Raw genomic sequence first — 124683 nt, forward strand, 5'->3', positions numbered from 1 at the left:
GGTTTATTGTTTTTATCTACTAAAAAGTTTGGAAGAGCGTTCAAATCTCTAAAAAGGTAACAAAGCATTCGGGACGGACGGACTAAACAGAAACATAATTATAGACTGCTGTGAAAACTTGAAAGATAATCTTCTTAAAGTTTTCCAAGCATCTATACAGCAAGGGGTTTTCTCTATAAATCTTCAAAGTTTTACTGATTCACAAAGACGGCGATAAATCTAATGTTAATAATTATCCCCCTATTAAAAAAATGTCTTTTGCCAAAAGATTTGCATTAACATTTTATTGATAAAGTAGAAATCAAAGAAGATTTCATTTAAAGTTCCTTAGTATATATCTTGATGAACGTCTGTCATGGAAACCCCCATATTGATTACATACCAACAAAAGTTGCAAAAAGTATTGGAATCCTATATAAGGCTAAAAATTATTTAAATAAAAATAATTTAAAACAACTATACTACTCATTTACTCATAGCAACATAAACTATGCAAATATTGACTGGGAAATTACAGGCAAAAATAAAATAAGACGTCTTTATCGCAATCAGAAACATGCAATTCGGTAAGTATATTTTTCAAATCGTTTTTCAAACACAAAACCTTTATTTAAAGATATTAATGTTTTAAACGTCTGTGAACTTTATATTATAATACCTTATAACAACTTATGTTTTACGTTTTATTGTATGAATAACGTATTATTAAATATTTTAACGATCTATGTATACATACACTATGTAAACATACTAGTGTACGTACACTTAAAGCAATTGCTTTAAATGTTTTTAATAAATATAGTTTGCGATGTAATAGCTATTTCAATAAACCCTTTTGTCGATCAAAGTTTAATCAATTTTGTATAGCTTATCGAGCACCTTACCTTTGGAATAAAGTTGTTCAGCCCAATTTTGTATAACTTATCGAGCATCTTATCTTTTGGAAAAAATTTTTCAGTCTAATTTTGGTTTTGGTCAATTTTTTTTTTCAACGGATAGTATGTTAAAATATTTTTGACCATTTTTTTTTTAATTATATTTATCTTTCAGACTAGGTACAAAAACGGATTGTAAGCATAGTTGGACCTGCTCTTGCAGCCAATTTTTAAACCATTTTCGCATCGTCGTAATGTTGCTTCTCTTTTTATTTTTTACAAATACTATAATGGGCACTCTAAAAAGCCAGCGTCTCTTAAGTCATCTACTAAAATTCATTCTCATCTTACTCGTCATTCAAATAAGTCTCATCCTTTTTCTGTGAATGTTATTAAGTGCTCAAAAAACTCTTATTCCTCTAGTTTTTTTGCTCCCAGCATCACTTTTTTGGAATTCGCTTCCTTCTTTTTGCTTTCCTGATTCATATAATTTGCATAATTTTAAGTCATCTGTCAATCGTTATCTTACTCTATAACCTTCATCTTTTCTCTTCCAGTAACTTCCAACTCTTATGTTGCTTGGAGCTTTAATGGAAGCGATGATGTTAAAAAAAAAAAGTAGTTATTTTGATTTAAATTAATTGTATTATATTTAACTGCATTACAATCTTTATATGGTTCTGGCGACAAGATTATTATGATCTTTTTCCAGATTCCAAGTTTTTATTACACGATATGTAACCAATGTAAACTGAAAGATGAAATAAAAAAAGAAGTTAAGCAAAAAAGTATGATAAAATATCAAGATAAAAGTAAGATGGCTCCAAGAGAAATTAAAGAGATATTCTCAACTTTGTATTCAATTAACAATTTCTTTGAATTTTACTTAAATAATGTTGCAGAAATATATTCTCATCCAATAGATATTATCATCCCAGGGTTTTCACAATTTAGAAAAGTTGATATTTTTAATCTGAGAATAGTAATTTTCAGCGAAATTATAGAAAGTTTAGATACGGATCAGTTTTCTTTGCTCTCAGAAGAGTAATCTCTTGACGCTAATGGTAGAAAAAATCTAAGAAAGCATTATAAATTTGCAACATGTCTAGGTGACATATATTTAATGCTGGGCCATACCTTGGGGTGGGGGGAAAAAGCGTCTAACTCCCTTGGAAAATTTTATTTAAAATTAGTCGGGAAGTTTTGACCCTGAAGTTGGACCTTTAGTTCTTTCTTGGGGCGGCCCTAATTTAATGTTGATAACATTAACAGAAAAACAGCTTTATAAAATTTTATACATAAATTGTAAGCTAATTGCAGACAAAACAGTCAACAATTATACCAATTACCAGATGTAAAACTGCTATCGACCATAAAAGAGGCCATAAAATCCTTTACGGAAAAGCCTAGGATAAAGCCTATTTTTGAAAATAAAGTTGTATTCAACCGAAATTCTATTGCAGGTGAACATCGCGGGAATCTTTGCAGTATCTTAATATCCGAAGAGGCTATGTCTAACCATATCAACAACAAAAAAACAAAAAACAACCCCAATGTTCAGACAATAACATTATCGTTAAATCTTTCAGAATGCATCGTGATGCATCTTCGCTGAACAACTTTTACTTCAAATCTGACACCAAATTTTACACAGTGTTATAAAATGGGTTCTAACCTTGACTTTCTGACCCGAGAAAATCCTTTTGTGGAATGATAGCCCACACTATGGGGATCACTTGGATATAAGTATTAAAATCAGATTACAACGTCCTGGCAAGTTATTGACAGGGCCATACCCGAACGACAAAGACGTGGGGGGGGGGGGGTGAAAATGAAAAAAACAAATTGTACCAACAAGATTTTTTTTTTTTTTTAGATGATCAAATACAGGAGAATGAACAACATTCATGTAATCACGAGCTCTTTTGATGTTTGATCTTGCTGCATTGAAAAGTAGACATTCTGATCAAGAGATTGGAAAGTTTTAATTTTCCTTGATTTTAAAAGGTCCTTTGCACTTGACTCACACCAGGTGCAGGGGTGTGCGCTTGGAGTCTGCTTGGAGACCACAAATTATATTTGCCAGTTTTAGGTCACAGGACAAAACAAAATCTTTGTCTCTCATATTGATCAATTCGAAAATTTGAGACACATTTGAGTAGTTTCTTGCAGGTCCTCAGAGACAGCAATAATAAGTTGCCGCTTAACTCCAGTGTCCTTGAAAAACTTGTTTGTGCAATTGAGTTTTGCTGGGGGAGTGTTAGGTTCACGATTTAATTCAATAACTCCAAGGCTTACTTTCAGGAATCCTCTCCCACCGTCAATTCCAACTTTCACAATATGATTGTTTGATGTGCTTCTCATAGAAATGAGTTCATTTTTAAGCTCTCTGAAGTCCTTGCAATGAATGACAGTCCTTCCACATCCAGCATAATCTTTAATCAATGAACTCGTGAAATGATAAGAAAGCTGCTTACTAACTGCATCAAATTTTACAGCATAGTTTTTCTCAACAATATGTTGTGAAGTTGACTGATTAATTGTAGCAGCTAGTCTCTTGATGCCATTGTTTGAAAGCCCTGTGTTTGCCTGAACTTGAACAAGTTCTTTTATACTAATTGATGGGTTCGGAGGAAATAGTTTTCTAGCTGATGAGGAACCTAAAATAAATGCAGATATTGTTTAATTTCGAAATTTCTAAAATATCTTTTCATGAAAGTTAAACTTTTACCTGGCATTATTGGAAGCATTCTTCCACCTTGTGGTTGACTCAATCGAACAGTGCCATGTGGAGAAGAATCCTTACTTGAAACAACAAGAGCAGCAACTCGTTCAGATGCAACAGAATTCCCCCTTGGTTGCAACAGCAACAAGGTTATTTCGCAAAGTGCCCTTTGTGCAATGATGAGGTAATCCTCTTCCAATAATTGAAAAACAGTCAGAGCATCGTTTTTTGGACAGTTGAACATGGAGTATTTTGTGCTGAGCTCTGCAAAAGCTGAGTTTTCTGTTGACCATTATTTCTCAGTTTTCCAACAGAACAAATCAAACAGTCACATTGTGTGTCTCTAGTTTGAGGTCGAATTTTTATAGTCTCAAAATTGTAAAGTGATGGGAGAGTGATGTGTTCTCCAGAATTCTTTCTTCTTAAACAAGAACGACACTTTTCACAAATTCCAAGTGGAATTTTTTTGTCATTACTAAAATCGATCCTCTCATTGAGTATTGTTTGGCATTTTTCTTTTAGGAAAGGTGTCAGTTCCTTCTGACATTTACTGAAGCAAAGAAAACAGACAGTTTTCCTGCAGTCTTGGTGGTTTTTTGCTGTATTCGGCATTTTTTTGTAAAATTAGATGTGCGCAGTTTTGCTCTCGTGAATAAAGTAAATAAATCATGCCTTTTCCCGAAATTTTTATTTTCCCGAAATTTTCCCGAAATTCAAAAACTGTCTTATTTTCACAGTTAAAAATAATTTTTATGAAAAGTTAAACAGAAAAACAGAAGAATAAAAAAATATTATATTTGTTTGGTAATAAAGAAAACTTATCTTCTTGATATCTTTTAATTTTTCAACTTTTTTTTATGTTTTCATAAAACATAATGCTCTTTATGCTACAGTATGTTTGTTTACTTGAATTTAAAATTATATCTTACTGTAAAAATGCAAAACAAGCTGTCATTTCGAATGTGTGTGTAATCAATAAATTCAGAAAATTTAAACATCAATAACTTGCCAGGACATTGTAATCTGATTTTAATACTTATATCCAGTGATCCCCATAGTGTGGGCTATCATTCCACAAAAGGGTTTTCTCGGGTCAGAAAGTCAAGGTTAGAACCCATTTTATAACACTGTGTTTAATTTAAAACGGAAACAAGCAAAGTAGTTAAAACCTTCCAAAAAATTTTTTGTGTGCATATAACTGCTAAAGTTTTAAATCAAACTCTGTTTATATTTCCGAACTAGATTTATGAAATGCAAATCAAAATATTCAAGGCAATCTAACTTGTATATATATTTACTTAACGATTATTTTTTAAGAAAAAATAACCCAAGACAGACAAAATTAAGTTACTTTCATTGTTTAAGTAAGCAATATTTTAAATTCGGCGTACGGCTATGTTTTTAGCGCGTTTTTATTAAGTTGTTTTCGTATTTTACTAAATATTATAATTGAAATTTTAGTTTAGATGAGAAAGTTTTTATATATTATTTAGCCATGGATACGACTAATATTCAAGTTGGTATAAGAATAAGACCCTTAATACGCAGGTATAATGAATTTTTTAAGTTAATTTTTCCTAGTTAAAATTTTCCCAGTTTTCTGACTATGAACTTTTTATTACCAAATTATCAAATTTTTAATAATAATCAAATTTTTCCAATGTTCAACTATTACTTCAAGTTGACAGGTTATATATCACTCTAATATTTCATTCATTTTTTAAAAAATTAGGTTCAATTTTACAAAAAAAAAACTAAAAAAACAAACATAAAAACAACATTAAATTGTTTACGATAAGAAATGAGTTTTACTCGCAATTATACTTTAAAAATTACTAAAAGCTATATATACAAATTGGTATAACAGATGAGCTAATCTATTTTACCTATGTGACATGAAATTTTCAAATTAATAATATACTAGGTTCTTATATATCATTAGAAAGGGCTTCAATACAGAATTTTAAAGGTAAGCAAACCTACCAAAGTTATGGCGTTATAAGTACCTATTTTTCAATAAATAGATTTTTTGAAGAAATAGTAGTCAAAATTGAATTTTTCTAAAGTAAAATCATTAGTACTTTGTCAATACCTATCTAAAAAACTATATCTTGGTATCAAAAGTTAAGCGTATATGAGGGCTATATTATTACATTAGTCACTTGTCAACGGGCATATCCAGGGTGTTAGAAAAGGCACCACAACCTTTATAAACCTCAATAAATGCAAGTTTTATCCATAAAAGAGTGTATTTAAATGAAGTTAATAGTTGTTATATATAAAAAGTTGTTATCATTTTATTTTACACCTTAAGGAAATATTAGAGTTGTATCTAAAAGTTAGGGTAGATATGGTGGTGATGGTTTAATACACCTTAGTATAAAAAAAAAAATTATTCTAATGAATATTTTTTTAGGTAAAACTACTACAGGGTTCATGGTACTCAGGGAAAACCTAGAAAACCAGAGAAAAGTTTTTAAAATTTAAAAAATCAGGGAATACCTGGAAAAGTCAAAGAATTTTTCTTTAAAATCTCTAAAATCAGGGAAAACTCAGGGAATATTTTTTATTTTAATATTTCTGATTGAAATTACTTTACAGTATCCAGTTTTTGAATCTTTTTTAATATTGAAAGTTGCTCACTACAGTGGTTTTATAACATTTATAAGATATAGTAGCTATATGTTTAGATAAATGGATTACTGTAGTAACTATTTGTTTTAGGAACCAGTATTCAGTTGCGAAAGTAATATATCCTTCAACATAAAAAAGGAAAAATATGTACTTTTTACCATAGAATTCAGGGAAAAAATTCTTAAAAATATAGGAAAATCAGGGAATTATAAGGAAAACTCAGGGAAAATGGATTTTCAAAACTGCCATGAACCCTGTACTATAACAATTACAACAAATGAAATTTCTTATAATCTTTTAATAAAAAGATATTCATTACGATTACAAAATATATATTAGTGGTGTATAGTTTGACATAGTGGGTGAGAGACATAAAGTCCTTTTCCTCTGCCTCTGACCCGAAACTTTTTTTTTCAATTGCTATTACTGCACGCTAAAGTTACCAAAAGAAAATTTAGATGCAGCAATGATACCTCATATATATATTTACTTAACAATTATTTTTTAAGAAAATAATCATGCACCTTGTGTAGCTGGAGTGGGAGATGCTCCCCCATCTTTACACAAAAAAATACATATTCCTTAACCTAAAATCAAAGAATGTTTCAATATTATAATTATTTTTATCATTATAGAATGTGAAATATTATTAAAAATCGCTTACAAATTTTACCTATTTATCTGTGTTGTGTCCATTTCTTTAGGTCATGAGATAGTTGCCCCTCTTAATCTAATTATAAAAGATTCTTTAGAAATTAAAATTAGATTATATTTGCGATAAGTTTCCAAAATAATATTATACATACAGCAATATAAAGTAATACAACCCAACATTATAAAGTAACATTATACAACTGGTATTGAAAGTCTACTATAACTAGAATATTTCATATAGCTTAATGGAAAAATAATTAAAAGCTAAAATAAGGTTACTATTTTAAAATAAGGAATTTATAAAAATCTCATTAACAAGAAATAATATTTGATTACATTGAAGATGTATTTAAAAACTAATTTTTTAGTTTTAGCTTTTAGTAAATGATTTAAATTAAAATTCCAATAACAAAACTATATATTAATAATTTTTAATGATAGACACCACGCAAAAGTAAGCCGCAGCCATCAAAAATTTTATGTGAGTTTCATAACTTGCAATGCCTTTTAGCTAGTCACAACACTTAAAGTATCTGTTTTGCAAGTCTCATCACTCGCTTTATACCTTTCTGCAAGTCACATTATTTGCTGTATTTATTTTGCAAGTTTCATCACTTGCCATACCTTTTTCAAGCTGAAAGTCTTGCAATATCTATTTTGGCACTATTAAATATTACAATTGTGAAAATAATACACATTAACATTAAGAGTATATTAATTCTCCTGAAACAACATCAGCAGCAAGCTGGAATTTTTTCATGCAATAATCAACAGCTTCAGAATCTATTTCGTTTTTTTGCCGGTAAGAAATACTATGCAATGCTAATTCTATGAAGAAATACTATGTAATGTAAGAAATACTATGTTAGATGTAAATTCTATCTTGCAAAATTTTTTTTTACTTTTTCTACTCTACTATCATACTCGACAGACTTAGATTGTTGAGTATCATACCATACATGGCATAATTTTCTACCTACAATTCTCTCAGACAAATCATCATCTAAGTCATCAAATTTCTTCATCTATTATAATATTATATATTAGATAGAATTTTGAAAAATCATAAGTTTTAAACCACAAATTTGGAATGTGGAACAAGAAAACTTAAAAAATCACGTGTTAAATATTTTTTAATGACAATTCAACTTATTATTAAAATTTTAGTAATAAGTTGAATAAAAATCTATAAATAATCTTTTTTATTATTTATTTGTTAAGATGAATACTTTTTAAAGTAATAATTCAACTGAAAACTTGATTTGAAATGTATTTTTAAATTTTGAGAATGGCTATAAAACAAATCAAACTACGCAATATTTTATTGTTTTTATTTAATATCAAAACCGCAGAATATATATATTCTTCCGATACATAGACAAATACATTAATGAAAAAACTAAAGCTTTTTTGTATTAACTTCCAGGACTTCACATGAAAAAAATTCAAACAACAAATCGCCCACCTTTTCCCTTTTAAGCACTTTTCGCACTGGTACGCTTTTGGGTGATCCCTGCACCATACCTGCATACATAATTTTTGGATACCCCATGGGAACCAATTTTCAAACCTGAATATCGCTCTCGAAGGCTTGATGTTGAATGTGCATAATAGCTCTTGTTAATAACGTGTTTCAGTTTTATAAGTGAAAAATATTGCGCTGGGCGATTTAATTCATCACATGCATTAATATACTTTCTTGGTGGTGGGTATGTAAATCTAGTTTTTATCTCTTAACAGCTATAAAAATTCAGTTTAATGGTTCTAAGGTAGGCTAATAGTAAGATTTTCTGATTTCTGCAGTAGTAGTAGTAGTAGTAGTAGTAGTAGTAGTAGTAGTAGTAGTAGTAGTAGTAGTAGTAGTAGTATGATTCTATCTGTTGGCCAATCGCACCCCTTCTTTATCTATTAGGCTGGCATAGATATATTTATAATAGATCGTTTCCAGTTCAGGTTTTAGAATGCTGGATCTTCTTGACTCAATTCATGAGTTTTGTTTGTATCTCTGTTTTTATATTTAGGCTACTCATTCTATTATCTCCTAATGAGGGTACAGCTCTAAAACTCAGTTTTATGGTTCTGCTGGCTGGTAATCAGGTTTCCCAAAACTCTAAGGTAGCTCTATAGCTCTCAGAGAGAGCTAAGAGAAAGTAGCTCTATAGCTCTAAGAGAGGCTGTTTCCATCAACAACTGTAAAATATCAGATTACTAACAGTGCCATTTTGCACATGTATACTATCCCTGGTTGTACTATTGGTGTGTATTGTCGAGACCACTTCACTCTATCGCCTTTCTCTTTGTTCTATATCGCTCTCCTTCATCTCAAGACTACACTCTTTTCGATGTTATTTCTGATGAAATCGACCAAACCCTTTCTCTTTATCCATCAGCCAATATCGTTGTTATTGGTGACTTTAATGCTCATCACACTGAATGGCTTGGCTCTAATGTCAGTGGCTCTGCAGGTGTTAAGGCCCACAACTTTAGCCTTTTCTCAATCTCTAGCACAATTAGTTAACATTCCAACTCGCTGTCCAGACAATCTGAATCATTTACCTTCTCTACTTGACTTTTGTCTTGTTTCTGATCTTAGTCAATGCTTAGTTTCTCCACATTCACCCTTAGGTGCTTCTGATCATGGTTTAATCTTTCTCAAACTATTATCTCATTCTTCTTCATTATCAGAATCCCCTTTTCATCATACCTCTTACAACTACCTTAGAGCTGACTAGGTCTCTTTCCGTGATTTTCACGATGGCCCTTGGGTAGAAATCTTTTTGTCTTCCTGCTGACAAATGTGCTTCTTACATAACTTCTTGGATTCAGGCTGGCATGGAATCTTTTTCTCCCTCTTGACGATTTTAAATCAAGTCTTGCTCTTCTCCATGGTTTTCTTCACATTGCGCTGCTGCTATTTCCAATTTGAAACCATTACTTTCATATCTATCAGCAAAACAATTCTCCAGAAAACAGAACCTTAAATATTATAATGTGTTACAAAAAAGTATCATATCTTTTTTCTAACACATTATAATATTTAAGGTATTGTTTGTGGCATGCATTTGTCTGAATTTGTTAGAGAGAAAGTTTTTTACATTCCAAATAGATTTTTGACAGAATAAGTGCAACTATTATTGGTTTAAATGATAATATTTTGCAAAAAGTTTAGGCAATTAGAACACAGAAATACTCTTAAAAAACTGCATCCGTGTTATAGGGACTTTAATTTAAAAAAAAAAAAAAATATCTTGAATCTTATCATAAATTGTAATTAGGTTTCAAAGTTTTGTTAAAATATATTTTGACACTCAAAGATACGACTGCATAAAGTTTAGGACCTCCTCATTTTTGGAAGGTTTTAAATGTTTTGAAAAAAGGTAAAAAAATGAAAAAAGATGCAATTTTTAATTTGTTTTTAACAGTTTCTATTTCATGTTTCACCTGCTGGAAAGATTGGTTGAAAAAGATATAAGTAAAATAACTTAAACTGAAACCTCTAAAAAAGAGTAGTGAATTATAAAGTACTATCTTTGTTGGGTCGCTATCTATAAAAATCTACAACCTTTTGAATTTCTTTTGTCTTTTTGTAATTTGTTTTGCATAGCAACTTTTTAAACTTCTGATTGTTCTAACTTGTTCCAGATTTAAAAAAGAAAGATTAACTTAATCTTTCACCCCTGTTTAGTTTTTTACTTATGATTTGAATCATTACTGCTTTTTGTTTTTTAAAATATCAAGTTGCTAAATCCATTATTTTTGGAAAGGTTATACCCTTTATCAGAAATAGTTACCTTATAAAAAATACTTTTCCTGTAAAAATTTTATTAAGTTGTCGTCTTTACATAGAATTTTTATGTTTAGGTTTTACTCTCTTTTAATTTGTTTTTAGTGGTTATATCAAAATATTATGTTGCATTTCAATTTATAAAGCATTTGTTTATGATGGTTTTGATAAAATGAAAAATGTTATGAAACTTTTATAAAACTTTTCTTTAAAAACTACTTTCATTAAAAAAATAAATATGCAATATTTTGTATTTACTGGCTATCAGTAAGTTAAATTTATTTGATTTGTATTTTGCTAAAATCCAAAATTAATTTCTTTTAGTTTTCTAGGTTTTATTATTGTATTCTGTTTTTAACAAATTTATTTTTTCCGGTCTATATCCAATGCTGATGCTACTAGGTTTGTCATACTTGTATCCAGTTTTTTAACATTTTGCTTTCCACATCCTAATTTATCGCATTTACTTTCATTTTTGAGTGGAGATATTACCAATAAAGATAGTCTTTAAACTTTAGATTTAGATTTTAAAAACCAACTCTTAATGCAATTGAAGTGTTTTACACTCAAATTATAATGATATGTAAATTATATTATATGCATAAAACTAAATAGATATTCCAAAATCAAATAAATTGAATTAAGACAATGATTATATCATCTAAGGTAAAACTGAGTATATTTTAGATATATATATATATATATATATATATATATATATATATATATATATATATATATATGTATGTATATATATATATATATATATATATATATATATATATATATGTATATATATATATATATATATATATATGTATATATATATATATATATATATATATATATATATATATATATATATATATATATATATATATATATATATATGTATATATATATATATATATATATATATATATATATATATATATATATATATATATATATATATATATATATATATATATATGCACACACACACACACATATATACATTTATATTATAAATTATATATGTCAATATATATTTGTATTATGACTTTTAAACTTTTTGTAAATAATTAATTTCCTGTGTCATAAATTGATGAACTTTTACCAAAAAGTAATGAAAATTGGTCTTATTCTGATTAATTTTTCGAAAAAGATCACCCACAACATAAAATTTTTTTCAAAAAGAAAACACTACATTTAGAAAGCTGGTCACTGTACTTTGATGGTAAACATATTAGTCACCAAAAACATCAAGTGTTATTGTTGAAGAATAAACAAAGAGAAGTTAAGTTACAAGCACTAGATCTGCCAGAAGGAAAAGCAGACAAATCAGATCACTCTCCATAAAATTGCACAAAGTAATTTGCATTACTCTGTGCAATTATTGATGATGACAAAGAAAATGTATTACTTGCAAACAATTTCTCATACCCGTTCAGTCAATGAAGAAAAATATAAGCACTTTTAAAAAAACCTAATTAGCTGCAACTCTAGATTGCACTCACATGATGCAGTGCTACTATGATATTGACTTAAGCAATGATTTAAACTGGGTTGCCTGGATATAAACAGCTAGCGCAGTTTCAATTATCACTTTAACATCTTCATCACACTCCCTAGATTCAAAAAAAATTGTGCTTTGTCAGTCACAATAATTGTAATGAAACTGCTGAGCAAATAAAACCATGTTATAAAGAATCAAAATTTGTTGTATACTGGGGCAGAAAATTGATCTCTGCAGTTTAACTTTAATTGATTGTCTAAATATCTGGCTTATATCTGCAGCATATGGCAATAGCAAACCTCTTGACATTGTCTGGGGACTGGACAAGTCACCACTGATGCTGTTCTTCTGCAGCTCAAGTGTAAATCTATCATTATAGGAGTGTGCTTTGATACCATATCAAGCAACACAGGATGACAAAATGGAGCTTTTTAAGTAATGGAGAACTGAGAGAATTTAATGCACATGTAGACACCATATGCATGAAATTCTCTTGGACTATCCAATAAGCACAAAGTCATCTTTTTCAATACTGTTGTCATATTTGAGCTGATTCTTCTAATGATACTCTTTCTTTCTTTAAGACAAGGTCTAAAAACCCATTGTAAATGTAGTTGGACATCTTATTAACAAACTGAAGAAATATGGTGACACAGTTATTAGTAAGCTTGGTTTGAATATTAAATCCTCCCAATGACAACTCGAGTGTTTTTTGAAACAACTGGATGTGATAATAGTTTTACTAGCCCATTAATGAAGGACTTGCCTAAAATGTTGTAACATGAATAAGTGCTGTCTATCATCACTAAACCATAAATAGTTTAGTGATTTTATGACTGTACTGAACAGGGTATATTTATTATACTTATGTTTGGGATCAAGTAACCTAAATTTGAATATCCCAAAACATTTAAGAGCTCTTGACTATTCTTTGAAGTTGTATTAAAAATATAAAACTTCCATATTTTAAAAATTTAAATATAATATATAATATAATTACCTTGGGCTCCAGTTTGGCCAGCTCTTTCTGAACCAGCCAAGTCAACAACATTCTAGAAAAAGTTTTACAAAAACAAATAAAATTAACATATCAAATTCAAAACATTTTGAAAATAAAAATGTGTAAACAGTTACTAGCTCAGCAGCTATGATGGTACCATTAGCTTCCATACTGTTGTTTAGTTCTGAGATTTCTCTACTTTCTATAACCTATCAAATAATAAATAACTATACTTAAAAAACCACCATATTTGTAATTAAAAACAAATAATATAAAAATAAATTATATTCACACTTTTAGCCTTTTATGGAGGTTTTAAATCTCCTTAAAAGGAATAAGAACTTTTAAATATTCTCACTTTAAAATCAAAAACAAGGAATACAATAATAAGAAATACCAGTCTAAAAAATAATTAAGAAATACCAGTCTAAAAATAATAAGAAATACCAGTCTAAAAAATAATAAGAATTACCAGTCTAAAAATAATTAGAAATACCAGTCTAAAAATAATACCAGTCTAAAAGTTAATAAGAAATACCAGTCTAAAAATAATACCAGTCTAAAAATAATAAGAAATACCAGTCTAAAAATAATACCAGTCTAAAAATTAATAAGAAATACCAGTCTAAAAATAATACCAGTCTAAAAATAATACCAGTCTAAAAATTAATAAGAAATACCAGTCTAAAAATAATAAGAAATACCAGTCTAAAAATTAAATGAGAACGACTACTCCTTTCATTCATGTTTGTAATGCCAATTTTTCGATTAACTAAATATAAGAAAATATAGAAATATAAGAACTTTCTATATCATAATTCTGTGAAATTAATATATGCTCAATAACTTTTACTGTAGTTATTTTGCACATTTATTTAAAAACAAATCCATGAGGCACTTTTAAAATTTTTCTAATAATATTCAAAATTACTTAACACTGTCAAATTATTAATAAGTAATAAATATATTAGTAATAAATTATATATGATTGTTAAAAAATAGATTTAAAAAATATATAAAATGCTATGTTAGTGTTGCATGATAAAGAAGCTTATTATCAGCACTTTTTAGAACAATTAAAACCCATAATCCTACTGTATCAAAATAATGTCACTGTTAATGCATCAGTCCCCAACTTTTATGAAATCAATTCCATCAAAACATTCTTAGGTAAGAAGCTTAAGAAGACACAATCTTATTACTGGTCTTATAAATTTCTTTTTATCACTTAACTTTCACAATTCTGACACATTATCTTTACTTTTGTAAAGATGACTCTTTTGTAATTCTACTGAGCGACCAATGTATGGCTGATACGATGTCATCTATTTTAATTTTGCATTTTGTTTTTTTTTATTTGATTTATAACATTTTGAAAAGGAAGAAAGCTGGAACTAAAGAAAGTTGGAACTAAAAAAGTTTCTAAATTTGTATCATTTTTTCAAAATGATACAAAATTAGAAACTTTTTTAGTTCCAACTCAGTCCTTAAAATCAGGAACTAAACAAACTTTCAGCACATCAGTAATATTGGTTTTTAGTATTGATGCTACTGTACATTTTGCATCAAATCATAAAACCTTGACCATTATTTCAAATACACCAACAAGATGAGATCTTAATGGACCATTTAAGTGGCACTTGATTCTTTTGAAGATCTATTAACTTTATTCTTATCTAAGTAATAACAAATTTTAGTTCACAGATATTGTAAACTAATAGAAATTATCTGTTGATAATTACTTTTCATAATTTTTTACAAACCGAATTTGTTTCACTGTCCGTCAAAACAACAAATGGTATTCCTGTTCTGTTTACCAAGCAATAAAAAGCATGGAGGAATAAATTTGTATCAAAGTTTCTGGCACTTTTGAGATGTACTGCATGAGATAATAAAAAAAATTAACAAGCAAAAGTATCTTTAATTTCGGGTCTTCTTCATACCCTGCATAGTAAGAAAGGGTACAGCAAAACCAACACAAACTCTAAAAAATCCACATACTGGTTCTTTTAAGCAAATTCTTGATAGAAGTGCAATTGTTGGTTGACATTTTTTTATTTTACATTTGTCGCAATTTGATTCACAGATTTCTTCTTATCTTTGTCTTTGACCTAATATTGTTCTGATAACTTTGTCAACAGTTAATTAGTTCCCAGTAATCAGTAAGTTCCCGTTACATGATTTCCTTTGACGATTTTTAACTGTCAGTTTTGTAATTATATGACCTCTTGTCAAAATTATTCAATACTTAAAATTAAAGTCCAAGTAATACATGTTTTGCAATCGATTACAAGAACACAGTAAACCATCTTCATTGATTTTTGGATTTAAAAAAATAGTTTTGCATAATATTGATACCATGTTTTCTTTTTTAATGTTGTTATATTTATTTTTTAATCTTTCCTGTTTAGCCTTAATTTAATGTTTAGCTTTAGCAATAATGTACATTTTGACAGTTACTTATAAAGTGATGTATCCATCAGTTTATCCTTACAAGTATTTTCTAACATAAGAATTTATTTACATAAAGCAATTGAGCAGTAACTTCATTGCATAACACAAAATTCATCAACACATTCTATTTTACTTCAACGTGAGCCTCTTGCGTGACTTCAATGTAATTGTGTGGTCATTTTTCTTCTAAAGAATGCAAAAAAACTTGATCCATCATACTGTCATATTTAAACTCCTTCACTGATATTTAAACTCCTTCGCTGATATTTAAACTCCTTCACTGATATTTAAACTCCTTCACTGATATTTAAATTCTTTCACTGATATTTAAACTCCCTCACTGATATTCCTCTAGTTAGTAAACCAGCTATATAAACTTTTGTTGACACCTCCATTCTTTTAGTTCAGTTTTGATTAAATTAATCTGATACGGCCGGCAACAAACAGCCTAAACTTTTGACTTTGATTACTAATCCACCAGAAAACAATAAGACTATTACACCCTATAGTTACATATTTTTTCAAGCGAGCTTCAAAACTTTAACAATCTTCTCTACAAGTCGTAAACCAAGAACAGCTCAAAATAATTCAAGCCTTTGCATACTAATAGACTGCAATAACTCAATAACTCAACTAATAGATCGCAACTCACTCAAATACTTATGATGGGCAACTATTATACTTTTGTTTATTTTATACTTTATTAATCTTTTCGTTCTATGAATTAAAAGACACATCCATAAAAATGTGTATCAATCTATTTGCAACAGTTCAAGATATTTGCAGGCTTCTAGGAATGTTTATTATTTGAAGATATTTTAGTTCTTAAAACCATTGATCAACATCAAAAACATTCTTTTTAGGAATTTTATCCTAATTGAGTTTATCAACCCATAATTTTTGCATAATAATTTTGATGCAAATGATATAGGGTGATAAAGATACCAACAAGTCAAATGTTAAATTTTTTTTTTTAATTGTCCAGTATATAAGATACACAAGAGGCAAATTAAGCGATCACGAATTGCAATGGCAAAAGCTTGAAAGAATGTTACTTGAAACAATCTATAAAAATTATAAAAATTATAAAACTATAAAAATTGCTAATTTTTATATTCCTGGGTAAAAGTTTTTATGAAAAAGGTTTCATCAAAGTTTAAAAATGATGTTGATACAAAATAACCTGGTCAGACGAGTACGATATATAAAAAACATAATATGTATACAGGGCTCGAAATAGGCGTCGGACATTGGACATTGTCTGGCACTTGTCCGGTAAAAAACGACATCTATCAGTCATTTTGTCTGACATATATTTTATATGCATTGATTTTCTAATCATTTTAGTTGTTCCAAAATTATTAATAAATTCAGTATTGTGTATAAACTTTATTGTTTTAACAATTTATTTTTTATCCAAAACAAAATTGAAGTTGAACGTACGGCTACATAAACAAAATATGTCATTTTTTTGAGTTCATTCATTTTTTAAAAGACGCTAAAGCATTACAGTTTTTTTGAATTAAGTAGCCTGGTTTTTATCATTCATATTAAAACGTTGCAATTAGTTATTAATTTAAATTTATAGTTTTAGTTTTTTCTTTTTTTTTTTTATCCTATGGTTTTATAAATTTCAAAACAATATTTTAGCTTTTAAAACCTCTTTTAAAATTATTTTCTAAAAATTTTAATCTTAGAGTTTTTTTTAATGCTTATAGAAACCAGTACTTTTTACTACGCTATTTGAGTTGTTATGTAACATTTGATTTTGCACTAAAAAATTTCGCTATTAAAGTGTTTATAAAATTAAAAAGTTTGAAAAGATTTAAATACATATTTATATAAATGTAATTACATATAATATACTTTGATAATTTAAATAAAATGTGTTTATTGTAAACATTATAATTAATTTGTTACTTTATTTAATAAAGTAATAAGTAAATTTAATAATTTATTTATTTAATATATTTACATAGTAATTGATGTATTTAATAATTTTTATTTTTATTATACATTTTTATTACATATTAAATTATATATTTAATAATCACATAACTTATGTATTTAATATTTATGTAATAAACTATGTATTTAATAATTGACAAAGCATTTCGCATAATATAGTAATTTTTAAAAAACGTAATATAATTATATTTTCCTTTTCAAATTTATATATATATATATATATATACATTTATTTATACTTTCAAACACTTTAAAGATATCAATTAAAATTAACAACAATCGTTGTATTGCAAAAGTATTAATAAAAATTTCCTTACTTATTCCCTTTTGTACCAAATCCATTGTGCTTTCATATGAAATGACAGTGTGAGTTGTGAGATTTTCAACAACAACATCATTTTCAGAATTTGTTAAAATTTTAATGTTTTCTTTCTTACTTGCCAAAAGATCTGTTATTTCCTAAAATAAAACATACTATATATATGATATATTTAGAATATTAGTAAATATAAAACAAAATATCCATGAATCGATTAAAAAAAAGAAAAAGAAACAAAATAAAAAAGAATTATTTTAAATATTTAAAATCAATCACAAGTGCTAACTAACATATATAAACTTTCTTGATTCAATACAATATACAGTCTTTTCTGTTTAAAATTTAATGCCAGCGCACAAAAAAACGCTGGCAGGATGGTCATTTTTAAGTTAGCCTGCGCGATTTAAAAATTTCATTTTGTCTGCTATTTAAAATATAATAAAAATAACAAAAAGAATGCTTCAAATAAATACTAGATAAAATAATTTTAAAAAAATCTGGTAAAAAAAAGCCATATTTTATAAAAGTTAAACAAATTAACAAATTGCAATTTAAAACAAAACTCTTATATTTTTTCACAAGCGCTTTTTTATGTCAATATTTTGCGGGCATGTGAGCAAGCACAAAAAAACTTGAGCGTGAAAGCACTGGCTAAACGGAGAAGACTGAATACACAATACATAATTGCTTAAAAATTAATGATAACGTAGTAACAAGAAAGGGCAACAGTAATACAGCTGAATATAGCCAATACAAACTAATAGAGCTAAATTCTTTTAATACAAGTCATAAAAATTTCTGAGGCAGCCTTAATATTTTGAATAAAGTTTAAAATTAAAACCTTGTACTGAATGTGCTGAACATGAATGAAAAAAATTGAGTTTTATCTGAATTAAAGTTCACCAGCCACTGTGAGCCCCATGCTGTAGCAGAAGTGAGATCCTTTACAAGCTCAAATGCCCCTTCCAAGCGATCAGAGGGTGTTGGTTTCTTATCACGACAAGAATAAATGGTAGTATCATCAGCAAACAATGCCACCTTAGATGTGAGAATATCTGGAAGATTGTTAATGTAAATTAAAAAGAGTATAGGGCCAAGGATAGAACCTTGAGGAACCCCTGAAGTAACAGAATAAAAAGAAGAGTGTTGTCCATCGAGGACAACTTTTATGCTACGATTGGAAAGGAAGGATTCAATGATCTTAAAGATGTTGCTGGATACACCATAAGAAGAAAGCTTATGGAGAAGACCAGCATGCCAAACTTTATCAAAAGCTTTTGAAATGTCAAGAGCGATGGCCTTAACCTCTCCACCTTTATCTAATGCAAAGTTTTTAGCAAACAATTCGACTTTGTCTTTAGGTGAGGTGATAAAGTCTGAACCATACAAGAGAGGTGGAATTATAGATTTGCCCTTATTATTGATATTATTAAAGATTCTCCAGAAGTCACTAGAGCCTAATTTTTGAGATGAGATGCGAGATTTCATGACCTGAGAACAGCGGGTTTTGGCGTTAGACAAATCCTTTTTACAACTGTTTCTAGCAGTAATAAACAGACGTCTGTTTTCTGGAGAATTGTTTTGCTGATAAATATGGAAGTAACGGTTTCGATTGGCAATCGAAGCAGCACAGTGTGAGGAAAACCATGAAGGAGAGCGAGGCTTGACCTGGAATCGTCGAGAGGGAATAAAAGATTCCATGCCAGCCTGAATCCACGAAGTTATGTAAGAAGCACAATTGTCGACAGGAAGACAAAAGATTTCTACCCAAGGGCCATCACAAAGAAAATCACGGAAAGAATCCCAGTCAGCTTTACTGTAGTTGTAAGAGGTTCGATAATAGGGGGATTCAGGTGATGAAGAAGAATGAGATATTAGTTTTAGAGAGATCAAACTGTGATCAGAAGAACCTAAGGGTGAATGTGGAGAAACTGAGCACTGACTAGGATCAGAAACGAGACATAAGTCGAGTAGAGAAGGTTGATGATTCGGGTTGTCAGGAAAGCGAGTTGGAAAGTTGACTATTTGAGTTAGGGATTGAGAAAGGCAAAAGTTGTGGGCTTTAATGCCTGCAGAGTCTCTGAGCCAAGCCATTCAGAGTGGTGAGCATTAAAGTCACCGACAACAAATATATTAGCTGATGGATAAAGAGAGAGAGCTTGGTCAATATGATCAGAAATAACGTCAAAAAGAGTGCAGTCTTGAGATGAAGGAGAGCGATATAGAACAAAGAGAAAGGCAATAGAATGAAGTGGTGCTAAACGAAAGTACATGAAAGAATAGTCTGTGGATTCAAACCTAGTTTCACAACAAATGGGTGAATTCTTACAAATGTAAATGCCGAGGCCAAGCATGTGACTATTGGAGTCTTTACGAATTAGAGGAAGATAACCATCAACACTAAGATCACAAGATGAGACAGCCGAATTCAAATTAGTCTCACAAAGAGCAAGTAGGTCTGGTGAACTTTGCAAGAGATAAGACTCAACAGAAGAAAAGTTACTTTGAAGACCACAAATATTAGTGAATGATAGGTTTAAAAAACTTGGTGATGATGATGGTTTTTTGTGTTTTATAGTTTTTGGTACTTTATTCATTTTTAAATTAGATTGAAGAACTTGACTCAAAGCATAGATAGTACTCAGAACACCGTTTAATAGCCCAAGCAATTGCCTCATTACTACTAATAAACCCTAAGCCGTAGCAAAGGACTCCAAATGTGGCCTCCGCAATGCACATCAAAAGTACAAACAGGGACACCATCCATGTGCAACATGGCACTGTTAATACTTTGATATTTTTCAGCTGTTGATGGAATCAGCCTCTCTGAGAGCTACCACAGAGTTCGGGAAACCTGACTACCAGCCGGCCTCAGAACCATAAAACTGAGTTTTAGAGCTGTACCCTCATTAGGAGATAATAATGAATTGCCTAGTCATAAAAACTGAGACACAAGCAAAACCCATGCATTTAGTCAAGAAGATCCAGCATTCAACATCCTAAACTGGAAACAATGTATTAAAAATACATCTGCGCCAGCCTAATAGATGAAGAAGGGGTGCGAGGCCTAGGAGGCCTTCTACAAGACAGTAGCCGGGTGCATTTAACATCTGCCCAAGATGAGTATTTTTATCGAGACACCATCTCTAGCCTTTACTCAACCAAGAGCCCCAAGGCAGGGGGTGTTTTTATGATGAAATGATGATGAAACCTAAGTAAATGTAAAATAATGCATTTTAGTAGGTATAATCAAAAACTATACTAGCCTTGACTACGATCATAACATAAGAATTCGAACTGAAGGTTCAGATTCAGAAAAAGATCTAGGCGTTATGACATTTACTGATGAAAAATACAGCCAACATATTAATTACTGCACCAACAGAGCTAACAGAATGCTAGTTTTGACTAAACACACTTTTGAATTCTGCACCACCGCAATTGCTGAAATATTGTATAAAGCCTTTGTTCAACCGCTTCTAGAATATGTGGCAACAATGTGGAATCCATCAAAAAATACAATATAGCAGTTCTTGAAAAAGTTCAAAAAATAGCAACTCAAACAAGAAGCCTCTCACATCTAAGTTATGAACCACGATAAAAAAGGTTTAATTGCTACAATGCAAGAAACTCATAGATTTAATCGAGTGCTTCAAAATTGTCCACGGTTTCATTCAAGTTAAGTGGTGTATATCTACGTCAAAAGTAATAATAAAACCTGATGAGTTAATAGAGCAATCTGCAGAAGAAATCCCATTCAATTAAAAAAGGAATTAATAAAAGAATGTTGTTCATTGAGAGAATTTCATTCTTAATAGAATAGCCACTGTATGGAATCGTCTTCCACTGCCTATCATGCTACCTACATCAGTAAAAATATTCAAAAAATGATTAGACAAATATATTAGAAGCAAACATTAGTCACCGGCTGATATAGAGCGTGCTAATTACACACTCTCGTTTAACATTATAAACATTTAAATTATTTTGATTGTTATTTTGTTAAATTTCAGCAATAAAAGTTATTATCATTATTATTATTAAATCAGAAGTACAAAAGTATAAATATTTATGTAAAAAAGATATAAATTTCCTTAAAATATATTGTTATTAAAGAAAATTAAAAAATTGTTTCGGCTATTTAAAAAGAGGGAAATGGAAATAGCTAAAAAAATTTGTCAGAAATATTTATGCAAATTATGCTATTGAAATTAAAACTTCTCTCACAACCTAATAAAAACCAAGGTTTTCAAAAACAGAATATGAAAGTATATATCCCAGTGATTCAAAAAGATCACTTCTCCATATACCCGCCTCGTATGTATGGTCTTGTTAAAGCTCACAAACCTGAAAAAGTTTATCCTATGAGAGTAGTTATATCAGCTATCGACACATCTAATTATAGAATATTGAACAACTTAGTACAAAAAATACAACTTGTCTTAAACAAAAATTAAACATGTCTGTAAAATTCTTTTGATTTTATTAGTAAAGCAAATTCATGGGTTCAAGTTTCATTTGATGTAATAAACCTGTATCCATCAATACCATTAAAGGAAGCCACTTTAATTCTTGTAGGCCAATTAAATAAAGATGATTCCTACAAATATTCCACCAAGCTTACTATATCTGAAACAAGACAACTCATAGAGCTTTGTTTATGCTGTTCTTATTTCCTGTGAAACAACGAAATCTATGAACTTGAGAATTCTGGTCCTTCAGGTCTTTCATTCATGGTCGTACTTGCAGAATCTTTTTTACAACATGAACAAAACGCTTTCAAAATTGCAATGGCAGTAAATTGTCAGTTAATTCTAAACTGTTTTTAACACTACAAGAAATTTTTGTATAATTTTTACGAGCTGATGATCCTGGTAACCATAATCCAGCGAAAATTTCTAATAATAAATTATTAATTGTATTAAGAGAATTTGTATTACTTGATGTTTTCTTACTAACATAACATATGCTCTTATACACAATGTCAACACTAAAGTTGGCATTGTTTATAAGAGTATATATTATAAAATATTATAAAATTATTATTAAATATATATATATATATATATATATATATATATATATATATATATATATATATATATATATATATATATATATACACTGCGACCATTTTCTATAGACGCATGTAGAATTTAGCAGATTTACAGTGTTACAGTGGTAATAAAACTGTTCTAACGGTACTTTTGAATAAGTATATGTAGGAAAACAATGATCCATTATGCACCTGATTATTAATTGTCTTGATTGTATTAAAATAATTAAATTTTTAATATTCACGTGGCAATTTTCTATAGACGCACTAAAGTTCTTACGAGTTTTGACGAGCAATTTTCTATAGACGCACTAAAGTTTTTACGAGTTTTGTTGCAAATTTCTAATATTCTGTAGTATTTTTTATTTTGTGAGTCGAAATTAAGTTGAATTTAACCAAATGCCAAAAGGAAAGGTCCTTACCGTTATTTAAATAGGTCAAATATTAGCTTATTATCGAGACAAAGTTCCAAATCGAGAAATTGCTAGAAGATTGAAGAGATCAGATCACATTACCTGTAATTTCTTAAAAAATCCAACAGATTATGCTACAATCAAGAGGAAACCAAAGAAATCTAAGGTTTTAGGCCGTGAAAAACGCAGAATTGTTCAAATTCATCAAAAAGTTTGAAAACAATTAAGTCAGATTTGGGTTTAAATGTTTGCAAGGAGACGATTAGGAAAGGTCTTAAAGACAGCCCACACATTGTACGATCAAAAATGAATGAAGCACCAAATTTGAAGCCCGTTCACAAACAGAAACAGATGGAATTCGCCCAGGATAACATGGCACGCGATTGGGAACAAGTAAGAAATTTTAGATTAAATTTTCATAAATACGTAAGATCTCTAAACAGCTGAATATTTTTGTTTTCAATACCAGGTGATTTTTTCGGACGAGAAAAAGTTTAATCTTGATGGGCCTGATGGTTTTAGTGGCTACTGGCGTGATTTGAGGAGAGAACCCAAATATTTTTCGACAAGGAATTTCGGAGGTGGATCTTTGATGGTTTGGCTTGGATTTTGTGCAACAGGAAAGTTAAATTTAGCATTTACATCTTGCAAAATGAAAAGTTCTGAATACATTGATGTGCTAAAATTATGTTTGATTCCATTTAAAAACAAATGCCGACGCAAAAAATTTGTTTTTTAACAAGACAACGCTAGCATTCAGACTAGTAACAAGACTAAAGCTTGGTTTGAAGCTAAAAAATCAAGCAAATGTGGTGGCCTGCTTGCAGTCTAGATTTGAATCCTGTTGAAAACATCTGGGGAATCATTGTAAGACGTATCTATGCTGACCAGAAGTAATATAACTCTGTGGCAGAGCTAAAAGTAGCGGTATCAGAGTGTTGGGAAGATATGGAGTCAAAAGTGCTGGAAAACTTGGTGGGAAGTATGCCAAAACAAATTTATCAAGTAATTTAGCGCAAAAAAGATTCAATCGAGTACTAAAAACTTGATGAAAACACTTTTTTTTTATAGTTTTGTTAAAAAAATGTGAACTGCGTCTATAGAAAATAGTCAGCTATCTTTTGAATTTAATTAATTTATGATTAACCTCTTTTCAAATTTGATATTATTTTTTGATAATTTTTATTATTTTTTGAAACTTTATTTATAATTTATTGAAATACACTATAAAAAAGAAGTTAAGTAGGCTTTTAAGACATAATCCACATGCGCCTATAGAAAATGGTCGCAGTGTATATATATATATATATATATATATATATATATATATATATATATATATATATATATATATATATATATATATATATATACATATATACACACACATTTTAAAAATGTTTTCAAAATATTTCTGACACAATTTTCTGAAACTTTACAGCTTATTTATTACTTTACATCATTCATTTAGAAGGCTTTAAATGTGACTAAACTGGTCTTATAAGTAATTTTATACAAGCTTTTAAGGAAACTGTCAAACTAACATAAATTAAAATAATTGTGAGTAACAATTGTTGGTTGGGAAGAAACTAGTATAAAAATTAATTAAAAGGTTTATGCAACCTATTTTTTAACAACATTTTCCAGTATATCTTTTGATAAAACTAAATTAATAAAATGAGTAACATAAAGTGAATTTGTAATTGACACTTTAGTTATAAAGAAATAGTTTTCATTAAAAAAAACTTTTTTTAAAGTCTTCACCAAATATGGTTACTTTTTTATGATGCAAATTTTAGATCTGGATTAAGACTCCCCCCCCCCCCCCTTGTATTAAGGACTCGAGAGTACACACGATCCTGTATAAAACATTATATAAGTGGATTTTTTTACATTTGCATATAACATATGTGTTTATATACAAAGACAACTTTATTGCTATGCAATAAAGCTGCGCTTTACCAATCAGTAAAAGAATAAAATCTTATACTGATTGTTATTGGTAAAATGATTTTTTTTTCAATTACATGCATAAACTCAGTAGATCAGTGGTTTAATGCGCTGTCATCTGTGCCGTTTTGCAAGGGTTCAAATCCGACCCTAAACACAATATGTTTTCAATTTTTTCAATCTGACCATATATATTTATAGCAAAAATTTAAATATAGCAAAAAAAGTCTTGTAATTTTTAAAATAAAGTGTTAAAGTTTTTTGTAGCTACGCTTTTCTTTTTTTTTTGCCTACACAGCAGAATCTTCTGGAGTAGCAGGACTGCCTTATTAAATTTTTTCTTTATAAAGTCTCATACCATCATTTTTTTCAGACCATCCACAGTTTATTAGGACTAATTACCTGAGCACATTAATAACATAAGTATCTCAATCGTGACACATACGCAACAAATTTGTCTTAGTGAATTTTTAGTCTTTTTAAAAATCCTTTCGTTTGTATGTATACAATATCTACAAAACTTTAAAAGTGTTTTATTTTGTATTTTAAAAAAATCGAAAAAGATTAAAAAAAAAAGTCACCAGTGGTAGGTTTCATACCAGGGCTTTTTCGTTCAGAAGTTCTGCGAGCTAACCACTCGGCTGGCAAGCTGACTAATGAAAATTTTAAAACTATATAATAAATAAGACTTTATAAAATCGAAATAAATGCTATAGATCAAAATTAAGGAGATGTAGCCCCAATGCAATTTTCAAAAGTAAGTTAAATTGTACAACTTGATATATATTTTAGTATGTTTTATTACATAATTTGAAGTTTGCGTAAGTTAGATATTTGAAAACACTTTCGTTCACATTTTCTTATAACAAAAAAGTGCTGCGACTCTTTCTCCCCACCAACTCAGTTGCAATGGCTGCCAAGAGTTCTGTGTCAATCACGCTGAAAGGGGCACTGCTATTACTAAAACTGCTATTATTACTAAAACTAACAAGTTTGACAATAACATATATATATATATATATATATATATATATATATATATATATATATATATATATATATATATATATATATAAAAACTTGCATACCATTTATACCACGCATTGCATTTTCAACCAATGGCTTTCCAAGAATATTATAAATATTCTCAGTTGATGATGTAGAATCAAAGACTTCATCTAAAAAGATAAATCATATACAAAATTTTCAAGATACTTAAAGGCACCTAAAAAAATAAAAATATATAACAAAATTAAATAAAACATTTAATTTGTATATATATATATATATATATATATATATATATATATATATATATATATATATATATATATATATTTATATATATATATATATATATATATATATATATATATATATATATATATATATATATATATATATATATATATATATATAGCACATAAAAAAGCGCTTGCCAAAAAATAAGTGTTTTGTTTTAAAATGCAACAAAACTCATTATTCATTTGTTCAACTTTTATGAAACGTAGCCTTTTTTTACCAGTTTTTTTAAATTATTTTAGTTAGCATTTATTCAAAGCATTCTTTATTCTATTTTTATTTTAATATCTTAATAGCAGAAAAAAATGAATTTTTAAATCGCGCGGGCTAACTTAAAAATAACCATCCTGCTAGTGCTTTTTCATGCACTGGCATTAAATTTCAAATGGAGAAGAATGTATATACAGAAAAGCGTACTTAGTCAGCACTCAAACGCCATACTGAAATAGGAAGAAGCTGAGGGCTTCAGTACATACATCGACTAATATAGGGAGAATATGCATGAGAGATGCTACTACATCAACTGAAAGTTTGGGTTTGGCAACAATAAATTTATTTCACTATTCTTAGTTTTTATCTTCTTTTTGCTAAAAAAAACCATACGGATATAGGTAGGCAAAAAAAGTCAGCAAATGTATAAGATACTTATTAGATTTTATTTTATTCTTTGTAAATTTTATAATTGTACAAAAATATTTTATAAAAAGGATTATAATTCTTTGCATTATTCAAAGATTCGAATAATGCAAAGAATTACATGTCGAATAATAAAAGAAGTTTTGACAAGTGTTTCTGGTGGTCAATGCGTAATTTTCCCTTTAATTCAGTTGACAAAATTAAATCCCAGAGCAGGAATAAGCAGCTACCAGGTCAAAGTAATATTTTTTATAAAAGTAATTTTTGTGTTTTAAGACACCTATAAAATAATACAGTTGCATGACTTTATGAAACACTTCGGAGACTCTGGAATCTTGGGAGCTTTAGAATGCTGTGATTCCTGACTATTTAAACATTACAAAAACTACTTACCAAAATGATACTCTTTTTCTGTACTGTAAATTCTTTTATTATCTGCATTCCAATAACAAGCCTGGTTAGTTTGGATCTCTCTACACATAAAAACTATATTATATATATATAGATAAAGTTAATAAAAAAATGTAAACAAGTTATAAAAAAATAAAATTCTAACCATTAAAAAAAAAGTAACTACATAAAAATTGATAGCTATACTAATTTTGCATTTTTAACAATTGTACTTCCCTATGAAATTAGTAAAATGAAAATCGTTAAAATTGTTAATAATGTATCATTATCCAGGATATGAAGTTCCAAAAAGAAATCCAATTTTTAAGTCACAAAATCTCTACTTTGTTTTATTTTTTGGAGTCCATTAGATCTAAAAATACAGAGGCTTTAAAAACTTGGAAACTAATTTTTTTTAGATCAGAGTTCCTGGCTGCCATTTTACACAAGAACTCTGTGTTCAATATTGTAAGCACCAGTGTTAGCTTCATTTTTGTGACCGTAACGAAACGTAACGTAGTCAGACTTCATTTTCCCAAAAACCAAAATTGAACGTAACGAAATAATAATTCAACGAAGTTGAACAAAGTTGAACGAAGTTGAACAAAGTTGAACGAAGTTAAACAAAGTTGAGCAGGATAACTTAAAATATTGAAAACTTCATCACCAATTTGCAATTAGTAAATATATATGAATGTTGCCTCAACTAATAGTTTCAACCTAAGATTAGCAATGGTATTAGGTCAATTTAAGATGTAAATTAATTACCTTAATGCATGAAAAACTAGGATATCAAATGTACTAAATCAAAACTGAAAAAAGATAATCAGGACTTAATACTGGCTATTGCCACATTTGGGGACCTACATTTTATTTATTTTGACTAATTTTTAGTAAAAAACAAAAAGTTTAGTACTACTATTGCAGAGTTATTTCCAATCGTGTAAGCTATTTAATAAACAAAATTGAAATAAAAATTTTCCACATTTTCGCAGGCTTAGGCTCGACTTTCTAAAATCAGACTAAACTCTGGCTTTAACACCTTCTTAAATTTAATTTTGGTTATTTATACTAGCAATACAAATCAGTGGTTTTTAAAAGTTAATTAGGTTGTTCTAAAATGTATTTGGTTCAACTACGTTCAACTTTGTTCAACTACGTTTAACTAAGATGAATAATACAAAAAATACCGTAAATAAACGTAACGTAATTGAAACAAAACTACGTTACGTTTATTTACGTTCATTACGCTCAACTTCGTTGACCGTAGTTAAACGTAGTTGAACGAACGTAACACCGATGCTTACAATATTGATAAGTTCCCATATTTTAAACATCCTGATTTTTTAGCCTAAAGTCTAATATTCTAAACCTTTTTCAATAGAGTTTGGACATATTTAACCCTAATTTGAGCTATTATAAAAAATAAAAATAAATTTTTTAAATTGATAAATTAATTTCTAAAATGTAATAATTGTATCATAAAAATGTATAAACCCATCATTGTTAAACAATTTTGAAATCAACAGTTTATTTTATCTATTTCAGAGTAAATAAAATCCTTCACACAATTTGAATCACAAAAATTATACTTAGATTAATTAGGATGAAACTTGTTTTTGTTAATTTTTAAAATAGCACTAGCATTTCTCTAGAAATTTATATTTTGATCCAATAATTTTATTTATGTATTGCCACATTTGATTAGTTGCTTTAGAAAAAAACTACTTGACTATATCAACAATTGGTTATTGAAAATTTATTTTATTCATATACTAAGTTATATATTTTGTTTTGAAGTTTTTAAATAGTTAAAGCATTTTTAAAATCATTTAAACACATAAAATGATCCATATATAATCAATTGTTGACAATGTCAATTTTAAATGCTTTGACTTTCGTCCAAGATTTCTGTGTTGTTTAAAAGCCAAAACCATTAAATTAATTGCGAATAAAAATTTTTTTTAAATACCGCAAAAACGCAAACTTAATTTGAATGTGTTGAATGTGCTATAAAAACCACACAAATTAAAGAGAAAATTAAAAATAAACAAACCATAAACTGAAAAATTAAACGAAAAATAAATAAAGGATAAACCAGAGAAAATAAAAGCATAAAATAAATATATTTTTCAATTTAAAAGTGACTTAATAAGACAAACTTTATTTAAAAGCTTTTCAATTAATAATTTAAAGCTAATAGTTTTTTCCTATATTGCCACGTTGTTATAGCACTTAGGTTGATTAATTGTGACATTTATATTGCCACATTGATGAAGCACTTAGGTTGATTAATTGTGACATTCATGAGGTGCGACTATTATACCGACATTGGATGAGGACTCAAATCCTACTAACTGATAAATTTTTTTTTTCATGTTTTATTTGCTTTGTAGATATTAGAAAATAAACTTTGTTTCAAATTTTTAATAATTAAGTTTCAAAATAATTAAGCTTGGATTAAATAACTTTGAAACTTCAATTTTTTCTAAACTCTTGTAGTGAAACACTTTTTTATTAAAATAAAAACGTATTAACTTAATGCTTTTATTTTATCTGGTTTATTTTTTATTCATTTTATCATTCGTTAAAATTTTTAATTTTTCAGTTTAGTTTTTTATTTTATTGTATTTTATTTCTCTTCCTAGTTTATAGTTTATTTTTGTTTCTAAGTTTTAGTTTACATTTTTTTATTAAGCGCGTTTTTTAAAATCGCTACCTTAAAACATGCAAGGAGCCATGGCCAAGTTTTCAAAACAAAATATAGTCATATAAGGTGTGCAACTATGTTTCCTGAGAAGGCTTGATACCCATATAAAAATTACGAAATCATTAAAAAATTCCTTTAAAGTCTTATCTATATTTGCTTTATACTTGAAACAAACTGTAACGTAATTGTTGTAAATGTAAATGCTTTATAAACCAGTTATTGAATCCCATAGTCGCATGAGTTATTGAATCCCATAGCCGCTAAAAATCACAATATTATAAAAAATTTTGGGAACTTTAATGTGCTACAGTTCAATACCTACAGACAGGCAGTGCAAATTTTTTGTAACTTTTGTGTAATTAGGGTAACCACTTGTGGTAAAAAGCAAAATTCTGCATTAAAAGTTAGTTAAACATTTGCAGCAGCCTATTAAAATATCACTTTTTTAAAAAAATATGATAAATTACATTCACTTTGCAGGCATATAAAATAGTATAAACAGTTAAAATAAACTATGAAACTTTTTACAGTAAAAGATCTATAAATATAGACAATCCTTTTAAAGAATTTAAAGACCTATACTCTATCATATGATATGATTATAGCCTTATGACATAAGTGTATATTTTTAACTTTTTTCTAAAATATACTCAGTTTTACCTTAGATGATATAATCATTGTCTTAATTCAATTTATTTGATTTTGGAATATCTATTTAGTTTTATGCATATAATATAATTTACATATCATTATAATTTGAGTGTAAAACACTTCAATTGCATTAAGAGTTGGTTTTAAAATCTAAATCTAAAGTTTAAAGACTATCTTTATTGGTAATATCTCCACTCAAAAATGAAAGTAAATGCGATAAATTAGGATGTGGAAAGCAAAATGTTAAAAAACTGGATACAAGTATGACAAACCTAGTAGCATCAGCATTGGATATAGACCGGAAAAAATAAATTTGTTAAAAACAGAATACAATAATAAAACCTAGAAAACTAAAAGAAATTAATTTTGGATTTTAGCAAAATACAAATCAAATAAATTTAACTTACTGATAGCCAGTAAATACAAAATATTGCATATTTATTTTTTTAATGAAAGTAGTTTTTAAAGAAAAGTTTTATAAAAGTTTCATAACATTTTTCATTTTATCAAAACCATCATAAACAAATGCTTTATAAATTGAAATGCAACATAATATTTTGATATAACCACTAAAAACAAATTAAAAGAGAGTAAAACCTAAACATGTGATCCAAATTTTATGTAAAGACGACAACTTAATAAAATTTTTACAGGAAAAGTATTTTTTATAAGGTAACTATTTCTGATAAAGGGTATAACCTTTCCGAAAATAATGGATTTAGCAACTTGATATTTTAAAAAACAAAAAGCAGTAATGATTCAAATCATAAGTAAAAAACTAAACAGGGGTGAAAGATTAAGTTAATCTTTCTTTTTTAAATCTGGAACAAGTTAGAACAATCAGAAGTTCAGAAGTTGTGATGCAAAACAAATTACAAAAAGACAAAAGAAATTCAAAAGGTTGTAGATTTTTATAGATAGCGACCCAACAAAGATAGTACTTTATAATTCACTACTCTTTTTTAGAGGTTTCAGTTTAAGTTATTTTACTTATATCTTTTTCAACCAATCTTTCCAGCAGGTGAAACATGAAATAGAAACTGTTAAAAACAAATTAAAAATTGCATCTTTTTTCATTTTTTTACCTTTTTCAAAACATTTAAAAACCTTCCAAAAATGAGGAGGTCCTAAACTTTATGCAGTCGTATCTTTGAGTGTCAAAATATATTTTAACAAAACTTTGAAACCTAATTACAATTTATGATAAGATTCAAGATATTTTTTTTTTTTTTTTAAAATTAAAGTCCCTATAACACGGATGCAGTTTTTTAAGAGTATTTCTGTGTTCTAATTGCCTAAACTTTTTGCAAAATATTATCATTTAAACCAATAATAGTTGCAATTATCTTCTTGTCAAAAATCTATTTGGAATGTAAAAAACTTTCTCTCTAACAAATTCAGACAAATGAAATGCCACAAACAATACCTTAAATATTATAATGTGTTACAAAAAAGATATGATACTTTTTTGTAACACATTATAATATTTAAGGTTCTGTTTTCTGGAGAATTGTTTTGCTGATAGATATGAAAGTAATGGTTTCAAATTGGAAATAGCAGCAGCGCAATGTGAAGAAAACCATGGAGAAGAGCAAGACTTGATTTAAAATCGTCAAGAGGGAGAAAAAGATTCCATGCCAGCCTGAATCCAAGAAGTTATGTAAGAAGCACATTTGTCAGCAGGAAGACAAAAGATTTCTACCCAAGGGCCATCGTGAAAATCACGGAAAGAGACCTCAGCTCTAAGGTAGTTGTAAGAGGTATGATGAAAAGGGGATTCTGATTATGAAGAAGATTAAGATAAAAGTTTTAGAGAGATTAAACCGTGATTAGAAACACCTAAGGATGAATGTGAAGAAACTAAGCAATGACTAGGATCAGAAACAAGACATATGTCGAGAAGAGAAGGCAAATGATTCAGATTGGCCGGAAAGCGATTTGGAAAGTTGACTAATTGTATTATAAAATGAGAAAGATAAAAGTTGTGGGCCTTAACACCTGCAAAGTCACTGACATTAGAGCCAAGCCACTTAGTGTGACGATTAAAGTCACCAACCATAACGATGTTGGTTAAATGATAAAGATAATCAGAAAAAACATCGAAAAGTATGGAGTCTTGAGATGAAAGAGAGCTATATAGAACAAAGAGAAAGGTGATAAAGTGAAGTGGTCTCGACAATACACACCAATAGTACAACCAGGGATAGTATACATGTGCAAAATGGCACTGTTAGTAATCTGATATTTTACAGTTGTTGATGGAAACAGCCTCTCTAGAGCTATAGAGCTACTTTCTCTTAGCTCTCTCTGAGAGCTATAGAGCTACCTTAGAGTTTTGGGAAACCTGATTACCAGCCAGCCTCAGAACCATAAAACTGAGTTTTAGAGCTGTACCCTCATTAGGAGATAATAGAATGAGTAGCCTAAATATAAAAACAGAGATACAAACAAAACTCATGAATTGAGTCAAGAAATATCCAGCATTCTAAAACCTGAACTGGAAACGATCTATTATAAATATATCTATGCCAGCCTAATAGATAAAGAAGGGGTACGATCTTGGTCAACAGATAGAATCATACTACTACTACTACTACTACTACTACTACTACTACTACTACTAATACTACTACTACTACTACTACTGCAGAAATCAGAAAATCTTACTATTAGCCTACCTTAGAACCATTAAACTGAATTTTTATAGCTGTTAAGAGATAAAAACTAGATTTACATACCCACCACCAAGAAAGTATATTAATGCATGTGATGAATTAAATCGCCCAGCGCAATATTTTTCACTTATAAAACTGAAACACGTTATTAACAAGAGCTATTATGCACATTCAACATCAAGCCTTCGAGAGCGATAATTCAGGTTTGAAAATTGGTTCCCATGGGGTATCCAAAAATTATGTATGCGGGTATGGTGAGGGGATCACCCAAAAGCGTACCAGTGCGAAAAGTGCTTAAAAGGGAAAAGGTGGGCGATTTGTTGTTTGAATTTTTTTCATGTGAAGTCCTGGAAGTCAGACAAAAAAGCTTTAGTTTTTTCATTAATGTATTTGTCTATGTATCGGAAGAATATATATATTCTGCGGTTTTGATATTAAATAAAAACAATAAAATATTGCGTAGTTTGATTTGTTTTATAGCCATTCTCAAAATTTAAAAATACATTTCAAATCAAGTTTTCAGTTGAATTATTACTTTAAAAAGTATTCATCTTAACAAATAAATAATAAAAAAGATTATTTATAGATTTTTATTCAACTTATTACTAAAATTTTAATAATAAGTTGAATTGTCATTAAAAAATATTTAACACGTGATTTTTTAAGTTTTCTTGTTCCACATTCCAAATTTGTGGTTTAAAACTTATGATTTTTCAAAATTCTATCTAATATATAATATTATAATAGATGAAGAAATTTGATGACTTAGATGATGATTTGTCTGAGAGAATTGTAGGTAGAAAATTATGCCATGAATGGTATGATACTCAACAATCTAAGTCTGTCGAGTATGATAGTAGAGTAGAAAAAGTACAAAAAAAATTTTGCAAGATAGAATTTACATTACATAGTATTTCTTACATTACATAGTATTTCTTCATAGAATTAGCATTGCATAGTATTTCTTACCGGCAAAAAAACGAAATAGATTCTGAAGCTGTTGATTATTGCATGAAAAAATTCCAGCTTGCTGCTGATGTTGTTTCAGGAGAATTAATATACTCTTAATGTTAATGTGTATTATTTTCACAATTGTAATATTTAATAGTGCCAAAATAGATATTGCAAGACTTTGGGCTTTTGAAAAAGGTATGGCAAGTGATGAAACTTGCAAAATAAATACAGCAAATAATGTGACTTGCAGAAAGGTATAAAGCGAGTGATGAGACTTGCAAAACAGATACTTTAAGTGTTGTGACTAGCTAAAAGGCATTGCAAGTTATGAAACTCACATAAAATTTTTGATGGCTGCGGCTTACTTTTGCGTGGTGTCTATCATTAAAAATTATTAATATATAGTTTTGTTATTGGAATTTTAATTTAAATCATTTACTAAAAGCTAAAACTAAAAAATTAGTTTTTAAATACATCTTCAATGTAATCAAATATTATTTCTTGTTAATGAGATTTTTATAAATTCCTTATTTTAAAATAGTAACCTTATTTTAGCTTTTAATTATTTTTCCATTAAGCTATATGAAATATTCTAGTTATAGTAGACTTTCAATACCAGTTGTATAATGTTACTTTATAATGTTGGGTTGTATTACTTTATATTGCTGTATGTATAATATTATTTTGGAAACTTATCGCAAATATAATCTAATTTTAATTTCTAAATAATCTTTTATAATTAGATTAAGAGGGGCAACTATCTCATCACCTAAAGAAATGGACACAACACAGATAAATAGGTAAAATTTGTAAGCGTATTTTTAATAATATTTCACATTCTATAATGATAAAAATAATTATAATATTGAAACATTCTTTGATTTTAGGTTAAGGAAATATGTATTTTTTTGTGTAAAGATGGGGGAGCATCTCCCACTCCAGCTACACAAGGTGACATGATTATTTTCTTAAAAAATAATTGTTAAGTAAATATATATATGAGGTATCATTGCTGCATCTAAATTTTCTTTTGGTAACTTTAGCGTGCAGTAATAGCAATTGAAAAAAAAAGTTTCGGGTCAGAGGCAGAGGAAAAGGACTTTATGTCTCTCACCCACTATGTCAAACTATACACCACTAATATATATTTTGTAATCGTAATGAATATCTTTTTATTAAACAATTACAACAAATTTCATTTGTTGTAATTGTTATAGTACAGGGTTCATGGCAGTTTTGAAATCCATTTTCCCTGAGTTTTCCTTGATAATTCCCTGATTTTCCTATATTTTTAAGAATTTTTTCCCTGAATTCATGCGGTAAAAAGTACATATTTTTCCTTTTTTATGTTGAAGGATATATTACTTTCGCAACTGAATACTGGTTCCTAAAACAAATAGTTACTACAGTAATCCATTTATCTAAACATATAGCTACTATATCTTATAAATGTTATAAAACCACTGTAGTGAGCAACTTTCAATATTAAAAAAGATTCAAAAACTGGATACTGTAAAGTAATTTCAATCAGAAATATTAAAATAAAAAATATTCCCTGAGTTTTCCCTGATTTTAGAGATTTTAAAGAAAAATTCTTTGACTTTTCCAGGTATTCCCTGATTTTTTAATTTTAAAAACTTTTCTCTGGTTTTCTAGGTTTTCCCTGAGTACCATGAACCCTGTAGTAGTTTTACCTAAAAAAATATTCATTAGAATAATTTTTTTTTTTATACTAAGGTGTATTAAACCATCACCACCATATCTACCCTAACTTTTAGATACAACTCTAATATTTCCTTAAGGTGTAAAATAAAATGATAACAACTTTTTATATATAACAACTATTAACTTCATTTAAATACACTCTTTTATGGATAAAACTTGCATTTATTGAGGTTTATAAAGGTTGTGGTGCCTTTTCTAACACCCTGGATATGCCCGTTGACAAGTGACTAATGTAATAATATAGCCCTCATATACGCTTAACTTTTGATACCAAGATATAGTTTTTTAGATAGGTATTGACAAAGTACTAATGATTTTACTTTAGAAAAATTCAATTTTGACTACTATTTATTAAAAAATCTATTTATTGAAAAATAGGTACTTATAACGCCATAACTTTGGTAGGTTTGCTTACCTTTAAAATTCTGTATTGAAGCCCTTTCTAATGATATATAAGAACCTAGTATATTATTAATTTGAAAATTTCATGTCACATAGGTAAAATAGATTAGCTCATCTGTTATACCAATTTGTATATATAGCTTTTAGTAATTTTTAAAGTATAATTGCGAGTAAAACTCATTTCTTATCGTAAACAATTTAATGTTGTTTTTATGTTTGTTTTTTTAGTTTTTTTTTTGTAAAATTGAACCTAATTTTTTAAAAAATGAATGAAATATTAGAGTGATATATAACCTGTCAACTTGAAGTAATAGTTGAACATTGGAAAAATTTGATTATTATTAAAAATTTGATAATTTGGTAATAAAAAGTTCATAGTCAGAAAACTGGGAAAATTTTAACTAGGAAAAATTAACTTAAAAAATTCATTATACCTGCGTATTAAGGGTCTTATTCTTATACCAACTTGAATATTAGTCGTATCCATGGCTAAATAATATATAAAAACTTTCTCATCTAAACTAAAATTTCAATTATAATATTTAGTAAAATACGAAAACAACTTAATAAAAACGCGCTAAAAACATAGCCGTACGCCGAATTTAAAATATTGCTTACTTAAACAATGAAAGTAACTTAATTTTGTCTGTCTTGGGTTATTTTACTTTAAAAAATAATCGTTAAGTAAATATATATACAAGTTAGATTGCCTTGAATATTTTGATTTGCATTTCATAAATCTAGTTCGGAAATATAAACAGAGTTTGATTTAAAACTTTAGCAGTTATATGCACACAAAAAATTTTTTGGAAGGTTTTAACTACTTTGCTTGTTTCCGTTTTAAATTAAACACAGTGTTATAAAATGGGTTCTAACCTTGACTTTCTGACCCGAGAAAACCCTTTTGTGGAATGATAGCCCACACTATGGGGATCACTTGGATATAAGTATTAAAATCAGATTACAATGTCCTGGCAAGTTATTGATGTTTAAATTTTCTGAATTTATTGATTACACACACATTCGAAATGACAGCTTGTTTTGCATTTTTACAGTAAGATATAATTTTAAATTCAAGTAAACAAACATACTGTAGCATAAAGAGCATTATGTTTTATGAAAACATAAAAAAAAGTTGAAAAATTAAAAGATATCAAGAAGATAAGTTTTCTTTATTACCAAACAAATATAATATTTTTTTATTCTTCTGTTTTTCTGTTTAACTTTTCATAAAAATTATTTTTAACTGTGAAAATAAGACAGTTTTTGAATTTCGGGAAAATTTCGGGAAAATAAAAATTTCGGGAAAAGGCATGATTTATTTACTTTATTCACGAGAGCAAAACTGCGCACATCTGAATTTTACAAAAATACAAATACAGCAAAAAACCACCAAGACTGCAGGAAAACTGTCTGTTTTCTTGCTCAGTAAATGTCAGAAGGAACTGACACCTTTCCTAAAAGAAAAATGCCAAACAATACTCAATGAGAGGATCGATTTTAGTAATGACAAAAAAATTCCACTTGGAATTTGTGAAAAGTGTCGTTCTTGTTTAAGAAAGAATTCTGGAGAACACATCACTCTCCATCACTTTACAATTTTGAGACTATAAAAATTCGACCTCAAACTAGAGACACACAATGTGACTGTTTGATTTGTTCTGTTGGAAAACTGAGAAATAATGGTCAACAGAAAACTCAGCTTTTGCAGAGCTCAGCACAAAATACTCCATGTTCAACTGTCCAAAAACGATGCTCTGACTGTTTTTCAATTATTGGAAGAGGATTACCTCATCATTGCACAAAGGGCACTTTGCGAAATAACCTTGTTGCTGTTGCAACCAAGGATCCTGTTGCATCTGAACGAGTTGCTGCTCTTGTTGTTTCAAGTAAGGATTCTTCTCCACATGGCACTGTTCGATTGAGTCAACCACAAGGTGAAGAATGCTTCCAATAATGCAAGGTAAAAGTTTAACTTTCATGAAAAGATATTTTAGAAATTTCGAAATTAAACAATATCTGCATTTATTTTAGGTTCCTCATCAGCTAGAAAACTATTTCCTCCGAACCCATCAATTAGTATAAAAGAACTTGTTCAAGTTCAGGCAAACACAGGGCTTTCAAACAATGGCATCAAGAGACTAGCTGCTACAATTAATAATCTCAGCTTACAACATATTGTTGAGAAAAACTATGCTGTAAAATTTGATGCAGTTAGTAAGCAGCTTTCTCACCATTTCACGAGTTCATTGATTAAAGATTATGCTGGATGTGGAAGGACTGTCATTCATTGCAAGGACTTCAGAGAGCTTAAAAATGAACTCATTTCTATGAGAAGCACATCAAACAATCATATTGTGAAAGTTGGAATTGACGGTGGGAGAGGATTCCTGAAAGTAAGCCTTGGAGTTATTGAATTAAATCGTGAACCTAACACTCCCCCAGCAAAACTCAATTGCACAAACAAGTTTTTCAAGGACACTGGAGTTAAGCGGCAACTTATTATTGCTGTCTCTGAGGACCTGCAAGAAAACTACTCAAATGTGTCTCAAATTTTCGAATTGATCAATATGAGAGACAAAGATTTTGTTTTGTCCTGTGACCTAAAACTGGCAAATATAATTTGTGGTCTCCAAGCACACTCAAGCGCACACCCCTGCACCTGGTGTGAGTCAAGTGCAAAGGACCTTTTAAATCAAGGAAAATTAAGAACTTTCCAATCTCTTGATCAGAATGTCTCACTTTTCAATGCAGCAAGATCAAACATCAAAAGAGCTCGTGATTACATGAATGTTGTTCATTCTCCTGTATTTGATCATCTAAAAAAAAAAAAAAAAAATCTTGTTGGTAAAATTTTTTTTTTTAATTTTACCCCCCCCCCCCCCCCCACGTCTTTGTCGTTCGGTATGGCCCTGTCAATAACTTGCCAGGACGTTGTAATCTGATTTTGATATCTATATCCAAGTGATCCCCATAGTGTGGCTATCATTCCACAAAAGGATTTTCTCGGGTCAGAAAGTCAAGGTTAGAACCCATTTTATAACACTGTGTAAAATTTCATGTGTAGGATTTTTGAAGTAAAAGTTGTTCAGCGAAGATGCATCACGATGCATTCTGAAAGATTTAACGATAATGTTATTGTGCCCAACATTGGGGTTGTTTTTTGTTTTTTTGTTGTTGATATGGTTAGACATAGCCTCTTCGGATATTAAGATACTGCAAAGATTCCCGCGCAATACGTTCACCTGCAATAGAATTTCGGTTGAATACGACTTTTATTTCAAAAATAGGCTTTATCCTAGGCTTTTCCGTAAAGGATTTTATGGCCTCTTTTATGGTCGATAGCAGTTTTACATCTGGTAATTGGTATAATTGTTGACTGTTTTGTCTGCAATTAGCTTACAATTTATGTATAAAATTTTATAAAGCTGTTTTTCTGTTAATGTTATCAACATTAAATTAGGGCCGCCCCAAGAAAGAACTAAAGGTCCAACTTCAGGGTCAAAACTTCCCGACTAATTTTAAATAAAATTTTCCAAGGGAGTTAGACACTTTTTTCCCCCCACCCCAAGGTATGGCCCAGCATTAAATATATGTCACCTAGACATGTTGCAAATTTATAATGCTTTCTTAGATTTTTTCTACCATTAGCGTCAAGAGATTATTACTCTTCTGATAGAAGAAAACTGATCCGTATCTAAACTTTCTATAATTTCGCTGAAAATTACTATTCTCAGATTAAAAATATCAACTTTTCTAAATTGTGAAAAACCCTGGGATGATAATATCTATTGGATGAGAATATATTTCTGCAACATTATTTAAGTAAAATTCAAAGAAATTGTTAATTGAATACAAAGTTGAGAATATCTCTTTAATTTCTCTTGGAGCCATCTTACTTTTATCTTGATATTTTATCATACTTTTTTGCTTAACTTCTTTTTTTATTTCATCTTTCAGTTTACATTGGTTACATATCGTGTAATAAAAACTTGGAATCTGGAAAAAGATCATAATAATCTTGTCGCCAGAACCATATAAAGATTGTAATGCAGTTAAATATAATACAATTAATTTAAATCAAAATAACTACTTTTTTTTTTTAACATCATCGCTTCCATTAAAGTTCCAAGCAACATAAGAGTTGGAAGTTACTGGAAGAGAAAAGATAAGGTTATAGAGTAAAGATAACGATTGACAGACGACTTAAAATTATGCAAATTATATGAATCAGGAAAGCAAAAAGAAGGAAGCGAATTCCAAAAAAGTGATGCTGGAGCAAAAAAACTAGAGGAATAAGAGATTATTGAGCACTTAATAACATTCACAGTAAAAGGATGAGACTTATTTGAATGACGAGTAATATGAGAATGAATTTTAGTAGATGACTTAAGAGACGCTGGCTTTTTAGAGTGCCCATTATAGTATTTGTAAAAAATAAAAAGAGAAGCAACATTACGACGATGCGAAAATGGTTTAAAAATTGGCTGCAAGAGCAGGTCCAACTATGCTTACAATCCGTTTTCTACCTAGTCTGAAAGATAAATATAATTAAAAAAAAAATGGTCAAAAATATTTTAACATACTATCCGTTGAAAAAAAAAAATTGACCAAAACCAAAATTAGACTGAAAAATTTTTTCCAAAAGATAAGATGCTCGATAAGTTATACAAAATTGGGCTGAACAACTTTATTCCAAAGGTAAGGTGCTCGATAAGCTATACAAAATTGATTAAACTTTGATCGACAAAAGGGTTTATTGAAATAGCTATTACATCGCAAACTATATTTATTAAAAACATTTAAAGCAATTGCTTTAAGTGTACGTACACTAGTATGTTTACATAGTGTATGTATACACTAATGGTAAAAATATTTAATAATACGTTATTCATACAATAAAACGTAAAACATAAGTTGTTATAAGGTATTATAATATAAAGTTCACAGACGTTTAAAACATTAATATCTTTAAATAAAGGTTTTGTGTTTGAAAAACGATTTGAAAAATATACTTACCGAATTGCATGTTTCTGATTGCGATAAAGACGTCTTATTTTATTTTTGCCTGTTAATTTCCCAGTCAATATTTGCATAGTTTATGTTGCTATGAGTAAATGAGTAGTATAGTTGTTTTAAATTATTTTTATTTAAATAATTTTTAGCCTTATATAGGATTCCAATACTTTTTGCAACTTTTGTTGGTATGTAGTGGATTTGGGGTTTCCATGACAGACGTTCATCAAGATATATACTAAGGAACTTTAAATGAAATCTTCTTTGATTTCTACTTTATCAATAAAATGTTAATGCAAATCTTTTGGCAAAAGACATTTTTTTAATAGGGGGATAATTATTAACATTAGATTTATCGCCGTCTTTGTGAATCAGTAAAACTTTGAAGATTTATAGAGAAAACCCCTTGCTGTATAGATGCTTGGAAAACTTTAAGAAGATTATCTTTCAAGTTTTCACAGCAGTCTATAATTATGTTTCTGTTTAGTCCGTCCGTCCCGAATGCTTTGTTACCTTTTTAGAGATTTGAACGCTCTTCCAAACTTTTTAATAGATAAAAACAATAAACCATAGTGAAAAGTGAATTATTGGTAGATTTTAAAAGATGATGAAAGAATGTATCAGTAGAAGGAATCCCATTCGTAATTTGCTTCCGATATCAGTAAAGTACTTATTGAACTCATTTGCTATTTCATTCGGTTCACATAGACATACGTTGTTTATTTTTGGTTGGACATGTTTTCTGTTTCCCTATTATTTCTTTTAATATTTTCCATAAATGTTTTGAACCATTTTTATATTTAGTAATTAAATTAGGGTAATAATTTTTTCAATTATTTACGAATTTTTTCAAATAGAAGTTTGTAGCTTTTATACATCTGTAGATTTGAATTGGATTTTAATTAATGTATTTTATATATAATTTTTTTTTAATTTTTAAAGATTTTATAAGTCCCTTGGTAATGCAAGGACTATTTTATGTTTTTGGTTCCAGAATTTTTTCTGGGACTGGAGTATTTTAATCGTACACTGAGTGGATTGTATTAAAGAACTTGTTATTGATTACATCTCACGGAACGTTACATAAGTTGAGCATGTCGACGTTGAATTGTTTTTTGCAGCCGAAATATTGTAATATTTATATTTATTATTATATTTTATTTTATTTTATTTTTTTTTAAACATTTCAGTTTACATTTGTTAGTTCGTTTTTTCAATATAATGAGAGCAGAGAATAAAAGTTAATACAATTTATAAAGTAAGCAAATGCTACTAACATTTAAAAAACTAGGTATCTGAAAGAAGATCAGTAAGATCTTATTGTCAGAACCTTATACTAGTATAAACAAAATATTAGGTTATAAAGTAGCTATAAGTACAACATAATAAAATAAAATTTACATACACATATCACTTTGTAGTGTAGCTAATAAAGTTTAATACGTATTTCCATAATATAAAAATTATTGTAAAATTTTGATAATATTGGAGAGTAAAAGATTTTTCAGCCTAATTTTAAAAAGATGCAAAGAAGTAGGTAGATCAAAATTGAAATTAGGCAAAACAATTTTATTTCGAAAATGGGGTGCGCGATAATCAATGCAAAATTGGTAAAAAATTTGTTCGACAAAAAGGCTCATATAGAAGGTTGGTATTTCTTCGAGAGTATTTATAGGTAGGTTTCGAGGTAATTAGATCATTAAAAACGGCAGGAGAAAGATTATTTTTACTTATATATACAAAGCATAAAATATTAAAAATATTGAGTTCGTAAATTTCAAGTATTCTCATTTCAGAAAAAAGTTGTTTGGAGTGAGAAAAACGATCAGAAAAATTAATTACACGTGTTGCATGTTTCTGACGGCAATCGAGAGATTATAACTTACTTTTTTCAGTGCTTGCCCAAGCAATATTTACTTAATTCATATAGCTATGAATGAACGCATAATAAAGTTGGGATAAAATCTTTTTATTTATACAGATTATGGCCTTATAAAAAATTTCAATATTTTTAGAAACTTTAGTACCAACATAATCAATATGCTGCTTCCGTGTGATGTTCTCATCAAGGAAAACATCTAAAAGTTTTATGACGCAATCTCTTTTTATTTCAATTTGGTCAATAAAGATATTAGGTAGAGCTGGGGGTAAATAACGCTTTTTAGTTATCGAATGAAAAAAAATACATTTTCGTTTTTTTTAATATTATGGGTAAGTTTATTGCATTTAAACCAGTTAGAAATATTTTTGAATTCGTCATTTATAGTAGTAAAGAGTTTATTAATATTGTTATCAGATAAAAATAAATTAATATCATCCGTAAACATAATACTTAAAAAATAAGACGCTTTATGCAAATCATTAATGTAGATTAAAAGTGGCCCCAAAATTGATCCTTGTGGAACACCTCATGAAATATCTAAAACATATTTTTGATAAGGATTGTTTAAAGAAACAAACTGTTTTCGGTTTGTTAAATAACTTTGGAACCATTTTAAATATTTTAAATTACGCCATTCACTCTATAATATTTAAGTTTATGAATCAAAATGCCATGATTCACTGTATCAAATGCTTTTGATAAATATAAAAAAATACCTAAAGTGAATTGTAAATTTTTGAAAGAGTTAAAGATTTTACGGACGGATGATTGCATGCTTAGTCTATTTTTTTTTGAAACTAAACTAATTTTTATAAAAAAATTATTTTCCTTAAAATAAGTATATAATCTATTGTAAATAATTTTTTCTAAGATTTTTAAAAATGTTTATATAATAGAGATAGGTCGGTAGTTACAGGTATTATCTCTGTCTCCTTCTTTGTATAATGGGATTATCTTAGCAATTTTTAACTAATCAAGAAAAACTTCTTGTTGTATTGACGCTTTGAAAATTTTAAAGAGAATATCTTTTAATTGTTCAAAGCATTCTTAGACTATGTTTCCATTTATTTCATCAACTCCAGAGACTTTGTGTTTTTTTAATATATTTAAATGACACTTGAAACTCCTCAAATGATAGCTCAGAAGATAATTTATTGGAGCAAGTGCAATCATCCATCGGTGTTAAAAAGTTATTGAACATAACTTGGGTATTAGGAATTTTATTTGCCAGTTTGGAACCGATGTCAATGAAGAATTTGTTAAACTCATGAGCTATTAATCTAGGTTCAAAAACATCTTTGTTATCCACTCTAATCACCCGCGGTAGGGAGCCTGAGCAAGTTTTTTTTTTTCTATCAATTATTATTTTTCAAGTGAGTTTAAAGTCGTTCTTAACATTTTCAATTAATTTTGAGTAGAAATTCTTTTTGAAGTTTTTAAGAGTTTTTTCAAATAGATATTTGTAATCTTTGTAAAATTTTTCAATTAAAGGTGTTTTTGTTCTTAAGTATTTATATATAGCTTTTTGTTTGACCTTAGATGATTTTTTAAAACCCTTACTTATACTTATACCTTAGTTATCCAAGGAGCATTTAAGCTTTTTTGATTTAGTGTTTTTTCGCAAATAGAAAAATTGGCATCATAGACAGAATAAAATGTTTTAAAAAAATTTTCATAAATTTTAATTGCGTCGTCATTAAAATTTATAGGTTTCCAATGAAGCAGTTTAAACTGTTCAATATTGTTCATATTATATTATAAATATTGTTCATATATGCGTTTACTTATTTTATTATTAGTTTTGCTTTAAATTTTAGTATTTGAGTTAAATAATAGAAATATTGGGAAATAATCAGATATATCTGCTTTTAATATAACTTTTTGTATATTGTTATTGAAGACATCAGTTGTAATAATGTAGTCAATGAGAGTTGCTGAGTTTACTGATACTCTAGTTGGACTATTAATTTTTGCAGGTTATCACAGTTTAGTCTTTCCTCTTAAAGAATGTAAGAGTCGGTGAATGTTGAAGGGGAGGAAGTCCAACAATTTAATCTTTTGGGAAACTAAAAGAAACTACATTTCACCCTGTAATAAATTTTTGTTAATGATTTAATAATTTTTTTTTTGAAGGTAAAAAAGATTATCTTTTTCAGAAAAAAAATTAATAAACCATTAACAAAGATTTACTATGGGGGAAAATGCAGTTTTTCATTGATTTCGGAAAATTTACATTGTTGGACTTCCGCCCTTTTAACATTCACCTATTCATAAATGAATAGTTCGTTAAAAAAAATCCTTATACCAAAAGTGGCGTTATTTTCAACATACCCAATCATTTCATCTTAGGAAACCAGTTTCCTAAGATGAACTTTTTTAAAGGAACTCAAAAAAATTCGAGAATAACAGAAAAAAATCATAAAAAGAAAATTAAATTAAATTGTATCTTTAACGATTATACTAAAGTAAAAAGTAATACATAAAAACCATTTAAAAAAACAATAAATCTTTCCTATTTCTAAAACAGTTTGCTATCTTTTCGAATTTTTTGAAAGAACTTTTGCTCTTAAAATACCAAAGCTAAGCTCCTTGGAGAATAACTATAAAAAAACGCTTTCTCTTTATAAAAAGCCGCATCTCATCTTAAGCGTCTTAAAACATATCATCTAAGCCCTTAAAGGACGGCGGGGTATTTTTCCGCCCAGAAAAGTTTATTTTTAATTGCCACGTTAACAAATTTTGTCTATTTGAACTGCCATTTCAGAAAATCTTCTATTACCATTTAAGGAAGTTGTTAGTTTTAATAAATTGACAATGATATTGATAGTTGAAAATTTAGTTATTTTAAAGATGGTTAGGGTATTTTATACCCTATGCAAATTTTCTAATTTTTTAGTTAACAAATTAATAAATATATGAATTATGTTTAGTTTAACACTTGCTTGTGTTTTAGTAATTTTTTAATAAGTATTACTTATTATCTTTTTAATGAGTAAATTATACCATACATGCATTATATATATACAATCACTGTAACAACAATAGTGTGCTTATGTTGCATATATTTTGTTTTTATGTCAAAAATATTTATATTATTGATGCAAAATAATAATGTCTAAAATTTTTATATATTTTTCACATTTTTTGTTTGATAAACACTGAAACTATTTTTTAGAATAAATATAATTAATATCATGAGTCGCCCAACGAGAAATCCTGCAGTAGAGGTTAATAATATTATTTTTGGTTTAATAAATTCTCTTCAATTGATGATCAGCTGACGAAAACCTTACAGACGATGAAGAAGATATTATTACAGCTGACGATGAATCAGATGCTATCATCTCTGATGAAAGTGATGAATTGTTCAGGACATTTTAGATCAAAACATTATTTTAAAGAATGGTGACAAAATTTGGAGTGAACTTCTACGTGTAGATGCTGCTCAGCCACATGCACACGATATTATTTGACAACCAACTGGCCCAACAAAGTTTGCAGCTCAGGTTTGCGGCCAAAGTGTGGATACTGCCTTTAAACTCTTTATAACACCAGAAATGATTAGAATTATTGTCAACTGCACTAATGCTGAAGCATGTAAAAAAGACTAGAAGGATGGGTTGTCACGATAGTAAATGAGCTTTATGAGTTAATTGGAGTTCTTCTCCTAGCTGGAGTGTTCCATTCTAAAAACCTTTAGATTGATGGCATACCAATATTTTTGGCTTCAATGCAAAGAGATCGATTTGTTACCTTGCGACAATGCATTCGATTTGATGAGAGAAAAATAAGAATCCACGACGGTTTAAAACAAATTTGCACCTTTAAGAAATATAATGGAAATTTTTATTACTAAATGTTAGAGCAACTACAATTCAAGTGCATATCTTATTGTCGATGTGCAACTAGTTACATTTAGGGGATGTTGTCTATTTAAGATGTTTATGCGTTCTAAGCCAGGAAAGTATGGAATGAAGATATTGATATTATGTGATGCTGAAACCTTTTACCAATATACGGTTGCATAAACTTGCAACCGTATATTGGTAGAGTAAATGGAGTACGTGATATTGGACAAGGTTCACGAGTAGTTCTTGAACTAACTGATTATTTAAAAGGAAGGGGTAGACACATAATAGCTGATAATTTTTTTACAAACATTCATCTTGTACGTGGATTGCTAGGACGTAAAATTACATTCAATGGCACCTTTAAAAAAAATAAAGAAATACCAAAAAAGTTATTGCCAGCCTTACATTGATCAGTTTACACTAGCATTTTTGGTTTTCAAATGACTCTACTATAGTTTCTTATGTACCTAAGAAAAACAAAGCAGTAATATTATTATCAACCTTCCATCACATTAATGATATTGTTTTGGACCATAATGAAAAACCACGTGTCATTCTATGGTACAACAAGTATAAAGATCGAGTTGACATGTTAGACCAGGTTATCAGGTGCTGTTTAAGTCACCGAAAGTGTAACTGATGGCCATTTACAATGTTTTGTAATATTTTGGATATTGCAGCATACAATGCTTTGATTTTATTCTTGTCAATTCACCCAAATTATAAAAATGGGGCTTCTCATAGAAGTAGAGAATTTTAAAAAGAATTATCAAAAAGTTTTATTAAAAAACTTAATGCAAATGACAATCTTCCACAAATAGTTGCAAATAATAATCTTCGCCAAGTAATTGCACTAAATAACCTATTAAATCAAGGTCAACCAATTCAAGAGCAGCGCATAAAAAGATGCTATATGTGTCCTCGTGTTCATCACAGAAAAACCCGTCTAAAATGTGCATTATGTAGCCATTCTGTTTGCAAGGCTCATAGCAAAATTGTTTACAATAGTTGCCTTATTTAGAAGATAACTTTTGTTTTTATTTAAATGAATTCAAACATCACTTTTATTTAAAAAGCATTGAGAAAAATGATATTTTTGTTGAAAGCACACATTTTAATTTAAAAAGTTCAACATATTTTCTATAAAAACCTATATTTTTAGTTGGGGTAGTTTAGTACCCCAGCCGTCCTTAACGTAAATATTTTTTCCCGTGCCTAACTAGGTAAAGTTGCTTACCTAAGGGTAAGCAACTTTACCTAGTTAGGCACTTTAACATCTTAGAAAGTAATATCGATAATCGATAAAACATGGCTAACGAAAAAACATCTGACGTTTTATGCCGACAAACTAGTTTTAGGTGTATGTTTTTCCATTGTTCAACCGATGACTTAAAATACAATAACTTTTTATTTGTTTATTGCAAAAAGAAGAACCACAGCTTAACAATAGTACCAAAACTATTTGTTGAGATTTTAATTTTTAGAGATAATTTGATTCAAAAATTAAGGTCATTTTAAAAATTAAATATTTTGAAAGTATTTAGTGCTTTTTTGATTTAATAACAAAATCAATTATAGCATTACATTAATTGTTTGCATAATTTTGAATGGTAAGCGTTGATCACACAAAAAATATGCCTCCCACCAAAAAGTTAACTGTCAAGAAAAAAAAAAATTTTCCTTTAGCACTCGTCAATTTTCAAGACGGAAATTTAATTTTTAAAATTAGTTTATTTTTTTGCATTACGATTAAATAAAATATTTTTAAAAAGTACTGCCGCAGATTCATTATGTCAAAGGAGGGTCGTTTTCCAGTCATTAAAATTCCAATTACTATAGTTTTTATTATTATTATATTCTTAGTTTTGAATAATAACGATCTTGTTTATTTTTACTTTTGTAAAAAAACGGACGTGATGGAAACGTTAATGCAATTGTTATAAACGTTAAATCGCTAGAAAACGTCAAGTCATACAAAAAAAAAAACTCATAAGATTTGTGGTTTAAAAGTTCTTTAAATATTATAATTTGAACTAATTTAATTAATTTTAAAGATTATGATTTGAATTCCCACTATTTGTAAGATTTAAACCAAATAATTGTACTTACTTTATCTTTCTCTGAATGTGATATTCCTGTTTCCAACTAAAAAATATATATATATTTTTTTAACATTAAATTTTTTTTAAATATATCTTATGCACTATATAAATTTTTCATATATTAAAAATGTAACTTTTATTTAAATTTTGTTCTACCACCACAATAATTGAGTTATGATTTTCGTTCTACCACCACAATACTTAAGTTATGATTTTTATAAATTATATTGGGCTTTCAAAATTTAAAAAAAAATTTCAAACTTTAAAAAGCTAAAACTCAAGTTGTACTTTTTTTTCTCAATGAACTTTTTCTACTTTTTTTTTATTTTATTTAGAAACTTATATTGATACAAAAAAACTAATTGTTAATGATAATTGTAACCAAACAATGAGATTTCAATACAAGATAACAATAATTGCGATCCCACAAAAGTTATTAGAAATGAAAAACAATTGCTACTTTTTTGAATAATAATTATTTAAAGAAAGTGGAAATACCTGTCAAATATAAATTAAAAAAAAAATTTACTTTAATAATTTTTTTCTTTAACAGGTTTATTTCATTCATCTGTTTCCGCATCATTGACTTATCATCTAAAACCTGTTAAAAAAAACTTTGATATTTGATGTCACTTATCTAAACTAGAAATAAAAAAGTTTAACAGTCATTCATATTGTTATAAAAATTAAAGTTTTATTTATATTTTGAAAAATAATAAATTTCCATTTATAAACTTCACCCCTATGTTTATTATATAGTTGTTTCTAAAATACAACTTTCTTATTTTATTACTATTTGTTTTGTTATTTCTTATTTTATCTGATGTTTGTTTCTATGATGCAAAAATGAATATGGCATATAGAAAAATTTCAAACAATCATTAAAATTAAGATTACCTCATTAACAGTTGGTCGATTTTTAACTTCTTTGGCTTGAGATGCAAACTATAAAAAAAAAGCATAAATTATTTAGTTTTGTTTTTTCCTTAACCTATTTCAATACAGTGTTACCACATGGGAACAACAAAAAAGATTATTGAATAGTAACTGTATTTTTTTAACTTATTCATCAATATGGTTCATGAAATAGTACAATTTATTATTTTACATACAGATTTGACAGCTACGCAGTTATTTGCATGTGGTTGCAATGAAAACAAAACAAACAAACAAAACAAAAAATGAAAAAATGTAGTTTTTAGATTTATGCGAACCCATAATAAGGTAATTAAATTTTATGTTGTTATAAACAACATAAAATATAATTACCTTATTTACTGATGACGCAAAACTAACAACAGTTATAAAGAAACTATCAAACTATCAAAGACTATCAAACTCTTCAAAACGACTTGCCTCAAGAATGTCAAGATCCAGAGGCCAAACCTCGCAAAAAGCAAAAGTCTCCGATGGCAGTGTCATCAAATTTAAGGCCAACTACATATATATTTTTCTGAACGTTTATTACAAGAAAAAAAAAACTGACATTTATCATAGCGGAGCTCTGTTAGTTGCCATGATTGTAAATGTTCAAACATTTGTTATATATTACTTATATTATTATTATTTCAAAATGAGCTGGAAACAATTTCCAACGTTTAAAAGGTTAATGGCTCAAGACAAAATAGTGGTAGCTGATATGCTATTTAATCTATAGTGCTATGATACAACTGTCACCAAATAATGTGAATAAACTGACTGACAAAGAAAATCTGAACAAAAACAAACTTGGATGAAGACAATAAATACGATGTAATTGCATAACTGAAACTTCGTTGTGTACAAAATGTTAGTGATGAAAAGTTTTAAAGATAAAAACCATGAAGAACAACAAGAACATTAACAAAAAGGAAGAGATCAAAAGAAAACTCTAAACATAAAAAAAATCAGCCATGCTGGCAAAACTTCAGCCCGAAATACTCAAAATCGTATAAATCCCTAGGAGACCAACATAAGGAAAATTTGAAAGAGATAACGGAAAATAAAACATCTATAGAAATTTACAAGTTGATATTTGACAAAAATCTGATTAAAATGATTTTGAAAGAAACTAAAACTTGCATAAAAAACCATGGTTGCGGATTGACTATTAAATGCCTGAAAATTTTGATTAAAATATTTTTTTTATACCATGTATAATTGTTTGCTACAAGAAAAACTTTACTGGTCAAAAACCTTGATCAACCAATTATTTGTCAATAGATGGTAAGGATTAATTACTTTGAAGTTAAAAGATATATATTTATATATTTCAATAATAACAATAAAATTTCAAAAAGTTGTTCGAATAGGATTTTTAGATTTGGCCTTTGATTGAACATTTGAATAGTAATTTCATGAAATTTAGAATGTTTTCTAAAATCAAACAAGTGATACTATATTTACCGACATCACTTTATGAAGCAATTTATTCATGGAAAGCCTGTTAGATTTGAACACATATTGGATATTGTTAAAAAATGGAGGTGTAGGAAGTAAAAATTTTAGAAAGGGTAATTCATATTCGTTGAACAAATTTGGAAGAAAAGTTGTAGTTTGAGAATGACAAACACATTTAAAAACCCACAACCCATGTTGTATGTATATATAGACAATTTTTCACAAGCTACAATTTACTAAAAAAACCTTTCAGAGAAAGGAATATGACGTACTGGAACAGCCTAATATAGCAGAATAAGGTTTGAAAAAAATATTAAATTAATTTAAAATTATTTACCTGATAAAGAAATGAAAAAGACTGCAATTGGTTTTTCCTATTATGGTTTCAATGTAAAAAATCAAACTTTGAACAATTGGTCAATTAATGACATTAATTTAAATTAATTTTTTAACAAACAATCAGATGCTTTGTTGACTCTGTCTTTTATTTACCTTCCATAAAGACCAGTGTTCACAATCAGGAGTATTTATTTCAACCCCCTTTCTTCTGAAACACTAAAAGCTAAAAACGGCTGATCTCAGACACTTTTAGGTCGGTAGTTAGATCAGCATCACTAAATGCTGACCCTAATTCCAGGGGCTGTAATCAGATACACCTAATCGAAAATAAGGGAGCACCTAAAGAAAAAACTGTACCAAGAACAAGCTGAGCAAGTTACAAACCAATAAGCCAAATTAACTTAGATTGACTTTACTGTTTTCATGCAAAAATGGTGTAGTAGTAGAGTAAACCTACTAAGTTCAAACCCAACCCTCTATAAGTATTCTGCTAAACTTGGTTCTGCATACAACAATAAATAACAAAAAAGTAGTGCAGAGTAGTCTACTCAACTGTATTAGCCCGATTAGTTTTAAAGAAAAAGTAAAAAAGCTCTAGAAAAAGGTTATTTTTTTTTTAATTAATTTATTATAAAGTAAATACTATAAAAAAATTAAAAAAAACTAACTAATAGTGTTTGCTGTGTTTCTTCAAGAACGACTGGTGAAACAGTGCAAATAATGCATGTCCGAGCATTACCACCCAAAGACTTTTGAAGCAGTCTAGTGAGTTTTGAGTCACGATAAGGAATGTGACAACTGTAAAGCAAAAACACTTTGACTATTATTTTAGCTTTTTACAAAAAATAAAAACAAAAAATATAATACTGAAAAAAATAGCTTATAGTACAGGGTAACCAAATATTGATATTCTGGCATCACAAAAAAACCAAATTATTTAACTTCTCAGTAAGTTATTTCTTTTTAATAAATATAAAAACACATTAAATGTTATTATGTTACATTAAAAAATCTAATTTTTATTATATAAGAAACATTTCAATTTTAATTTTATTTTCTACTTAGCAAAATTAAAGTTTAATGTATCAAAATAATATTAAGCGTTCATGGTTAAACTGAAATGATAAACATAACTTATCAAGAGGAAGCGAAACTGTTATTTTAATTTTTAAAATTAATATATATTTAAAAATAAATGTTATACAATTTATACATTATATAATCTTAACTTTATATAACTTACAAAATTTTATATAATTTACTAATAAAATTTATTATATATAATAAACTTTACAAAACTTTGATGACTTAAAAAAAAGATTTAAAATTTTTATTTTTGTAAACAATCAATAAAAGTCAACTGTTGCTTTGTTTAAAAGCGATTTGCTAATATAAAAACATTTGATCAGAAAAGTCTACAAAGTTAATTCTTTTAGTGCACATTTGAAATTTTTATTCAGACATACATGGACACATACTTAAACTTGAATGTTCTCAAAACATTTGACAAGCCATGGTCAAGTTGTCACAACAAGAAAATGCTTTCGCATCCATTCCTGATCAAAACTGTAACATTTGTTTAAAAAAAAATTAAACATAAAATAAATAAAAAATTGGAAATACCTTTTGTCACCTTCACTAAGTTTTCTGATAACTACACCAAGTGACATCAAACTTGTATTTATGAAGGATGATTCTTTTAAACGAATACCTAAATTATAGCAAATAAAAATGTTAATATTAGATTTTTATTATACATAAAAGCTATACCTAACTATATTTAAAAGATGAAGAGTCAAAAAAATTAGTTAGAATCTATGTATCTGATTTTCTTGGGCAAAAAATAATAGATATTTTTGCAAAAAAATAAATATTAAGCAAACCTTATCATCATTACCTAAGCAATTGAACAATAAAATTAAAAAAAAAGAATGTGTGACAGATGCAGAAGAAAAGACAAGGTCAATTTAAAGCAACTACACTTCTTGTTTTAGCCTCTACATGTAGGTTATGCTTTTCTTTTTAATTAATTATTTGCATGACTTATTTAAAAAAAAAACAATTGAATATAAAGGGTATGCTACAATTAAATTAAGAACTACTCAAAGAGTTTCAGATAAATATATATATTTTTATACATTTTAAAAAAATATTAAAAAAGAGCATCAGTTGAAATGCAAATGTTTTTGATTAGATTATACTAACTGAAAAATATAAAAATATTAGACTCTAAATTATGGGATAATAATTTTTATTTTATGTTTTAAATTATATTTTTTATATATTAATTACATTAATATATTATTCATTTTTATTGTGGAATTTTTATTTGTTGTAATAATTCTTAAAATGGCATTCTATTACAATAAGAAAATATAAAACATTTCTTATAAGTAGTAAAAACTTTTGCAGCTCTTTTCCAAACTTTCTATCAAATAAGCAAATGTTGTTTATAAAAAAAATGGATAGCTAGTGTGAAAACACAAAAACAACGCTCATCTAAAGTATTTTTACAAAGAGCAATAAATGATGCATTTATGTATATATTCTTGTAACATTAACATTACAAACATACGATTGTAACAAGTATAAAACCAAATTTTGCATATACAAACAATTTTTTAAATGAATAAATAGATAGCTTGTGCAAAAACCAAAAGCTCTGGTAAGAAGCTGTTTTGAGGAGCAGTTCGCATGGCTTGCCATGTTCATTTTAGGAGAGCTTTTCTCAACTCTCATTCTCATTTAATCCTGCCACGGCCTATATACATATACATATATATATATATATATATATATATATATATATATATATATATATATATATATATATATATATATTATGTATGTATATATATATATATATATATATATATATATATATATATATGTATATATATATATATATATATATATATGTATATATATATATATATATATATATATATATATATATATATATATATATATATATATATATATATATATATATGTATATATATATATATATATATATATATATATATATATATATATATATATATATATATATATATATATATATATATATATATGCACACACACACACACATATATACATTTATATTATAAATTATATATGTCAATATATATTTGTATTATGACTTTTAAACTTTTTGTAAATAATTAATTTCCTGTGTCATAAATTGATGAACTTTTACCAAAAAGTAATGAAAATTGGTCTTATTCTGATTAATTTTTCGAAAAAGATCACCCACAACATAAAATTATTTTCAAAAAGAAAACACTACATTTAGAAAGCTGGTCACTGTACTTTGATGGTAAACATATTAGTCACCAAAAACATCAAGTGTTATTGTTGAAGAATAAACAAAGAGAAGTTAAGTTACAAGCACTAGATCTGCCAGAAGGAAAAGCAGACAAATCAGATCACTCTCCATAAAATTGCACAAAGTAATTTGCATTACTCTGTGCAATTATTGATGATGACAAAGAAAATGTATTACTTGCAAACAATTTCTCATACCCGTTCAGTCAATGAAGAAAAATATAAGCACTTTTAAAAAAACCTAATTAGCTGCAACTCTAGATTGCACTCACATGATGCAGTGCTACTATGATATTGACTTAAGCAATGATTTAAACTGGGTTGCCTGGATATAAACAGCTAGCGCAGTTTCAATTATCACTTTAACATCTTCATCACACTCCCTAGATTCAAAAAAAATTGTGCTTTGTCAGTCACAATAATTGTAATGAAACTGCTGAGCAAATAAAACCATGTTATAAAGAATCAAAATTTGTTGTATACTGGGGCAGAAAATTGATCTCTGCAGTTTAACTTTAATTGATTGTCTAAATATCTGGCTTATATCTGCAGCATATGGCAATAGCAAACCTCTTGACATTGTCTGGGGACTGGACAAGTCACCACTGATGCTGTTCTTCTGCAGCTCAAGTGTAAATCTATCATTATAGGAGTGTGCTTTGATACCATATCAAGCAACACAGGATGACAAAATGGAGCTTTTTAAGTAATGGAGAACTGAGAGAATTTAATGCACATGTAGACACCATATGCATGAAATTCTCTTGGACTATCCAATAAGCACAAAGTCATCTTTTTCAATACTGTTGTCATATTTGAGCTGATTCTTCTAATGATACTCTTTCTTTCTTTAAGACAAGGTCTAAAAACCCATTGTAAATGTAGTTGGACATCTTATTAACAAACTGAAGAAATATGGTGACACAGTTATTAGTAAGCTTGGTTTGAATATTAAATCCTCCCAATGACAACTCGAGTGTTTTTTGAAACAACTGGATGTGATAATAGTTTTACTAGCCCATTAATGAAGGACTTGCCTAAAATGTTGTAACATGAATAAGTGCTGTCTATCATCACTAAACCATAAATAGTTTAGTGATTTTATGACTGTACTGAACAGGGTATATTTATTATACTTATGTTTGGGATCAAGTAACCTAAATTTGAATATCCCAAAACATTTAAGAGCTCTTGACTATTCTTTGAAGTTGTATTAAAAATATAAAACTTCCATATTTTAAAAATTTAAATATAATATATAATATAATTACCTTGGGCTCCAGTTTGGCCAGCTCTTTCTGAACCAGCCAAGTCAACAACATTCTAGAAAAAGTTTTACAAAAACAAATAAAATTAACATATCAAATTCAAAACATTTTGAAAATAAAAATGTGTAAACAGTTACTAGCTCAGCAGCTATGATGGTACCATTAGCTTCCATACTGTTGTTTAGTTCTGAGATTTCTCTACTTTCTATAACCTATCAAATAATAAATAACTATACTTAAAAAACCACCATATTTGTAATTAAAAACAAATAATATAAAAATAAATTATATTCACACTTTTAGCCTTTTATGGAGGTTTTAAATCTCCTTAAAAGGAATAAGAACTTTTAAATATTCTCACTTTAAAATCAAAAACAAGGAATACAATAATAAGAAATACCAGTCTAAAAAATAATTAAGAAATACCAGTCTAAAAATAATAAGAAATACCAGTCTAAAAAATAATAAGAATTACCAGTCTAAAAATAATTAGAAATACCAGTCTAAAAATAATACCAGTCTAAAAGTTAATAAGAAATACCAGTCTAAAAATAATACCAGTCTAAAAATAATAAGAAATACCAGTCTAAAAATAATACCAGTCTAAAAATTAATAAGAAATACCAGTCTAAAAATAATACCAGTCTAAAAATAATACCAGTCTAAAAATTAATAAGAAATACCAGTCTAAAAATAATAAGAAATACCAGTCTAAAAATTAAATGAGAACGACTACTCCTTTCATTCATGTTTGTAATGCCAATTTTTCGATTAACTAAATATAAGAAAATATAGAAATATAAGAACTTTCTATATCATAATTCTGTGAAATTAATATATGCTCAATAACTTTTACTGTAGTTATTTTGCACATTTATTTAAAAACAAATCCATGAGGCACTTTTAAAATTTTTCTAATAATATTCAAAATTACTTAACACTGTCAAATTATTAATAAGTAATAAATATATTAGTAATAAATTATATATGATTGTTAAAAAATAGATTTAAAAAATATATAAAATGCTATGTTAGTGTTGCATGATAAAGAAGCTTATTATCAGCACTTTTTAGAACAATTAAAACCCATAATCCTACTGTATCAAAATAATGTCACTGTTAATGCATCAGTCCCCAACTTTTATGAAATCAATTCCATCAAAACATTCTTAGGTAAGAAGCTTAAGAAGACACAATCTTATTACTGGTCTTATAAATTTCTTTTTATCACTTAACTTTCACAATTCTGACACATTATCTTTACTTTTGTAAAGATGACTCTTTTGTAATTCTACTGAGCGACCAATGTATGGCTGATACGATGTCATCTATTTTAATTTTGCATTTTGTTTTTTTTTATTTGATTTATAACATTTTGAAAAGGAAGAAAGCTGGAACTAAAGAAAGTTGGAACTAAAAAAGTTTCTAAATTTGTATCATTTTTTCAAAATGATACAAAATTAGAAACTTTTTTAGTTCCAACTCAGTCCTTAAAATCAGGAACTAAACAAACTTTCAGCACATCAGTAATATTGGTTTTTAGTATTGATGCTACTGTACATTTTGCATCAAATCATAAAACCTTGACCATTATTTCAAATACACCAACAAGATGAGATCTTAATGGACCATTTAAGTGGCACTTGATTCTTTTGAAGATCTATTAACTTTATTCTTATCTAAGTAATAACAAATTTTAGTTCACAGATATTGTAAACTAATAGAAATTATCTGTTGATAATTACTTTTCATAATTTTTTACAAACCGAATTTGTTTCACTGTCCGTCAAAACAACAAATGGTATTCCTGTTCTGTTTACCAAGCAATAAAAAGCATGGAGGAATAAATTTGTATCAAAGTTTCTGGCACTTTTGAGATGTACTGCATGAGATAATAAAAAAAATTAACAAGCAAAAGTATCTTTAATTTCGGGTCTTCTTCATACCCTGCATAGTAAGAAAGGGTACAGCAAAACCAACACAAACTCTAAAAAATCCACATACTGGTTCTTTTAAGCAAATTCTTGATAGAAGTGCAATTGTTGGTTGACATTTTTTTATTTTACATTTGTCGCAATTTGATTCACAGATTTCTTCTTATCTTTGTCTTTGACCTAATATTGTTCTGATAACTTTGTCAACAGTTAATTAGTTCCCAGTAATCAGTAAGTTCCCGTTACATGATTTCCTTTGACGATTTTTAACTGTCAGTTTTGTAATTATATGACCTCTTGTCAAAATTATTCAATACTTAAAATTAAAGTCCAAGTAATACATGTTTTGCAATCGATTACAAGAACACAGTAAACCATCTTCATTGATTTTTGGATTTAAAAAAATAGTTTTGCATAATATTGATACCATGTTTTCTTTTTTAATGTTGTTATATTTATTTTTTAATCTTTCCTGTTTAGCCTTAATTTAATGTTTAGCTTTAGCAATAATGTACATTTTGACAGTTACTTATAAAGTGATGTATCCATCAGTTTATCCTTACAAGTATTTTCTAACATAAGAATTTATTTACATAAAGCAATTGAGCAGTAACTTCATTGCATAACACAAAATTCATCAACACATTCTATTTTACTTCAACGTGAGCCTCTTGCGTGACTTCAATGTAATTGTGTGGTCATTTTTCTTCTAAAGAATGCAAAAAAACTTGATCCATCATACTGTCATATTTAAACTCCTTCACTGATATTTAAACTCCTTCGCTGATATTTAAACTCCTTCACTGATATTTAAACTCCTTCACTGATATTTAAATTCTTTCACTGATATTTAAACTCCCTCACTGATATTCCTCTAGTTAGTAAACCAGCTATATAAACTTTTGTTGACACCTCCATTCTTTTAGTTCAGTTTTGATTAAATTAATCTGATACGGCCGGCAACAAACAGCCTAAACTTTTGACTTTGATTACTAATCCACCAGAAAACAATAAGACTATTACACCCTATAGTTACATATTTTTTCAAGCGAGCTTCAAAACTTTAACAATCTTCTCTACAAGTCGTAAACCAAGAACAGCTCAAAATAATTCAAGCCTTTGCATACTAATAGACTGCAATAACTCAATAACTCAACTAATAGATCGCAACTCACTCAAATACTTATGATGGGCAACTATTATACTTTTGTTTATTTTATACTTTATTAATCTTTTCGTTCTATGAATTAAAAGACACATCCATAAAAATGTGTATCAATCTATTTGCAACAGTTCAAGATATTTGCAGGCTTCTAGGAATGTTTATTATTTGAAGATATTTTAGTTCTTAAAACCATTGATCAACATCAAAAACATTCTTTTTAGGAATTTTATCCTAATTGAGTTTATCAACCCATAATTTTTGCATAATAATTTTGATGCAAATGATATAGGGTGATAAAGATACCAACAAGTCAAATGTTAAATTTTTTTTTTTAATTGTCCAGTATATAAGATACACAAGAGGCAAATTAAGCGATCACGAATTGCAATGGCAAAAGCTTGAAAGAATGTTACTTGAAACAATCTATAAAAATTATAAAAATTATAAAACTATAAAAATTGCTAATTTTTATATTCCTGGGTAAAAGTTTTTATGAAAAAGGTTTCATCAAAGTTTAAAAATGATGTTGATACAAAATAACCTGGTCAGACGAGTACGATATATAAAAAACATAATATGTATACAGGGCTCGAAATAGGCGTCGGACATTGGACATTGTCTGGCACTTGTCCGGTAAAAAACGACATCTATCAGTCATTTTGTCTGACATATATTTTATATGCATTGATTTTCTAATCATTTTAGTTGTTCCAAAATTATTAATAAATTCAGTATTGTGTATAAACTTTATTGTTTTAACAATTTATTTTTTATCCAAAACAAAATTGAAGTTGAACGTACGGCTACATAAACAAAATATGTCATTTTTTTGAGTTCATTCATTTTTTAAAAGACGCTAAAGCATTACAGTTTTTTTGAATTAAGTAGCCTGGTTTTTATCATTCATATTAAAACGTTGCAATTAGTTATTAATTTAAATTTATAGTTTTAGTTTTTTCTTTTTTTTTTTTATCCTATGGTTTTATAAATTTCAAAACAATATTTTAGCTTTTAAAACCTCTTTTAAAATTATTTTCTAAAAATTTTAATCTTAGAGTTTTTTTTAATGCTTATAGAAACCAGTACTTTTTACTACGCTATTTGAGTTGTTATGTAACATTTGATTTTGCACTAAAAAATTTCGCTATTAAAGTGTTTATAAAATTAAAAAGTTTGAAAAGATTTAAATACATATTTATATAAATGTAATTACATATAATATACTTTGATAATTTAAATAAAATGTGTTTATTGTAAACATTATAATTAATTTGTTACTTTATTTAATAAAGTAATAAGTAAATTTAATAATTTATTTATTTAATATATTTACATAGTAATTGATGTATTTAATAATTTTTATTTTTATTATACATTTTTATTACATATTAAATTATATATTTAATAATCACATAACTTATGTATTTAATATTTATGTAATAAACTATGTATTTAATAATTGACAAAGCATTTCGCATAATATAGTAATTTTTAAAAAACGTAATATAATTATATTTTCCTTTTCAAATTTATATATATATATATATATATACATTTATTTATACTTTCAAACACTTTAAAGATATCAATTAAAATTAACAACAATCGTTGTATTGCAAAAGTATTAATAAAAATTTCCTTACTTATTCCCTTTTGTACCAAATCCATTGTGCTTTCATATGAAATGACAGTGTGAGTTGTGAGATTTTCAACAACAACATCATTTTCAGAATTTGTTAAAATTTTAATGTTTTCTTTCTTACTTGCCAAAAGATCTGTTATTTCCTAAAATAAAACATACTATATATATGATATATTTAGAATATTAGTAAATATAAAACAAAATATCCATGAATCGATTAAAAAAAAGAAAAAGAAACAAAATAAAAAAGAATTATTTTAAATATTTAAAATCAATCACAAGTGCTAACTAACATATATAAACTTTCTTGATTCAATACAATATACAGTCTTTTCTGTTTAAAATTTAATGCCAGCGCACAAAAAAACGCTGGCAGGATGGTCATTTTTAAGTTAGCCTGCGCGATTTAAAAATTTCATTTTGTCTGCTATTTAAAATATAATAAAAATAACAAAAAGAATGCTTCAAATAAATACTAGATAAAATAATTTTAAAAAAATCTGGTAAAAAAAAGCCATATTTTATAAAAGTTAAACAAATTAACAAATTGCAATTTAAAACAAAACTCTTATATTTTTTCACAAGCGCTTTTTTATGTCAATATTTTGCGGGCATGTGAGCAAGCACAAAAAAACTTGAGCGTGAAAGCACTGGCTAAACGGAGAAGACTGAATACACAATACATAATTGCTTAAAAATTAATGATAACGTAGTAACAAGAAAGGGCAACAGTAATACAGCTGAATATAGCCAATACAAACTAATAGAGCTAAATTCTTTTAATACAAGTCATAAAAATTTCTGAGGCAGCCTTAATATTTTGAATAAAGTTTAAAATTAAAACCTTGTACTGAATGTGCTGAACATGAATGAAAAAAATTGAGTTTTATCTGAATTAAAGTTCACCAGCCACTGTGAGCCCCATGCTGTAGCAGAAGTGAGATCCTTTACAAGCTCAAATGCCCCTTCCAAGCGATCAGAGGGTGTTGGTTTCTTATCACGACAAGAATAAATGGTAGTATCATCAGCAAACAATGCCACCTTAGATGTGAGAATATCTGGAAGATTGTTAATGTAAATTAAAAAGAGTATAGGGCCAAGGATAGAACCTTGAGGAACCCCTGAAGTAACAGAATAAAAAGAAGAGTGTTGTCCATCGAGGACAACTTTTATGCTACGATTGGAAAGGAAGGATTCAATGATCTTAAAGATGTTGCTGGATACACCATAAGAAGAAAGCTTATGGAGAAGACCAGCATGCCAAACTTTATCAAAAGCTTTTGAAATGTCAAGAGCGATGGCCTTAACCTCTCCACCTTTATCTAATGCAAAGTTTTTAGCAAACAATTCGACTTTGTCTTTAGGTGAGGTGATAAAGTCTGAACCATACAAGAGAGGTGGAATTATAGATTTGCCCTTATTATTGATATTATTAAAGATTCTCCAGAAGTCACTAGAGCCTAATTTTTGAGATGAGATGCGAGATTTCATGACCTGAGAACAGCGGGTTTTGGCGTTAGACAAATCCTTTTTACAACTGTTTCTAGCAGTAATAAACAGACGTCTGTTTTCTGGAGAATTGTTTTGCTGATAAATATGGAAGTAACGGTTTCGATTGGCAATCGAAGCAGCACAGTGTGAGGAAAACCATGAAGGAGAGCGAGGCTTGACCTGGAATCGTCGAGAGGGAATAAAAGATTCCATGCCAGCCTGAATCCACGAAGTTATGTAAGAAGCACAATTGTCGACAGGAAGACAAAAGATTTCTACCCAAGGGCCATCACAAAGAAAATCACGGAAAGAATCCCAGTCAGCTTTACTGTAGTTGTAAGAGGTTCGATAATAGGGGGATTCAGGTGATGAAGAAGAATGAGATATTAGTTTTAGAGAGATCAAACTGTGATCAGAAGAACCTAAGGGTGAATGTGGAGAAACTGAGCACTGACTAGGATCAGAAACGAGACATAAGTCGAGTAGAGAAGGTTGATGATTCGGGTTGTCAGGAAAGCGAGTTGGAAAGTTGACTATTTGAGTTAGGGATTGAGAAAGGCAAAAGTTGTGGGCTTTAATGCCTGCAGAGTCTCTGAGCCAAGCCATTCAGAGTGGTGAGCATTAAAGTCACCGACAACAAATATATTAGCTGATGGATAAAGAGAGAGAGCTTGGTCAATATGATCAGAAATAACGTCAAAAAGAGTGCAGTCTTGAGATGAAGGAGAGCGATATAGAACAAAGAGAAAGGCAATAGAATGAAGTGGTGCTAAACGAAAGTACATGAAAGAATAGTCTGTGGATTCAAACCTAGTTTCACAACAAATGGGTGAATTCTTACAAATGTAAATGCCGAGGCCAAGCATGTGACTATTGGAGTCTTTACGAATTAGAGGAAGATAACCATCAACACTAAGATCACAAGATGAGACAGCCGAATTCAAATTAGTCTCACAAAGAGCAAGTAGGTCTGGTGAACTTTGCAAGAGATAAGACTCAACAGAAGAAAAGTTACTTTGAAGACCACAAATATTAGTGAATGATAGGTTTAAAAAACTTGGTGATGATGATGGTTTTTTGTGTTTTATAGTTTTTGGTACTTTATTCATTTTTAAATTAGATTGAAGAACTTGACTCAAAGCATAGATAGTACTCAGAACACCGTTTAATAGCCCAAGCAATTGCCTCATTACTACTAATAAACCCTAAGCCGTAGCAAAGGACTCCAAATGTGGCCTCCGCAATGCACATCAAAAGTACAAACAGGGACACCATCCATGTGCAACATGGCACTGTTAATACTTTGATATTTTTCAGCTGTTGATGGAATCAGCCTCTCTGAGAGCTACCACAGAGTTCGGGAAACCTGACTACCAGCCGGCCTCAGAACCATAAAACTGAGTTTTAGAGCTGTACCCTCATTAGGAGATAATAATGAATTGCCTAGTCATAAAAACTGAGACACAAGCAAAACCCATGCATTTAGTCAAGAAGATCCAGCATTCAACATCCTAAACTGGAAACAATGTATTAAAAATACATCTGCGCCAGCCTAATAGATGAAGAAGGGGTGCGAGGCCTAGGAGGCCTTCTACAAGACAGTAGCCGGGTGCATTTAACATCTGCCCAAGATGAGTATTTTTATCGAGACACCATCTCTAGCCTTTACTCAACCAAGAGCCCCAAGGCAGGGGGTGTTTTTATGATGAAATGATGATGAAACCTAAGTAAATGTAAAATAATGCATTTTAGTAGGTATAATCAAAAACTATACTAGCCTTGACTACGATCATAACATAAGAATTCGAACTGAAGGTTCAGATTCAGAAAAAGATCTAGGCGTTATGACATTTACTGATGAAAAATACAGCCAACATATTAATTACTGCACCAACAGAGCTAACAGAATGCTAGTTTTGACTAAACACACTTTTGAATTCTGCACCACCGCAATTGCTGAAATATTGTATAAAGCCTTTGTTCAACCGCTTCTAGAATATGTGGCAACAATGTGGAATCCATCAAAAAATACAATATAGCAGTTCTTGAAAAAGTTCAAAAAATAGCAACTCAAACAAGAAGCCTCTCACATCTAAGTTATGAACCACGATAAAAAAGGTTTAATTGCTACAATGCAAGAAACTCATAGATTTAATCGAGTGCTTCAAAATTGTCCACGGTTTCATTCAAGTTAAGTGGTGTATATCTACGTCAAAAGTAATAATAAAACCTGATGAGTTAATAGAGCAATCTGCAGAAGAAATCCCATTCAATTAAAAAAGGAATTAATAAAAGAATGTTGTTCATTGAGAGAATTTCATTCTTAATAGAATAGCCACTGTATGGAATCGTCTTCCACTGCCTATCATGCTACCTACATCAGTAAAAATATTCAAAAAATGATTAGACAAATATATTAGAAGCAAACATTAGTCACCGGCTGATATAGAGCGTGCTAATTACACACTCTCGTTTAACATTATAAACATTTAAATTATTTTGATTGTTATTTTGTTAAATTTCAGCAATAAAAGTTATTATCATTATTATTATTAAATCAGAAGTACAAAAGTATAAATATTTATGTAAAAAAGATATAAATTTCCTTAAAATATATTGTTATTAAAGAAAATTAAAAAATTGTTTCGGCTATTTAAAAAGAGGGAAATGGAAATAGCTAAAAAAATTTGTCAGAAATATTTATGCAAATTATGCTATTGAAATTAAAACTTCTCTCACAACCTAATAAAAACCAAGGTTTTCAAAAACAGAATATGAAAGTATATATCCCAGTGATTCAAAAAGATCACTTCTCCATATACCCGCCTCGTATGTATGGTCTTGTTAAAGCTCACAAACCTGAAAAAGTTTATCCTATGAGAGTAGTTATATCAGCTATCGACACATCTAATTATAGAATATTGAACAACTTAGTACAAAAAATACAACTTGTCTTAAACAAAAATTAAACATGTCTGTAAAATTCTTTTGATTTTATTAGTAAAGCAAATTCATGGGTTCAAGTTTCATTTGATGTAATAAACCTGTATCCATCAATACCATTAAAGGAAGCCACTTTAATTCTTGTAGGCCAATTAAATAAAGATGATTCCTACAAATATTCCACCAAGCTTACTATATCTGAAACAAGACAACTCATAGAGCTTTGTTTATGCTGTTCTTATTTCCTGTGAAACAACGAAATCTATGAACTTGAGAATTCTGGTCCTTCAGGTCTTTCATTCATGGTCGTACTTGCAGAATCTTTTTTACAACATGAACAAAACGCTTTCAAAATTGCAATGGCAGTAAATTGTCAGTTAATTCTAAACTGTTTTTAACACTACAAGAAATTTTTGTATAATTTTTACGAGCTGATGATCCTGGTAACCATAATCCAGCGAAAATTTCTAATAATAAATTATTAATTGTATTAAGAGAATTTGTATTACTTGATGTTTTCTTACTAACATAACATATGCTCTTATACACAATGTCAACACTAAAGTTGGCATTGTTTATAAGAGTATATATTATAAAATATTATAAAATTATTATTAATATATATATATATATATATATATATATTATATATATATATATATATATATATATATATATATATATATATATATATACACTGCGACCATTTTCTATAGACGCATGTAGAATTTAGCAGATTTACAGTGTTACAGTGGTAATAAAACTGTTCTAACGGTACTTTTGAATAAGTATATGTAGGAAAACAATGATCCATTATGCACCTGATTATTAATTGTCTTGATTGTATTAAAATAATTAAATTTTTAATATTCACGTGGCAATTTTCTATAGACGCACTAAAGTTCTTACGAGTTTTGACGAGCAATTTTCTATAGACGCACTAAAGTTTTTACGAGTTTTGTTGCAAATTTCTAATATTCTGTAGTATTTTTTATTTTGTGAGTCGAAATTAAGTTGAATTTAACCAAATGCCAAAAGGAAAGGTCCTTACCGTTATTTAAATAGGTCAAATATTAGCTTATTATCGAGACAAAGTTCCAAATCGAGAAATTGCTAGAAGATTGAAGAGATCAGATCACATTACCTGTACTTTCTTAAAAAATCCAACAGATTATGCTACAATCAAGAGGAAACCAAAGAAATCTAAGGTTTTAGGCCGTGAAAAACGCAGAATTGTTCAAATTCATCAAAAAGTTTGAAAACAATTAAGTCAGATTTGGGTTTAAATGTTTGCAAGGATACGATTAGGAAAGGTCTTAAAGACAGCCCACACATTGTACGATCAAAAATGAATGAAGCACCAAATTTGAAGCCCGTTCACAAACAGAAACAGATGGAATTCGCCCAGGATAACATGGCACGCGATTGGGAACAAGTAAGAAATTTTAGATTAAATTTTCATAAATACGTAAGATCTCTAAACAGCTGAATATTTTTGTTTTCAATACCAGGTGATTTTTTCGGACGAGAAAAAGTTTAATCTTGATGGGCCTGATGGTTTTAGTGGCTACTGGCGTGATTTGAGGAGAGAACCCAAATATTTTTCGACAAGGAATTTCGGAGGTGGATCTTTGATGGTTTGGCTTGGATTTTGTGCAACAGGAAAGTTAAATTTAGCATTTACATCTTGCAAAATGAAAAGTTCTGAATTACATTGATGTGCTAAAATTATGTTTGATTCCATTTAAAAATAAATGCCGACGCAAAAAGTTTGTTTTTTAACAAGACAACGCCAGCATTCAGACTAGTAACAAGACTAAAGCTTGGTTTGAAGCTAAAAAATCAAGCAAATGTGGTGGCCTGCTTGCAGTCTAGATTTGAATCCTGTTGAAAACATCTGGGGAATCATTGTAAGACGTATCTATGCTGACCAGAAGTAATATAACTCTGTGGCAGAGCTAAAAGTAGCGGTATCAGAGTGTTGGGAAGATATGGAGTCAAAAGTGCTGGAAAACTTGGTGGGAAGTATGCCAAAACAAATTTATCAAGTAATTTAGCGCAAAGAAGATTCAATCGAGTACTAAAAACTTGATGAAAACACTTTTTTTTTATAGTTTTGTTAAAAAAATGTGAACTGCGTCTATAGAAAATAGTCAGCTATCTTTTGAATTTAATTCATTTATGATTAACCTCTTTTCAAATTTGATATTATTTTTTGATAATTTTTATTATTTTTTGATACTTTATTTATAATTTATTGAAATACGCTATAAAAAAGAAGTTAAGTAGGCTTTTAAGACATAATCCACATGCGCCTATAGAAAATGGTCGCAGTGTATATATATATATTATATATATATATATATATATATATATATATATATATATATATTATATATATATATATATATCATATATCCCCATTTTATGTTTTCATATTTCTGACACAATTTTCTGAAACTTTACAGCTTATTTATTACTTTACATCATTCATTTAGAAGGCTTTAAATGTGACTAAACTGGTCTTATAAGTAATTTTATACAAGCTTTTAAGGAAACTGTCAAACTAACATAAATTAAAATAATTGTGAGTAACAATTGTTGGTTGGGAAGAAACTAGTATAAAAATTAATTAAAAGGTTTATGCAACCTATTTTTTAACAACATTTTCCAGTATATCTTTTGATAAAACTAAATTAATAAAATGAGTAACATAAAGTGAATTTGTAATTGACACTTTAGTTATAAAGAAATAGTTTTCATTAAAAAAAACTTTTTTTAAAGTCTTCACCAAATATGGTTACTTTTTTATGATGCAAATATTATTAGGTCTGGATTAAGACTCCCCCCCCCCCCTTGTATTAAGGACTCGAGAGTACACACGATCCTGTATAAAACATTATATAAGTGGATTTTTTTACATTTGCATATAACATATGTGTTTATATATAAAGACAACTTTATTGCTATGCAATAAAGCTGCGCTTTACCAATCAGTAAAAGAATAAAATCTTATACTGATTGTTATTGGTAAAATGGTTTGTTTTTCAATTACATGCATAAACTCAGTAGATCAGTGGTTTAATGCGCTGTCATCTGTGCCGTTTTGCAAGGGTTCAAATCCGACCCTAAACACAATATGTTTTCAATTTTTTCAATCTGACCATATATATTTATAGCAAAAATTTAAATATAGCAAAAAAAGTCTTGTAATTTTTAAAATAAAGTGTTAAAGTTTTTTGTAGCTACGCTTTTCTTTTTTTTTTGCCTCCACAGCAGAATCTTCTGGAGTAGCAGGACTGCCTTATTAAATTTTTTCTTTATAAAGTCTCATACCATCATTTTTTTTCAGACCATCCACAGTTTATTAGGACTAATTACCTGAGCACATTAATAACATAAGTATCTCAATCATGACACATACGCAACAAATTTGTCTTAGTGAATTTTTAGTCTTTTTAAAAATCCTTTTGTTTGTTATAGTATATAATATCTTTACATACATTATGTATACAATATCTACAAAACTTTAAAAGTGTTTTATTTTGTATTTAAAAAAAATCGAAAAAGATTAAAAAAAAAAGTCACCAGTGGTAGGCTTCATACTACGGCTTTTTCTTTCAGAAGTTCTGCGAGCTAACCACTTGGCTGGCAAGCTGACTAATGAAAATTTTAAAACTATATAATAAATAAGACTTTATAAAATCGAAATAAATGCTATAGATAAAAATTAAGGAGATGTTGCCCCAATGCAATTTTCAAAAGAAAGTTAAATTGTACAACTTGATATAAATTTTAGTATGTTTTATTACATAATTTGAAGTTTGCGTAAGTTAGATATTTGAAAACACTTTCGTTCACATTTTCTTATAACAAAAAAGTGCTGCGACTCTTTCTCCCCACCAACTCAGTTGCAATGGTTGCGAAGAGTTCTGTGTCAATCACGCTGAAAGGGGCACTGCTATTACTAAAACTGCTATTATTACTAAAACTAACAAGTTTGACAATATTATATATATATATATATATATATATATATATATATATATATATATATATATATATATATATATATATATAAACTTGCATACCATTTATACCACGCATTGCATTTTCAACCAATGGCTTTCCAAGAATATTATAAATATTCTCAGTTGATGATGTAGAATCAAAGACTTCATCTAAAAAGATAAATCATATACAAAATTTTCAAGACTTAAAGGCACCTAAAAAAATAAAAATATATAACAAAATTAAATAAAACATTTAATTTGTATATATATATATATATATATATATATATATATATATATATATATATATATATATATATATATATATTATATATATATATATATATCATTTAGCCAGCGCTTTCACACTCAAGTCTTTTCACGCTCACCCACACGCCTGAAAAAACTTTGGAGAGCACATAAAAAAGCGCTTGCCAAAAAATAAGTGTTTTGTTTTAAAATGCAACAAAACTTTTTTATTCATTTGTTCAACTTTTATGAAACGTAGCCTTTTTTTACCAGTTTTTTTAAATTATTTTAGTTAGCATTTATTCAAAGCATTCTTTATTCTATTTTTATTTTAATATCTTAATAGCAGAAAAAAATGAATTTTTAAATCGCGCGGGCTAACTTAAAAATAACCATCCTGCTAGTGCTTTTTCATGCACTGGCATTAAATTTCAAATGGAGAAGAATGTATATACAGAAAAGCGTACTTAGTCAGCACTCAAACGCCATACTGAAATAGGAAGAAGCTGAGGGCTTCAGTACATACATCGACTAATATAGGGAGAATATGCATGAGAGATGCTACTACATCAACTGAAAGTTTGGGTTTGGCAACAATAAATTTATTTCACTATTCTTAGTTTTTATCTTCTTTTTGCTAAAAAAAACCATACGGATATAGGTAGGCAAAAAAAGTCAGCAAATGTATAAGATACTTATTAGATTTTATTTTATTCTTTGTAAATTTTATAATTGTACAAAAATATTTTATAAAAAGGATTATAATTCTTTGCATTATTCAAAGATTCGAATAATGCAAAGAATTACATGTCGAATAATAAAAGAAGTTTTGACAAGTGTTTCTGGTGGTCAATGCGTAATTTTCCCTCTAATTCAGTTGACAAAATTAAATCCCAGAGCAGGAATAAGCAGCTACCAGGTCAAAGTAATATTTTTTATAAAAGTAATTTTTGTGTTTTAAGACACCTATAAAATAATACAGTTGCATGACTTTATGAAACACTTCGGAACTCTGGAATCTTGGGAGCTTTAGAATGCTGTGATTCCTGACTATTTAAACATTACAAAAACTACTTACCAAAATGATACTCTTTTTCTGTACTGTAAATTCTTTTATTATCTGCATTCCAATAACAAGCCTGGTTAGTTTGGATCTCTCTACACATAAAAACTATATTATATATATATAGATAAAGTTAATAAAAAAATGTAAACAAGTTATAAAAAAATAAAATTCTAACCATTAAAAAAAAAGTAACTACATAAAAATTGATAGCTATACTAATTTTGCATTTTTAACAATTTATCTCCTATGAAATTAGTAAAATGAAAATCGTTAAAATTGTTAATAATGTATCATTATCCAGGATATGAAGTTCCAAAAAGAAATCCAATTTTTAAGTCACAAAATCTCTACTTTGTTTTATTTTTTGGAGTCCATTAGATCTAAAAATACAGAGGCTTTAAAAACTTGGAAACTAATTTTTTTTAGATCAGAGTTCCTGGCTGCCATTTTACACAAGAACTCTGTGTTCAATATTGTAAGCACCAGTGTTAGCTTCATTTTTGTGACCGTAACGAAACGTAACGTAGTCAGACTTCATTTTCCCAAAAACCAAAATTGAACGTAACGAAATAATAATTCAACGAAGTTGAACAAAGTTGAACGAAGTTGAACAAAGTTGAACGAAGTTAAACAAAGTTGAGCAGGATAACTTAAAATATTGAAAACTTCATCACCAATTTGCAATTAGTAAATATATATGAATGTTGCCTCAACTAATAGTTTCAACCTAAGATTAGCAATGGTATTAGGTCAATTTAAGATGTAAATTAATTACCTTAATGCATGAAAAACTAGGATATCAAATGTACTAAATCAAAACTGAAAAAAGATAATCAGGACTTAATACTGGCTATTGCCACATTTGGGGACCTACATTTTATTTATTTTGACTAATTTTTAGTAAAAAACAAAAAGTTTAGTACTACTATTGCAGAGTTATTTCCAATCGTGTAAGCTATTTAATAAACAAAATTGAAATAAAAATTTTCCACATTTTCGCAGGCTTAGGCTCGACTTTCTAAAATCAGACTAAACTCTGGCTTTAACACCTTCTTAAATTTAATTTTGGTTATTTATACTAGCAATACAAATCAGTGGTTTTTAAAAGTTAATTAGGTTGTTCTAAAATGTATTTGGTTCAACTACGTTCAACTTTGTTCAACTACGTTTAACTAAGATGAATAATACAAAAATACCGTAAATAAACGTAACGTAATTGAAACAAAACTACGTTACGTTTATTTACGTTCAACTACGCTCAACTTCGTTGACCGTAGTTAAACGTAGTTGAACGAACGTAACACCGATGCTTACAATATTGATAAGTTCCCATATTTTAAACATCCTGATTTTTTAGCCTAAAGTCTAATATTCTAAACCTTTTTCAATAGAGTTTGGACATATTTAACCCTAATTTGAGCTATTATAAAAAATAAAAATAAATTTTTTAAATTGATAAATTAATTTCTAAAATGTAATAATTGTATCATAAAAATGTATAAACCCATCATTGTTAAACAATTTTGAAATCAACAGTTTATTTTATCTATTTCAGAGTAAATAAAATCCTTCACACAATTTGAATCACAAAAATTATACTTAGATTAATTAGGATGAAACTTGTTTTTGTTAATTTTTAAAATAGCACTAGCATTTCTCTAGAAATTTATATTTTGATCCAATAATTTTATTTATGTATTGCCACATTTGATTAGTTGCTTTAGAAAAAAACTACTTGACTATATCAACAATTGGTTATTGAAAATTTATTTTATTCATATACTAAGTTATATATTTTGTTTTGAAGTTTTTAAATAGTTAAAGCATTTTTAAAATCATTTAAACACATAAAATGATCCATATATAATCAATTGTTGACAATGTCAATTTTAAATGCTTTGACTTTCGTCCAAGATTTCTGTGTTGTTTAAAAGCCAAAACCATTAAATTAATTGCGAATAAAAATTTTTTTTAAATACCGCAAAAACGCAAACTTAATTTGAATGTGTTGAATGTGCTATAAAAACCACACAAATTAAAGAGAAAATTAAAAATAAACAAACCATAAACTGAAAAATTAAACGAAAAATAAATAAAGGATAAACCAGAGAAAATAAAAGCATAAAATAAATATATTTTTCAATTTAAAAGTGACTTAATAAGACAAACTTTATTTAAAAGCTTTTCAATTAATAATTTAAAGCTAATAGTTTTTTCCTATATTGCCACGTTGTTATAGCACTTAGGTTGATTAATTGTGACATTTATATTGCCACATTGATGAAGCACTTAGGTTGATTAATTGTGACATTCATGAGGTGCGACTATTATACCGACATTGGATGAGGACTCAAATCCTACTAACTGATAAATTTTTTTTTTCATGTTTTATTTGCTTTGTAGATATTAGAAAATAAACTTTGTTTCAAATTTTTAAATAATTAAGTTTCAAAATAATTAAGCTTGGATTAAATAACTTTGAAACTTCAATTTTTTCTAAACTCTTGTAGTGAAACACTTTTTTATTAAAATAAAAACGTATTAACTTAATGCTTTTATTTTATCTGGTTTATTTTTTATTCATTTTATCATTCGTTAAAATTTTTAATTTTTCAGTTTAGTTTTTTATTTTATTGTATTTTATTTCTCTTCCTAGTTTATAGTTTATTTTTGTTTCTAAGTTTTAGTTTACATTTTTTTATTAAGCGCGTTTTTTAAAATCGCTACCTTAAAACATGCAAGGAGCCATGGCCAAGTTTTCAAAACAAAATATAGTCATATAAGGTGTGCAACTATGTTTCCTGAGAAGGCTTGATACCCATATAAAAATTACGAAATCATTAAAAAATTCCTTTAAAGTCTTATCTATATTTGCTTTATACTTGAAACAAACTGTAACGTAATTGTTGTAAATGTAAATGCTTTATAAACCAGTTATTGAATCCCATAGTCGCATGAGTTATTGAATCCCATAGCCGCTAAAAATCACAATATTATAAAAAATTTTGGGAACTTTAATGTGCTACAGTTCAATACCTACAGACAGGCAGTGCAAATTTTTTGTAACTTTTGTGTAATTAGGGTAACCACTTGTGGTAAAAAGCAAAATTCTGCATTAAAAGTTAGTTAAACATTTGCAGCAGCCTATTAAAATATCACTTTTTTAAAAAAATATGATAAATTACATTCACTTTGCAGGCATATAAAATAGTATAAACAGTTAAAATAAACTATGAAACTTTTTACAGTAAAAGATCTATAAATATAGACAATCCTTTTAAAGAATTTAAAGACCTATACTCTATCATATGATATGATTATAGCCTTATGACATAAGTGTATATTTTTAACTTTTTTCTAAAATATACTCAGTTTTACCTTAGATGATATAATCATTGTCTTAATTCAATTTATTTGATTTTGGAATATCTATTTAGTTTTATGCATATAATATAATTTACATATCATTATAATTTGAGTGTAAAACACTTCAATTGCATTAAGAGTTGGTTTTAAAATCTAAATCTAAAGTTTAAAGACTATCTTTATTGGTAATATCTCCACTCAAAAATGAAAGTAAATGCGATAAATTAGGATGTGGAAAGCAAAATGTTAAAAAACTGGATACAAGTATGACAAACCTAGTAGCATCAGCATTGGATATAGACCGGAAAAAATAAATTTGTTAAAAACAGAATACAATAATAAAACCTAGAAAACTAAAAGAAATTAATTTTGGATTTTAGCAAAATACAAATCAAATAAATTTAACTTACTGATAGCCAGTAAATACAAAATATTGCATATTTATTTTTTTAATGAAAGTAGTTTTTAAAGAAAAGTTTTATAAAAGTTTCATAACATTTTTCATTTTATCAAAACCATCATAAACAAATGCTTTATAAATTGAAATGCAACATAATATTTTGATATAACCACTAAAAACAAATTAAAAGAGAGTAAAACCTAAACATGTGATCCAAATTTTATGTAAAGACGACAACTTAATAAAATTTTTACAGGAAAAGTATTTTTTATAAGGTAACTATTTCTGATAAAGGGTATAACCTTTCCGAAAATAATGGATTTAGCAACTTGATATTTTAAAAAACAAAAAGCAGTAATGATTCAAATCATAAGTAAAAAACTAAACAGGGGTGAAAGATTAAGTTAATCTTTCTTTTTTAAATCTGGAACAAGTTAGAACAATCAGAAGTTCAGAAGTTGTGATGCAAAACAAATTACAAAAAGACAAAAGAAATTCAAAAGGTTGTAGATTTTTATAGATAGCGACCCAACAAAGATAGTACTTTATAATTCACTACTCTTTTTTAGAGGTTTCAGTTTAAGTTATTTTACTTATATCTTTTTCAACCAATCTTTCCAGCAGGTGAAACATGAAATAGAAACTGTTAAAAACAAATTAAAAATTGCATCTTTTTTCATTTTTTTACCTTTTTTCAAAACATTTAAAACCTTCCAAAAATGAGGAGGTCCTAAACTTTATGCAGTCGTATCTTTGAGTGTCAAAATATATTTTAACAAAACTTTGAAACCTAATTACAATTTATGATAAGATTCAAGATATTTTTTTTTTTTTTTTTAAATTAAAGTCCCTATAACACGGATGCAGTTTTTTAAGAGTATTTCTGTGTTCTAATTGCCTAAACTTTTTGCAAAATATTATCATTTAAACCAATAATAGTTGCAATTATCTTCTTGTCAAAAATCTATTTGGAATGTAAAAAACTTTCTCTCTAACAAATTCAGACAAATGAAATGCCACAAACAATACCTTAAATATTATAATGTGTTACAAAAAAGATATGATACTTTTTTGTAACACATTATAATATTTAAGGTTCTGTTTTCTGGAGAATTGTTTTGCTGATAGATATGAAAGTAATGGTTTCAAATTGGAAATAGCAGCAGCGCAATGTGAAGAAAACCATGGAGAAGAGCAAGACTTGATTTAAAATCGTCAAGAGGGAGAAAAAGATTCCATGCCAGCCTGAATCCAAGAAGTTATGTAAGAAGCACATTTGTCAGCAGGAAGACAAAAGATTTCTACCCAAGGGCCATCGTGAAAATCACGGAAAGAGACCTAGTCAGCTCTAAGGTAGTTGTAAGAGGTATGATGAAAAGGGGATTCTGATAATGAAGAAGAATGAGATAATAGTTTGAGAGAGATTAAACCATGATCAGAAGCACCTAAGGGTGAATGTGGAGAAACTAAGCATTGACTAAGATCAGAAACAAGACAAAAGTCAAGTAGAGAAGGTAAATGATTCAGATTGTCTGGACAGCGAGTTGGAATGTTAACTAATTGTGCTAGAGATTGAGAAAGGCTAAAGTTGTGGGCCTTAACACCTGCAGAGTCACTGACATTAGAGCCAAGCCATTCAGTGTGATGAGCATTAAAGTCACCAATAACAACGATATTGGCTGATGGATAAAGAGAAAGGGTTTGGTCGATTTCATCAGAAATAACATCGAAAAGAGTGTAGTCTTGAGATGAAGGAGAGCGATATAGAACAAAGAGAAAGGCGATAGAGTGAAGTGGTCTCGACAATACACACCAATAGTACAACCAGGGATAGTATACATGTGCAAAATGGCACTGTTAGTAATCTGATATTTTACAGTTGTTGATGGAAACAGCCTCTCTTAGAGCTATAGAGCTACTTTCTCTTAGCTCTCTCTGAGAGCTATAGAGCTACCTTAGAGTTTTGGGAAACCTGATTACCAGCCAGCCTCAGAACCATAAAACTGAGTTTTAGAGCTGTACCCTCATTAGGAGATAATAGAATGAGTAGCCTAAATATAAAAACAGAGATACAAACAAAACTCATGAATTGAGTCAAGAAGATCCAGCATTCTAAAACCTGAACTGGAAACGATCTATTATAAATATATCTATGCCAGCCTAATAGATAAAGAAGGGGTGCGATTCTGGTCAACAGATAGAATCATACTACTACTACTACTACTACTACTACTACTACTACTACTACTACTACTACTACTACTACTACTACTGCAGAAATCAGAAAATCTTACTATTAGCCTACCTTAGAACCATTAAACTGAATTTTTATAGCTGTTAAGAGATAAAAACTAGATTTACATACCCACCACCAAGAAAGTATATTAATGCATGTGATGAATTAAATCGCCCAGCGCAATATTTTTCACTTATAAAACTGAAACACGTTATTAACAAGAGCTATTATGCACATTCAACATCAAGCCTTCGAGAGCGATATTCAGGTTTGAAAATTGGTTCCCATGGGGTATCCAAAAATTATGTATGCAGGTATGGTGAGGGGATCACCCAAAAGCGTACCAGTGCGAAAAGTGCTTAAAAGGGAAAAGGTGGGCGATTTGTTGTTTGAATTTTTTTCATGTGAAGTCCTGGAAGTCAGACAAAAAAGCTTTAGTTTTTTCATTAATGTATTTGTCTATGTATCGGAAGAATATATATATTCTGCGGTTTTGATATTAAATAAAAACAATAAAATATTGCGTAGTTTGATTTGTTTTATAGCCATTCTCAAAATTTAAAAATACATTTCAAATCAAGTTTTCAGTTGAATTATTACTTTAAAAAGTATTCATCTTAACAAATAAATAATAAAAAAGATTATTTATAGATTTTTATTCAACTTATTACTAAAATTTTAATAATAAGTTGAATTGTCATTAAAAAATATTTAACACGTGATTTTTTAAGTTTTCTTGTTCCACATTCCAAATTTGTGGTTTAAAACTTATGATTTTTCAAAATTCTATCTAATATATAATATTATAATAGATGAAGAAATTTGATGACTTAGATGATGATTTGTCTGAGAGAATTGTAGGTAGAAAATTATGCCATGAATGGTATGATACTCAACAATCTAAGTCTGTCGAGTATGATAGTAGAGTAGAAAAAGTAAAAAAAATTTTGCAAGATAGAATTTACATTACATAGTATTTCTTACATTACATAGTATTTCTTCATAGAATTAGCATTGCATAGTATTTCTTACCGGCAAAAAAACGAAATAGATTCTGAAGCTGTTGATTATTGCATGAAAAAATTCCAGCTTGCTGCTGATGTTGTTTCAGGAGAATTAATATACTCTTAATGTTAATGTGTATTATTTTCACAATTGTAATATTTAATAGTGCCAAAATAGATATTGCAAGACTTTCAGCTTGAAAAAGGTATGGCAAGTGATGAAACTTGCAAAATAAATACAGCAAATAATGTGACTTGCAGAAAGGTATAAAGCGAGTGATGAGACTTGCAAAACAGATACTTTAAGTGTTGTGACTAGCTAAAAGGCATTGCAAGTTATGAAACTCACATAAAATTTTTGATGGCTGCGGCTTACTTTTGCGTGGTGTCTATCATTAAAAATTATTAATATATAGTTTTGTTATTGGAATTTTAATTTAAATCATTTACTAAAAGCTAAAACTAAAAAATTAGTTTTTAAATACATCTTCAATGTAATCAAATATTATTTCTTGTTAATGAGATTTTTATAAATTCCTTATTTTAAAATAGTAACCTTATTTTAGCTTTTAATTATTTTTCCATTAAGCTATATGAAATATTCTAGTTATAGTAGACTTTCAATACCAGTTGTATAATGTTACTTTATAATGTTGGGTTGTATTACTTTATATTGCTGTATGTATAATATTATTTTGGAAACTTATCGCAAATATAATCTAATTTTAATTTCTAAATAATCTTTTATAATTAGATTAAGAGGGGCAACTATCTCATCACCTAAAGAAATGGACACAACACAGATAAATAGGTAAAATTTGTAAGCGTATTTTTAATAATATTTCACATTCTATAATGATAAAAATAATTATAATATTGAAACATTCTTTGATTTTAGGTTAAGGAAATATGTATTTTTTTGTGTAAAGATGGGGGAGCATCTCCCACTCCAGCTACACAAGGTGACATGATTATTTTCTTAAAAAATAATTGTTAAGTAAATATATATATGAGGTATCATTGCTGCATCTAAATTTTCTTTTGGTAACTTTAGCGTGCAGTAATAGCAATTGAAAAAAAAAGTTTCGGGTCAGAGGCAGAGGAAAAGGACTTTATGTCTCTCACCCACTATGTCAAACTATACACCACTAATATATATTTTGTAATCGTAATGAATATCTTTTTATTAAACAATTACAACAAATTTCATTTGTTGTAATTGTTATAGTACAGGGTTCATGGCAGTTTTGAAAATCCATTTTCCCTGAGTTTTCCTTGATAATTCCCTGATTTTCCTATATTTTTAAGAATTTTTTCCCTGAATTCATGCGGTAAAAAGTACATATTTTTCCTTTTTTATGTTGAAGGATATATTACTTTCGCAACTGAATACTGGTTCCTAAAACAAATAGTTACTACAGTAATCCATTTATCTAAACATATAGCTACTATATCTTATAAATGTTATAAAACCACTGTAGTGAGCAACTTTCAATATTAAAAAAGATTCAAAAACTGGATACTGTAAAGTAATTTCAATCAGAAATATTAAAATAAAAAATATTCCCTGAGTTTTCCCTGATTTTAGAGATTTTAAAGAAAAATTCTTTGACTTTTCCAGGTATTCCCTGATTTTTTAAATTTTAAAAACTTTTCTCTGGTTTTCTAGGTTTTCCCTGAGTACCATGAACCCTGTAGTAGTTTTACCTAAAAAAATATTCATTAGAATAATTTTTTTTTTTATACTAAGGTGTATTAAACCATCACCACCATATCTACCCTAACTTTTAGATACAACTCTAATATTTCCTTAAGGTGTAAAATAAAATGATAACAACTTTTTATATATAACAACTATTAACTTCATTTAAATACACTCTTTTATGGATAAAACTTGCATTTATTGAGGTTTATAAAGGTTGTGGTGCCTTTTCTAACACCCTGGATATGCCCGTTGACAAGTGACTAATGTAATAATATAGCCCTCATATACGCTTAACTTTTGATACCAAGATATAGTTTTTTAGATAGGTATTGACAAAGTACTAATGATTTTACTTTAGAAAAATTCAATTTTGACTACTATTTCTTCAAAAAATCTATTTATTGAAAAATAGGTACTTATAACGCCATAACTTTGGTAGGTTTGCTTACCTTTAAAATTCTGTATTGAAGCCCTTTCTAATGATATATAAGAACCTAGTATATTATTAATTTGAAAATTTCATGTCACATAGGTAAAATAGATTAGCTCATCTGTTATACCAATTTGTATATATAGCTTTTAGTAATTTTTAAAGTATAATTGCGAGTAAAACTCATTTCTTATCGTAAACAATTTAATGTTGTTTTTATGTTTGTTTTTTTAGTTTTTTTTTTGTAAAATTGAACCTAATTTTTTAAAAAATGAATGAAATATTAGAGTGATATATAACCTGTCAACTTGAAGTAATAGTTGAACATTGGAAAAATTTGATTATTATTAAAAATTTGATAATTTGGTAATAAAAAGTTCATAGTCAGAAAACTGGGAAAATTTTAACTAGGAAAAATTAACTTAAAAAATTCATTATACCTGCGTATTAAGGGTCTTATTCTTATACCAACTTGAATATTAGTCGTATCCATGGCTAAATAATATATAAAAACTTTCTCATCTAAACTAAAATTTCAATTATAATATTTAGTAAAATACGAAAACAACTTAATAAAAACGCGCTAAAAACATAGCCGTACGCCGAATTTAAAATATTGCTTACTTAAACAATGAAAGTAACTTAATTTTGTCTGTCTTGGGTTATTTTTTCTTAAAAAATAATCGTTAAGTAAATATATATACAAGTTAGATTGCCTTGAATATTTTGATTTGCATTTCATAAATCTAGTTCGGAAATATAAACAGAGTTTGATTTAAAACTTTAGCAGTTATATGCACACAAAAAATTTTTTGGAAGGTTTTAACTACTTTGCTTGTTTCCGTTTTAAATTAAACACAGTGTTATAAAATGGGTTCTAACCTTGACTTTCTGACCCGAGAAAACCCTTTTGTGGAATGATAGCCCACACTATGGGGATCACTTGGATATAAGTATTAAAATCAGATTACAATGTCCTGGCAAGTTATTGATGTTTAAATTTTCTGAATTTATTGATTACACACACATTCGAAATGACAGCTTGTTTTGCATTTTTACAGTAAGATATAATTTTAAATTCAAGTAAACAAACATACTGTAGCATAAAGAGCATTATGTTTTATGAAAACATAAAAAAAAGTTGAAAAATTAAAAGATATCAAGAAGATAAGTTTTCTTTATTACCAAACAAATATAATATTTTTTTATTCTTCTGTTTTTCTGTTTAACTTTTCATAAAAATTATTTTTAACTGTGAAAATAAGACAGTTTTTGAATTTCGGGAAAATTTCGGGAAAATAAAAATTTCGGGAAAAGGCATGATTTATTTACTTTATTCACGAGAGCAAAACTGCGCACATCTAATTTTACAAAAAAATGCCGAATACAGCAAAAAACCACCAAGACTGCAGGAAAACTGTCTGTTTTCTTTGCTTCAGTAAATGTCAGAAGGAACTGACACCTTTCCTAAAAGAAAAATGCCAAACAATACTCAATGAGAGGATCGATTTTAGTAATGACAAAAAAATTCCACTTGGAATTTGTGAAAAGTGTCGTTCTTGTTTAAGAAGAAAGAATTCTGGAGAACACATCACTCTCCCATCACTTTACAATTTTGAGACTATAAAAATTCGACCTCAAACTAGAGACACACAATGTGACTGTTTGATTTGTTCTGTTGGAAAACTGAGAAATAATGGTCAACAGAAAACTCAGCTTTTGCAGAGCTCAGCACAAAATACTCCATGTTCAACTGTCCAAAAACGATGCTCTGACTGTTTTTCAATTATTGGAAGAGGATTACCTCATCATTGCACAAAGGGCACTTTGCGAAATAACCTTGTTGCTGTTGCAACCAAGGATCCTGTTGCATCTGAACGAGTTGCTGCTCTTGTTGTTTCAAGTAAGGATTCTTCTCCACATGGCACTGTTCGATTGAGTCAACCACAAGGTGGAAGAATGCTTCCAATAATGCCAGGTAAAAGTTTAACTTTCATGAAAAGATATTTTAGAAATTTCGAAATTAAACAATATCTGCATTTATTTTAGGTTCCTCATCAGCTAGAAAACTATTTCCTCCGAACCCATCAATTAGTATAAAAGAACTTGTTCAAGTTCAGGCAAACACAGGGCTTTCAAACAATGGCATCAAGAGACTAGCTGCTACAATTAATCAGTCAACTTCACAACATATTGTTGAGAAAAACTATGCTGTAAAATTTGATGCAGTTAGTAAGCAGCTTTCTCACCATTTCACGAGTTCATTGATTAAAGATTATGCTGGATGTGGAAGGACTGTCATTCATTGCAAGGACTTCAGAGAGCTTAAAAATGAACTCATTTCTATGAGAAGCACATCAAACAATCATATTGTGAAAGTTGGAATTGACGGTGGGAGAGGATTCCTGAAAGTAAGCCTTGGAGTTATTGAATTAAATCGTGAACCTAACACTCCCCCAGCAAAACTCAATTGCACAAACAAGTTTTTCAAGGACACTGGAGTTAAGCGGCAACTTATTATTGCTGTCTCTGAGGACCTGCAAGAAAACTACTCAAATGTGTCTCAAATTTTCGAATTGATCAATATGAGAGACAAAGATTTTGTTTTGTCCTGTGACCTAAAACTGGCAAATATAATTTGTGGTCTCCAAGCACACTCAAGCGCACACCCCTGCACCTGGTGTGAGTCAAGTGCAAAGGACCTTTTAAATCAAGGAAAATTAAGAACTTTCCAATCTCTTGATCAGAATGTCTCACTTTTCAATGCAGCAAGATCAAACATCAAAAGAGCTCGTGATTACATGAATGTTGTTCATTCTCCTGTATTTGATCATCTAAAAAAAAAAAAAAAAAAATCTTGTTGGTAAAATTTGTTTTTTTCATTTTCACCCCCCCCCCCCCCCCACGTCTTTGTCGTTCGGTATGGCCCTGTCAATAACTTGCCAGGACGTTGTAATCTGATTTTAATACTTATATCCAAGTGATCCCCATAGTGTGGGCTATCATTCCACAAAAGGATTTTCTCGGGTCAGAAAGTCAAGGTTAGAACCCATTTTATAACACTGTGTAAAATTTGGTGTCAGATTTGAAGTAAAAGTTGTTCAGCGAAGATGCATCACGATGCATTCTGAAAGATTTAACGATAATGTTATTGTGCCCAACATTGGGGTTGTTTTTTGTTTTTTTGTTGTTGATATGGTTAGACATAGCCTCTTCGGATATTAAGATACTGCAAAGATTCCCGCGCAATACGTTCACCTGCAATAGAATTTCGGTTGAATACAACTTTATTTTCAAAAATAGGCTTTATCCTAGGCTTTTCCGTAAAGGATTTTATGGCCTCTTTTATGGTCGATAGCAGTTTTACATCTGGTAATTGGTATAATTGTTGACTGTTTTGTCTGCAATTAGCTTACAATTTATGTATAAAATTTTATAAAGCTGTTTTTCTGTTAATGTTATCAACATTAAATTAGGGCCGCCCCAAGAAAGAACTAAAGGTCCAACTTCAGGGTCAAAACTTCCCGACTAATTTTAAATAAAATTTTCCAAGGGAGTTAGACGCTTTTTCCCCCCACCCCAAGGTATGGCCCAGCATTAAATATATGTCACCTAGACATGTTGCAAATTTATAATGCTTTCTTAGATTTTTTCTACCATTAGCGTCAAGAGATTACTCTTCTGATAGAAGAAAACTGATCCGTATCTAAACTTTCTATAATTTCGCTGAAAATTACTATTCTCAGATTAAAAATATCAACTTTTCTAAATTGTGAAAACCCTGGGATGATAATATCTATTGGATGAGAATATATTTCTGCAACATTATTTAAGTAAAATTCAAAGAAATTGTTAATTGAATACAAAGTTGAGAATATCTCTTTAATTTCTCTTGGAGCCATCTTACTTTTATCTTGATATTTTATCATACTTTTTTGCTTAACTTCTTTTTTTATTTCATCTTTCAGTTTACATTGGTTACATATCGTGTAATAAAAACTTGGAATCTGGAAAAAGATCATAATAATCTTGTCGCCAGAACCATATAAAGATTGTAATGCAGTTAAATATAATACAATTAATTTAAATCAAAATAACTACTTTTTTTTTTTAACATCATCGCTTCCATTAAAGCTCCAAGCAACATAAGAGTTGGAAGTTACTGGAAGAGAAAAGATGAAGGTTATAGAGTAAGATAACGATTGACAGACGACTTAAAATTATGCAAATTATATGAATCAGGAAAGCAAAAAGAAGGAAGCGAATTCCAAAAAAGTGATGCTGGAGCAAAAAAACTAGAGGAATAAGAGTTTTTTGAGCACTTAATAACATTCACAGAAAAAGGATGAGACTTATTTGAATGACGAGTAAGATGAGAATGAATTTTAGTAGATGACTTAAGAGACGCTGGCTTTTTAGAGTGCCCATTATAGTATTTGTAAAAAATAAAAAGAGAAGCAACATTACGACGATGCGAAAATGGTTTAAAAATTGGCTGCAAGAGCAGGTCCAACTATGCTTACAATCCGTTTTTGTACCTAGTCTGAAAGATAAATATAATTAAAAAAAAAATGGTCAAAAATATTTTAACATACTATCCGTTGAAAAAAAAAAATTGACCAAAACCAAAATTAGACTGAAAAATTTTTTCCAAAAGATAAGATGCTCGATAAGTTATACAAAATTGGGCTGAACAACTTTATTCCAAAGGTAAGGTGCTCGATAAGCTATACAAAATTGATTAAACTTTGATCGACAAAAGGGTTTATTGAAATAGCTATTACATCGCAAACTATATTTATTAAAAACATTTAAAGCAATTGCTTTAAGTGTACGTACACTAGTATGTTTACATAGTGTATGTATACATAGATCGTTAAAAATATTTAATAATACGTTATTCATACAATAAAACGTAAAACATAAGTTGTTATAAGGTATTATAATATAAAGTTCACAGACGTTTAAAACATTAATATCTTTAAATAAAGGTTTTGTGTTTGAAAAACGATTTGAAAAATATACTTACCGAATTGCATGTTTCTGATTGCGATAAAGACGTCTTATTTTATTTTTGCCTGTAATTTCCCAGTCAATATTTGCATAGTTTATGTTGCTATGAGTAAATGAGTAGTATAGTTGTTTTAAATTATTTTTATTTAAATAATTTTTAGCCTTATATAGGATTCCAATACTTTTTGCAACTTTTGTTGGTATGTAATCAATATGGGGGTTTCCATGACAGACGTTCATCAAGATATATACTAAGGAACTTTAAATGAAATCTTCTTTGATTTCTACTTTATCAATAAAATGTTAATGCAAATCTTTTGGCAAAAGACATTTTTTTAATAGGGGGATAATTATTAACATTAGATTTATCGCCGTCTTTGTGAATCAGTAAAACTTTGAAGATTTATAGAGAAAACCCCTTGCTGTATAGATGCTTGGAAAACTTTAAGAAGATTATCTTTCAAGTTTTCACAGCAGTCTATAATTATGTTTCTGTTTAGTCCGTCCGTCCCGAATGCTTTGTTACCTTTTTAGAGATTTGAACGCTCTTCCAAACTTTTTAATAGATAAAAACAATAAACCATAGTGAAAAGTGAATTATTGGTAGATTTTAAAAGATGATGAAAGAATGTATCAGTAGAAGGAATCCCATTCGTAATTTGCTTCCGATATCAGTAAAGTACTTATTGAACTCATTTGCTATTTCATTCGGTTCACATAGACATACGTTGTTTATTTTTGGTTGGACATGTTTTCTGTTTCCCTATTATTTCTTTTAATATTTTCCATAAATGTTTTGAACCATTTTTATATTTAGTAATTAAATTAGGGTAATAATTTTTTCAATTATTTACGAATTTTTTCAAATAGAAGTTTGTAGCTTTTATACATCTGTAGATTTGAATTGGATTTTAATTAATGTATTTTATATATAATTTTTTTTTAATTTTTAAAGATTTTATAAGTCCCTTGGTAATGCAAGGACTATTTTATGTTTTTGGTTCCAGAATTTTTTCTGGGACTGGAGTATTTTAATCGTACACTGAGTGGATTGTATTAAAGAACTTGTTATTGATTACATCTCACGGAACGTTACATAAGTTGAGCATGTCGACGTTGAATTGTTTTTTGCAGCCGAAATATTGTAATATTTATATTTATTATTATATTTTATTTTATTTTATTTTTTTTTAAACATTTCAGTTTACATTTGTTAGTTCGTTTTTTCAATATAATGAGAGCAGATAAAAGTTAATACAATTTATAAAGTAAGCAAATGCTACTAACATTTAAAAAACTAGGTATCTGAAAGAAGATCAGTAAGATCTTATTGTCAGAACCTTATACTAGTATAAACAAAATATTAGGTTATAAAGTAGCTATAAGTACAACATAATAAAATAAAATTTACATACACATATCACTTTGTAGTGTAGCTAATAAAGTTTAATACGTATTTCCATAATATAAAAATTATTGTAAAATTTTGATAATATTGGAGAGTAAAAGATTTTTCAGCCTAATTTTAAAAAGATGCAAAGAAGTAGGTAGATCAAAATTGAAATTAGGCAAAACAATTTTATTTCGAAAATGGGGTGCGCGATAATCAATGCAAAATTGGTAAAAAATTTGTTCGACAAAAAGGCTCATATAGAAGGTTGGTATTTCTTAGAGAGTATTTATAGGTAGGTTTCGAGGTAATTAGATCATTAAAAACGGCAGGAGAAAGATTATTTTTACTTATATATACAAAGCATAAAATATTAAAAATATTGAGTTCGTAAATTTCAAGTATTCTCATTTCAGAAAAAAGTTGTTTGGAGTGAGAAAAACGATCAGAAAAATTAATTACACGTGTTGCATGTTTCTGACGGCAATCGAGAGATTATAACTTACTTTTTTCAGTGCTTGCCCAAGCAATATTTACTTAATTCATATAGCTATGAATGAACGCATAATAAAGTTGGGATAAAACTTTTTTATTTATACAGATTATGGCCTTATAAAAAATTTCAATATTTTTAGAAACTTTAGTACCAACATAATCAATATGCTGCTTCCGTGTGATGTTCTCATCAAGGAAAACATCTAAAAGTTTTATGACGCAATCTCTTTTTATTTCAATTTGGTCAATAAAGATATTAGGTAGAGCTGGGGGTAAATAACGCTTTTTAGTTATCGAATGAAAAAAAATACATTTTCGTTTTTTTAATATTATGGGTAAGTTTATTGCATTTAAACCAGTTAGAAATATTTTTGAATTCGTCATTTATAGTAGTAAAGAGTTTATTAATATTGTTATCAGATAAAAATAAATTAATATCATCCGTAAACATAATACTTAAAAAATAAGACGCTTTATGCAAATCATTAATGTAGATTAAAAAAAAGAAGTGGCCCCAAAATTGATCCTTGTGGAACACCTCATGAAATATCTAAAACATATTTTTGATAAGGATTGTTTAAAGAAACAAACTGTTTTCGGTTTGTTAAATAACTTTGGAACCATTTTAAATATTTTAAATTACGCCATTCACTCTATAATATTTAAGTTTATGAATCAAAATGCCATGATTCACTGTATCAAATGCTTTTGATAAATCTAAAAAATACCTAAAGTGAATTGTAAATTTTTGAAAGAGTTAAAGATTTTACGGACGGATGATTGCATGCTTAGTCTATTTTTTTTTGAAACTAAACTAATTTTTATAAAAAAATTATTTTCCTTAAAATAAGTATATAATCTATTGTAAATAATTTTTTCTAAGATTTTTAAAAATGTTTATATAATAGAGATAGGTCGGTAGTTACAGGTATTATCTCTGTCTCCTTCTTTGTATAATGGGATTATCTTAGCAATTTTTAACTAATCAAGAAAAACTTCTTGTTGTATTGACGCTTTGAAAATTTTAAAGAGAATATCTTTTAATTGTTCAAAGCATTCTTAGACTATGTTTCCATTTATTTCATCAACTCCAGAGACTTTGTGTTTTTTTAATATATTTAAATGACACTTGAAACTCCTCAAATGATAGCTCAGAAGATAATTTATTGGAGCAAGTGCAATCATCCATCGGTGTTAAAAAGTTATTGAACATAACTTGGGTATTAGGAATTTTATTTGCCAGTTTGGAACCGATGTCAATGAAGAATTTGTTAAACTCATGAGCTATTAATCTAGGTTCAAAAACATCTTTGTTATCCACTCTAATCACCCGCGGTAGGGAGCCTGAGCAAGTTTTTTGTTTTCTATCAATTATTATTTTTCAAGTGCGTTTAAAGTCGTTCTTAACATTTTCAATTAATTTTGAGTAGAAATTCTTTTTGAAGTTTTTAAGAGTTTTTTCAAATAGATATTTGTAATCTTTGTAAAATTTTTCAATTAAAGGTGTTTTTGTTCTTAAGTATTTATATATAGCTTTTGTTTGACCTTAGATGATTTTTTAAAACCCTTACTTATACTTATACCTTAGTTATCCAAGGAGCATTTAAGCTTTTTTGATTTAGTGTTTTTTCGCAAATAGAAAAATTGGCATCATAGACAGAATAAAATGTTTTAAAAAAATTTTCATAAATTTTAATTGCGTCGTCATTAAAATTTATAGGTTTCCAATGAAGCAGTTTAAACTGTTCAATATTGTTCATATTATATTATAAATATTGTTCATATATGCGTTTACTTATTTTATTATTAGTTTTGCTTTAAATTTTAGTATTTGAGTTAAATAATAGAAATATTGGGAAATAATCAGATATATCTGCTTTTAATATAACTTTTTGTATATTGTTATTGAAGACATCAGTTGTAATAATGTAGTCAATGAGAGTTGCTGAGTTTACTGATACTCTAGTTGGACTATTAATTTTTGCAGGTTATCACAGTTTAGTCTTTCCTCTTAAAGAATGTAAGAGTCGGTGAATGTTAAAAGGGCGGAAGTCCAACAATTTAATCTTTTGGGAAACTAAAAGAAACTACATTTCACCCTGTAATAAATTTTTGTTAATGATTTAATAATTTTTTTTTTGAAGGTAAAAAAGATTATCTTTTTCAGAAAAAAAATTAATAAACCATTAACAAAGATTTACTATGGGGGAAAATGCAGTTTTTCATTGATTTCGGAAAATTTACATTGTTGGACTTCCGCCCTTTTAACATTCACCTATTCATAAATGAATAGTTCGTTAAAAAAAATCCTTATACCAAAAGTGGCGTTATTTTCAACATACCCAATCATTTCATCTTAGGAAACCAGTTTCCTAAGATGAACTTTTTTAAAGGAACTCAAAAAAATTCAGAATAACAGAAAAAAATCATAAAAAGAAAATTAAATTAAATTGTATCTTTAACGATTATACTAAAGTAAAAAGTAATACATAAAAACCATTTAAAAAAACAATAAATCTTTCCTATTTCTAAAACAGTTTGCTATACTGTTCGAATTTTTTGAAAAAACTTTCGCTCTTAAAATGCCAAAATAAAGCTCCTTGGAGAATAACTTTAAAAAAACGCGTTTTTCTTGATAAAAAGCCGCATCTCATCTTAAGCGTCTTAAAACATATCATCTAAGCCCTTAAAGGACGGCGGGGTATTTTACCACCCCAGAAAAGTTTATTTTTAATTGCCACGTTAACAAATTTTGTCTATTTGAACTGCCATTTCAGAAAATCTTCTATTACCATTTAAGGAAGTTGTTAGTTTTAATAAATTGACAATGATATTGATAGTTGAAAATTTAGTTATTTTAAAGATGGTTAGGGTATTTTATACCCTATGCAAATTTTCTAATTTTTTAGTTAACAAATTAATAAATATATGAATTATGTTTAGTTTAACACTTGCTTGTGTTTTAGTAATTTTTTAATAAGTATTACTTATTATCTTTTTAATGAGTAAATTATACCATACATGCATTATATATATACAATCACTGTAACAACAATAGTGTGCTTATGTTGCATATATTTTGTTTTTATGTCAAAAATATTTATATTATTGATGCAAAATAATAATGTCTAAAATTTTTATATATTTTTCACATTTTTTGTTTGATAAACACTGAAACTATTTTTTAGAATAAATATAATTAATATCATGAGTCGCCCAACGAGAAATCCTGCAGTAGAGGTTAATAATATTATTTTTGGTTTAATAAATTCTCTTCAATTGATGATCAGCTGACGAAAACCTTACAGACGATGAAGAAGATATTATTACAGCTGACGATGAATCAGATGCTATCATCTCTGATGAAAGTGATGAATTGTTCAGGACATTTTAGATCAAAACATTATTTTAAAGAATGGTGACAAAATTTGGAGTGAACTTCTACGTGTAGATGCTGCTCAGCCACATGCACACGATATTATTTGACAACCAACTGGCCCAACAAAGTTTGCAGCTCAGGTTTGCGGCCAAAGTGTGGATACTGCCTTTAAACTCTTTATAACACCAGAAATGATTAGAATTATTGTCAACTGCACTAATGCTGAAGCATGTAAAAAAGACTAGAAGGATGGGTTGTCACGATAGTAAATGAGCTTTATGAGTTAATTGGAGTTCTTCTCCTAGCTGGAGTGTTCCATTCTAAAAACCTTTAGATTGATGGCATACCAATATTTTTGGCTTCAATGCAAAGAGATCGATTTGTTACCTTGCGACAATGCATTCGATTTGATGAGAGAAAAATAAGAATCCACGACGGTTTGAAAACAAATTTGCACCTTTAAGAAATATAATGGAAATTTTTATTACTAAATGTTAGAGCAACTACAATTCAAGTGCATATCTTATTGTCGATGTGCAACTAGTTACATTTAGGGGATGTTGTCTATTTAAGATGTTTATGCGTTCTAAGCCAGGAAAGTATGGAATGAAGATATTGATATTATGTGATGCTGAAACCTTTTACCAATATACGGTTGCATAAACTTGCAACCGTATATTGGTAGAGTAAATGGAGTACGTGATATTGGACAAGGTTCACGAGTAGTTCTTGAACTAACTGATTATTTAAAAGGAAGGGGTAGACACATAATAGCTGATAATTTTTTTACAAACATTCATCTTGTACGTGGATTGCTAGGACGTAAAATTACATTCAATGGCACCTTTAAAAAAAATAAAGAAATACCAAAAAAGTTATTGCCAGCCTTACATTGATCAGTTTACACTAGCATTTTTGGTTTTCAAATGACTCTACTATAGTTTCTTATGTACCTAAGAAAAACAAAGCAGTAATATTATTATCAACCTTCCATCACATTAATGATATTGTTTTGGACCATAATGAAAAACCACGTGTCATTCTATGGTACAACAAGTATAAAGATCGAGTTGACATGTTAGACCAGGTTATCAGGTGCTGTTTAAGTCACCGAAAGTGTAACTGATGGCCATTTACAATGTTTTGTAATATTTTGGATATTGCAGCATACAATGCTTTGATTTTATTCTTGTCAATTCACCCAAATTATAAAAATGGGGCTTCTCATAGAAGTAGAGAATTTTAAAAAGAATTATCAAAAAGTTTTATTAAAAAACTTAATGCAAATGACAATCTTCCACAAATAGTTGCAAATAATAATCTTCGCCAAGTAATTGCACTAAATAACCTATTAAATCAAGGTCAACCAATTCAAGAGCAGCGCATAAAAAGATGCTATATGTGTCCTCGTGTTCATCACAGAAAAACCCGTCTAAAATGTGCATTATGTAGCCATTCTGTTTGCAAGGCTCATAGCAAAATTGTTTACAATAGTTGCCTTATTTAGAAGATAACTTTTGTTTTTATTTAAATGAATTCAAACATCACTTTTATTTAAAAAGCATTGAGAAAAATGATATTTTTGTTGAAAGCACACATTTTAATTTAAAAAGTTCAACATATTTTCTATAAAAACCTATATTTTTAGTTGGGGTAGTTTAGTACCCCAGCCGTCCTTAACGTAAATATTTTTTCCCGTGCCTAACTAGGTAAAGTTGCTTACCTAAGGGTAAGCAACTTTACCTAGTTAGGCACTTTAACATCTTAGAAAGTAATATCGATAATCGATAAAACATGGCTAACGAAAAAACATCTGACGTTTTATGCCGACAAACTAGTTTTAGGTGTATGTTTTTCCATTGTTCAACCGATGACTTAAAATACAATAACTTTTTATTTGTTTATTGCAAAAAGAAGAACCACAGCTTAACAATAGTACCAAAACTATTTGTTGAGATTTTAATTTTTAGAGATAATTTGATTCAAAAATTAAGGTCATTTTAAAAATTAAATATTTTGAAAGTATTTAGTGCTTTTTTGATTTAATAACAAAATCAATTATAGCATTACATTAATTGTTTGCATAATTTTGAATGGTAAGCGTTGATCACACAAAAAATATGCCTCCCACCAAAAAGTTAACTGTCAAGAAAAAAAAAATTTTCCTTTAGCACTCGTCAATTTTCAAGACGGAAATTTAATTTTTAAAATTAGTTTATTTTTTTGCATTACGATTAAATAAAATATTTTTAAAAAGTACTGCCGCAGATTCATTATGTCAAAGGAGGGTCGTTTTCCAGTCATTAAAATTCCAATTACTATAGTTTTTATTATTATTATATTCTTAGTTTTGAATAATAACGATCTTGTTTATTGTTACTTTTGTAAAAAAACGGACGTGATGGAAACGTTGATGCAATTCTTATAAACGTTAAATCGCTAAAACGTCAAGTCATACAAAAAAAAAAACTCATAAGATTTGTGGTTTAAAAGTTTTCAAGTAATAATAATATAACGATAAGTTTGTTACTTTTTAAATCAAAAAAACTGTTTTGTTCTTAAACGTTATTATTTAGCTCTAACTTATGGTACTTGATTTGTTTTCATTTAAAAAAAAAAAAACGTTGAAGTTCCTAACCAAGTACTATCATAATTTAAATAGCACGATAACAACTTGTGTATAATCTCATATAACCCATTGAATTAGCAGTAGATAAGCATAAAACATTTAGGATATAATAAATTTTTGATGATCTTGTTTCGTTCTTACGTAATTACAAAATATTGAATAATAAAAAATTATACTGTTGATGGTAAATTGTTTAGTAATAAAACAATATTAACTATTCAACCAAGAAATTAAAATAAATAACACTGCTGACACAGTTTGTAGATTTTTGACCTAACCCCAACGAAAACACCCGGAAAAATTCTTTTGAGGGATGATAGTACATACCAATAGGAGTTCATAGCAATAAATCTTAAAATCAGGGATTACCGTCCGTGGGACTTTTTGCGTATAAAGTTCTTAATTAGAGTGAAAGTTAGTTTTCTTTATTTTCCGAATTCAATAATTAGTTTTACAAAAAACTTTATAAAACAAAAAATGTTCTCATTAAAATTCTAAACAACTCTTATCTTATTCATATTTTCACAAAAACGCGTTTTTAACCTTCAAAATTCGAGACAAAAAATCGGCATTTTGTCTACCATAATGTCACGCTGAAAAAATATCTTTTACAACCATCGTGTCACACTGAAAAACGATTTTTTGACGATCTCATCTAGTCGCACGGAAAAACAACGCTTTGTTTTGGGAAATGGCACTTGAAATCTTGACTAAGCTTTAACTTTTGACTCATTACGACCAAAATGCCTAATGCATCAAAAACACACGATGAATGCAGAAAATCTGTATGTGTTGTGTGCATGAAAAAAAGTGATAGAGAACTGACAGTTGCAGCAAAGGAAAAGATTCTTCAATTCATTGAACCTGATTTAGACTTCAATGATGACAGGGTTCCATTAGGAATTTGTGTCAACTGCAGATTTCAACTTGGAAAATTGGATGGCTCCATGAAAAAAGTTCCAACACTTTTCAACTTTCAGAACATCTTAAAAAGGGCGCAGAGCTAGTAGCTTCAGCAGTTATTGCTTCAAAAGATTCATCTCCTAATGGAACAATTCGTCGAACTCAACAAGCTGGAGGCAAAACCATTCCACTGCGAAGAGGGGCATCAGTAGCACAACAGCTGTTCAAAACCCCGCTTTCTACTCAGGATATGGTTCACATTCAGCAAAACACTGGACTCTCCAATAATGGTATGCGAAAGCTTGGCTCCACTTTGAATCCAATCAGTCCCTTACGGTTGGTAGAACCCAACTTTCAACTGAAATTTGCTCAGGCAGGACAAAAAGTAGCAGACCACTTTACAATTAGCAGCATAAACCTGTCAGAATTCAACCAGACCAGGGAGGTTGTGCACTGCCATAGTCTCATTGACCTCAGTGTCAACGTACAAGTTTCAAGAAACTTTGGAGATTCAGTCATCTTGAAGCTGGGAATAGATGGAGGTGGATCATTTTTGAAGGTCAGTTTCACTCACATTGAACTGGAAAAGAATGAGTTGGAGCCACAAAGTCCTGTTCAAAAAAACATGAAACTAACTTCTCCATTTTCAGCCAAAGCAACAAGTGTCAAGCAGCAAATGCTTGTTGCTCTCTCTCAAGACACACCTGAAACTTACCAGAATGTCAAGCAGATTTTTGGTCTCATCAAAATCCATGAGAAGTCTTTGCTAGACTCTTTGGTTATTTCCTGTGATTTGAAGCTTGCTAACATTCTCTGTGGAATTCAATCACATAGTAGCAATCACCCTTGCTGCTGGTGTAAGGCAGAGAACACAAACCTCATCAGATGTGGCCATCCAAGAACCTTCGGTCAAATTCGGAAGCAATTCGCAGAGTTCATGAAATCAGGCGGTGACATTCGCAAGTCGAGAGATTTCAAAAATGTTGTTCATCTGCCCTAGCTTGATTTTCATGATGACATGCTTGTGCTGGAAGCCATCCCACCTATGGGCTTCATCTACTTCTTGGTGTGGTCAACCATCTCTTCAAAAACCTCTGCGATCTTTGACCAGATGCAAAGCAATGGCCAACCACACTGCACCTTTCTATTCAACCATTCCATAGGGGCTATTTTAATGGAAATGATTGCCTTAAGCTGCTGAGAGGATTAGATTGCCTGAAGCAAATTGCAGAGCAAAAGCACTTCAAACAGGCCGATGGATTTATTCAAACTTTGTCTCTGTTCAAAGATGTTGTTACATCTTGTTTTAGAATCACATTGGATCCTGATTTTGAAGCAAAAATTGAAAGCTTTAAACAGAGCTAAATTAATCTTTCAGTCTCTATTACTCCCAAAGTACATGCTGTCTTTCATCATGTTCCTCAGTTCATCAAGAGAAAAAATATGGGACTAGGACTTTTCAGAGAACAAGCAACTGAGGCTCTTCACACAAATTTCAAGCCCTTCTGGGACAGATACAAAAGAAATCCAGAGAATCCTGATTATTCCAAGCATCTTCTCTCTTGTGTCATTGAATACAATAGCAAAAAAATCTAGTCTCAGCAAGTCAATGTAAGTTATAGCTACAGATTGTTAAGTTGCATCTTAAAAAAAAGCGTAAATTTGGGGGAAAACCCAGATCAAAAATGATTTCAAAGAATAATCCAAAGCTTTTTTTTCAGTTTCCTCTAAAACTAAAGGAAATGTAACAAGAAAGAACAAAAATGTCAAAGAATCAAGTTGAAGAAGAATATTCGAACTTATAGAAAAATGTTTTTTCAAGGAAAACTAATCAAATTTTGGAAAAAATGAATAAGATAAGAGTTGTTTAGAATTTTATGTAGAACATTTTTTGTTTTATAAAGTTTTTTTTAAAACTAATTATTGACTAACTAAACTAAATTTCACTCTAATTTAGAACTTTAAACGCAAAAAAGTCCCACGGACGGTAATCCCTGATTTTAAGATTTATTGCTATGAACTCATATTGGTATGTACTATCATCCCTCAAAAGGAATTTTCCGGGTGTTTTCGTTTGGGTTACGTCAAAAATCTACAAACTGAGTTGAACTTGTATGAATATACTTAACCAAAAAAATTAGTAGTCTACCCGTAAAAGAGGTTATACCATCTTAGGAATCATTTTATGCAACCTTCCCCTACAAGATTTGTATACTCAAAAACAGCCGTGATCTTAGTTCGATTGGAAACTTATGATGTCTATTGGTTTCACAGCTTTTGAATTTTTAGTTGTAATTTACATGCACTATTTGGCGCTTTTTAAAAATTGCACTCAAAAAATTCTTGTTAGGGGTCTACAATTAATTTCATTTGTACGACTTATTTAGTACGTAATATAAAAATACTTTTCACTACTTAAGAAAGTTAAAAAAAATTGTAATAAAAAATGTTTTTATGTTTTGTAATTATGTTAAAACTTTATTTACAAATCTATAACTATAACTTCTTTTTCCAGAGAATGCTAGTGGCTGCCGCTCATTTATTTATTTTTAATTTTTTATTATTACCAAGCACGTTTTTGTATAAAATCTATGAAAATTACAAAACTTTAGCCCATTTTAATACCAGAAACAGCTCAGAAAAAATGCTAGTAATGAGGCAGTTTACTTTATTTTCTAACCATAAGAAGCGCGTTTGGAAACTAAAAAATACTCATTACAAATCCAGTTCTCCTAACCTCAAATAAAAACCTTATGTAAAAGTTTTTAAAATTTTAGGCCTTAATGACAGGTTTTGGGGTGGGGGCCTCGGACGCAGTAGCCACCCAGTTATTTTTCAAATATATCTTAATTGTCTTTTTTTTTCTCTAATCACCATATAATCAACGATTGGAAGAAGAACCATGCATTGTAACTTTTTTTTAATATTTTGTTTTATATATAATTAATTAACAGTTTTTTGATTTACGAAAAAAAAAAAAAAGGCTTAATAACAAGATAATAACAACATATTTACAGAAAATAGTTTGGTCTCATATAGTTTCGAATTAGTCCAGGCTATTAACGCAACCGTAAAGAATAAAGTTATAAAATAAATAAATGAATAAACAAAGAAACCAAACAAAAAATTCATTAAAAATTTTAATAAATGTTAATTTTAATATGAATGATGTTAAGAAGAAATACAAAAATAACAATAATAATAATAAAAAGAATAATAATAAGAACAACAGTACTACTAATAATAACAATTATATAAACTATAATAATGAAAAATTAAAATTAATAAATAAAAGTTAGAAAATACAATCTAAAATTTTATGTACTCTAAGAAAATAATAAGTCATCATGATAATTGTAAAAATAATTGTTTGTGATAATCTACTTTACAGTAACAGTAAAAAGTGAAAATTCTAAATTCTAAAGAAATTCTAAAGAAACACACGCAAACAATAATTTTTTAAGTTGAATTCTGTTGAACAGAAAATAATCGATAACAAAACTCTTGTCAAGAGAATATTTTTTTCAGATCTTTTTCTTATAAATATACTGAATCTATTTTTAAATACATTGGCTTTTTTTGAAAAGTTTGCCATATTTAAATGTTTTTTAAAAAGTTTCATTTTTTATTAATAATACTTAAAAAAAACATAACGAATACAATTCGAAGAAAAGTTTGGAACTTTTCACAATTTAGAACGCAACATCTTTTCTTGTAGTTTTTTATTTTATTTTAGTTCACGTTTACTTAAAATTTTAAAATCAAAGTTTTAAAGAAAAAAACTAGTTGCGTAAATGAAAACTAAATTTCGATCAAGCAAATTTAGTCTCTTTAAACTCCTAAGGGCTTTAAAGCCTCTACAAAGACCTGTAATTTGACGTCACTGCCCGACGTCAAATTGATGCTTTTAAGAGGATTGATTTTAAAAAAATCATTTGAGTTTTTGCAGTCATTCTGTTGTCATACTTTTAGTAGTAATAGTTTCTGCTGAATCAGCTTGTTTGTAGTAATAGAAGAATTACTACAATGTGGGTTTTTAATATTGTTCATTTAGTTTGCTATTGGTTTGGCATCAATTACAGTAAGTTCCTTTGATTTATTATTTACTAGCCAAAAGTGTTCTTTGAAGCAGATATTAGTGATTATAATATTCTAATACTTTCCAGCAAAACTTTTGTACGAAGAAAGTTTGTATAACTTTTTATAAATTTATATATATATATATATATATATATATATATATATATATATATATATATATATATATATATATATATATATGTATATATTTATAATTTTATTTGCCGTATAGTATTATTTACAATAAGATTTATAATATAATATTGGCATGACTTCAAGAAGATTGTGATGACTTTATCACGAAGCCCTTAAATAATAAGAATATATATATATATATATATATATATATATATATATATATATATATATATATATATATATATACATACATATATTTATATAACAGCATAGTATAACTGAGCAACTATTGTTCTGCTTCTCGTTGATACGTTAGTATGATAGTATTATCTGATTATTTATTTTAGCGGTGCAAGGATTCTTCAAGCAAATTGCTTGTATGGGGGAAAATACTATTTTCGACGTTAATGATTTGAATTTAGCATCATTTTTGCGTAAATCAAAGGTTACTTGGACGAAAGATGGGCGCCACTTGTATTCACGCCGGCAGACTCATATCGATGCAAACGGTTCCTTAATTTTGTTTAATGTAAACTTATTTGATAGCGGAATATATAATCTGACGCTACAATCTTCGGAATATACGAAAACATTTTTGTTTGAACTAATTGTACCAGGTATACAGTTACTTTCGATTTTTATTTTGAATTTAATAAATCAATTCTAAATTTAAAAAGTTAAAAAAAATTGCACAATTTATATTACAAAATGAATTTTTTATAGATACCAGTGTAGAACTGCTGACCGAACAAACCATTTATGTTAAAGAAGGCAATTACATCTCTATGGAGATAAAAACAAACGATTACGGGTCATCAAAATGGAGTTTTGTAAATAAACTAAACGAGAAGAAAACGCTAGACCTTGTTAACACTAACGATACTCCTAAAAAAAAAATTTTCAAAATTAAAAATGTTTCTTTGAATGACGAAGGTCGTTATCAATTTTTATATGAAGTTAATCGGTGCACTTCAGTGATAGATATAGACGTTGTTGTTTTTAATGGTAAGTGTTTCGATATAGGCTTATTTATTAATTATGTTTCTAACCAGTTTTTGAAATAAATAAACCGCGAAAATTATATTGGTTTTAAAAATTTTAAATATGTATAAAAATATATACACTGATATTATACCGCGATGAATTCTTTTTGTAATGTCAGAAGCTAAAGAGGCAGCGTTGCGTTTAGTTATTGATTTTTGTTTTAATTTGTTTTTAATTAATTCAATTTTATTATTCTTAAAGGTCAGTTTTATGATTTTTGGAAGTGCTTACGTTCAAGATATCATCATAATTTTATATTACTATTATCCTTACTTTTGCTCGGATATTGGATACAACGCAGAGAAATTGGCGTTCGTGAATACGCCAAAGAATATGAGGACGAACTTAAAAACAGAAAAATAAAAATAAATTCTTAACTCTTATATTTTTTAAAGAGTTAAGAATTTATTTTTTTTTTCTGTAAAAATAGAGTTTTAAATTTTTGAGATAATTCTAAATTTTTATAAATTAATTTTCTACTTTGTAAATATTTTGTACATAAATTTCGTTTTTATTACCTTCTTTATTATCATTTGTAAGAGCTTATGTATATTAAATATACATTTTCTATATTTATGAAGCCATTTTATTTCTGTTTGAAATTTAAGTTAATTTCACTGCTTTAGAAAAAATTCGAATATTCTTCATTAATATCACAGTATTATTGATTCTTTAATTTTAAAATTTATGTTATTAGTCTGTAATCAATTTTTAAGTAACAAGTCAAAAATTAACGGCAAGCAATAGTGTAAACCATCATTATAAATTGCTACAGGCATAGTAGTAATTATCAAAACTTACAACACCAAAATGCGAGCAAGTTAGAAAACTCAGAATTTGATTTAAATGTCTCTGACTGTTGCTTAACGATTATTTTGCGATCTCATTTTGTGCGAACTGATCAACTGCCAGCTTTTAACCAAATTTCCATTATGTAAATATATTTAAACTGGATACAATTGTAATAGCAGACCCGTAGCAACCGGGGGGTGGGGTGGAGGGGCAGCAGGGGCATTTGTAACTACTAGAAAGTCCGAACCAGTAAACCGGTCAGGATGATAGGTCTGATTCACACCTCCCACTTATTTCTTAATCGTTTTCAATGTTGCAGAAAATGGTTGAAAGTAATGATCTTAGCTTCATTAGAGATCTAATTTAACGTTTCCTTTCGCGTTGTTTGAGCGTTTTATGCAAATAGCATAACATAGTCGATATTTATAAAAGTTGACTTAAATCTTTTGGCCTATAACATCAAGGCCTTTATTTCCACCCGAGAAGACTTGTGTATATGTACAAATATAAAAATAGTTCTCTATAATTTGGGAGAGTCCCTCATTATATACCATTAGAAAACAGACTGTATAGAGGCAAGTTAACACACTAATGTGTGTGTGTTTTAATTATAAGCTTTCAAACTTGGTTCTGTTCTATTATTTATCTTTATTTTATTTAATAATGCCGCAGAAATTAAAAAATATATCGACCTACCTTAGAGCTGTTAACGTATGCCAACCATGTATTTATTTCAGCATTCATCAGAGTCATATTTTACTAAGGCGGAAAATATTTAACGAAAAGTATCCGGAATATTTTTTGCCCTGACTTCGTCTTAATTTTTTTATTTAAAATTATTAGTTTTAATCAAAATATTCCATAACTTTTGTATAGGTAATAGGCTAAAAAGTTAGAAAAAAGATATATCTCAATAAATACATATTTAAACTTGTGAAAAAATTGTATTTTTAAAAGATGAAATTAGTGTGATACGTTATATTTTCAAAAAATTGCAATTAAACCATCAAATACATTTATTGTAAAACGATTGACTGTAACTTAAGTTACATACTCGGTGTAGTTAAGGCGATTTTTTTTGTTTTTAGGTACTTCCAGAAGTCCTTGCAGTCTTATCGCGAAGCACCGCGGGAGAGCATTTAGCTAGAGGTTCACGCCTCCTTCCAACCAATGTCGCTTATTGGACGAGAGCCGCCGTCGAACCCGGGACCTCTGGGTTCTGAGCCAGAACTCTAACCACTGCGCTACGGCTGCTCATAAATTTACAAATTATTCGTATTATCTTCAAATAATTGTAAACCTATGAGCAGCCACAAAAAATACAAGAATTCCGACCGAGAAAGAGATTGTAGTTAAGAAAAATTGCCAAAAACCGATCAGAACAGATCATATTGTTAAACTATAATGTTCATTTCACCTAAAAAACGTTTTTATTTAAAATTTTATTAAAATTTGGACAAGCGATTGTGATTTTAAGAAGATTTTTTTTAAAAAAAGAATCTTCGATCTGGGTTTTTTCGCTATAAACATTTATATTTTATGATACCGCAAAATTTACCATTTTAATTTTTTTCGTCTTTTCATAATTCACAGACCTGATCATTTAATGGAAACATATCGTAGTCAACAAAATATCATACAGACGCTATAATATTTTAAAGTTGTCTTAACTGCACCGAGTAACTAGAAATCAGTTGCAATTTGTTTTTTCATTTGCTTTTTAAATATAAAATAAATTGCAAATAAATCTCATTTAAAGTTTAAGCACACATGGGCACCCACAGGGTTTCCTAATATATTAGATATAACGTTTAAAAAAGCATTTTTTTTTTAAATTATTTGTTATTTAGGCGCTCCAAGAAGTACTTACGATCTTATCACAGAGCATCGCGGAACATCGTTTAGCTAGAAAACTTTGACATACAAAAATTACATAAGAAAAGTTACAGATGATGTTCAAATAATTGAATCTAATAAACCAAAGAAAAAACAGAAAAAGAGAAAGAAATATAAAAACTCTGATACAGGAAACCAAGAAAGCAATAAAAAATCAATTGAATACAGCGCCGATATTATAATTAAAAAAATACTGAACGAACAATTAAAAGAAGATTCTGCAATACAAGAAAGGATTACAGTTTATTGGTGTGTTACAAAGTCTAAGAGCATGTTTCTATGCACCGTGAGCAGCATGTATTATTTTCCTACATTAATATTTTTATAACACTGTATTTTTAACATTTTTTTAAGTTCATTACAGATTAAAAATAAATACTATTTATATTATTTGTAATGTGATTATTAAGAAAGTTTGAGTTCAAGTTAGGCTGAGACAATTACACAGAAAAAGTACTAATGACTGAGATAAGTCGCACATTTGAAGTAGGGTTTTCACTACTACCCTTTTTTTAAGTATAATTTAACTCTAAGTTTTAAAGAGCTGTGCTACTATTTATAAAAATTCAAAGTTTATAGCATAATTTCTTTATAATTGAATAGATAAACCAGTTAAAACCGAATAAAGTTTGCATTTATCTTCGTCAAGCATGTGCTGTGCATTACGAATTTAATTTTAAGAAGCACAGAAACATGTACATTAATATGCAGGTAAAAATGACATTAAAATGCCAAAAAAAAAAAAAAAAAAGAATGAAACAGCTGGCACTGAATGGTTTTATTTGTTATTAAATCGTACAAAATCTTATTGTACGCTGGATGAGAGTTAAATAACAATATTTATTTGTAGAAATGAAAATTTCTTTAAAAACTTTGATAGCAAAAACGCTATAAGCATTTACGAAAATAATGAAACTGGTCTTATTGCTGTTCATGAGCCACCAAAAGTGATTACTGGAAAAGGACTATAACAAATAGGACAGGTTGTTTCTGCTGAAAGAAATATCCTAGTCACAATGGTGGGTTGTATAAATGCTTTTGGAAATTCTATTCCACCGTTTTCGATTCTTCTTTGTCTTTACTTTCGCAGCCACATGTTTAAAGGTGCACCAATAGGTACCAAAGGTGATTTTAATCTTAGTGGATGGATAAACACAAAAGTAATAACTAGCTGAGACTAGCAAGTAAACAACTAGCTGAGTTAGAGAAATATAAAAGTTTTAAACTTTAGGGCCAACAGGGTCATTGGTATCAGAGCTTAGCTATATATATATATACATATATATACATATATATATACATATATATACATATATATATATCTATATATATATATATATATATATATATATATATATATATATATATATATATATATATATATATATATATATATATATAAATATATATATAAATATATATATATATATATATATATATATATATATATATATATATATATATATATATATATATATATATATATATATATATATATATACAATGTGGTACAAAAAAAAAGCGCTAACATTTTTTTCTTGATTTTAAGTATAAAATGTATAATGAAGTAAAACAAAAAAAATTGGGTGTGGTAGTGAAAAATCTTGGACAGAAAAGGTATGTTTATATATACACTAGTATTTATTTAAATAAAATCTTTAGAAAACAGATTAATACAAACACATTTAATATTTTAGAAAAACAACTAACAGATATAGAAATTGGACTAATTATTGAAGCTGCTGACCTAGAAGAGTCTCACAGAAGCATTGGAAAACGTTTTAAATGACAAAACTCAACTATTAGTAGATTGGTAAAGAAATATAAACACACTGGTGCAGCTGAAAAGTCTGTTGGATCTAGGAGAAAGCCTAAAACTTCAAAAATGGAAGATCGCTATATTTTTAATGTTGTCAAAAAAGTTTGTAAAATTACATGTTCTGAAATAAAACTAAATTTGATCCTTACTATTATCTCAAAATGGACAATATCTCGTCGTATAAAAGCATCAGGAGAGATTTTTCCTGGAAAGCAAATAAAAACTCTTAAAAGCTTTACCGGGTGGAGGGTACCATGGACTAGCATTTGTATCACAAAAGTTAGTTAATAAATATAGACCAAGTTTAGAAGTAATTTTTCCATGATTCTACAAGATATTGATCCCAAACATACGGCAAGGATGAATAAAAGATATCTGGAATCAAAATTGATACCAGTTATATTTTGGCCAGCACAGTCTCCCGATTTTAATCCAATAAAAAATCTTTGTTCTATATAGGATAGAAAATTGCATAATTGTAGGGCAACAAATGAAGATGAACTGTTCCAAATTCTTCTTGCTGGTTGGAATGCTTTGCCAAATGAATTATTAAAAAGAGTTGTAGATAGTATGTCTTCTAGATGCGCATGTCATAAGAAACAGAGGATGGCCAATTAAGTACTAATATAGCTAAAACTTGAAAAATACTTTACAAATCCGAATTTCTTTTCACTATATGCAATGTACAATAATATTATATACATTTCTATAAAAAAACTATCTTGAATTAATTTTATTATCTGAGCTTAAAAAGTTAGTAAATAAAAACCGTACTTTACAAAAGTTATAATAAAGCAAATTTTTAAAAAACTATATAGGAATATGTTGTATTAAGTCCAATTCAAATAATTTTAAAATAATCAAATACAAAAAAAAATTATTTTAATTGATCACTAGGTCTTTTATACTTTTTTTTATTTCTAATATCAAAAAAAGAAGATTTTTTTTTATAAACAATATTGTAATGAAGCCTAAGATTACATTTCCTACACATCGGTCTTGTATTCTTTTGAAATATGACACATATTTAATTGATATTTGACACATATTTCCTTGGGTACACTCAGTTGGCTCATGGCCCTGACAATCAAATTGATCATTTGCTGGTAAATCTAAATGTTTTCCATCTTTTTCCCGTTTGATGTTTGAGTTGGTTTCATTATGACTATTGTAACTTCTCGTCTGAAAAATAAGTAAGTAATTTTGTCATTATTAGGATGTAGAGCAAGAAAAAATCTCCAAGCTGCAACCAACGATAATTTCAATACATTAATCATTAACTGTCATCACCATTTTTTTGCTCGGATCATAGGCCTGTAGGATCTCAAAAGACGATCTATCAAATCAACTTCACCCATTCCTTTGTTGAAAAGATTTTTTATGTTAGGCTGATTTACTTCTGTATTTCTTTTAGTTCTAACTTGCCCTTTCACCTGGTGCAAGTAAAATAGTTGCTTGCAATGGTCACAGTACTACTTTTTTGGATATCATTACTTTTGAGACACCATCTGTTTTATTTTCACGGGCAGTTTCTGTAGCAATGAAAAAAAATTTCGTCAACTTTCCACTAGTGAAAAAATTATCAAAATAAATTTCGTGAAATTTTGGACTAGATTTTTGCTTCACTACTTCTAACACATTTTGATAGAAGTCGTGAAGCAAAACTTATAAATTTGTAGTTTATATGGATACCCATCATTTCCACATAAAGCCCAAAGCTTGAATCCAAAATGTACTTGCTTTTTTTTATGGAAAGCAAATACGTTTTGGCATTGTGTTTATCAAAATAGGGCACCGTCTACACATCTATACTAAGTTTTTCATGACATATTCCCCATATACTTAGCTGTTCATTTAAGGTTTCATATAAAAATGACACACAAACTCTAAAGCTGACACCCTTATGATCACATATGGGAACATTTATTTCGACTTTTATTTTCCTATTTAAATGCACGCATATCAATATGAGTGATTATATAAATACGTAATTATGAAAACACAAAGTATAAATTAATATGAATATTATCTTTTTGCAGTGTTCCGTATGAGAAAGTTAGGCGCTATAAGGTTAGAGTATTAGTATATTGAATTAATATATATATATATATATATATATATACATATATATATATATATATATATATATATATATATATATATATATATATATATATATATATATATATATATATATATATATATATATATTAAATTAATACCATATATATTATTATTTTACAGCTGTCACTGTCATCTCTGTAAGCTACCACGGATTTTTGGAAACCTTAATAAGAAAATTTCTATTGATCAACATGTAATTTCCTACTTATTAATAAATTTTTGCGATTGAATCATTTTACAAAAAAGTAGCCGGATGCAGTCAACACCTATACATTAAAGAGTATTTTTATCAAGACACCAATTCTAACCAACAACTATTATTTTCTATTTTTTCATCATTTCTCTAAATCTAGTATTATTTTATCATTTAGAGCTATTATAAGAGCTAATATAAATTGTTGTTTATATTCACTCTACAGAGCCGGAACCAGCGTTTTTTGGTCTTTGAGGTAGCTAGTTTCCAGACATGAAGCAAACGCCAAACATTTATATGTTTATACTTATGTCAAATAAGGATGCTTTGCAAAAAATTGCGATGATTGGAGGCTGGGAACAATAAAGCCCCGAATTTTGTGCCTCCCTGCACCAAACGTAAGAGCAACAAGTTGATGAAATATTTTTTGTACTGTTCTCAACTAGACTTATATTCATCGACAAATTTTAAGTTTCATAGTATTATCTTTCAGCGTTCAAAAATAATGACCATATAAACTTTATATAGTCATAATTTTTGAAAGCTAAAATATTTTACTATAAAATTTAAAATTTATTGATGAATATTAGTCTAGTTAAAAGCAGTACAAAGAATATTTCATCAACTTGTTGCTCTCACGTTTGGGGCATGGGGGCACAAAATTTGGGGCTTTTTTGTTGCCAGCCTCCAATCATCGCAATTTTTTGCAAAGCATCCTCATTTGACATAAGTAGAAACATATAAATGTTTGGAGTTTGCTCCATGTCTGGAAGTTAGCTATCTCAAAGACCCAAAAAAGCTGGTTCCGCTCTGCTCTATTCCAGAAGCGAAGGGTGAACTTCTTCGACACGTCTACTACCTTTTATACTAGATTACACGTTTTTAGAAGCGCGTTGATCCAAATTTAACTTGATTGTCACTGAACACGTTATTGGAAAAAGTTATTAGGATATATTAGTGGAAAAAACATACATACTGCAACAAACTAATACAACATTTTACTTAATAAAACTACTGTAACATATTAGTGAAAGAAAATACAGTGAACTCCCTATATCTCAAACTTCCAGTAACTTGAAGTACTTTCAAGTTCTTCTTGAACCCTCACTAATACTTTCTCATAAAAATTACTCGATGAATCGAATCCCCGTTACCTCAAACATTTGCAAGTCGAACCATTTTTTTATTGTCGTTAATATTCTTCCGATAACTCGAACTTTAGAAGAAAAATTAAATCAAAATCTTAGTAAAAGTTATTATTTTTTTTTATTAAGTTATACTTTTTGGGAGTTCACTGTACTGCAAAAAAAAACTTTATCTTGTGTACTTTCATAATCATTAAATTCTGAGCATTTTAAGTTTCCTTGCGTTTTTGTAAAGCACAAACTATATTGCGATTTTTTAGCATACTCATTTGAAAAAGTTAGACCTAAACCAATCATTTACTTTCTTAAATTTGATATCCATGCCCGCATATCGTTGGTTTATATTTCTATTAGATTTGTCTGCAAACATGATGGAACTTTATTTTGCTAATGTATTATTGAAATTATTTATATAAATTAATATACCATAACAATATTAAAATTATAATATATAACATGCATTTCAATATTTAGATAAATTAAAAATAGTAGCGGGCCGAGAACCGATCTTTGAGGCACTCCGAACAGAATATTCATTATGCATTAGATTAATATATTGCATATATTGATTTTTAGTTAGTAGGTAGCTTTCAACCCAACGACAGAATTTATACCTCGTAAGTTTTTAAAAGAATACAGTGATCAATAGTGTCAATTGCCTTAACAAATCTTTGCAAATAAATCGATACACGAGGAAATTAAGTCGATAGAATAAGTCGATACACGAGGAAGTTTAGCAACCAGCAGAACATTTTAAAATCATTACAATAACACCCAACCCTCTATTATTTATTCGTATTAGATTACAAAAACCATTGTAAGAACGCCTGTAACTATGACAAATATTTCACGCCTTATACTGGTTTCCAAATATTTATCTGGTCATAAATATACTAATACCTACAGTGAGTTAATCACTAGACATTATCCTGTTAGCATTTTTTTTTTTGTTAACAAATCACTACGTAAATATTGAGTCATTATTTTCATAAAAAAATCTGTTAAGAAGCAAATAAACTTGCTAGTAGCTCTTGATGAAAGCGAGAATTGTTCCGTAACGTATACTTGAAAACTTAAGAATAACATTTAAAATATTCATGTAATAAAAATATTGAAGTTATTTTTAAGGCGATATTCTTCGGGAATTGTTCTTTAATCATAGTTTCACCAAACTTTCTCCTGGTTAGTTAATTTATTTCTGCTACTTGTAACGATCACGACTTCTGCTACGCTTTCTTGATGATTTATGACGACTTGGGGATTTCTCTCTGGAACTACGGCGTTCTTTCGCAGACCTATGATCTTTATGATCTTTAGAGGACCTTTTATCCGATCTATCGCTATCGCGACGTTCACTGTGATGTTCTCTGCTATGGCGTTGATCTTTATCTTTTCTTTCTTGACTCGAGGTTCGTGTCTTGTCACTACTTCTACGAGGAGACTTTTCATCTCTTCTTTTACGAGCGTGCTTTTCTGCTTCTCCAAAACTTGGATCAGCTTTCTCATCAGTTTGCGACGAGCGACGCTCTCTAGATGATTCTTTATTTTCGTCAGCATATACTTTCCGATCGTCGCATAAATTTATAGCTCTAAGACTAGCTTCAATCTCCTTATGAATCGGAACAGGTATTCTTGGAAATAGCGTACCATACCAATCCAGCTTTAATAAAAAGCTTCGAACAAGCTGACCAATAGTCATAGAACAACCGCCACCTAATAAAAAACAGCAACATTAAATAAAGTTTAATAATTGAAGCGACAAAAGCATTAATAAAAATTAGAATTTAATAAACTAAAAACTAATTTTACGTGCCCATGTAACCAATTTAATAAACATATAAAACAAGTCGCCATAAAAAATAAAGCTAAATAAATTATTATAAAAATGATCCAAAAAGTAAAGACTTCTGAAAAGCAAAACAAACTTAAAATCCCTAAAAACCTGTTCTTATAATGATCTTTAGTTGTGATATTTTTTTGATATTTTAAGTAAGAAATTTCAACATTTAGCTATTAGATAAACTCTATTAAATTTATTTTTGACTTAAGAGTTTGTACCGTACTTTGATTCTAAAACTTTGCTTTTTATATAAAATTGGCCTTTCGTTTTCAACAAAAGAAGAATTATATAAAATAATAACAATTTAAGGAGAAAATAAACTAGGCATCATTCATATATATGGATAATACATGTTTTATTACTACTTTAGTGCTTAGGCATTAAGGAACAAAATTTTTGTAAAAAAATTTAGGGAAAGGCATGCAAGAAACAACATATACAAAAGTTGCAGGTATTTTAACGATTTGGTGTTTTAAGTAAACTCAAAACATTTATGTTTATTCTTATATCAAATAAAGATGCTTTGCAAAAGATTAGAGCCAGGAAAAAAAAATCTAAAATTTTTGTTTCCCCTGACTAAACCTCATTTAATTTGAGGGGCTTACAAATTTTATATGGTCATAATTTTTGAACGCAAACAAACTTATGAAATTTCTTATGAAATTTAAAATTTATTAACGAATATAAACTTAAATGAGAATAATAAAACAATATTATCCACTTGTTGCTCACACGATAAGGGCAGGAAGGGGGCGTTAGTCAACAAAAACTTTTTTTATTGCTTCCAGTCTGCAATCATCACAGCTTTTTGCAAAACATCCTTATTTCATACAAGTATTAGCATATAAATGTTTGAATTTGCTCTATGTCTGGAAGTTAGAAATTAATTGAATTTCCCCCTTAAAACAAGCTACATATGCCATTGAACTATTTGTTAATTTTTTTGCTATCTATGTTGTTTCATCATGAATTTTTCTCAACGACACTTAGTTTCTTCAGATCCATATCCCCATTAGCAACATGCATTTCCATTATAAAACTTGTTCCTTTTGCTATACATTTATGCATTACTCTCTCTCTCTCTTACGTGCCTAGAAACAGTAAAGCACTTGCTTCACTGTTTCTAGGCACAGTAAAAACATGTTATTACCCTTAACAATTTGATTAAAATATTGATTATTTAAAATATGTTGTAAAAGTTGAGATATCTAATTAGATGATAGTTGAAATAATACCCATTTGGTCCTTAGAAAACATTTAAACGATGTTTATTTGGAGCCCTGTTTGTTCCGATGTAGTTCAAAATGAATTTGTTATAACAGGATGCAAAAAATACATTTCTTTTAATGTACTAATGCATGTATAACAGGACACAAAAATTGAATTTCTTTAAACGTAATGTTTATCCACCTGTTTATACAAAAACAAAATTGAACATCTTGATCTCATTTATATTATTACTTTTTATAAATGCTACACTTTCGCTTTTAAAAGCAATGTTTTCAACTTTATTAAGATACCATACATTTATGGTTATATCTAATCCTAATACTGACTGAATTTGTATAAAATTTATCCTAAATATGGGAATAAAATATTAAGTATTTTGTTTATAAATTCTTATTTTAAAAAAATTTTAAAATAAAAATGTATAAACAAAATAAAACTTGAAATATTACTATGCAGTATATATAGTTTATTTGAAAATGTAAAACCTAAAGATTTGAAAAAAACTTAAGTATCCAAAAACTAACACCAGGTATGTTGTATTATTTTTTCACAATTTTAAACATTTGTTAAAACAATTTTAAAAAATTCATCAAATAAGCAGTTTGTTTATTTAATGATGGATTTTCCTATTTAATATGGAGTGCTTTTATTTTCAATTTGTTTTTGTTAGGAGCAATATCCAAAATTTTAAAATAATTATAGTTGGTTAAATTTTTACAATTAACAGATGAAATTAAATGTAAACATTAGATTGCTTGTCACTTGTAAGGTGCTCATAAATCCTTGTTGTTAAATGTCTGGAGGTTTCTCCAACATAATTCTCTAATATATTCTCTGTTAATATTTCTTGGTAATGTCTTAAAATTTTGATTTTATATTCCAGATGTTTAATTGCAATTTTATCTTTTGAAAATGTAGTATGTATATTACGAAACATGTCAATATTGCAAAATATCACATTTTTCTTAAAAACATTTTCACATTTATTGCTACTACGTTGCTCAAGAAATATATATTATACTTTATATATATATATATATATATATATATATATATATATATATATATATATATATATATATATATATATATATATTATATGATAAAAGAATAACATTTGTTAATACTTACTGCATGGTTGTAAAAAATTGGATTATTAAATGTTATTACTTTACGAATAAATGCCTCAGTACATTAAAATATAATTCTATAGTTGCATTGGAATTACAGAGGGGAGTTGAAACATAAATACTATTTTAATTGTCTACATTATTTCTAATTATTAAATCTGTTGCAAAATTAACATCTGCTAGGTTGCATCTCTTTATCGAGCTCGACACTTTCTCATTTTGATTCTATTCTCTATCTCTATAAATCTCAAATCTGGCCTTGTATGGAATACTGTTGCCATATCTGGGGTGGATCTTCTAATGATGCTCTTTCTCTTTTAGACAAGATGCAAAAACGCATTGTAAACATAGTTGGACCTGCTCTTGTAGCTAACCTCCAACCATTATCACATCGTCGTAATGTTGCTTCTCTTTTCTACAAATAATATAATGGGCACTGTTCTAAAGAGCTAGTGTCTCTTGTGCCATCTACTAAAATTCATTCTCGTATTACTCGTCATTCAATTAAGTCTCATCCTTTTTCTGTAACTATTCCCAAGTGCTCCAAAAACTCTTATTCGTCTAGTTTTTTTCTTCGAACACCAGTTCTTTGGAATTCGCTTCCTTCATCTTGCTTTCTTGATTCATATAACTTGCAATCCTTTAAGTCGTCTGCCAATTGTTATCTTGCTCTACAATCTTCATCTTTTCTCTTCGAGTAACTTCCAACTCTAATTAGTGGTTGCTTCCAGCATTGTTGGAAACAAAGATGTTAAAAAAAAATTTTCACTTGGTGTTGATTTTTTTCATTCTTTTTACCTGAGTAAGAAGATTACTATTAAAGGTTTATGAGATCTTCATAGGGGCCATCCATATATTATGTACGCAAAAATTTCCAGATTTGGAACCCCCACCTTCCCCCTGTTGCACCTTGTACATTTTTATACCCCCACCCCATGCATACATAATTAACCCCATGTAAGTTTTATATACTTGGTGGTCTAACCCCCTCCCCTCAATTTCTTTTTCCTCTTAAAGACTTTTCTTTTTGCGTTGTTCAACTTGCGTTTGCTATGCTAAAGTAGCATAAACAGCATACCTAAAATCAACCCCCCAAAACCAGGATGTCTGGTTACCCTAACTATTGATTGCACAAGGTATTTACAAATTAGCAAAGTATTTTTGATTGATTATTACAAATACTAGAGTAACTCAGTTGAATGTCTATAGTTCTTAACAAATAGTGTCATAGATATGCCATCTGTTGTTAAAAGCAATTTATTCTTTCAGTGTTTAGACCTCTCCTATTTTTGAACAATTTTTTCAAAAAATTTTTATACAACCAACTTTTTATTAACTTCTATTAACTTTAAGAATTGTTAACTGATGCCAGCAACATTGAAACTCAAAGGTACATCTGAAATACTTGAAAAGGAGAAAACGGTGATAGGTGCTAAGACTACGGCTGTAAAAATTGTAAAAATGCTTGCACAGGTACCTGTCCATCAATATACACAGGTACCCATTAAAACAGTAATTATAAAAGTTGTACTTATAAATAGTCAATACAGGTACCCATTAAAAACATTAATTATAAAAGTTGTACTTATAAATAGTCAATAAAAAATTTTTATTCAATGATTTCATTTATTTAGAGTTGTTCTTTTTCACTTTTATCTAAATTTTATTTTCAATGTCCAGATTACACAACTCCCAATCATGGCTTCGAAATACTAACATGCCCACTGTTTTGGGTGCCAAAGATGCACACCATCGAAATTAATATTATCTTTTTATTGCAATTATTTAAAAAGTAAAGTATAAAAAAGAAATAACAACAATTAAATTGATGAACGCCATTTTTTTATAACATTTTAGTTTAGAGTAAACTTTTTAAGCCCACTTAAAAAAAAATAATTTTAAAACCTTTTTTTTCTCAAACAAAATGTACATTTTTTTATAAAAAAACTGAAAACATTTTAAATATAATTTGCTCAACTGAAACTTAGGTTTCATTGATTGAGCTTCAAAATAAGTATACTTCATCTTCTGAAAGAGTTTTTACAAATGACAAACTGATAAACAAACTGGAGGAGTTTTATATAAAAGACATTTTATATAAAACTCCTCAAACATTGCACGTAATATGAAGGAGCAATAAGTGTGTTTCTGAATCAGAAACTCAATTAACTTTCCGATAGTTATGTCAATGTTTTTAGAAATTCTGATGGTGAGAAACTAATTGAGGTTTTAAACATCTTTAAGATCTTCTTTCACATGGTAATATTGTTTAATTGTTATATTTCAAAATATAACAATTAAACAATATTAACATAAACTTAAAAAAAAAATGAAAGGAAGTTTAATATCATCAAATAATGTTTACCTGTTATTTGATAATGCTACCCAGGCAGTAATCAATGACAGGTACCCGGGTGCCTGGGTATCAGTCGACAGCCTTAGTTGAGGAATCTTGAAATTATTTCATTTACTTGTATTTTTGTTGAAATAAATGTTTTTATGCCAGGAAGTTATATTTCCAGGCATAAAAACATTTATTTTAAGACTTCTCCACTCAATCCCTATTCATCGTGGTTTTTAGCCTTTATATTATTATACTATAACATTATAGCTAAAAAGAAAGCAAAAAAGTAATTTATATTTGTATAAATAAAGGTAATAATATCGGTATAATCAATATTGAAAAAAAGTAGTAGCGGTATTAGAAATGGTTTGCATACCGTAGTCATAACTATAAATAAAACTAAATAAAGTGAAGGTTCTTTTGAACACCCTGTACATACATCTTTTTTTTTTTTTGACCTTTCGGGATGTTTTAATTTTGGATTTGGGTATTCAAACATCATAAATGGTTCAGATTTGAATACCAAATCTGAACCATTTATGAAGATAAAATTTAAATGTTTGTTGAACATCTAATTCAGATTGCTTTTGAATATTGGAATAAAGGATATTTAAAATGTATCTGGGTACCTAAAAAGAACCAGACCTAGTAAGTGACCAGGGCCCCAGCTAAAAATGAGATTTTTTTCAAGCCTGGCCCCAGCTAAACTATACAATTTAGCAGGGGCTAATAGCCTGGGCTAGAAAAAAATGTGTAATACTTAATATATTATAATTTTATGCATACATTTCCTATTTATTAAATACTGGCATATATTTATATATTTTCAAACTCTAATTTACAACAACATTGCAAACAACCACTTTTAAGTTATGAGTTACTTTAAATTAGAGAATAAGTAAAAATACTAGAAAATGTTTAACTGAAGACTTGAAAAGTTGTAAGTTGTATATAAAAGAAAAGTACGAAGATGGCTAATAGTTATAAGGTTGTTTTGATATGCAAGGAAAAAAACTGGATTAATAAAAGTTTCTATAACATGAAGGGACAGATACAGTAAAAAGATGCAACTTGTTAAATAAGAAACAAGCAGAAATGAGTTTTGGTTTATCCTAATAGAGATGATAGCTTGTTTGAGCATTGACCATGATGATATTAATAGAAAAAAGATGGAAATGCAACCTTGCAACAATGGGAGAGTGGCTCAAGCTTAGCAGATAAAGCAAGTCTAATTTATTATTATTTTTTTATGTTAATTTACCTCCCCAAGACTAAAAACACCACTACAGACAAGGAGGCTACTTAATTGTGGTTATAACCCTCTCTAAACTATATAACTCTGAAACATGAACCTTGACAACCAAGGCCACTGCGCAGAGAAGCAAGTTGAGCGCGGTACTACCAGGGATGTGGTGGGGATTAAACTCGATTACTCTTGCTTTTGATGCAAGCGCTCTACCACTACATCACGATTGCATCACATTTACAATGTACTTTTAGACTTTGTCTGAGAGTAAGAGGGCTGTTATTCATCAATATAGGAATACCAGCAATATTGCAATATTTTTTTGCAGTAAATAAATGAGTTTTATTGTCTAACAAAAATTGCAGATTTTAAGTCCAGAATTTAAATCCATAAGCCACACCAAGCCTTAGGCTGTTACAAAAGAAAGATCAGATTAAAATTCAGCTGCTTGTTCTAAGCAATCAAAAAGTGAAGATTTTTTGTCAAGACAAGAGTATAAAGTGGAGTCGTCAACAAATAGAGCCACTTTAGATGTTAAATTTTTATGAGTATTGATATTTTAGATAAGAAACAATACATGAGCAAAGGTTTAAGAGTACCACAAGATACGTTGTAGTACCCTTAAAGTTACTTGAAATAAAGAAGAGTGTAGACCTTTAAGAATATCTTTATTACTGCAGTTAGTAAAAAATAATTTAATAATCTCAAAACCTTTATATAAAGAAACTGAAAAAGAGTAAAGACTAATTGTAGGATAGAGGTCATGTGTTTTCTAGAGTTTTGAAAAATTGGAACCATTTAATTAGTACTTTTTAAAAGTTAAATATTATTAAATATTATATAATTAATAAGATTAAATTTTAGACTACTTTAGTTAATGACATTGAGGACTAACCAAAAGTCTCTAGAACTTAACATTTGATATAAGATACAAGATTTAGTAAACTGAGAATAACAGAGCTTAACATTAGATGGGACCTTTTAACATTAGATGGGACCTTTTTACATTAGCTTCTTGGAATAATAAAAGGATATTCGTTCTTAAGAAAGACGTTCTTGTAAAAAAGATAAATAAATGATTAATAAAGCAACTGCTCAAGATGGTGAAAAATATGGAGTAGAATAAGGTTTGATTTAAAATTGAAGAGTAGCAATAAAAGCTTATAAACTTTAAGTCCAGAAGGAATAAAAGCTTCTGAGATACGCTTTATGCATACATATTAGGGATATAAACATATATGTTTGCTATTTATTTAAATGCTGGCATACAATATCCTTTCATATTTATATAAACCTTAGTATTTATATGGTGTAGTATTTGTCGAAAGAGAAGATAATGATGATGATGATGATGATGATGATGATGATGATGATGATGATGATGATGGTAATGATGTTTATATATGCATATATATACAAAAAAGAACAGTTTTGAATTAAAAAAAAATACTTTAGGATATATTAGTATAAATGTTTATGCAGCCCCAGTCACAAACCAGCCCCAGCTATATTTTATCAAACCCGGCCCCGGTCAAATATCAACCCAGGTCGATTACTAACCACACCTGAATATTCTAATTGGATGTCTTTTTAAAAGTAAAATTGCCAGCTGAGTAAGAGAGATTTCCAGATATTCTAAAGATAGAAATAACAGATGCTGTTATTTCTATCTCTTGCAGACAGGATAACAAGATTTAGATAAGCACTTATCTAAATAAAAAAGTATCAACAATACAGATAAGAGTTTAGAACAATTTGCCAAGACTGTCAAAAAGATGTTGCCTGAACCATAAAACTGTAAATAACTAAAAGTTAAAAATAACTTTAGGCACAGGAGTAATGGAAATGTCTAACAAAGAATTAAACTATTTGTCAGAGATGTCAGATTACAAGAGCTAAAATTTCCATGCATGAGACAGAATATTAGATTTCCTTTTGATAATATAACCAGTAAAAAAAACATACGGCAACTGTCTTGTTGAAACCTCTTACACAAATCTCCTTAAAGGTTAGCAGAAAATTTATGTTGCCTAGCTACATCTAATAAGCTGATGTAGATGTAAACCTGTTAAATTTTTTCATTCCTAGAATAATGAATGCTGGATACTCTTAACTGATAAGTATTTAAATGTTTCAACAAATTTTTACAATATAACAACAATGTCTAATCACTTGTTTGGAACATGTGCAGCTGTACTGGCTCAAAAAAGGAGTGAAGGAGTAAGAGTACGCAAGAATACGTGTTAATTCTAGATTTATAGAGATATTGAATACAGTGGCGATTCTACAAATAAAATAAGGGGGGGGGGTGAAACCTTAAAAAGTACAGACTGGTTCCTAAAAAAAAAGTCCTCAAAACAAAAACTCACCTGACTGAACTGAATTGTGTCAAATAACTGATTAGTCGACTACAGTCCTAAAAAAAACCCAACTATACCTTGAAAATCACTTTTTGGGGGGCATGTGTGTGTAAGGCCCTCCCCCCTAGAATCCTCTCTGGTTGGATAGATGTTCAGTATAAATAAAGGTTTTTAGAAAGAAAAGACAGTGGCCCTAGGGCAGGAATAAGAAATTCTGCATTTAAATTGACAAAAAAATATGTAGGGTAGAGCAAGACATATAGGTACACTTCAGAAACAAATGCTAGTTGCAGATAAACTAGTCATAGTTAACACTATTTTTTATAAGTTTCCTATTTTTAGAATTTTTTTTTTGTTTTTCTGTTTTCTTACATCAAATTTATTGATGTAAGAAAACAGAAAAACAAAAAAAAATTTCTAAAAATAAGCTGACAACCAAAGTAACGAAACTCTAGGCTAGCAAAACTTCTACATTTTGCAAATGGCTAGGGTAAAGTGGGACAGTGAAAAAGCAGGAGTTATTCATTAATTGTAAAGCTTTACAAGTGATAAAAAATGAAGGCATTTTATAATTTAAACTTGTTCAGAAATCTAAAATCTTAAAAAATTTAAATGTCCATACAAATTACACACCAATACACCACAAAAAAAAAAAAAAAAAACTGTAATAAAAAAAACTATGTGTTAAATTATAAAATACTCTTAAACACTTATACAAATTTAAGAAATTGTTCTAAAACTTAAGTAGGGCAAAACTAGTATATATTATTAAATTGGCAACTACTACTAAATCTAAAATTAAACGAAAATTATTATGGATTACATAAATCACATAAATAATATTGTGTAACTATTTGATATCATTTTTGACGAGCTGGCTTATTAGCAATATGCCGATGTAGAGCAAATTTAAATATGCCATATGTATCAGCAGCTTTTCGCATTTCATCCCATTTTGGATGATTGATCTATCTTATATAATTTCTTACCATCATTGTTTACATTAAACACTATTAATAATCAAAGTTAAGTTATAAAAATAACAATTCCTTTGAATTTATTACTATTATTGCTTTTCTAAATAATGAAAATAATATTTTAGATTAAAAATAGTCATCAAACTGTAAACAAAATGGCAGTCAATTGACCTTTCCCCATAAATGCAATGCATTGTGGTATTTGTATGTACGCTGAAGTAAACAACAAAAATAAGTCGAGTAAAATATTGAAAGAACTCAGGTTGTCCCAATAGACTTTGGTATATTTTATTTCACATCTTTTAAATTTTTTATTTCACATCTTTTAAATTTTTTAGTTCAAATTTTAAAAACTATATTATTGGAGTAAACATTGCACTATTTAAGACTTCAGAGAAAAGATAACAACAAGTGCACCAAACAATGTTTTTCAACTAAAAAACAAACAAAAAAAAGAAGTCGGGATTTTACATGTTGTGTACCTAAATGCTTTAGCAACTAAATAAAACATAAAAATTTATTGTTTTATGCAATTCCCAACAAAGAAAATATTGAAGAATAAAAAAAATATTAATTTCTTATAATAACTTTTACATACTTTTAAATCCTTTCAAATATTTTTTATCATAAACTGAAAATGAAATGTATTTAAACAAGGTAAATCTTATTGAACCAGTTTTCATTTTTAAATTTAATTGATTGCACAAAAAAGTCTATATTTTTGTATAGAACAAAGTCAATTTAACTCTTTTCTGTAAAATCTTTGATACCTTGACATTGGTAAAATTAACTGTTTGATTTTTAGTTTTTGCTGTCTATTACTATTTCCATACAAAAAGTTTTATTGGTACAAGCTTTTTGTACACAAAGATTTTTTTTTAAAAAAGAGCACTTTAATTATTATGTAGCTGTCTTAATACACAACTCATCAGTGCTAGAACCAGCCACGGCATTTAGGATTTATAACAAGATCACATTTTTTAGCATCACAGTTAACTTTTTCATTAAACTTTTCATAAGCAATATCTTCATTTTCAATACCCCACAAATAAGCTTGTGATTGTAAACTACTATCACAGTTTCTTATAAGCTTTTTTAACAATGAAGTTGAAGGAGTATTATTTCTATGGTTAATAACTGTACCAAAGCTTGATGCAGTAAATTTTTTATTTTGTTCTTCAATTCTTTTTTGCTTTTGTATTGATCTTTAGTTTCTGATTTAATTTGAATTATTTTCTAAACATTGATTAACATTATAGCAAGCTTTAACTTTTCTCAGTCAAATTAGTTTTAATCAAATGTTCCAGACAATGTAGAAATTTTTTCATTATAACTAGGCTTTTACTCGTTAATAAATATTTCACAAAATGATTTTGGCCAAATTTAATTTCAATAGTTAACACAGCCATTGTCATTCTTTGGTTTAATTCTATACAGGGATGCGGAGTCCCAAAAGGACTCCGGCTTTATATCTCTACTTTTTCCAAGTCTGTAGTGTCCAGAAGCTCTAAACATGTTTGTTGACTTATGATCTGCGACAAGAAAAAAATTCATGAGATTTAAAGACTTGAAATTTATTGTTTTCAAGCCCAGAGTCCTTGCCGCCATTATACTTAAGGACTCCAGGCTCATAAAATGATTGTTCCTCTAACCTAAAAGTCTTAACTTTGTTCCTATTAGTAGTCCATAAACTTATTTATATTTTTAGAGCTCCTGGATACCAAAAACTAGGATAAAGTAATCTTTTTGTGACTTTCAAATCTGGAGTCCTTTTTGGGACTCCGCATCCCTGATTCTATATAATAAAATATTTAGTTTAATAATCTATTTTACACAGTTCTCTTTAAATAACTGATAACTAGCTATTTAATGGTTAGCAGCTATTCTTTCAAAATATTGTCTTATACTATATACATTAGAGCCAAGCCATTCAGTGTGATGACCATTAAAGTCACCAATAACAACGATATTGGCTGATGGATAAAGAGAAAGGGTTTGGTTGATTTCATCAGAAATAACATCGAAAAGAGTGTAGTCTTGAGATGAAGGAGAGCGATATAGAACAAAGAGAAAGGCGATAGAGTGAAGTGGTCTCGACAATACACACCAAAAGTACAAACAGGGATAGTATACATGTGCGAAATGGCACTGTTAGTAATCTGATATTTTATAGTTGTTGATGGAATCAGCCTCTCTGAGAGCTATAGAGCTACTTTCTCTTAGCTCTCTCTGAGAGCTATAGAGCTACTTTAGAGTTTTGGGAAACCTGATTACCAGCCAGCCTCAGAACCATAAAACTGAGTTTTAGAGCTGTACCCTCATTAGGAGATAATAGAATGAGTAGCCTAAATATAAAAACAGAGATACAAACAAAACTCATGAATTGAGTCAAGAAGATCCAGCATTCAAAAACCTGAACTGGAAACGATCTATTATAAATATATCGTTTCCAGTCTAATAGATAAAGAAGGGGTGGGAGTCTGGTCAACAGATAGAGCCATACTACTACTACTACGACTACTACTACTACTACTACTACTACTACTACTACTACTACTACTACTGCAGAGTTAAGAAAATCTTACTATTAGCCTACCTTTAAAAACCATTAAACTGAATTTTTATAGCTGTTAAGAGATAAAAGCTAGATTTACATACCCACCACCAAGAAAGTATATTAATGCATGTGATGAATAAAATCGCCCAGCGCAAAATTTTTCACTCGTAAAACTGAAACACATTATTAACAAGAGCAATTATGCATATTCAACATCAAGCCTTCGAGAGCGATATTCAGGGTTGAAAATTGGTTCCCATGGGGTATCCAAAAATTATGTATGCAGGTATGGTAAGGGGATCACACAAAAGCGTACCAGTGCGAAAAGTGCTTAAAAGGGAAAAGGTGGGCGATTTTTTGTTTGAATTTTTTTCATGTGAAGTCCTGGAAGTCAGACAAAAAAGCTTTAGTTTTTTCGTTAAAGCATTTGTCTATGTATCGGAAGAATATATATATTCTGCGGTTTTGATATTAAATAAAAACAATGAAATATTGCGTAGTTTGATTTGTTTTATAGCCATTCTCAAAATTTGAAAATACATTTCAAATCAAGTTTTCAGTTGAATTATTACTTTAAAAAGTATTCATCTTAACAAATAACTAATAAAAAAGATTATTTATAGATTTTTATTCAACTTATTACTAAAATTTTATTAATAAGTTGAATTGTAATTAAAAATGTTTAACGCGTGATTTTTTAAGTTTTCTTGTTCCACATTCCAAATTTGCGGTGTAAAACTTATGATTTTTCAAAATTCTATCTAATATATAATATTATAATAGATGAAGAAATTTGATGACTTAGATGATGATTTGTCTGAGAGAATTGTAGGTAGAAAATTATGCCATTAATGGTATGATACTCAACAATCTAAGTTTGTCGCGTATGATAGTAGAGTAGAAAAAGTAAAAAAAATTTTAGTATTTCTTACATAACATAGTATTTGTTCATAGAATTAACATTACATAGTATTTCTTACTGGAAAAAAAACGAGATAGATTCTGAAGCTGTTAATTATTGCATGAAAAAAATCCAGCTTGCTGCTGATGCTGTTTCAGGAGAATTAATATACTCTTAATGTTAATGTGTATTATTTTCAAAATTGTAATATTTAATAGTGCCAAAATAGATAGTGCAAGACTTTCAACTCGAAAAAGGTATGGCAAGTGATGAAACTTGCAAAATAGATACAGCAAATAATGTGACTTGCAAAAAGGTATAAAGCGAGTGATGAGACTTGCAAAACAGATACTTTAAGTGTTGTGACTAAAGGGCTGTGAGGTGTAAAACCACCTAAAGCCCCCAATCACACACAGTTGCCCGTGGTGTCTATCATTAAAAATTATTAATATATAGTTTTGTTATTGGAATTTTAATTTAAATCATTTACTAAAAGCTAAAACTAAAAAATTAGTTTTTAAATACATCTTCAATGTAATCAAATATTATTTCTTGTTAATGAGATTTTTATAAATTCTTTATTTTAAAATAGTAACCTTATTTTAGCTTTTAATTATTTTTCCATTAAGCTATATGAAATATTCTAGTTATAGTAGACTTTCAATACCAGTTGTATAATGTTACTTTATAATGTTGGGTTGTATTACTTTATATTGTTGTATGTATAATATTATTTTGGAAACTTATCGCAAATATAATCTAATTTTAATTTCTAAATAGGTAAAAATTTTTAGTGTATTTTTAATAATATTTCACATTCTATAATGATAAAAATAATTATAATATTGAAACATTCTTTGTTTTTAGGTTAAGGAAATATGTATTTTTTTGTGTAAAGATGGGGGAGCATCTCCCACTCCAGTTACACAAAGTGATATGATTATTTTCATAAAAAATAATTGTTAAGTAAATATATATATGAGGTATCATATCAACTATACACCACTAATATTTATTTTGTAATCGTAATGAATATCTTTTTATTAAACAATTACAACAAATTTCATTTGTTGTAATTGTTATAGTACAGGGTTCATGGCAGTTTTGAAAATCCATTTTCCCTGAGTTTTCACTGATAATTCAATGATTTTCCTATATTTTTAAGTATTTTTTCCCTGGGTTCGTGCGATAAAAAGTACATATTTTTCCTTTTTTATGTTGAAGGATATATTACTTTCGCAACCGAATACTGGTTCCTAAAACAAATAGTTACTACAGTAGTCCATTTATCTAAACATATAGCTACTATATATTATAAATGTTATAAAACCACTGTAGTGAGCAACTTTCAATATTAAAAAAGATTCAAAAACTGGATACTGTAAAGTAATTTCAATCAGAAATATTAAAATAAAAAATATTCCCTGAGTTTTCCCCTGATTTTAGAGATTTTAAAGAAAAATTCCCTGACTTTTCCAGGTATTCCCTGATTTTTTAAATTTTAAAAACTTTTCTCTGGTTTTCCAGGTTTTCCCTGAGTACCATGAACCCTGTAGTAGTTTTACCTAAAAAAATATTCATAAGGTGTATTGAACCATCACCACCATATCTACCCTAACTTTTAGATGCAACTCTAATATTTCCTTAAGGTGTAAAATAAAAACAACTTTTTATATATAATAACTACTAACTTCATTTAAATACACTCTTTTATGGATGAAACTTGCATTTATTGAGGTTTATAAAGGTTGTGGTGCCTTGTCTAACACCCCTGGATATGCCCGTTGACTAGTGACTAATGTAATAATATAGCCCTCATATACGCTTAACTTTTGATACCAAGATATAGTTTTTTAGATAGGGATTGACAAAGTACTAATGATTTTACTTTAGAAAAATTCAATTTTGACTACTATTTCTTCAAAAAATCTATTTATTGAAAAATAGGTACTTATAACGCCATAACTTTGGTGGTTTGCTGACCTTTAAATTCGGTATTGAAGCCCTTTCTAATGATAAATAAGAACCTAGTTAGCCATTCCAGACGATTTTTTTATAATCTAAAAAAACATATATAATTTATATCATCGTATAGAGCTTGACCTGACTTAAAGAATGAGGGGTCATTCGACCTTTGAAGTTAAGCGGATCCAAAGTTATTGAGTTTTTTGTAGTGCAAAAATCGATGATTTGACGAAAGGTATAGGGCTTAAGTATGGAAAATTTGCAGCGTTATGGCACCGAAAAAGAGAGTATTTTTGGATCATATTGACTTTTGAATAACTTTTGAACCGTTATTACATTTGACTTGAAATTATATATGTTTTTTTAGATTATAAAAAAATCGTCTGGAATGGCTAACTAGGTTCTTATTTATCATTAGAAAGGGCTTCAATACCGAATTTAAAGGTCAGCAAACCACCAAAGTTATGGCGTTATAAGTACCTATTTTTCAATAAATAGATTTTTTTTTG

At 28.5% G+C, this 124683-nt stretch overlaps 5 protein-coding genes and 1 long non-coding RNA gene across 6 annotated transcripts; 1 reads left to right on the forward strand and 5 right to left on the reverse strand.

Annotated features, from left to right (window-relative positions):
• Nucleotides 1–13165: 13165 nt before the first annotated feature.
• On the reverse strand, nt 13166–18050 carry LOC136085108 (uncharacterized). The gene is made up of 4 exons (XR_010641084.1): nt 17910–18050; nt 13875–13942; nt 13305–13379; nt 13166–13222 (listed from the first exon to the last, which is right to left on the reverse strand). It is a non-coding gene; the product is annotated as an uncharacterized LOC136085108 (long non-coding RNA).
• A 7909-nt stretch (nt 18051–25959) lies between these two features.
• On the reverse strand, nt 25960–37339 carry LOC136085500 (uncharacterized). Its single transcript, XM_065806814.1, has 4 exons — nt 37210–37339; nt 27662–27741; nt 26411–26508; nt 25960–25983 (listed from the first exon to the last, which is right to left on the reverse strand). The coding sequence occupies exons 1-4, from the start codon at nt 37260–37262 to the stop codon at nt 25960–25962; spliced, it is 255 nt and encodes an 84-aa protein (XP_065662886.1). The 5' UTR covers nt 37263–37339.
• Nucleotides 37340–47369: 10030 nt separating this feature from the next.
• On the reverse strand, nt 47370–66419 carry LOC136085501 (uncharacterized). Its single transcript, XM_065806815.1, has 11 exons — nt 66386–66419; nt 62588–62739; nt 61683–61824; nt 57648–57715; nt 57078–57152; nt 56944–56995; nt 53968–54055; nt 53013–53142; nt 50524–50571; nt 50156–50227; nt 47370–47495 (listed from the first exon to the last, which is right to left on the reverse strand). The coding sequence occupies exons 1-11, from the start codon at nt 66417–66419 to the stop codon at nt 47370–47372; spliced, it is 987 nt and encodes a 328-aa protein (XP_065662887.1).
• A 3332-nt stretch (nt 66420–69751) lies between these two features.
• LOC136085502 (uncharacterized) lies at nt 69752–81154 on the reverse strand. Its single transcript, XM_065806816.1, has 4 exons — nt 81025–81154; nt 71456–71535; nt 70199–70296; nt 69752–69775 (listed from the first exon to the last, which is right to left on the reverse strand). The coding sequence occupies exons 1-4, from the start codon at nt 81075–81077 to the stop codon at nt 69752–69754; spliced, it is 255 nt and encodes an 84-aa protein (XP_065662888.1). The 5' UTR covers nt 81078–81154.
• Nucleotides 81155–98246: 17092 nt separating this feature from the next.
• On the forward strand, nt 98247–100032 carry LOC136085503 (uncharacterized). Its single transcript, XM_065806817.1, has 4 exons — nt 98247–98474; nt 98959–99228; nt 99335–99616; nt 99857–100032. Exons 1-4 carry the CDS (start codon nt 98420–98422, stop codon nt 100030–100032), a joined length of 783 nt encoding a protein of 260 aa, XP_065662889.1. The 5' UTR covers nt 98247–98419.
• Nucleotides 100033–108589: 8557 nt separating this feature from the next.
• On the reverse strand, nt 108590–109358 carry LOC136084808 (pre-mRNA-splicing factor 38B-like). The gene has a single exon (XM_065805833.1). It carries the CDS (start codon nt 109321–109323, stop codon nt 108826–108828), a length of 498 nt encoding a protein of 165 aa, XP_065661905.1. The 5' UTR covers nt 109324–109358; the 3' UTR covers nt 108590–108825.
• Between the last annotated feature and the right edge of the window lie 15325 nt (nt 109359–124683).

This window comes from Hydra vulgaris, chromosome 09 (genome assembly GCF_038396675.1).
Source record: "Hydra vulgaris chromosome 09, alternate assembly HydraT2T_AEP".
NCBI classification, from domain to species: Eukaryota; Metazoa; Cnidaria; class Hydrozoa; order Anthoathecata; family Hydridae; genus Hydra; species Hydra vulgaris.

Bases quoted from the DNA above. Each gene is read 5' to 3' on its own strand.
- LOC136085501 (XM_065806815.1), bottom strand. From the start codon at position 66,419: ATGAATGAAAGACCTGAAGGACCAGAATTCTCAA. The intron at 54,056-56,943 runs GTAATTATATTA...GCTATAATTTAG, and splicing joins TGGCCAAACTGGAGCCCAAG to GTATTCGTTTAAAAGAATCA. The intron at 53,143-53,967 runs GTATTTCCAATT...TTTGCTTTACAG, and splicing joins CTTAGTGAAGGTGACAAAAG to TTGTCACATTCCTTATCGTG.
- LOC136085502 (XM_065806816.1), bottom strand. From the start codon at position 81,077: ATGGATACGACTAATATTCAAGTTGGTATAAGAATAAGACCCTTAATA. The intron at 70,297-71,455 runs GTAAGTAGTTTT...TTATCTTTTTAG, and splicing joins AGAAAAAGAGTATCATTTTG to ATGAAGTCTTTGATTCTACA. The intron at 69,776-70,198 runs GTTTATATATAT...AATTTTCATTAG, and splicing joins GTGGTATAAATGGTATGCAA to TCAGCTTGCCAGCCAAGTGG.
- LOC136085503 (XM_065806817.1), top strand. From the start codon at position 98,420: ATGTGGGTTTTTAATATTGTTCATTTAGTTTGCTATTGGTTTGGCATC. The intron at 99,229-99,334 runs GTATACAGTTAC...AATTTTTTATAG, and splicing joins GTTTGAACTAATTGTACCAG to ATACCAGTGTAGAACTGCTG. The intron at 99,617-99,856 runs GTAAGTGTTTCG...TTATTCTTAAAG, and splicing joins AGACGTTGTTGTTTTTAATG to GTCAGTTTTATGATTTTTGG.
- LOC136084808 (XM_065805833.1), bottom strand. From the start codon at position 109,323: ATGACTATTGGTCAGCTTGTTCGAAGCTTTTTATTAAAGCTGGATTGG.
- LOC136085500 (XM_065806814.1), bottom strand. From the start codon at position 37,262: ATGGATACGACTAATATTCAAGTTGGTATAAGAATAAGACCCTTAATA. The intron at 27,742-37,209 runs GTATAATGAATT...TTTTATGTGTAG, and splicing joins ATAAGACCCTTAATACGCAG to AGAGATCCAAACTAACCAGG. The intron at 26,509-27,661 runs GTAAGTAGTTTT...TTATCTTTTTAG, and splicing joins AGAAAAAGAGTATCATTTTG to ATGAAGTCTTTGATTCTACA.